Source organism: Oncorhynchus masou, chromosome 8 (genome assembly GCF_036934945.1).
Source record: "Oncorhynchus masou masou isolate Uvic2021 chromosome 8, UVic_Omas_1.1, whole genome shotgun sequence".
In the NCBI taxonomy this organism is placed as follows: Eukaryota; Metazoa; Chordata; class Actinopteri; order Salmoniformes; family Salmonidae; genus Oncorhynchus; species Oncorhynchus masou.
In genome coordinates this window covers 18189682-18295527 of record NC_088219.1, presented here as the reverse complement: position 1 = coordinate 18295527, position 105846 = coordinate 18189682, and the positions used below count along the sequence as shown (strand labels likewise).

The following is a 105846-nucleotide window of genomic DNA, read 5'->3' as shown; positions in this document are numbered from 1 at the left end:
GACAAACAGAGTGGGACAGGATTTAAACCACAATCAGACAAAGAATGTACACATGGATGTTGACTCTTGTGCACATAGCACCTTCGGGAAACACGGGTGTCATGGCAACGGGAACTGGCATCTGCAAGCGTTACTGTTGCAATTAGAGAGGAAAGGAATGGAAGATCAGATGGGGTAGGTGTGGGGGTGGGATGGAGGAGGGGATGGGGTAGGGGTGTGGGGGTGGGACGGAGGAGGGGATGGGGTAGGGGTGTGGGGGGATGTAGGATGGGATGGGGTATGGAGGATGGGATGGGTGGAGGATGGGATGGTGTAGGGGTGTGGGGGATGGAGGATGGGATGAGGTAGGGTTGGCGGTGAGGTGGAGGATAGGATGAGGTAATTGTGTGGGTGGGGTGGAGGATGGGATGAGGTAGGTGTGGGGTGGGATGAAGGATGGGATGAGGCAGGGATGGGGGGGTGGAGGATGAGATGAGGCAGGTGTGTGGGGGTGAGGTGGAGGATGGGGTGGGGGTTGGGATGGAGGATGAGGTAGGGGTGGGGGGTGGAGGATGGGATGGGATGGGGTATGTGTGGGGGTGGGATGGAGGATGGGATGGAGGATGGGGTAGGTGTGGGGGGTGGGATGGAGGATGGGATGGGGTAGGGGTGGGTGGGTGGGATGGAGGATTGGATGGGGTAGGGGTGGGTGGGTGGGTGGGTGGGTGTGATGGAGAATGGGATGGGGTAGGGGTGGGGGGGTGGGATGGGATGGAGGATGGGATGGGGTAGGTGTGGGGGGTGGATAAAAGTGTCATTATTGACTCAGCTATCATGGAAGAAGGGAGGGAGGGAAAAAGAGTGAGGGGAAAATGTAATGTGCTGTTATGTATTTTGTGTAAAATGTTACACATAATTCTAAAGGGTCAGAGTGTTACAGTACGCCGAGGGCTAAGAGATATTTTGGAAAAGAAAGACAAAGTACAAAGTACTGAGTCTAAAAACTGTGAGGAATAAAATACTTGTCTTAGAAAGAAATAAAGCACACTGCCTCACTTACAGCAACATGTATTTCTAGTAACATTTAAAAAAGCAGATTGGTAAGACATTAGTTATCTTATATTGTTAAAATGTGTATAAAATTGTATACACATGTTATTATGGACCTTAAACAGTACAAAAAATGTCATGGGGGTCTCTAGTTTTGGAAATGATAATTGCTCACAATGTCACCAACTCTTGAAGAGTTAGGAGTACATTTTAGCACATAATATCACAGCAGAACTGTGAGTTCTATTATGTATTTTTAGCAAGTTACATTAGCTGGCACTGAACCTTAACAATCTTTCTCCTTCCACCCTACCTGACACTGATGAATGCATATTATCAGCACTCAATACACCCCCACACACTATGACTCACGCATATATATATATATGCACACACACACACACACACACACACACACACACACACACACACACACACACACACACACACACACACACACACACACACACACACACACACACACACACACACACACACACACACACACACTTTCTGCCAATGTGCACACGGCAACACAGGTGATTTTCTGAAGAGAAAGTGTACCGAACAGTACTGTATTTGACAAAAAAAAGACGCTACTTGACTGACACCTGGTGGTTTTGAGTGGAAATTGCACAATTAAGCTTATCGTCAGTGGTCCCTACGCATTAACATTTTTTGTTAATAATGCACCGTCTTACATTTACATTAAAATATTGGTCAACACAAACAGGAATATGGTCCACTTCTTGAATTAAAAAAGAAAAACGTGGTTTGACATGACATCTCATAACTCACCGAAAAAAGGTTTTATAAAGAAGGGTAGGCTATCCCATAATGCACTGCATATGTCTGTCAGCGGACATTGAGCACCTCCTAATGAACTTACTAGCTAACAGTCACAACAAAAACAGAACAGTGTATTGCTAATTAAGAACATACTCTCAATACGTCTTAGAAGGAGGATACAAACAAGCCTAACATAATGAGTGGTCTACGCACTGTCCTGGTCTCTACTGGGCTTGTCGGTGTGGTTGGCATTGGATATGGAATGTGGTCAGTGATTACACCAGGAGAGGAAAGGAAGAGGGAAATGCTCAAGGTAGGCCGCTAACAATGCACTTGACTTGCACAGCACTGACTTTTTAAACCGAGCAAAGGACTGCTTGTTTTTTGTTAGTCAGATGTGTGTGATTTGTGCATTACATTTTCTTTTTGGAAATGGGAAATGGCTTGCCAGTAGCTTCACCTATAATTTCAGGAAATAAGCTTTAATCTTACAAAATGACAGAAGGGGGACCTGAGTGAGAAGTTTGGGAACCACTGGGTTACTTGACGAGCCATAGAATGGCATAGTCTGTCACTAATACTCACCAGAGACGGAAGAGAAAGTGCTGATAGAAATGTCATTTTCTATATATTTTTATTTATCCGTTATTTTACCAGGTAAATTGACTAAGAACACGTTCTCATTTACAGAAATGACCTACAGCAATTTACAGCAACGACCTGGGGAATAGTCATGTGGATTGGAACATGCAGTCATGTCCGTTCTATATATTTAATTTCTATCTGCAACCATCTGCAATTGCCTCCCACTGAAAAAGGCCTCCTGATGGTTTCCTGGTCTGAATCAAATGGCGAAGGAATAAGAAACAGCAGAGCAGACAGTCTTCAATAACATTATACCTTGCTTTGTTTTGGTGTCAGCTTCTGTTGCATTATCTGTATGCAGTATCAGCTTTACATTCACCTCGGCTATGATCGGCTATGAAAAGCCAACTGACATTTACTCCTGGGGTGCTGACCTGTTGCACCCTCGACAACCACTGTGATTATAATTATTTGACCCTGCTGGTCATCTATGAACATTTGAACATCTTGGCCATGTTCTGTTAATCTCCACCCAGCACAGCCAGAAGAGGACTGGCCACCCTTCATAGCCTGGTTCCTCTCTAGGTTTCTTGCTAGGTTCTGGCCTTTCTAGGGAGTTTTTCCTAGCTACTGTGCTTCTACACCTGCATTGCTTGCTGTTTGGGGTTTTAGGCCCAGGTTTTCTGTACAGCACTTTGAGATATCAGCTGATGTAAGAAGGCCTTTTATAAATACATTTGATTTGACCTGCTCTTTTTCCAATCTGACCATCAGAATCTACCCGAAGCTAACCCACTGAGAATGGAGGAGACAAGGAAGAGGAACGCCCTCATGATGCAGGTGCTGAAGGAAGCTGCAGAGACCGATGACAACATTGCGAGAGGATTGGGCCCTATGAGATCCCAGAAATAGTCATGCTCATATGCCGGTTCTCCAACTCAGACATCACATGCATCATCCAATGGTTGCGTGCCATGTCATCAACTGTGCCATCAGGCACCAGATTGCTACAACGTGGTTAGCTGATACGTTAAAAAAAACCTATCCAGATCTGACATGATTTCTGAGCAGGGGAACCAGACCATTGTCTTCACATTGATTTGAAAGACGTGGGGAAGAGACCATACTATTACAGATGACACACCAGTAAACCTGAGCTTCACCACTTCCTCTTAAGAGATAAGATTATATTGGCTAAGTGTTTGCATTTATGTTGAGTATGAATAAGTGTAAGGGGCGTTAAGTACTTTGTTTCACTGAATGACAAAGTACTGAAAATAAGAGGCAATGGTTCCCAAACTTCACGACTTTAACACATGCTCTGTTACATTGAAACAAAGCATATTTATTACAATAATAGTGTTGTATATAATTCATTAATCATTTTTGCTAGCTGAACGTGCTTATGATGGTCACAACAATGTATGGCTAATAAAATGTAAACAATCCTGCCTAGTTTTTTTAAATTGGATATTTTGTTACATTTTGTAAAACCAATTCGATTTCATGGATAGAGTAACGTTTTTAAATGATGTAGTTTACATGATCATGAATATAATTCTGTTGTCACTTGTCAGTGGACCAGTGTTGGGGACCCTTTTACCGGTTGCACCCATTTCCGGCTTGAGAAAATGACGTTATTTTCAATTGATGTCGAAGGTTGCGGTCAGATTCATGCACAACACATCCAGTCGTAATCGTCATACCTGAGTGGTCGTAACTGGGATCGGGATTACATTTTTAACTGATGTACGTTTTAATAATAAGCGATTATAGTATTTTGTCAAGTTAGCTGCTTGGTAGTTATCACATCAAGCCAAGCACAGCTAACGAGCTATGTCAACACCGGAGCCATTTCCCGTACCACCGGGCTCAGTATCACCTGCAGCGGGTCAAATGTTTGGGAGCTGCTGGAGTTGTCGGATTCTTTCAGGGGGAGGTCTGCTGTTAGGAGCTGGATATGTCTTCCTAGCCGCCCGAAAAGTAATGCGCCAAGGTGGGACAACCTCAATGGGAACTGTCGCACAAGTCGTGTTTGCAGCAAGTGAGTATTGTGATTTATTGGCAGCATGTCTAAATGTACAGTGGCAAGAAAAAGTATGTGAACCCTTTGGAAATACTCAGATTTCTGCATAAATTAGTCATAAAATGGCATCTTATCACCTAGGTCACAACAATAGACAGTCTGCTTAAACTAACACACAAACAATGATACGTTTGCATGTCTTTATAGAACACACTGTGTAAACTTTCACAGTACAGGGTGGGAAAAGTATGTGAAGCCTTGGATTTAATAACTGTTTGACCTCAACCAGACCTGCACAACAGTCAGGAGGAATTTTGGACCATTCCTCTTAACAAAACTGTTTAAGTTCAGGAATATTCTTTGGATGTCTGGTGTGAACTGCTAACTTGAGGTCATGCCACAGCATCTCAAATCAGGTTGAGGTCAGGACTCTGACTGGGCCACTCCAGAAGGTGTATTTTCTTCCATTGAAGTCATTCTATTGTTGATTTACTTCCGTTCTGGGTCATTGTCCTGTTGCATCACCCAACTTCTGTTGAGCTTCAATTTGTGAAAAGATAACATTATCCTGCAAAATGTCTTGATAAACTTGAATTCATTTTTCCGTCGACAATAGCAAACTGTCCAGGCTGAGGCAGTAATGCAGCTCCAAACCATGATGCTCCCTCCACCATACTTTACAGTTGGGATGAGGTTTAGATGTTGGTGTGCTGTGCCTTTTATTCTCCACACATAGTGTTGTGTGTTCCTTCCAAACAACTCAACTGTCCACAGAATATTTTGCCAGTAGCGCTGTGGAATATCCAGGGGCACGTTTGCAAACTTCAGACATGCAGCAATGTGTTTTTTTTTAGACAGCAGTGGCTTCTTCCTTGGTGTACTCCCATGAACACCATTCTTGTTTAGTGTTTTACATATCATAGACTTGTCAGATGTAGGCATGTTCCAGAGATTTCTGTAAGTCTTTAGCTGACAATCTAGGATTCTTCTTAACCTCATCGAGCATTCTGCGCTTTGCTCTTGCAGTCACCTTTGCAGTACGGCCACTCCTACGGAGAGTAGCAACAGTGTTGAACTTTCTCCATTTATAGACAATTTGTCTTACCGTGGACTGATGAACATCAAGGCTTTTAGAGATACTTTTGTAACCCTTTCCAGCTTTATGCAAGTCAACATTTCTTGATCTATTTTGCTCAAGGCATGGCTCACATTAGGCAATGCGTCTTGTGAATAGAAATCTCAAATTTTGTGACATTTTTTTTATAGGGCAAGGCAGCTCGAACCAACATCTCCAATCTCATTGATTGGACTCCAGGTTAGCAGACTCCAGAAGTCATTAGCCTAGGGGTTCACATACTTTTTCCAAAGAAGATCAGATCCAATTTGATTACCAATTTATGCAGAAATCCAAAGGGTTCACATACTTTTTCATGACACTATCTCCTGCATTGTATTTGCAGCAGGAATTTATCCAACATTACTCAGGTGAAAGCAAAGGCTATGATGAGTTGAAGCTATTCAAAGTATTCTAGCAGGGCCTTTGAGGTGCAGTCAACTCAATATTTCTGTTTCAGGTTTGGCTGCTTGGGGAGTCGTGGTCATCGCTGACCCTGTGGGGAAATCACACAGGAAGGCTTGAAGATGCTCTGACAGAATTATTTGAAGCTGCTGAAGTATAAGCCATGGTCATATCCAAGATCACTTTGACAGATAGTGATCTTAGCATAATGGATGAGAACATGCCAAAGACTATTCTCATCATCTGTCAGTGTGACTTGTCTACAATACATTAAATAAAGAACATGTGCACTTGGAACTACCTTGTGCAAGTAAGAATTTCATTGGCTGATATATACCATGCGTATCCTGTACATACGACTAATACAACTTGAACTACCCTGTGCTCATGCCACCAAGACATTTAGACAGGCAGTCCAATTCTGATCATTCTCACTAAATTGGTATTTTGACCCATCAGATAAGCTCTGAAAAAGATCAGATTTGTCAAAAGACCAGTTAGTGGGAAAAATATCAGAATTGGAATCTTGAGTCCATTTCATCTACTTCTGAACCATCAGAAAGACAGCCAATCATACAACTATTCAATTCACCCAATGTAAAGGAACCATCAAATTGGTGCAGAGTACCACTCTTTCCTCACTGAGTTTTATTGTATTTCATCCCAGTGACAAATGTAATTATAAATGACATATTGCTCCCAGTCCATTGCTCGCACTGCATGAATGGTCATGTCAATGTTGAACTGTGATGAGAGCAGACACAAGGCTTTGGGAAAATAGTTTTATGAGTTGGCATTGGGTCCCTTCTTCTTGCCAAATGTTGGTACCACATTCACAAAGCGCCTATTATACTGGATCCTCCTTTTAGCCCTACCAGTCTTCTTTTTCTTCTTCTCTTGCTTATCCACCTGTGAGAATGGTTATAAACAGAGTTAGAGGTTTGGTGTCTTGACGTGCACACTAGAGACTAAGCAAACTTGCCAGAAGAGCAAGTCATGTTGAATATGCCACATGAATTTAATTTCTATTAAATACACACGCCCACCTTGGGAGTCTGTCCCCTGACTTTCCCCGCTCGGGCCAAGGAGCCATGGACTTTGCCTGGGATAGGAAATGGAAATGAATCAAAGCAAGCACCACCAAATAATGGTACAGAAACAAAGACCTTAATTTCACATATTTACAATAACGTTCAAGAATTTTTAATTATTGATCACTTACCTCCCAACAGTCGGGGGATAACCTCAAGAGTGCTGAACTCCAGTGCCGATTGGCCAATCATAGCATCATCCTGCAGGGGTTCCCCGCACAAAAAAACCATCTGGTCATCACAGGAGAGTCCCTCCAATGCCTCAATATGAGCCTTGTGGAGAAGGGATGAGAACAAAGAGCTGAATGTGGTTAACCTTTCATGGTCATCAATGAACTTTTAAACCAAAAAAGTTGGCAGACCAAAGCACAGTAGTGCTATACTTTACCTTGATGTCAGCGACAGTTTCTAACCCAGACACCTGAAAGGTGTGGAGAGTCTGAGCACGCACAAACAGCTGCATGGTTAACCTGTTCAAAATAAGATGGATGATGTTAGGTCCGTCTGTTCTACAATCCTGAAAGACCCAAAGGGTTGTGCAGGATTTGGTTCCAGCCTAGTACTAAAACACCTGATTCAAACATGGTCACCAACAGGGTTTAATTTATTTAACTAAGCAAGTTATGTATTAGATTGTTTCTTCAGGCTTATGTCAGAATAAACGGTGAATCAAATGTCCAACAACTAGTGCAAAGATGAGTAGTTTGTGGTAAATCATTAGCAACTGACGTTATAGCTTGACTAGCCAGAGCGGTAGAACAATTTATATTTCCTGTCGACATCAACAAAGACAACTTTTTTTTAAGAGACAATGTTTGAAATGTCATGAAACATTTGAGTCCCTTTGTTATGAGTTATAAAACAGATTTGAAACTTATTTCATAGCTCACCAAAGTCTCGCAGTGTAATAATCGTGTGCTTCGCCAATGGTGTTTGGCCTGGAGATGGAAAACAGGAAGCATTTCATTGCGCATACGTGTGACGTAGAATTCTCTGATCCAGCCGACGTGTGGTGGTCTAGAAAAATGATAACCACCGTGCTTCTACACCTGCATTGCTTGCTGTTTGGGGTTTTAGGCTGGGTTTCTGTACAGCACTTTGAGATATCAGCTGATGTACGAAGGGCTATATAAATAAATTTGATTTGATTTGATGTCGCGTTCCTTCATAAACAGGGCCACAATGTTATGCAGATGATTTAGGGAAAGTTTCGAGCTATACGACCACACGGCAAGAATACCAATATTACGGCACGGTTACGAGTGAGTTGACTATTTGATTACCCATATGATACCCATATTGGGGCGGAAGGGTAGGGTACAAATCTGTCGTTCTGCCCCTGAACAGGCAGTTAACCCACTGTTCCTAGGCCGTCATTGAAAATAAGAATTTGTTCTTAACTGACTTGCCTGGTTAAATAAAGGTAAAATGAAATAAAAAATACAGTACCAGTCAAAAGTTTGGATACACCTACTCATTCAAGGGTTTTTCTTTATTTTGACTATTTTATACATTGTAGAACAATAGTGAAGACATCAAAACTATGAAATAACACATATGGACTCATGTAGTAACCAAAAAAAGTGTTAAACAAATGAAGTATATTTTATATTCTTCAAAGTAGCCACCCTTTGCCTTGATGACAGCTTTGCACACTCTTTCAACCAGCTTCACCTGGAATACTTTTCCAACAGTCTTGAAGGAGTTTCCTTCTCTCTGCAGTCCAACTCATCCCAAACCATCTCAAATGGGTTGAGGTCGGATGATTGTGGAGGCCGGGTTATTGTCCTGTTGAAAAGCAAATAAAAGTCCCACTAAGCACGAACCAGATGGGATGGCATATCGCTGCAGAATGGTGTGGTAGCCATGCTGGTTAAGTGTGCCTAAATAAATCACAGACAGTGTCACCATCACACCTCCTACTTCATGCTTCATGGTGGGAACCACACATGCAGAGATCAACCGTTCATCTACTCTGCTTCTCACAAAGACTTGGCGGTTGGAACCAAAAATCACAAATTTGTAATCATCAGACCAAAGGACAGATTTCCACCGGTCTAATGTCCATTGCTCAGGTTTCCAGACCCAAGCAAGTCTCTTCTTATTGGTGTCCTTAAGTAATTGTTTCTTTGCAGAAAATTGACCATGAAGGTCTGATTCACACAGTCTCCTCTGCACAGTTGATGTTGAGATGTGTCTGTTACTTGAATTCTGTGAAGCATTTATTTGGGCTGCAATCTGAGGCTGGTCACTCTAATGAACTTATCCAGCCGAGGTAACTCTGGGTCTTCCTTCCCTGTGGCGGTCCTTGTGAGAACCAGTTTCATCGTAGCGCTTGATGGTTTTGCGACGGCACTTGAAAAAAGTTATTGAAATGTTCCCGAATTGACTGACCTTCATGTCATAAAGTAATGATGCTGTCATTTCTCTTTGCTTATTTGAGCTGTTCTTGCCATAATATGGACTTGATATTTTAACAAATAGGGCTATCTTCTGCATACCACCCCTACCTTGTCACAACACAACTGATTGGCATTAAGAAGGAAAGAAATTCCACAAATTAACTTTTAACAAGGCGTACCTGTTAATTTAAATGAATTCCAGACGACTACCTCATGAAGCTGGTTGAGAGAATGCCAAGAGTGTGCAAAGCTGTTATCAAGCCAAAGGGTGGCTACTTTGAATTATCTCAAATATAAAATATATTTTGATTTGTTAAAAACTTTTTTCATATGTGTTATGTAATAGTTATTATGTCTTCACTATTATTGTACAATGTAGAAAATGGTAAAAATAAAGAAAAACCCTTGAATGAATAGCTTGTCAACTTTTGACTGATACTGTATCTTCTTTCAAAGATAATTTACGTGGCCGAAATTGTAATGTAGGGTATGTAAACATTATATAAAGTGGCATTGTTTAAAGTGACAAGTGATACATTTATTGCATCCAATTATTAAAGTGGCTAGAGATATGATTCTGTATGTTGGCAGCAGCCACTCAATGTTAGTGATGGCTGTTTAACGGTGGCCTTGAGATTGAAAAACAGCTTCTATCTCTCGGTCTACTTTGATGCAAATGAGCATTTTCGAATCTGAGAGAAAATAGAGCAGAATTTATTGATAGTCACCTTGCCTGAGAAAGATTGACATGGTTATGAAAACGTCACGTCAGGTTGGGCCTTCACAAAGCACAACCCTTATTTTAAGTGTTTCTAAAATACCCCAAGGGAAAAATGATTGGTGGAAAAACAATTGGAAACATTTCCCTGTTTGACCCCCATTTGATCTTGTTAGTCACTCAGATAACATATTAACATGACAAAATGTGTAGAATTTCAGGAAATAAGCTTTAAAACGGCAAAAAATTATCTGCACCCCATTGCAAAATGTACAGAATTGCAGCAAATTACCTATTCAACTTTTTCTCTCCGCATTCAAGAGGGGGGGGGGGGCAAACTAAATATCCCCTATTTATTTATTTATTTCACCTTTATTTAACCAGGTAGGCCAGTTGAGAACAAGTTCTCATTTACAACTACGACCTGGCCAAGATAAAGCATAGCAGCGCGACAAAAACAACAACACAGAGTTACAAATAAACGTACAGTCAATAACACAAAAGAAAAGAAAAATAGAAAGATCTATGTACAGTGTGTGCAAATGTAGAAGAGTAGGGAGGTAGGCAATAAATAGGCCATAGAGGCACATATAATTACAATTTAGCATTAATACTGAAGTGATATATCTGCAGATGATGATGTGCAAGTAGAGATACTGGGGTGCAAAAGAGCAAGAGGGTAAGTAATAATATGGGGATGAGGTAGTCGGGTGTGCTATTTACTGATTTGCTGTCTACAGGTACAGTGATCGGTAAGCTGCTCTGACAGCTGATGCTTAAAGTTAGAGAGGGAGATATAGGACTCCAGCTTCAGTGATTTTTGCAATTCGTTCCAGTTATTGGCAGCAGAGAACTGGAAGGAAATGCGGCCAAAGGAGGAGTTGGCTTTGGGGATGAGCAGTGAAATATACCTGCTGGAGCGCATGCTACAAGTGGGTGCTGCTATGGTGACCAGTGATCTGAGATAAGGCGGGGCTTTGCCTAGCAAAGACTTATAGATGACCTGGAGCCAGTGGGTTTGGCGATAGATATGTAGTGAGGGCCAGCCAACGAGAGCATAGAGGTCACAGTGGTGGGTAGTATATGGGACTTTGGTGATAAAACGGATGGCACTGTGATAGACTACATCCAGTTTGCTGAGTAGAGTGTTGGAGGCTATTTTGTAAATGACATCGCCGAAGTCAAGGATCGGTAGGATAGTCAGTTTAACGAAGGTATGTTTGGCGGCATGAGTGAAGGGGCCTTTGTTGTGAAATAGGAAGCCAATTCTAGGTATGCGGTCAACAATGCTTGACTCAGGGAGGAGGACGCCCCTGCCATGCATAGTCCCATGGGATGTTGGCTATCAACAACAAGGCAACTCCTATGACTAATTGGGAATGGGACGCAAGCGTAGGATTGATCACCCTGTCGCTGGCCGCCTTTGGGGAGGGTGTATAGTGTGAAAGGCCGAAACACCCTAGGAACCAAAGGTACACTACTGACGATGCGCTCCCCAAATTTCACCACACTCATTGTTCATTAACTCTTGGAAGTGCTTGCACAAAGGATAGTAACATCTCATCCTGTGTTCTTGGAATCTGGATTGGAGATGTTTAATGTGAGTATGGAAGGAGAGTTTACAGTCTAACCAGACACCTAGGTATTTGTAGTGAAGAGCATGCGCTTAGTTTTACTAGAATTTAAAAGCAGTTGGAGGCCACAGAAGGAGTGTTGTATGGCGTTGAAGCTCGTTTGGAGGTTTGTTAACACCATGTCCAAAGAAGGGCCAGATGTATACAGAATGGTGTCGTCTGCGTAGAGGTGGATCAGAGAATCACCAGCAGCAAGAGTGACATCATTGATATACACAGAGAAAAGAGTCAGCCCGAGAACTGAACCCTGTGGCACCCCCATAGAGACTGCCAGAGGTCCGGACAACAGGCCCTCCGATTTGACACACTGAACTCTATCTGAGAAGTAGTTGGTGAACCAGGCAAGGCAGTCATTTGAGAAGCCAAGGCTATTGAGTCTGCCGATAAGAATCCGGTGATTGACAGAGTCTAAAGCCTTGGCCAGGTTGATGAAGACGGCTGCACAGTACTGTCTTTTATCGATGGCGGTTATGATATCGTTTAGGACCTTGAGCATGGCTGAGGTGCACCCATGACCAGCTTGGAAACTAGATTGCATAGTGGAGAAGGGATGGTGGGATTCTAAATGGTCGGTGATCTGTTTATTAACATGGCTTTTGAAGACTAGAGAGGTAGGGCAGAATGGAAATACGTAGGTCTATAACAGTTTGGGTCTAAGGTGTCTCCCCCTTTGAAGAGGGGGATGACCGCAGCAGCTTTCCAATATTTGGGGATCTCAGACAATTCAAAAGAGAGGTTGAATAGGCTAGTAATAGGGGTTGCAACAATTTTGGCAGAAAATTGAAGAAGAGAGGACCCTAGGGCCTGCCCTGCATAAATGTGTGGAATTGGGATGGATTGAATGACAGACACTGCTTATTTTCCCTTTTCAATGCATTTGTCAATTAATTTTTTCATGAATTAGTTATCTGGAGCACACAAGAATACATTTCTCCCTGTCACTTTCCCTTCAAAAACAGACATTGTGTATCCCAGCTGGAGAAGCCAAGAGTGGGATATTAGCATCTACAGAAGAATACAAATTTGTGGAACAACTGATATCACCTTCACGAGTGCCCTTTCCCCCTAAACATGATGGTCCTTCCCCATTTGGCTGGACTCCTCCATCAGGTGAAGCTTGACACCTTACGTTATCCTTTGTTTTAAGGCAAATGGAGAGCAATGGCTTCGTTTATCACACTGATTCAACTTCTGCTTCAAATATCTTACTACATTTAAATTTGTTGTTTGAGTTGTTTTACGCTTCTAATATTCTGTACATGATTTATCTGCCAACACTTAGTTGCTTATAGTCTCATACACACATTTCTCATAGGCCTTTTCTCAATTGGATTTGCTGAACTCCTGTCTCCGTCGTCTCTCGCCTCCTTTTGAAAAAAGTCAAAGATAATGAAGGAGGGGAGGCGAGTAGAGGGAAGGTGTATCGAGATGTGCTTGTTTGAAATGAAATCGTCCTTCTCCACTGCACATCATCAGGCAAATTAAGTTTACAGGGGTGGAATCCCAAAAGAAATGTGTAATGTGCTAAAAACACATTTAGTTGTTGTGATAGACATTTTATAGATCATTTTTAAATGTTTGCATGCTTTTCTCTTTTGAGAAAGAAATATCTGATTCAAATGGGGTGTGGCAGATTTCAAAACTCTTCCGCAAAGAACTCTGGTAGGATACACATGACTATCCTTGATGAAAGTGGCTATCGAGGAGGGCCGGACACTCTTCCATTAGCCTATAAACAAATGAACACTCTCCTCGACCATGTCAGTCTCCACGTCATGTAGGAGAGAGGAAAGAGGACAGACTTTTTCTCAAATGAGACCATAGTCTCAGCAAACACACTTTGGGTATCAGGTGCTATTTACTTTATGGTTGATTAACCTCAATTAAATATTTTTCCTATTTTTCTCATCCCCTTTAACCCAACGTTTTATAGAGGTGCCTCTTGCTTTACCATACATGATCTGTCACTCCCGAATGCACAATGTTCCTGTCTACACTTACCTCACCCATGGCAGTCACAAGACAAGGTTGAAGGGAACATCTGGGTGAGTGAGACGGAATTTCTAGGGTTCTTCTGTCAAACCATTGTTGAAACCTTTGCAGAATTGCATATCAGTAAGTATGACTGGCTGGAAACCAGAGTATAAGTATAAGAGCTCTTGTATTTATCTAGCAACAACTTTGGGTTGAATGTTATGTTTTCCTGTCACTGTGCAGTTGTTTCCCCCTGATTAATGCTGCTACTTTTGTGTCTCCTGTCATGCTTTTGAGAAGGATGTAAAGGAGTACCTGCAACAGCTTACTGGCAAACACCTGCCAACCCAGGATTCTAAGTCGACCTTTGGTGAGGAGGTAAACTGTCGCAGAACAGTTGTCAAAGAAAAATAGTGCTTACTTTTCTGTATGCACCCTACATTTTCAAATGAGTGGATAAATAAGAGACAGTTGTTTATTTATGTCCATGTCAATTATATTTGTTTGTATGTAACACCTTACGCTCAAATGACAAGAGTTCTTCAAATTTGAAAAGTTAAATGGCCAATTGCTATGGGGGATGTCTGCTTTATTTAAAAAAAAAATTTTTTTATATCCATAGGAACAATATCAGTTGTAAGTTTAATATGTGATTCGGGTATTCATTGCTGTAAAATAATACCACAGCTTATCAGTGGAGGTTCCTTAGATGAGGAAGAGGAGGACCATCCTCATTGAATTTCCTAAAAATTAAATTGTAAAATATTTAAAGTTATAATTTTTAGATAAATCTATACTAAGAATATTCACGTCACCAAATAATTGATTAAAACACTGTTTTGCAATGAAGGTCTACAGTAGCCTCAACAGCACCAGGGTAGGATAGTAATATATATAATAATAATATATCCCATTTAGCAGACGCTTTTGTCCATGAAAAGCGTTTCCATCCAATCAAGGGTCGGCTGGGGCCAGCTACTAGCACTTGCATCAAATGTGGTGAGTAGTTGACTCGAAAGAGAAAGACAATAGTTAACCCAACGCTTGGCGTTGCAAGCGCCATGCTTTCCGACTGAGCCACACAGGACCATAGCACCATGGTGTAGCCGAGGACAGTTTCATTTTCACTTAGCTTACGTTCCGTCCTCCTCGGAGTACATTGACTCCAATACAAAACCTAGGAGACTCATGGTTCGACCCCTTTCCATAGACTTACATAGTAATTATGGCAACTTCCAGAGGACGTCCTCCAACCTATCAGAGCTCTTGCAGCATGAACTGGCATGTTGTCCATCCAATCAAGGGATAAATAATTAATTTAGTACTGGAAGCATAAGCTACAGCTAGCTAGCACTGCAGTGCATCAAATGTGGTGAGTAGTTGACTCGAAAAGAGAAAGACAATAGTTGAACAGTTAACAAATACATTTCCTCTACAATGAAGGAGCCGCAAGAGAGAGATTTTGTTTAAAAAAAAATTGTTTCATTTTCACTTACTTAGCTAGCAAATGCAGCTAGCTAGTTTAGCCTACTCAAACAAATGGATGCTATGTTAGCCAGCTAGCTATGACTATCCAACACAACACTGAAACTCTTCCAAGTCATGGTAAGCTTTTGGTTTTACAAATGTATTGCCACCAGGGCCTGCGGATGTAAGTGCTAACTAAACTGCTTACTGACTGTGCATTAACGTTACTGCATGATTGTAACATATGACGTTACTTTAGCTAATATGTTGACAACGGTATAGGCTGTGTATAGCGGTTAAGATATGGTTTGGCTTGGAAAGTTATTTTTGCCTGGTCACATACAGCTGATGTGTTGTGCATTGAAGTCCACAAGCAAAGGGAAAAGGTGAGAGGAGGAGAGCCCATAGATGTGAGAAGGAATACAACATGGCTGCTATGATAGTGAGCTGGGTTTACACGTGATAAGGGGTGTAATTCATTCTGCCAATTCTGTAGAAAAAATAAATGGAACAAAATGGGGATAAACCTACCTGAATTTGTCCATTAGAAACTTTTTTGCAATTGTTGGACAAATGAGTACACCCAGGATCAGCTAGATGCAGGCAAGAGTGTGCAAGGTGGTATTGAATGTGTCACTGTTAACCCATGTGTTTGTCTGTCTCCTGAAATGTTTCTATTGACCTGTGTGCACCTACATTGTAAACTTTCATTCATAGGCTATGTTTTAGCAACCTCATGCAGTAGCCTAAAACTATCACTGTTACATTGGACTGGGTGAATGGAATATGAATGACAGTCATCCAATATGCTGTAATAGAGATAAGGCCATGCTCATAAAAAAAATGCCACCAACCGCCAGTGGTGTTCATTGTTTTGTGGTGTAGTCAATACTCAATACTGGCAAGTTAATTTAGGATTTGGTGTTTTACACATATTTTTCATCGCTGTTAATTGAATTTTTCATGGGAATTTAATCTTGAGGGAAATGTTCCGAAAGATGCTGATGTTTTCTGTGACTTTTAAATGCAGCTCATTTCATTATCCAGTTTCTATTGCCGTCACTAGTTACCACAGCCACAAAGTCATACACCCCGCCTGTTTTTTACAATTTATCTTCTTAACATGTGATTTGAAACCTAACCCTAGCGTTAAACACATTTCTAACCATATGTTAAATTAAGACCAAAAATATTTTTTTATGTTTTCATACATTATTACGAAATAGCCCATTTTGACTTTCTTGATGTGGTAACTACTGGAAACGATCTTCCGTGTCTGGCAGTTATTTGTTTTTGCGAGCGTTTTTACGACGGGGAGACGTTATCCAATAGAGACAAGCTCAGAAACCATTTACGGCAGGAGTTTTACCAACGTTTAGTCCGAAGTACTTAGTCGCACATGTTGTGTTCTTTGATAGTTTTATGCTGATTAAAAGCCGAAAAATTGTTATTACTGTACTACATATTGAAGTATTGGGATTTTCATGTGTCTGACGACGTACGGAGAAGGCTTCTAAAGGTACGGCCATAGTAGTGAAACAAGTTATAATATATCTTATACATTCAATTCTATGAGAGGACTCGAGTTGTAAAATCTGTCTTTACTTTCAGGCAAATTGGACGTTCATCGTTTCACTCAACAGAATTACATCAGCATGCAATGAGAAGTAGAAACTAATTTGCCCACCCAAAATCATGAATCAAATACTTAGACAGAGAATCCCTCCATCTGTGCGGAAGTTGTTGACAGACATTGGACCAAGGGATGAGCACCACTGCAGTGAATGGCCTGACACAGAGCCTGAGACTGTAACTAGAGATGGAATTGAGCTTCCTGCCAGAGGAACCACCAATAGCAGTGAATTTCTGACACCAGCTACTGGGAAAGAGGATGGAGATGTAGACCATACAGATGCCACAACACAAAGCAAAGTGTGTGGGCTGTGCTTATGCAAACTCTCTTACTACACCTGTCCACGATGCAATGTACCTTACTGTGGCCTGGAATGCTACCGGAGTACAAATCATTCTGTGTGCTCAGAGGAATTCTATAAGGAGTCTGTGTTACAGGAGCTGAAAGATATTGGAGAAACAGAGTGTGAGGGGAGGAAGAAGATGCAGGATATACTGTTAAGGCTGAGACATATGGCAGATGGGGCAGAGGGAGGGATGGAGACTGTTTTAAAGACTGTAGAGGAGGAGATGGGAGGTAGTGAGGAGACAAAGGAAAGAGCACAGGTGTTAGACCTCCTCTCCAAGTTAGCAGAGATTCAATCATCTGGGGAAGGGAATGTGGAGGAGATTGAGGAGATTTTAACCAAACTCAAAGAGTTAGGAGACACGGATGAAGAAGCAGGGCAGGTGGTTTCTGCAAATGTTGGAGACGTCGATGAGGGGGTTGAAGACGCCGAGGAGCTAGACTTAGCTGACAGGCTCTTGGGGCTGGATATCGATGCTCTCTCTGAGGAGGCATTGTGGGACCTGTTGAGCAGCCAGGAGAAGGAGAAGTTTAGGAGTCTGGTGAAGGGTGGCGCTGTAGGAGCTCTGGTCCCCCTGTGGAGACCGTGGTGGGAGCAGCACGAGGAGGGGGAGAAAGCTCTGATGGAGGTACTGAAGGAGGAGATGGGCGAACCAGAAGGAGATGGTGCAGCAGAACAGAGAGGGAGCAGGACAAGAGAAACAGTGAAGACAAATAAAGGACAGGGGGGGAGTCTGCGGAAGGAAGAAGTGGCAGGTTTATCCAGTTGTGAAAAAAGAGAGGCAGAAAGTCAAATTGTGGTCATTGCGGATAATGAAGTCAAGGATTCTGGGAAAAGACTTGAGAGTGTGGGTAAATCAGGGAAGGAGCAGGGACAGAGAAAGTGTAAGGGAAAATACAGAAAAGAGACGAGCAAGGCTAAGGGACCAAAATCAATCCCTGGTGTGCCTCCAATCAATGTCAAAATCCCACCTCTGAGCTCCTTGTCATCCCATCCATCCCCTCTTGTTCGCCATGGCTTGGTTGATGCACTGTTTGGCTACACCTTCACCCTACGCCTGTTCAATGGTGTCATCGAGTCAGACTTAACTCAGGAGTTTTGTCAAATGGTTCTCACTGTGTCCGAGGCCCTGAGCTCAGGCAGGGTGTTCAGCTCCCTCCAGGAGACCCTTGAGGGAGGGGAGGCAGCCATTTTGGCCGGGGGCTACTTTGACCGAGAGGACCCCAGTTCCCCAGCCAGGGCTGTGGAGGCTGTGGCTCATATTCTGACTGGGAGAAGTAAGCAGGATGTCGTTGGATACTCCTTGGCAGCTTTGAGCCAACTCCGTATGGTGCTATCCCAAGCCAGGGCAGCTCTGCCCAAAGAGGGAGAAGAGGGAGACATGAGAAAGAAGTATTTCCTCGCAGGGAAGAAATGTGAGTTCTTTCAAGCTTGGGTGTCTGACAATGCCCAGGAGGTGAGAAGACTGGCCGCTGGGTTATGGAGAGAGCACAGGAAGAGGGAGGATGAGAGGAGTGCTTTGCAGAAGGAGAAGAGAAGAGTTGAAGAAAGCTGGAAGAAGGGAAGAGGAAAAGCGAAGGGTGTGTTGATTAAAGAAATAGATTAAGAACATTTTGGTATTTTATGACAGCTAAGTAAATATGAGTCTCTTTATTATCTTGCTTTCAAGGCAAGCCTGGTATTTGTATACTATTTTGTAAAAATGTATTCTAACTGCAATTACAATTGAGACATGTTTATTGTTTTGTTTTTTAATTACAATTCAGTTATGCAATAAAGGTAATGTAAACTAATACGGCTTACATTTCAGTTATCAATATTAAAGAAATAGGCCTACACTGTCATTCTAAAAGAAATTGTCCAACATTACCTTAATTTCAATACATGCATAAATTGTCATGATAATTTGAATATACTTCAGATTAGTGCTATTTATACATCACAGTTACAGAAATGTGATGAATCTATTAATTTGAAATTGAGTTTTGGGCTTGTTGCCGGGACAGAGATCAAGCCTACTTCTCGACTAAAAAGCACTTTCAATGGACATTCTCTATTGAGCATGTTTTTTAGTCCAGGACTAGACTTAATCTGTCTGGGAAACCGGCCCATAGTGTCCAATCTTGAGGAAGTATGGCTAGATCAGTACAAAAGGTGATGGTCAAGATTAATTGTGTTAGAGACTCACAGGACAGACATCACTACTGTGAACTTAAAGCTGCTGGGCTGGTATGTCAGCTTGTCTTGTCTACTCATCCAGTTAGAAATGTCATTTTCTCCAGTGTTCACATTTAAAGTACATATTCTTTATGACAGAAAAAAGACAGCATTTCACTAGTTTTTGTTTCGTCCAGTCTGTTGAGGTTCAGAACGTTCACTTTATACAACAAAGCTGGCTATCCTATTGCATGTCCCTGGGCCCTGGATCTGCCCTGACCGGTCCAGCTCAGCTCAGTAGACATAGGGGAATATCCTGTAGGGCACACATCTGCAGTAGGCGTCCTAGGCCAGGCCATACTTGGCCCTGCAGTGCCTCTCATCACGGGCCTCTCGTGTATCAGCAGGACAGTGAAGTACACGACATAGAAGGTAGAAAATGGTTGAATCCTGAGGAAAGACATAGTACATGGGAATCAGAATACTGTCGGTAGTAGGAGGGATAGTGTATCACTGACATTCTATTCCGGGACAGCCACTGGTATTGGACACGTGTGCAGGGTGGCTGCAGGAGAGGATCTTATGTATTTTCTAGGTACTTACCACACGGCAGGGACCATGCCAGGGCCATGAGAAGGTCTCCTATGTACTTAGGGTGGCGGACGAGGCCCCACCAGCCTGACACCAAAAGGCGCTTCCCCGTTGCTGTGGCAATAGTCTCCAGGTCTACAGTAAGGCACAGGGGGAACATAGTCTTTTTTCAGTTTTGGCAGTCATTTGAGAGAGCTCAGATTACAAATTATTCACACTCCCATCTGCTCTTTCTAATGGGCCCAGATTCTACTCTGTGATGCTTCTACCATCCACTGTATTCATATCTGCAATTCAATCTATTATGGAAAATACAATTTGAAACAGACATTAATAAAGCTGTCGCCAGAGAAGACCAAACTCTATCTATCCTCTCAAAACTGTTAAACTGATTTAAGAAAAGTTTATTAACAAAAAATGTGTGGATGTTGACATGCCAGGAGATACCAGAACTCTAATCAACAATTTGAATACCAACATGCCACACTGGGATGCATAGGGTCTGAATTGGTTCTTCTGGGAGTTGGATTTTCTGAAGATATAATACCCAACACCTAATGCCAGGGAAACAGGAAGAGAAAAAATTACAATCCATGAATAAGGGTACATACAATACACCAAATATTCAAATGATTAAAATAAGAAGCAATCACACTGCCCCACCCCACACCTTGAAACTTGATTTACCATTCAATGTGACTATAGCTGTGGCTTCTAGAGGACTGAGGGACTGTGGGTGCACCACCAGGAAGGCAGCCTGCATGCCGTATGTGAAAGGAACCCAGGCCAGGTCCCCAACGGCTAACATAAACCCAAAGCCATCATGCACTATGTCCATGGTGGTTAGTACAGCCTCCTGCAATATTACATATTCTACTTTCAAATGAAACATTATACAGCACTGCAGAAATGTAATGAATTCATTCAGGGCTCAATGATACATTCGTAGTGTACCACCACAAATTAAATTGCCATCATCATCGGAGATCACTCTGCTACCACTGTTATTTTCTGTGGACTGTTCCTGTGGACTGTCCTCCTCTCACCTCATTCCACAGAGCATCCGCCACGTAGAGCAGCTGGAAGCTGTTGACCAGTATCATGGCCAGGGAGGCAGAGTCCCGTAGCTCCACCTCTTTCATCAGCATCCCAAGGTTAATCACCACCTAATTGGAAGAGAGTATGTTGGATCAGATTTAAAAAAAAATATCAACACAATTACATTTAACTTGATAAAATGTTGTCATCCTTTTCCACTCACCCAGCCAATCAGACCTGGTCTCAGCTCACAAAAGTATTTCAGATCGAAGCTTCCAATCTGCGGGTTCAGCTCTCGTCCCATAAATAAGTCATACAGAGGGTTTCCTGTGTGAGATATAGCAGGCTTGAGCCTATACAGAAAAACCTCTGATAAATGTTCATGTATAATTTTGTTAACTATATATTTTCCATGTATTATTTCCCTAATCCTCCACATTCACCTGTGTTTCCCCCCTGGGCGAGGGCATGGTGAGGGGCCCAGAAGGAGCATATGTAGAGGTAGGGGGAGAGGAGGAATGACACCCCAATAGCACACACTGCCAGGTGCAACAACAGCTCAAAGAGATACTCCAGGGGCATCCCTAGCTATAGTGGCAATGTCAACAGCACAGGGCATGAAAACCTGTAGAGGAAGATAGAACGATAGAAACAGAGCTAGAAAGGCTGGGAGTTCAGAGAGAGAAAGAGATACAAAAACAAGAATTAGTTGGGAGAGGGAATCATAAAAAAAGAGGTAGAGTTTGGACTGAGTAACTTACAAAAATATAAATTAGTCTTTGGACCAACGGCATGCATAGCTCAAGGTCAAGGACACCTGGCAGTAGATAAAAGGAAAACATAACCAGTTAACTCCTTCCACCCAGATCAATCAAACCTGCCAGAAATTGAAACTATACACACACAGGGGTAACTGACGATTGACATTGGAACCCACTGCTTAAAAAGCATTACTATAGAGAGCAATAGTAATGGAGTCTTTTTATGGGAACTAAATCCGCCATGGTTCGTTGGGCAATTTAGGAATTTCGTTTTTGAAGGGTGTTTCTATAAATGCCAAAAATAAAGTCTGTGGTAAACACAGGTTTAGGAGATCATCTTCATCAGCTAATGTCACTTTTTGTGAATAGTGGAGGTGCATAAAGATGGCGGCCCCCATGGACGTGTTTAACTATTCTTGTGGGGACCAGAAGTCCGTCAGGGGCAGGAAGACAGGGATGCAGGTGGCACCGTCAGGGGCAGGAAGACAGGGATGCAGGTGGCACCGTCAGTGGCAGGAAGACAGGGATGCAGGTGGCACCGTCAGGGGCAGGAAGACAGGGATGCAGGTGGCACCGTCAGGGGCAGGAAGACAGGGATGCAGGTGGCACCGTCAGGGGCAGGAAGACAGGGATGCAGGTGGCACCGTCAGGGGCAGGAAGACAGGGATGCAGGTGGCACCTTCAGGGGCAGGAAGACAGGGATGCAGGTGGCACCTTCAGGGGCAGGAAGACAGGGATGCAGGTGGCACCTTCAGGGGAGAAGAAGTGAGGTGAGTTGAGAAGACTGACTGAGAGTGGGTGCGAGATGGGATTGCGCAATATCCCTTTTTAAAGTGAACATACAAAATTAGTATTATTTTTATTAAAACACACACTATTGGACTCACCCAAAGTCCCTCCAAATTCCCTTTCTGCTTGTGAGGATTTTTGTTTGTTTAGCTTCATGATCTGTCTCCTGTGAGCATTTTAAAAGGAGGACACTGGTAGACAGCATTCTAAAGATAAATCTGGTTAGGCAGCTCCATTTCGGAGCCTCAATGTATTTGGACTAGTATAGACTGTAATGGTCGTACTGTATTGTTGATGTTGAGAAATAAAAACATAACTCAGAGCCAAAATAGTTTCTCTATAGCGTAATAAGGATACGATTCGATTGAATTACCAAAGTCATAGACAGATTATTCAACATATATAGGTTATATCACAGCAGAAAAACAATTACATGTGCTTTAATAGATACCAGGAACAGTAATCCGTTTTGTGCTGGACGTAAACCAACAATATTAAAGAGTTTTTCATCGTAGCATAATTTCTAGCATCACTCACCTGTATTCCTCATGTATGCATACTCTATGCAAACAATAAGCACTGTGCGACCATAAGAACGCGTGCAACGAACCGCCCCAAAATAGCGCCTCTGAACATATCCCATCTCTAAACCAATGAGATTAAGCCATGGCCATCAGAAGCGCGTGGAAGGGAGTGTTAAAACCAATCAAATTTACGCTAGGGCGGTGACCACCTTTATTAAACGGCCGAGAAAAGTGATGGTCAAATTCCGACTGTACACCTTTTTACTCGACTGCGCGCTTATTGGTTGCTAGAGACGGGACTCATGCTTATGAAATTTATGGAAGTACCGATGTTACACATTTCCAATGATTCCAGTCATTGATTCAAACTACGATCAATCAATCATGATTGAAAAATAAATTGAAAAACAAAATAATTGAGATCACATGACCTTGAAGGTAGGAGAGGCAACTCAGTACCTCATCTGTTTATGAATGTAACTTTTTTTATTACACCATATTACCACGTTACAATTTTAGTAATTAGCAAACAAATGATTATAGATGCACCCCACCCAAACATCATAATTTAAACAGGCAACCCAATTCTGATACTTATTCCACTAATTGGTCTTTTGACCAATCGCATCAGATATTTTCACATCCTCTCTCCAAGGGGTTGGTACAAAGTGGATGTTTCCCATTTTTCAGGGATACAATATTTTTAACCAAAGCTTCCGTTTCCCCTGAAAAAACAGATGTGGGAACTCCGCTCAGGCGTCTTTTTATGCCTGCCACACTAGGTTATTTCAAATCAGATCTTTTTCAGAGCTGATCCGATTGGTAAAAATATCAATTAAAGATCAGAATTGGTCTAGGTGTCTACATGCAGCAATAGTAAGTAACCTTAATCCTCCTACTGATACCACATTTACATCATGGGAATCCAGTGTGTCCAGCAAAATACCTATTTTTTAAGTCTTCCAGTTCAGTTGACTTCAATGTTCTTTTTTTTGGTTTTAAACTCCAGTTCCTCAACCAATGTGACCTCAAGCCTTTAACCTCTCTCACAGATGACCTCGATGACGCTCTGCTCCATGGGAGCGGGGTCCAGACAGCGGTGGGCAGTGCTGCCCACTATCTCATCGAGCAGGAAGTGGACCAGGTTCTCATCTGAGACGAAGCGCCAGAGGTACATCTGCAGGTAGTGGCAGTCCACCTGAATCTGTTGCAGGCCATAACGACCAAAGGTACGCAGGCGGACACACTCCAGGAACGTCTTCAGACTGATCTTTATGATTCCCGTCAACACAGAGACCTGAGAGCAGAGAGATCAAGACAGAAAGAGTTGAGGCAATAAAAAGGCTAATGGAGGGGGGGCAGGAAACCAGAGCTCTGTGTCCAACCCACTCACTACCCACCTTGTTAAACTCCACAGGACTGAATATTTCAACCCGCTCAGAGAAGAGCTTGTGTATATTACTCAGGAGATTGGTATCCATAGGAGCACTGCAGAAAGACAAAACCATTCTTAAATCTTTATCCATTGGGGAAGATAGCAATCATCCTACGATTTGACTGACCCTGCCTCTGCCAAACCTCCACACATTGTGATGCAGTGTATATTATGTTATTATAAACATAGTGTGTTAGGCAACTGTCGTTCAGGTACCTAGGTGTGTAGCTAGGGGCGTAGCGGGTTTGCTGCCTCGAACTGCTATAGACGGAGAAGGTCCTTTTGCTGGAGTCACTGCTGTGGGCTTTCCTCACCCCCTCCTCATAGAGAAGACCCACCTGTAGGGCAACACAGGGAGAGACAGATCAGGGAGGTAGTAAAGCTGTTAAGATTCCTAGCACTGATGTTGCTTTTGTCCACTCACAATTATACAGTAATTACAATTTACCCACAGTGTAAAGCATGTTTACCAAATGGTTTTAAATAGATACGGGCATTACCTGCACATCAATAGAGGTGGTATCCTCCACCACTCTCTTCATCACAGCACGGACATTCCGTGGCTCGATGGTGTTGACCCAGTCTCGTGTCTCCACACTCTTTCTCAGCATCTGGGATATGATCAGGCCCTGAACCTGTCCACAGCAACAGAGAAGGGGTCAGCAGAGAAATAGAAGGACGAGGCCTGAAGTGGCCATTTGCAGAAATAGTCATTTGTTGGTAAGAAGGTGGGAAAATGTGTACCTTGACATAATGGTTCAGTAGCTTCTGTGCTGCCTCTCTGGCCTCTCCACATAAAGCTGTGACTGCAGTTACAGGAGAGTGATGCTGTGAACACAAGAGAGAATATAACAGCATTTGTAGTAGCATGTGATACACATTTCTCATGACTAAAGAGGACTTATCATTTGCACATTTTTTTCTTACATTCCCATCAATTGTCTTCAAGAAATCTTCAGAGGTTCATTGGCACATTTACCTGCACAAGAAACTGTTCGTCTGTGAGGGTGAGGATGTAGGTGATGGTGGAGGTTTCATAGTCCAGGCAGAGGCGTGACAGCAGCAGTAGGAGGGCAGGGGGTGTAGAGCCGCCCCGGTCTCCTGCACTCTCACAGAACTGACGTGAGGACTGGCACACAAACTTAATGAAGTTAACCACCAGGCTCTCACGCACACCGTGGCTACAAAACTCCCCCTGAAGAAAGAGAGAGAGGAGAAAAAGATGCAACCGGGATGTCAATGTTAACATACAGTTCGTAACATAAATGGCATTAAAAAAATACATGGGGCCAACTAACTAACCACCAATAGCATGAATATTCATCTAGCTCACCTTGAAGTAAGTCTTGTTGGAGAAGGTGATGTCCTTTGCAGTAAAAAGGTGCACGGATGCCAGGACTGACTTGATCTGATTGAGAATGGAGGCAGACAGAGTGGAGAGGAGCTCTGGCAAGCTGGCCGGAGCATCTTTCCCAGTGGCTGGCCCCCCTAGATGAGACCCACCTCCGGCAGAGCTTCCACCCAGCCGAGGGGCTGCTAGGGCCTGCCTCACGTCTGTCAGGCTGTTCAGGTAGAAGCTCTGCAGGGCTGCCAGGTACTGCTTGATCCTCTCCCTGGCTGCTCGCACTACGATCTCAGTCCCCTGGCTGGGCACAGCAGACCCAGGCAGCAGTTTGGCCACGGCCTGGAGCCTGCGGTGGAAACGATCCAGAGCCCGGACCAGGAGAGAGTTGTCTCCAACACTTTTCTCCTCCTGTATCCTCCTCTCAACCAGGGAGAAGTAGCGGGTGGCTAGTGCATCCACAAAAGCATGCAGCTTGCCAATAGCCATCTGGGGGATGTTTTTGGAGGCCAGCTCACCCTCTTGCGGACGGTTGACAAACAACTCTTGGTACGAGGCAATGACCAAGCAAAGGCTGCTAACGAATTCATTGCAACCTCTGTCTATGAATTCCAAAATATCAGTCCTTGAGCTGGGAGAGAGGAAGGGATTGTTTAGAGAGGAGGCGCCAGTGGGAGATCCAGCAGTGGGTTCAACTGACAATCTGCGGGCGGGGCCAGTGTAGGGATCTGTCACTGCTGTGGGTCCAGAGGACAATGGTGGTCTCAGCTCCGCTTCCAGTCCTAGGAGGTCTGCTTCCAATCGTGACTGTGCGTGAGTCAGGAACTTGTCACAGAGTTCCTCTGCCGGCTCATCCAGCTGCAGCAGAAGCTCCACACACTCTGAAAGGTCCTTCGCACTCGAACCTCCATCTCTGCAAACACATGCAACACCAAACAAAGATTAAGCATTCATGCAGTTATAGTTTAGTATTAACCACGTTTCCATCCACAATTTTTATGCGAGTAAAGTCATAACGTACAAAACAAAATCACGACAGCTGTGATGGAAACAGGAAGTTTAGATTAAATTTTATAAATGGTGACATGGTGGGATCTTTTTGTTAATTAAAATGAATTATGTGAGAAATGGCAGTAGAAACGCCTTTATGCACAAATATTAATAGAATAACCATCATATCGAAGTAAACTTGCGATGATATGGTGTGGTCCTCCCACTACGACTCGGGAAATCATGCAGTTTATTAGGCTACAGATCAAATATGTTTTTATGAACTCATAGGGTGCTGAAAGTGCACGGTGACGAGCTCGATGCTCTTTTCCAATAAATATCGAGGGTCTTATTGACATGATGATAGATGCTCGACTGCCATTTGACAAATAAAAATATTCTCGCTCGTATCCATAGTAATCTCATCAACCACACTGTATCTGTGAGCTGTTGACTAGAGCGCATGTCAACAGCTCACAGATACAGTGTGCTTGATGAGATATTTTTTTTTTTACAAAACTATCGGTAGAGCTGAAAATACGATGGAAACCCAACTTTATATTTTTATTTGGTACATGAAAACGAAAGTGAAAAAGTACATTTTGTGTGCACTACATCATCAAGCACTGATTTTTAATCCACAAGAAGTCAATTTGGTGGAAACACACCACTGGTGGGAATATGCACATATTTTCTTTATGTGAATGGAAACCTAGCTACTGCTATATAATATGAACCAGAAATTAAAATTAAAACACCATTGTTTTGCAACCATACCAAAGTGAATACCAACTGAATGTTACCTGAATTTCTGCCTAAGTTCCTGTGCCAACTTGTCCATGATGGCATGACAGTCATCCTGGATGCCCCTGAAGGAGGGCATGTGGCTGTACTGCTGCAGCACGCAGCGGGCACGACGATGGGAGCTCACTGCCTGGGCATAGGCCTGCAGCTCCAGGCACTTATTCAGCCTGGCAGGCAGCTCAAACAGGAACTGCAGCTTCCTCAGGAGAGTGTGGACTCCTGGGTGAGGGATGGGGGGGGGGGGCTGCGTTTAGACAGGCTGCCCAATTCAAATATTTTTCCCACTAATTGGTCTTTTCACCAATCACATTTTTTTCAGAGCTGATCTGATGGTCAAATGACCAATTTGTGAAAAAAATATCAGAATTGGGCTGCCTGTCTTTAACACTGTAGTAGCCAATAATGAGTATAAACCCTGGATGACTGAGTCATATTGACTCTTCTGTATTGAAGACACTGCCCAGCAATCTTGGTACTCGTCCTCCATTATGAAGCTATAAAAATGCATTTATTAATGTCTACATTCGTTATTGACACATTTACTCTATTACAGACAGCTACATGCATACTTTAATGATATTATGTGAGCTAAACATAAAAATAAAATGTAAAATGTATATAAAAACATTGTCCTTCAAGTATTTCAATAAAAATCACTTCAATAAAAATTACTTAAGTACTTTTGTCCTTAAAACATTTAATTGAAATACTGTAGAATTCAATTCATTCCTGTGGAGGACTGCTCCTACCGGGGAGTGTCAATATGGCCAACTGATGGCTTCAAAGACTCAATGGCCAATACATAGCATCAGCAATATACATAATTAGTAGTAGCGTATTATGAAGTGGTTCACAGTCCACACAAGTAGTCTTACACTGATAGATATATGACCAAGAAATATGATTTGTTTATCTAGTTTTCATTTCAGGCGGTGGAGGCGTCACCTCGGGTTTCATTACCAACCTGACAGTTTGGTGATCTGTGCATGCTGGTCCTGAAGAGTCCCACTGATGCGTGCACTGAAATCTGTGATAGAAGCCATGTTGGTAGAGAGACAGTCCATTTCATCCTCCATCTTCTTAAAATCATTCTTCATTTTTCTGATTGTGTCTAGTAGGAGAAGATGAGGACATTCATTAATTCATCACATGGTACAGTATGTGCACAGAACAGAGTGAGACCTACATGATCCAATTCAACAACATGATGTCCAACGCATTGCATACACTAGCACCTATTGTCTTACCTGTGGCAGAGATGAACTTGTTGTAGTTCTCATACACCAATGTCTGCATGTCACTGTCCAGGGAGCGGATCTGCTTGACCATGCAGGTCTCCTGGTCCATCAGCTCTCCAAGGGAACATTCTCTCCTGAGCTGCAGACACCAGTAGGACTCAAAGGTCAGTTTTGAAGACAACCGACAGCTACTGTACTACCTGGATGACACCAATCATTTCTATATACACTAGATGACAGGTGTTTTGTAGCCTCTATTTTGGCACTCCCTCACCATTGTAAAACATATTTAGGAAGCTATATAAATGTATTTATTAATGTCTAAATTTGCTTTTGTCACGTTTATTCCATTACAGACACCTTAATGCATACTTTTAAATGATACCATACAAATTAGATATACATATACACTACCGTTCAAAAGTTTGGGGTAACTTAGAAATGTCCTTGTTTTTTAAAGAAAAGCAATTTTTTTTTGTCCCTACAAATAACATCAAATTGATCAGCAATACAGTGTAGACATTGTTAATGTTGTAAATGACTATTGTTTTATTGCTTCTTTAATCAGAACAAAAGTTTTCAGCTGTGCTAACATAATTGCAAAGGGTTTTCTAATGATCAATTAGCCTTTTAAAATGATAAACTTGTATTAGCTAACACAACATGTCATTGGAACACAGGAGTGATGGTTGCTGATAATGGGCCTCTGTACGCCTATGTAGATATTCCATAAAAAATCTGCCGTTTCCAGCTACAATAGTAATTTACAACATTAACAATGTCTACACTGTATTGCTGATCAATTTGATGTTATTTTAAATCGACAAAAGTGTGATTTTCTTTCAAAACAACATTTCTTAATGACCCCAAACTTTTGAACGGTAGGGTATATACAAGCAAAGTATCATTTTTGGAAAGTTCAAATCTTTCTGTTCCCACTACAACAAAAAAATACTTAAATGCATGTCATTTTTACAATACATTTAATTAAAATACTGTAGAAGAATTATATTCTTTCCTATGGAAGACTGCGTCTTCTGGGGAGTGCCAATATGGCCGACCGGTGCCTTGGAAGCCTGTCATTGGCTAATACATTGCGTCAGCAATCCAGGGTCTTGTTTATATACACCATTTGGTGACACCAGTGATAGACAAGCAGTTGGCTCCCTTGTACGGTAAAATAATATCAATCCTTTGCCACTGTAAAAGCAAGTTTTGCCTTTCACTTATTGTCTTATGGTCAGTGAATAGCAAACTAAATATGTCGCATCAATACACAGAAACTGGATTTTACCTTATTGAGATAAACCTCAGGATCGAAATGCGGCCCGTTGATATCGCAAGGATCCATGGACTCAGCTTGATCCACGGTCTTTCCTTCCTCGTTCAGCCCGTAGTAGAGCTTCAACATACCGTGCACTCTGCGCTTCCGCGCTGGGTCGGAGTCAGGTGGGGTGGTGCCCGGAGCCGTAGCATTAATATCCCCGTCCATTTCGACCGAATATCTGCGAAACAAACAAAGTAATAGCTAGCTAAATACAACTGACAGCCACCCAAACAGACAACCAACTATGTTCCCCGACACTACCAAACCTGCAAGAGAATTACCGTACTGTCATGACGAGATGCTTGTAAAACACGAGCCAGTAGGTGGCAGCAAGGACTCAAGGAACACAAAATCAAGACATTAAGGCTCGGATATGGACAAACGTTTTTATTGTAAAAATGAACAGAAAAAAGTTTCAAATAAAAATATAAAAATCTCAGTTTCACCGTTTTGTCAAAACAGTATAAAGCTGAATAAAAATGTATTATGGGTTTGACTAAACCTACAGCCACTTGTTTAGCTTGGTAGTGCACATTATAGAAATTACAAAGAAAACAGTGAAGTTAAAAAGGGTTTGATATATTTGACTGTCTCAATGTGTACACACGAGGTCATGTAAATTTATAGCAAAACGAGCAGATACAAAGGAATATAGTAACATTCTGATGATCATGTTTTTAACAGACAAACAAGGCGACACAAATACCAGGTTAGTCTCTCAATGCCAAATTAATACTGAAACAAAAGGCACTTGGTCTTTTTATACAGAGACTACATTGTGAATGAATAAGGCTTCAAATTACCCAATGCCTAATTTGTGTGAGAAAGACAGATTGGTGTATGAGAGTCAAAAGGTATTACTCCAATAATATCAATAATTACCCAATGTAAAAACACTACAGTATTTCAGATAGCAACAGTACAGTCTAAGATAGTCATGTGCACAAAAAAAAAAAAAAGTACACTACAATTGCTTTAAAAGAAGAGCTTGACTTAGGAACAATGAATTTGACCATTTTGTTGTTCTGATTACTTTGTAAGTTTGCATAATTGACAATCAGTTATAACAGTGGAAACCACATTCTTCCATTTGTATTAACACTAAATTGCATCAGAGATACACAGTAGAATCACGCCTCTCAAACTGACACTGAGAAGATGCCAGCAGAAAACATCCTATTTTTGAATGGATAGCTCCTAAGTCAAACTGCCCTTGCATGTTGTACAATATAACAATAACAAAAAGTGAAATCTAAACCCACTTGGAAAAGGGTGCAGTCTGGAATATGGTTGACCTTGTGATTTCTGGGAGGAGGACACCGATTCAGTCTCTCATGGTCATCATGGACTGTATGTTTAGCACATAGCATCATAGACTACTGCAGGAGACATGTTTGTTTTGGTACAGAGACTGAGGTTTGAGCAATATAGTTGCAGAGCCTTCAATATCACCCTCCTTTCCCAAGAGTGTTGCATACGTCTCAATGGGTGATACTGTCATAGTAGATCAATTCCATCTGAGGGAGAACAGTAAAAAGGTCCCTTATCAAAGGTAAAAATACAAAGTGGTGCAACTGTGCATGTTACCATCACTCCACAGTTTCATATTAAAACTACCAATAGGTAGCCGGTTCAACTTGACCTGTGAAGCAACGACATCACTTTGCAGCACCTAAAGAATGCCAATATTCTCATCTAACTTCATATACACACACAAATATGCATAAATATTTATTCACACTTAAATCCCACTCTTGGTCCATTGTGTTTTCACAAACAAGATAAATGCCAACTCTTTGCATATCTTGTTCCTCTCGCAATCGTAACATCCATGTTCAGTTTTGGTCTCCAGTTAGCATAGAGCAGTGCCTATACTGGAGATGGAGGATCACCGTTGCTCCAAACTCTCTTGCACCTGTACTGCGGAATATGTTGGTGGCTGTGCCTGCCTGGTGAAGAAGGAAGCAGCCCGCTTTGGTTTCAGACGTTTGATTTCTTTACCTGCCGTGTCAACAAATACATTTAACAGTTAGTTTTACAACCTTACATCAAACAAGTGACACTTACACTACCTGGCCAAAAGAATGTGGACACCTGCTCATCAAATGTCTCATTCCAAAATCATTGGCATTAATATGGTCCCCCCTTTGCTGCTATAACAGCCTCCACTCTTCTTGGAAGGCTTTCCACTAGATGTTGGAACATTGCTGCGGGGATTTGCTTCCATTCAACCACAAGGGCATGAGTGAGGTTCGAGCACTGATGTTGGGTAATTAGGCCTGGCTCGCAGTCGGGGTTCCAATTCATCCCAAAGGTGTTCGATGGGGGTTGAGGTGAGGGCTCTGTGCAGGCCAATCAAGTCCTTCTACATCGATCTTGACAAACCATTTCTGTTTAGACCTCCCTTTGTGCACATGGGCAATTAAGAAGAAATATTTAAATTATGCTGGAAAGGGACTTCCCCCAAACTGTTGTCACAAAATTTGAAGCACAGAATCATAGCGTTAAGATTTCCCTTCACTGGAACGAACGGGCCTAGCCTGAAACATGGAAAACAGCCCCCGACCATTATTACACCTCCACCAAACTTTACAGTTAACGTTCTCCTGGCATCCGCCAAAACCAGATTTGTCCGCCAGACGGTGAAGTGCGATTCATCACTCCAGAGAACGTGTTTCTTCTGCTCCAGAGTTCAATGGCGGCGAGCTTTACACCACGCCAGCCGACGCTTGGCATTGAGCATGGTATCTTAGGCTTGTGTGTGGCTGCTCGGCCATGGAAACCCATTTCATGAAGCTCCCGATGAACAGTTCTTGTGTTGACGTTACTTCCAGAGGCAGTTTGGAACTCTGTAGTGATTGTTGCAACTGATGAGACATTTTTTTACGGTGGGCCGGTTCTGCAAATTTGTGTGGCCTACCACTTTGTGGCTGAGCCGTTGTAAAGTGGAAACGTCTCGGATCAACAATAGCAGCACTTACAGTTGACAGCGGCAGCTCTAGCAGGGCAGACATTTGATGAACTGACTTGTTGGAAAGGTCGTATCCTATGACGGTGCCACATTGAAAGTCACTGAGCTCTTCAGTACAGGCCAGTCTACTGTCCATGTTTATGGAGATTGCATGTCTGATCGATTTTATACGTTGGTCAGCAACGGTGTGGCTGAAATGGCCAAATCCACTAATTTGAAGGGGTGTCCACATACTTTGTGTATATGGATGGTTAATATTGACTAAATTAATGGCATGCATGATTCTACCTCCCCAGACTAACCGTTGTCCACATAACTGATGGTGTTCAGTGTATGGACCCGACTGCAGACCACACTGTTCTGCCTACGCAGTTTGCCACGGCGACCGTTCCCTTCACCACTGCCCCCCGCCTGTCCAGCAGGCTGATGGGATGGACCGACAGCGCCGTCTGTTTCCGTGGTCATCCCGCCTTCGGCTGCAGAACGTAGCTCAACACAGAACTCGATAAGGCCGCTCATAAGCTCTGCCTAGAGGTACAAGGAGGGAACAAAGACTAGTAGGAATTCTGGTAACGTCAAGGGAATCTATGACCGCCTACTAAGGAAAAGCACAATGGGAAATGGAGTAGTTAGGTTTTATTACTTGTTTTGAGTAGATCTTCAGTAACTTGTTGACAGGGGTGCCAGCCTCCTCCCCATCAAATTCAAGCCACAGGATGTGTGAGTCACCCTCCCCTTCAGGGTAGCTGTGGTCCCAAGACAGCTCACTGAAGCGCAGGCCCAGGAGCACGTGCTGTCATGGAGTAAGGATGTGAGAGAGGCAGAAAGGGAGAGGGTTGGGTCAGTCAGTGAAAAGTATTTTTGCATTGATAAAGGATCCTTCTGGTTCATGCCAATACTTAAAATCACACAGAAAGTAATATTCTGCTTGTTATGGAAAGGAATTACCATTAATTTTAACTATCAAATTATTCCTGGTCTCACCTTCTCTTTGACGTCCATTACATACACCCCCTCCAGACTGATCCCCACATTGACAGCTTTCCGTCCTGCTCTATAAAGAATACCCTGGGCTGGCTTGTCGATCTCCCCCGAGAAAAAAGCACACCTGCCCAGAAAAAAATAAAATAAACACCAGCGAGACGTGATGCAAGTGGCACATGAAGATAGAAACTGAATGTGTTCCATGCACCATGCAGTTGAGGCACTTTTGTCAGCTTGTTCCTTACCCGTAGTAAGGCAGAGAGTGGCATGTGCTGAGGTACTGGCGTAGATGCTGAGTGGGCTCCAGGGGGGTGCTGCCTGAGGTGCTGATCTTGCGATATTCCTCCAAAAGGTTATGCTCTAGCCCTGCCTGACGGCCCCCTTTCCCCCTCAGGGTAGAAAACAGCCCCCCACCTCCCCCTGAAACATGCACAGGCAGGAAGGATATCAGCTTCTTCTCCCTGAGTGAGTTGGGAGAAGAGGGGCAATAATCAGGGTATGCAGCCAAGTATTGAAAAAAAATGAGTTATACAACATAACTCCAGCAAGAGGCAGATGTTCAAATCCCTGGTATAGTTTACCTTAAAGCAGCAGTGGCTTTCTGGTCATCCAGACCAATTCCCAGCTCCAGAGCAAAAGACAGTGCGCCCAAACCCATCCAAGTCTCAGGGTCACAGGGGAAGCGGCCCGCGAGGATGTTAACCCGTGCCTCATCATAAAGGAGTCTCAACACCCCCTCGTCTTCAATCTAGAGGGAAAGGCCATGCAATGACAGGTGGAATAAAGGAGGATGCAAACAGAAACAAGGGAATTTGGGTAATTTCCATGTAAAAGAACCCATGAGCACCAACATGTGAAGTTCATAAGAACATCTCAAATTGAGTGTCAAATAAATCTAAAACAATGTTGAAGACCCATGTCAACAAATAAACACATTTAGTTAAAATTGTTCTGCCTTCTGTAAGTTTAAGAAAAATTCCATTACCAAAACCCCACATATAAGATATTTTCTAATTTCTCTCCCTCATGAGGAAGGATAATGAAAGTTCAAGGCAGACCTATCAATTAGTGTTTTTACTGATATCAATTTTGTTGATGAATTAAGTGATTAAAACTCAATTCCGTTAACAATTTGGTAACGGAATTTCAGCAACTGAATTGGCTATAATTGGAAATCATTAGTAATCAAACCACAGTTGTGTTCACAAGCTTGGACAGTAAATTAGAGTATTGTTTAGTACAGTAAAGACTCATAGTAATGTACAGTAGAGTAAAGTTCAGAACACAATACCGTACTCTATTGTAATTTACCTTGATGGGTCAGATTTGATCCAGTCCAAATAAATGTGGTCTTGTTTAGGGACAGATCTCATTAAAATAATAGCCAGTGTGTAGAAATATACCCAAATATGCAAAGGAGGATAGCATATTCACGCTTTTTCTACCCATTTAAAAGATACCATGAAGAGAAGGACATTCATAAACTACTGCAGCATAATTATGGTTATGTGTCGGGGGGCTAGGGTTAGTCTTATATCAGGAGTATTTCTCCTGGCTTATCCGGTGTCCTATGTTAATTGGAGAGAGCATACTTAAATTCTCTCTTTCGGAGGACCTGAGCCCTAGGACCATGCATCAGGACTACCTGGCATGATGACTCCTTGTTGTCCCCAGTCCACCTGGCCGTGCTGCTGCTCCAGTTTCAACTGTTCTGCCTGCGGCTATGGAACCTTGACCTGTTCACTATGATTACCATTTTTTGACCATGCTGGTCATTTATGAAAATGTGAACATCTTGGCCATGTTCTGTTATAATCTCCACCTGGCACAGTCAGAAGAGGACTGGCCACCACTCATAGCCTGGTTCCTCTCTAGGTTTTGGCCTTTCTAGGGAGTTTTTCCCTAGCCACCGTGCTTCTACCCCTGCATTGCTTGCCATTTTAGGCTGGGTTTCTGTACAGCACTGATATGTCAGCTGATGTAAGAAGGGCTATATAAAATGTGATGTATAGTACAGATTAGGGACTCATGAAATTCCATTACCGGGTGTAAATCACCTTCACTTAGACTACTGTAGTTCAATAACCAAAATATACTTTTTCAAAGTTAATGTTTCATGTCATAGCTGACACCCCATTTGTTATGTAGACATTGTTGAATCTTAATTCAGAGCAGATATTTAACAGTTTTTGGAAAACATAGAAACAAAATAACGGAAGGAGATTTTACAGAAATGATTTGACCAATCTCAGCATCTTTTCTGAGGGTTGGTGCTAGAGTACTCGGGGTATGTGTCTACGACCAAGAAAGTATAATCTATCCATTTGACAATACAACCTTACTGATATTAAGGAAAATGTTTTCCCCAGCAGGTTCATGTAAAGTTTGAGAAAATGGAACAAGTAGTACCTGCAGCTCTTTAGACTTGGGATAAAACACATTCCTTCTGTACTGCAGGCTCGGCTCATCTGGAGAAACGAAAGAATACAGCATGAGGGTATTACAGAACATTTTATATGATGGCAGATGTACAGTTTAGGATTAGTGATGTTGGGTCAGAGTTAACAGGAAGTCATGTTGACAAAGCAATATGAATTCAGCAGTGGGGCTGAAAAGAATGTAACAATTGGGGGAAAATAACATGGGAGACAAAATATGAATCTGCTCAAAATACAGAAACAAATTTAAAATAAAAAAGTGTTTTTTGTAACATTCATCCCTACACACAGAGACACAGGCAGTCTCACCTTGAGATATGTCTTCCTCCGAGGCCTCAGTGAATCGATACAGAAGGTCCTGCCACTGGCGGCACAGTTTGTAAGGCTGATGCTTCGGCTTTAACTGCAGTTCTGAGAGAGGAGGAAAAGGCAGGATGCAGACAACCAAATGTCCTTATTTATGAAAGGATGAATAAACATTCTCATGGTATGACAGAGATCAAATGATTGGCATAACAAAGCATGCTAATCTTTCACACTACAGTCACAAGCTATAGAATTGGCCTAGACTAATTTTGCTGTAGTGATCTCTTCCATATTTTACAAACAATGCCAATCTTCCAACATGACAGTAGTTGAAGAGAGAAGCATACAAACGGGCAGCGTTCCACTTATGGCCCAAGGGCTCTCTACAATCTCCACACATACATGATACTAGAGGTCGACCGATTATGATTTTTCAACACCTATACCGATTATTGGAGGACCAAATTTTTTTATTTATTATAATCGGACAATTTTTAAAAATGTATTTGTAATAAATGACAATTACAACAATACTGAATTAACACTTATTTTATCTTAATATAAACCATCAATAAAAATCTATTTAGCCTCAAATAAATAAATGTTCAATTTGGTTTAAATAATGCAAAAACAAGGTGTTGGAGAAGTAAAAGTGCAATATGTGCCATGTAAAAAATATGGCAATATGTGCCATGTAACGTTTGAGTTCCTTGCTCAGAACATGGGAACATTTGAAAGCTGGTGGTTCCTTTTAACATGAGACTTCAATATTCCAAGGTAAGAGGTTTTAGGTTGTAGTTAATATAGTCCTATAAATACTACTTCTCTCTATACCATTTGTATTTCATATACTTTGACTATTGGATGTTCTTATATGCACTTTAGTATTACCAGTGTAACATTTTAGCTTCCGTCCCTCTCCTCGCCCCTACCTGGGATCGAACCAGGAACACAACGACAAGCCACCTTCGAAGCAGCGTTACCCATGCAGAGCAAGGGGAACAACTACTCCAAGTCTCAGAGCGAGTGACATTTGAAACGCTATTAGCACGCACCCCGCTGACTAGCTAGCCATTTCACATCGGTTACACCAGCCATTAAGCTGATAGGCTTGAAGTCATAAACAGTGCTGTGCTTGCAAAGAGCTGCTGGCAAAACGCACAAAAGTGCTGTTTGAATGAATGCTTAAAAGCCTGCTGCTGCCTACCATCGCTCAGACTGCTCTATCAAATCATAGACTTAAACATAATACCACACATAAATACGAGCCATTGGTCATTAATGTGGTCGAATCCAGAAATTATAATTTTGAAAACAAAACGTTTATTATTTCAGTGAAATACGGAACCGTTCGGTATTTTATCTAACGGGTGGCATCCCTAAAGTCTAATAATTCGGCAAAAATCGGCATCCAAAAATACAGATTTCCGGAACTTATGAAAACTTGAAATCGGCCCTAATTAAATCGGCCATTCCGATTAATTGGTCAACCTCTACATGATACAGTGAGCCATGGTACTAGACCAGCCACAACACTATTCCTTTGTAATACAAATCAGCCCTCCCCCTGATTAAATCAGCATAAATGTCAAATTAATGACCCAGTTGTTTATATTAAAACAACAGCACAGCATGTGCAGCACAGCAGTTTGAGGGCTAGGGGAGGAGGAAGAGTGGTGCATTACAGAGAGCACTGTCATTACCGAGCAGAGGAGAGCAGAGCCAGAAGGCAAAGACATCCATTGCAGAATCAGGAATGTGGAGAGCCTCCCTGACACTGTGGCCTAGCTCCTGGACACTCACACAGCCAACCCCTTCCACACACAGGTGTACAGCACTGTCACCCACAAGGTACACAAGCACATCTTGAGCTGTAGGAGAAAACACACGGAGGGAAGTTGAAATAACACTAACATTAAGGCAAAACACAATCTTGGATCTTCCAAATATGAAAACACAGAGGGACAAAGCAATATTACATTGTAAACACCAGACTGAAAGAAAGGGAACTGACCGCGGGTGACTGAGGAGGCCACACTTCCCCTCTGTGATTTACCCTCCGATGGTTCTGGAGGAAACCTCCCACACTCATCTCCTTCCATCTATGTGGGACACAAATATTAAATAGGGTTTTATTTTGAAGGTTATCCAACAAATTCTCGGACATACTTAACGTTAGACATTCAGAAGCTACGTTGGTTGCTAGCAGCTAATTATATTCTATATCAAGGCTTTGATTTACTCGTCGTTGTTTAGTCGTAAGAAAATAGTAATTGCTAACGTTAGCCGCCAGCTATTTGACAAGCGGGATAGCGACATTTCACATCTACCACCCTGCGCGAACAGTAGCTATTCATACACGAGCTATGCTAGTTACTAGTAGCAAGAAGTCAGCGGTGCGCTAAACCAGTAAGATTCAATTACCTTATTTTAATGACGAGGTGTTATTGACAGTGTATAACAACCTCAACAGTTTACCAGCAAACTGACAACTCTGGGGAACTGCGCCCACCGCGGTCCAGACTCCAATCCGGAAGTGTCGAGTCAGTAAAAACAAATATTTTATACGTAAACCAAGATAAACCACAGCCTGTCGTTTCCAATTGTAACAAATTAGTCATAGTAGGCAGAACAAGCAAGGAGGTGGGCAGAGCCAAGCACGAGCTCCTATTGGCGTGTTCTACTAGCATATATCTGCACATGTCCATTAGGGACTTGGGAAGAGTCTTTCTTTTCCCAACGCAGTTACGCCAAAACCACGCCCCGTTATTCAAAGAGACGTTCTACGCTCCCATTGGCTAGTTAGCGTTGTCTCACTCACAGGCAATCAGCGCTGGGGCCGTGACTACTTAACGTTACTAGCTCGTTATTTGAAGTTGTTAATTTATCGTTAAGTAGTCTATTTTCCGGTAAAAGCATATGCTTATTATTCATACTTTCTCAAATATTTACTCTGCTACAGCCATTGAATCTGTCTTTGAGCGTCAATGGACGTTAATGACAAGCTTGGTCCACGACGTTATATTGTTATATTTTTCAATCTTGAAATACAAGGGCACATGTTATTAATCAGTGACAGAAATTTCGCGCTCGGTGATATTCACTTCCGGACTTGGTGGTGGGTCAAAGCTTGTAGAACGCCCCTCTGAATAACGGGGAGTGATTTTGGCTTAACTGCGTTGGGGAAAAGAAAGTCGCGTTCGGAAACCCCTACTCTGTGCAGTGCGCGTGTGTAATAGCTCAATTCGCCTTTGCACAACTTCTAAACGCGATTAAAAAAAATATTTTGCAAAGGATAAATATACAAAACTTTCCACTCTTTTCATAACAGATTGTAGTTTTGGGAACAGAAAACTGTATTGAGATCAAATGATTCATCGATGAGAAAATGTGCAAAATGTCGGACAAAATCCATCTCGTTCCATCTTCTCCCACTGCCCGCCATCGGGCTTCCTCTGAAAACGCCAAGTAGATGATTCACATTTATACATCCAGTGAAATGTCTGTCTCATTGTTCTTTGGTAAAAATGTTCATATTTTTGTTGTTGTGCAGCTCAACTTTTATGGTGCATTACCGCCATCTATCGTTCTGGAATTGTCGTTTGTTGCTTAACTAATATTCTGTGTTTAGATATAATTGAGTAAGTGTAACGGATGTGAAACGGCTATCTTAGTTAGCGGGGCGCGCTAAATAGCGTTTCAATCGGTGACGCCACTTGCTCTGAGACCTTGAAGTAGTTGTTCCCCTTGCTCTGCAAGGGCCGCGGCTTTTGTGGAGCGATGGCTAACGACGCTTCGAGGGTGACTGTTGTTGATGTGTGCAGAAGGTCCCCGGGTATGGGCGAGGGGACGGTTTAAAATTATACTGTTAAATTGATGCTGTTGACCCGGATCACTGGTTGCTGCGAAAAAGGAGGAAGGTCAAAAGGGGGGTGAGTGTAACGGATGTGAAACGGCTATCTTAGTTAGCGGTGCGCGCTAAATAGCGTTTCAATCGGTGACGTCACTTGCTCTGCAAGGGCCGCGGCTTTTGTGGAGTTATGGGTAACGATGCTTCGTGGGTGACTGTTGTTGATGTGTGCAGAAGGTCCCTGGTTCGGGCGAGGGGACGGTTTAAAATTATACTGTTACATAATGTTAGAGTTGCGTAAATTCAAATCTGGTATCAGGATAAATATAACAATGAGTCACCGATTTTATACTATGTATTTTTTATTAGTTAAGTAATAAATGGCAAATGCAACTTTCGTATATACGGGCTCACTGTAATACCACGCAGGGTTGAAGAGAGAACTGACGTGATGTATGTAAACAGTATTCTTTATACTGTGATAGGCCAACAGATGGGTTGGAACTGTCTATCACAGTAGAGACTGGGCGTGGTTTAAACTTGCTCAGCCTATTGCAGGCGCTCAGGCGGGTCCCCGCCTCTTGGCGCTTCTGTTGATAGATGTAACTTGCTTGTGAAGAAAATCCATGCTCTCATGCTCCATACCGTTATCTCGCACCTGGCTCCTGTTATCTAACAAAAGACCGCTTGTTCTCGCAACACCACGCTCTGAATGTGCCCCCCTCCCAACTCATTTGAACTGTTCCTGTCTTCATGCTTCTCTGTATTTTTCCATCATGAGAAAGGCCCATGGCCCTGACACTTTCAACAATGTTTCAAGTCAGCTATGTTGCATAACACATACATACATCCACACAAGCCAACAGCAGATAATATTCAATCATATATATGGTAATGGCTATAATGTAAAACACAGGATCCAACAGTAATTATGCTAATACCAGAGGCAGTGTGAGCACTGTGTCTAGAGCAGAAGCAATACAATTGAACTCGCCTAATGGGATAGGGGAACACTGTCTGTCTACCTATTCGAAATACATTTGGGTTATATCGCTACTTGATAGAAATATATACATTACATAAGGGGGCTATGCGTTCTATGGAACATTATTTTCCAGACAACGCAGACTCCAGAGTTGATTTAACCATTGCTATAATTTAACACATTTGCCACCAGAAATGTGTTCAACATCCACTGAAGTAGCTAGCTGGCAATTTGACTACATAGCTACAGTAGTTGCCATGGTCACCATTCAAACAGACTTGCTAGTTTAGCTAACCAACCCATCAGTCCAAGCTTGCCATTATGAAAATCCAATTCAACAATGGCAGTAATGTTTTTGTCACGTTCTGACCTTTATTTCCTTTGTTTTGTCTTTATTTAGTATGGTCAGGGCGTGAGTTGGGTGGGCAGTCTATGTTTGTTTGTTCTATATTTTGGGTATTTCTATGTTTCGGCCTAGTATGGTTCTCAATCAGAGGCAGGTGTCATTAGTTGTCTCTGATTGAGAATCATACTTCGGTAGCCTGGGTTTCACTGTGTGTTTGTGGGTGATTGTTCCTGTCTTTGTGTCTGCACCAGATAGGACTGTTTGGGGTTTTCACATTTCTTGTTTTTGTAAGTTTGTTCATGTGAAGTGATTTATTAAAGCATGAATCAAAATAACCACGCTGCGCATTGGTCCGCCTCTCCGTCAATGGAAGAAATCGCTTACAGTTTTCAATTGGACTTTTGCTTTCAAAAGCAGCTCAAACATAGAACATGTAAAAATGAACTATAACCATTGAATTCATACTTGCAAAAATACCTGCAATTATAAACTGGGTGGTTTGGAGCCCTGAATGCTGATTGGCTGACATCCGTGGTATATCAGACTGTATACCACAGTTATGATGAAACAATTTTTTTTACTATTCTAATTATGTTGGTAACCAGTTTATAATAGCAATAAGGCAACTCAGCAGTTTTTGGTATATGACCAAAATACCATGGCTAAGTATTCAGTTCTTAGATAATTTTTTATAACATGGGAGAGAGGGGGCAAAGGATAGGCAGAGGTTCGTAACCAGGTCAGAGTCCGACAGGTACAGGACGGCAGGCAGAGGTCGGTAATCCAAAACAGCGTCAATAAGGGACAGAATGGTCAGACCCAGAAGGACACGGAAACACGCTAGTAAGACTTGACAAGACGAACTGGGAGCAGACCAGCAAAAAACACAGGGGATAATGGAGGAAAATGGGAGACACCTGTTGGGGGGTGGAGAGAAGCACACGACAGGTGAAATAGATCAGGGTGTGACTAAGTGCTTTGCAACAGCCGTGGTATATCAGACCGTATACCATGTGTTTGACAAAGCATTTATTTTTACTGCTCTAATTACTTTGGTAACCAGTTTATAATGGCAATAATGCACCTTAGGGGTTTGTGATATTTGGCCAATATACCACGGGTAAGGGCTGTATTCAGGCACACCGCATTGCATCGTGTTTAAGAACAGCCCTGACCCATGGTATATTGTCCATATACCACACCCCCCTCGGGCCTTATTGCTTAATTATAAACTGGGTTGTTCGAGCCCTGAATTCTGATTGGCTGACAGCCGTGGTATATTTAAACAATAAGGCCAGAATAGGTTTGTTATATATGGCCAGTATACCATGGCTAAGAGCTGTTCTTATGCACACCGCAATGCGGAGTGCCGGGACACAGCCCTTAGCCGTGGTATATTGGCCATATATCACAAACCTCTGAGGTGCCTTATTGCTATTATAAACGGGTTACCAATGTAATTAGAGCAGTAAAAATACATGTTTTGTCATACCCTTGGTATACAGTCTGATATACCACAGCTGTCAGCCAATCAGCATTCAGGATTTGAACCCCCAATTTTATGATAGACCATTTACCACGAGTATGACAAAACGTTCCTTTTTCTCTTCTAATTACGTGGCTAAACAGTTTATAATTGCAATAAGGCACCTCGGGGGTTGTGGTATATGGCCAATATACCACGACTAAGGGCTTTATTCAGACACTCTGTGTTGCGTTGTCCGTTGCATGCACTGCACTTTAATATATATATATATATATATATATATATATATAAACTAAAATTATATATAAACTATAATATATATATTTATAGCGGACAGTGCACATTTTTACCGCTAAAGGCCAGCAAAACCCTACCCTAGAAAAATTAATCAAAGACGATTTGCCTTGAGATATAGTACTTTGTAGACAGTCATACAATAGTGCGGGTCGATCAAGAAAGTACAACGCTCCGATATAACTTGTGTTGGTGTGTATTCTACGATGAGGTAACGCTCAAATCAGGTAAATCTTCCTCTGATCTAGGTCACCAACCAAATTTTCTAGTCGAACCCACTCTTTAAAATATTTGCTTTCATTCTTTTAAGCGCAAAAAGCAATGCGGATGTTCGCCCCAAATTCATTTAGTATATTTCTAACTGGTTTACTGCTCCAGACTGATGTGTGCGTTTATTAATTCTGCACAGGTTGAAAAGCAGCATATCACTAGCCATATACAAGCCATATAAGCAATGCTATATGCTTTAGCGACCTAATTTTCTATCAATGATTTAGAATGGGACTCCAATAGATATCTTGACATTGAACAGTTTAACCCTGTGCAGACTCATTTTTTTGGTACTGTACTTGCGGTGGCTTGCTTTTGAAGACAGGTAAGTGATAATGTCTGTGTTCAGATGGACCTACGAACAGTAGGCATACTGTTAAGAGATCTGAAAAACCAAGATCAACCAATGGGAAATATGATTATACTCTTCGGTAAAGTATTTATTTTTAGGGCAATCTAGGTTGAACCTCGTTAGACATCACAGTAAAATAGAAGGATGTATTGTCAAAGGAAACAGTAAAATAGTAATGTACTGGGAAAGATGGGTTAGTTTGTGGATGATGGGTTAGTTTGTTAGTTTCTGAGGGTTGGAATTAAGATTGCGGTGTGCTGTATGTGAGCGAAAATAGCTGTAAGTAGCAGTAAAGGCATATTGTTGTCTGTTAGTCCCCACCCCCTGCCCCCATAAAAACAATAAAACAAAACATTGACATGCACAAGACTGCAGGATTGCACTCCCAAGCTCAAAGATCACTATTTGAGATCCAGAACCATGTGCTGTGAAATCTGTATTAAAGTTGAATGAGTCTACCCACTGGGCAAACACTGGTTGAATCAACGTTGTTTACACGTCATTTCAATTAAATTATGTTGATCCAACGTTGATACATTGAATTGAAGTCTGTGCCCACTGGGTAATGTCATCAGAGAAAATGATTAATCATTTTATATTTTCCCCTAAACTGTAATGGCTATTCATGTATCATCATGAAAAATGCTGAATTCTGACTAGATGGTTACAAGGTGAGAGATTGTAAACCCAACTACCTTGATTAACCTGGGACTGATAGTTGTACTGTAATTTATCTGTTTTAGTGTGAGCAAGCAACTGAGCATGCCGTTTGTGGAATTCATAGCAGGATGCCTCTCAGGTAATGTATAGGAGTAACATAGATCTTTGTGTATAAAAACATTTTTGGACATGAATATGGAGGGTGAATTTGACTAGGCGTATATGAATATGTTCTAGGAGCAGTAGGGTTGGCTTTTGGTCATCCAATGGACACAGTGAAGGTACAATTATTGGACTCACTCAAACTTTATGATTATATCCACTAATTTAGACCAAGGAATCTAAACTTGTTGACAAGTCACATAATATGTATATTATACTCCATGTGTAGGTGCGTCTGCAGACCCAGGTTAAATACAAGGGGATTTGTGACTGTGTGGCTAGGACATACACTCATGAAGGGGTAAGGTTTTGAATACTTTGGTATTATATGACTCATCCCACTGTGCATAGTATGTAATTTCAATGTCGATCATTGGGTGATATTTGGTTGAGACGAACAATGAGATTACAACCTATATTCACCAACTCAAAAAGACAGCCAAAAGTTAGATGAATTTCCAGTGTGTTATGACTAGTCTTTCAACCGTCTAAAAGCACAACCAAATTCCAATGAAAAAAACAATGTCTTCCTTTTGGTTTAGTTTTCACTCAAATGTCTATCACTGCGCTTTCAACCATGCACAGCAATGTTCAAGTGGGAATACAATGTCAGGATTGTAGTTTATTTATACAATATATTTAATGTGTTAATGTGTTATCGCTGTGCTTCATCTAATAGCAGAACCAAATGACCTGGATTGCTGTTGAGATTACATTAAAAGTACATAGTGCAGGGGATCTATGCCGTTCGAGATTCTGCACAGATTATTACACAAAGGTGAAGATCTCCACAGACCTGTGACGACCTATGCATGTTATCTTGAACATCCACACCTTACATTATTACATAAAAATACACGTATAGTTACAGCAACCTCAAAATGTGGCCATGGATATGTTACTCATTTTGAGGTAAAATGTTACATTAGTTTGTAAGATAGCCTTAACGAAGGCTATTTACTGTATTACAAAAGTAATATTAAATTGTATTTGGTTGACAACACAACTAAATATTAACATTTAAAGGAGATCTACTGCTTGGATAGTTCCATCTGTGCAGCTGGCTTATGCACATTCTTTAACTTTTATTTTTTGGTTGAGTTGGAGACGTAAATCCAACATAAAATTTGTTAACAAGTTAATAGGCTATTTATTGTATTTTAAATATTGAATTGTATTTGGTTACATTTCAAATGTTTACATTTGAGTTATTTAGCAGAGGCTCTTATCAAGAGCAACTTACAATTAGTGCATTCATCTTAAGATAGCTAGGTAAGACAACAACATCATAATCGTATCAAGTACATTTTCCCTCAACAAAGTATTTATCATCAAGGTCAGTGCTAGTGGGAAAAGAGAAGTGCCTTTTCCCCCCTTTTTTTTAATTGGGAGGAGGGGGCGTCGGGGCGCCGTGAGAGTTATTTAAGATACTCTTCAAAGAGGTAGAGTTTCAGATGTTTTCCCCAAAATAGGAAGGGACTCCGCTGTCCTGACTTTAGGGAGAAATTTGTTCCACCATTGGGGTGCCAGGACAGAGAAGAGCTTTGACTGGGCTGAGCGGGAGCTGTCCTCCCGTAGGGGTGGGAGGGCCAAGAGACCCAAGGTGGAGGAAAGGAGTGCTTGGTTTGGGATGTAGGGTTCGAGCATAACCTGAAGGTAAGGAGGTGCAGTTCCCTTGCTGCTCCATAGGCCAAGCACCAGGGCTTCGACTGGAAGCTAGTGGAGTGTGAGGAGGAGTGACATGGGAGAATATTGGTTGAACACCAGGCGGGCTGCAGCATTCTGGATAAGTTGCAGGGGTTTGATGGCACAAGTGTAGAGCCCAGCCAACAGAGAGTTGCAGGAGTCTAGACGGGAGATTACAACTGCCTGGAATAGGACCTGCGCCGCTTCCTGTGTGAGGAACGGTCGGACTCTACAGATGTTGTAGAGTATGAACTTGTAGGAGCGAGTCACTGCTTTGATGTTTGCAGAGAACGACAGGTTGTAGTCCAGTGTCATGCCAAGCTTCTTTGCACTCTGGGAGGGGGACACCGTAGAGTTGTTAACAGTGATGGAGAGATCTTGGAGTGGGCAGATCTTCCCCTGGAGGAAGAGTAGCTTAGTTTTGTTGAATTTGAGCTTGAGGTGGTGGGCTGACATCCAAGCTGAGATGTCTGCCAGGCACACAGAAATGTGTGTCGCCACCTGTGTGTCAGAAGGTGGGCAGGTTGTTGGGCAGCTGGACATTACTAGTCACATGATTTCATCTGGAGAGAGGTGAGAAAGAGCTCAACGTGTAGGGTAGTTCTGTGTGAGTGGGACTAGTGGACTTAGTAGGCTGAGTGAACGAGGAGCGGATGTTGTCAACCTTTTTTCAAAGTGGTTGACAAAGTCGTCCACAGAGAGGAAAGGGGGAGGTGGAGGATTAAGGAGGGAGGAAATAGTGGAGAGAGGTTTCCCAGGGTTGGCGGCAGAAGCTTGACATTTATAGTGACATTTAGAGTGATAGAAAGAGGCTTTAGCAGCATATACAGAGGAAGAGAAGTTACAGAGGAGGGTGTGGAAGGATGATAGGTCCTCCAGAAGTTTATTTTCCTCCATTTCCACTCAGCTGCCCGCAGCCCTGTTCTGTTAGAATGCAGTGAGTCACCCAGCCACGGAGTGGGAGGGGAAGGTCAGGCCGGCTGGGAGGTAAGGGGACAGTGAGAGTCAAAGGATGAGGAAAGGGAGGAGAGGAGGGTTGAAGAGGCAGAGTTAGGAGACAGGTGGGAAAAGGATTTAGCAGATGGAAGAGAGGATAGGATAGAAGAGGAGAGAGTACCGGGAGAGAGAGAGCAAAGATTGAGGTGGCGCATGACCATCTGGGTAGGGGCTGAGTGGTTAGGGTTGATGGAGAGAAAAGAAAAAGTAGTTATCAGAGACCTGGAGGGGAGTTGTAGTGAGATCAGTAGGCAAACAGCCTCTAGTAAAGATGAGGTCAAGCATATTTTCTGCTTTGTGAGTTGGAGGTGACTGGGAAAGTGTGAGGTCATGAGGAAAGGAGTGGAAAGAAAGAGGTGGAAATAAATGAATTGAAGTCCTTGTCGGGAGGTTAAAGTCGCCCAGTACAATGAGTGGTGAGCCGTCATCATGAAATTAGCTTATCAAGGTGTTAAGCTCATTGGTTGTCAACACAGCCAAATATCAACATTTGAATGAGATGTATCTTCTGCTTGGATAGTTCCATCTGTGCTACTGTCGGGCTTTAATTCCAGTTTGTTTATGAATTAATAATCAATATGTTGGATTTATGTCTCCATCGCAACCAAAAATCTAATTTAAAGAATAGGACTAAATCAAAACAAACTTGAAATGCACTTTAAATAACGTTTGATTTGATTTAGTCCTATTCTTTAACTAGATTTTTGGTTGAGCTTGAGACGTGAATCCAACATATCTATTATCAATTTGAAAACAAACTTGAATTAAAGTCAGTGGCACAGAATATACATCTCCTTCAAATGTTGGTATATATTCTTGTGTTAACAACCAAACACAAAAAATGCAATATTTATCTGTATCTTATATATGCCATTACCCCAACCTCTTAATGTTTTTGTTTTATTTATTCATCGAATGGTTCTCTCATTGATCGGGTTCTCACTTTAAATATCTGGGCATTTGGATTGACAATGATTTGACGAATAAAAAACATACTGATGAGCTTGTTTAAAAGCTACGTAAGATTACATATCTTCGTTGTTGAAGTATAAAAACAATGTATTGGTTAACTCTTGAGGTACCTCAGGTCTCCACCGAATTACAGTACCGGTCAAAAGTTTGGACACACCTACTCATTCAAGGGTTTTTCTAAATTTTTTACTATTTTCTACATTGTAGAATAATAGTGAAGACATCACAACTATGAAATAACACATGAAATCATGTAGTAACCAAAAAAGTGTTAAACAAATCAAAATATATTTTATATGTGAGATTCTTTAAAGTAGCCACCCTTTGCCTTGATGACAGCTTTGCACACTCTTGGCATTCTCTCAACCAGCTTCAAGAGGTAGTCACCTGGAATGCATTTCAATTAACAGGTGTGCCTTCCTTCTTGATACGTTTGAGCCAATCAGTTCTGTTGTAACAAGGGATAGAATACAGAAGATTGCCCTATTTGGTAAAAGACCAAGTTCATATTATGGCAAGAACAGCTCAAATAAGCAAAGAGAAATGACAGTCCATCATTACTTTAAGACATGAAGGTCAGTCAATCCAGGAAAATTTGAAGAACTTTGAAAGTTTCTTGAAGTTCACTCACAAAAACCATCAAGCGCTTTGATGAAACTGGTTATCATGAGGACCGCCACAGGAAAGGAAGACCCAGAGTTACCTCTGCTACAGAGGATAAGTTCGTTAGACTTAACTGCACCTCAGATTGTAGCACAAATAAATGCTTCACAGAGTTCAAGTAACAGACACATGTTAACATCAACTGTTCAGAGGAGACTGCGTGAATCAGGTCTTTATGGTCGTATTGCTGCAAAGAAACCACTACTAAAGAACACCAATAAGAAGAAGAGACTTGCTTGGGCCAAGAAACACGAACAATGGACATTAGACCGGTGGAAGTCTGTCCTTTGGGCTGATATGGTCCAAATTTGAGATTTTTGGTTCCAACCGCTGTGTCTTTGTGAGACGCATGGTAGTTGAATGGATAATCTCCGTATCTGTGGTTCCCACCGTGAAGCATGGAGGAGGAGGTGTGATGGTGCTTTGCTGGTGATATTGTTGTTGATTTATTTAGAATTCAATGCACACTTAACCAGCATGGCTACCACAGCATTCTGCAGGGATACGCTATCCCATCTGGTTTGCGCTTAGTGGGACTATCATTTGTTTTTCAACAGGACAATGACCCAACACACCTTCAGGCTGTGTACGGGCTATTTGACCAAGAAGGAGAGTGATGGAGTGCTGCATCAGATGATCTGGCCTCCACAATCACTCAACCTCAACCCAATTAAGATGGTTTGGGATGAGTTGGACCCGCGAGTGAAAGAAAAACAGCCAACAAGTGCTCAGCATTTGTGGGAACTCCTTCAAGACTGTTGGAAAAGCATTCCAGGTAAAGCTGGTTGAGAGAATGCCAAGAGTGTGCAAAGCTGTCATCAAGGCAAAGGGTGGCTACTTTGAATAATCTAAATTCAAAAATATTTGTTTAACACTTTCTTGGTTACTGCATGAATCCATGTGTTTTTTCATAGTTTTGATATCTTCACTATTATTCTACAATGTATAAAATAGTAAAAATAAAGAAAAACCCTTGAATTAATAGGTGTGCCCAAACTTTTGAATGGTACTGTAGTTTTAATGCACCTCACTGAGTATAGAAAACATTATGAACACCTGCTCTTTCTATGACATAGACTGACCAGGTGAATCCCAGTGAAAGCTATGATCCTTTAATGATGCCACTTGTTAAATCCACTTCAATCAGTGTAGATGAAGGAGGAGACAGGTTAAAGACAACTTTTTAAGCCTTGAGACTCAATTGTGTATGTGTGCCATTCAGAGGGTCAATGGGATAGACAAAAAATGTAAGTGCCTTTCAACACGGTATGGTAGTAGGTGCCAGCCCAGGTGCGCCGGTTTGTGTCAAGAAGTACAACGCTGCTGGGTTTTTCACACTCAACAGTTTCCTGTGTGACATCCAGCCAACTTGACACAACTGTGGGAAGCACTGGATTCAACATGGGCCAGCATCCCTGTGGAACGCTTTCAACACCTTGTAGAGTCCAGTAAATCTTAGTTTTTAGGGGAGCTCTCACAACAATCAATGTCATGATAGCACATTGGTAATAGTCAGTGGCAAATATCATAGCTAAGCAGACATAGGCTTGGTTAAAACCCTGGATGGGATACCAAAGGGTAGCTTCTGATAGATCAATTCTCCAGGAGGAGATGCTGCCCAGCCTATAGTTTTTTTTCTTCTGATAGTAGATTTTATAATTGAAGATCTGAAGTTCTTTTAAAAGGTACAAATTTAACATATTTTATTCAAGGTTTGTCTATGTTGAAATTTGGTTATCATGATGACATAATCTTGTGGTTGAAATCTTACCTAGAAAACAACAGTTGATTACTTTTTTCAAATCTAATGTATTTTCCTCGTAGATTTCACGTCACAATACGTTGACAAATTACGTTGGAACAACGTTGATTCAACCAGTTTGTGCCCAGTGGGATTTGTCGATGAGTGTTTTATATTTTTGCTACATTGTTGTACCATCAGTAATCCCTTAACGATACTATTTTTGTATTTGTTGGATCAGATCCCTGGGTTCTTCAAGGGCATGACATTTCCTGTCCTGACTACTGGCATCACCAACGCTGTGGTCTTTGGTTCCTATAGCAATGCTTTAGACAGCCTCACCCAGTCCCAACGGAATGACCGAATCCAAGGCAACCCTGCCTCGGCATCAGCTGTCTTCGCAGCTGGCTGTTTCTCAGGTCTGGCACAGGTAATATGGAACATGCTTTAAATGGCCCTGAAATATGGCATTATGTGTACTTTTTAACACCAAGCTTGTCTTTGCTGCCAGGTGGTGGTTACTGCGCCTGTTGACCTGGTGAAGGTACGCTTGCAGTCCCAGACCAAGGGCTGGGCTGGGGTCGGTGGTGACGGGTATCGAGGTCCCATTCACTGTGTGACTGTCATCCTGAGGGAGGAGGGGCCAAGGGGATTGTTTCGAGGGGGGTTGGCTCTTACCCTGAGAGACGTACCCTGCTATGGAATCTACTTCTTGCCTTACGAAATCACCTGCAGGTTTCTGACTGAAGAAGGCAAACGGCCAGGTCAGTTGGAGAGAGAGATTGTGTTCCAGGCCATCTTTTCATGTGAAAAGATTGCTATATTATATGTGGTTCCTGAGATGTTACGCTCATCTCCAGGCATTTTGAGATATGATAAACTGTTATACGTCACTGCAATAGAGACAACTTGGAGTGTGTGTGTCATTAACAGTTCAAAGGCCATGCTAGTCTGTGAGAAGAGAGCGAGTCTGTGTCTAGATTTGACCGTTTATTGCTGATGGTTTGAGTGCTAGTGCAATTACATAGATTTTCAGGTAATTATTTGGTTTGTATTTGCAGGCACATTTGCAGTATTGATAGCGGGTGGGGTGGCAGGCGTGGTGACGTGGGCCTTTGCCACGCCCATGGATGTGATGAAAGCGCGGCTGCAGATGTCCGGTGCTGGGGGCCGGGTGTACAAGGGGGTCCTGCACTGCATGAGTGTGAGTCTGAAGGAGGAGGGGGTGAGAGTGTTCTTTAAGGGGCTCCTCCTGAACAGCCTGAGGGCCTTCCCTGTCAACGCCATCACCTTCCTCAGCTATGAGAGCCTGATGCGTTTCCTCACCCGGCCGTCTGCAGACTGACCACAAGACTATATGCATCTCCTGGATATACTCCGGTCGGACCAAATGATGGAAAGAATAGCAACACAGGATGGGCAAACCATTATGTGAAATGAACTGGTATATACAGTATACATTAGCATGCTATACTCAGAATTGTATCTGCTAAACTGGAGTTTCACACTTTGTTATCCTCAATGTGGGCACTCAGACAGGGCTCATGATGCTGTTTCAGTAGGACACAGTGCTGTGATATCATAGGGTGTCACCATACTTATGGATGCAAACTGTCAAACAGCATCACCTCTCACAGAGCTATGATACCATCAGTATTTTATATCATGAGACAACAAAACCTTGAATATGAAAACACCTGGAAACCAAATGTTTATACCAAGACATGGTGTATTTATGTACTGGTATACTGTTATACTGTATGAACTTCATAGCCTTCATTTATAATAACTTTTTAATAAACAAAATGTGAAGCAAATGGGAATGTAGTTGGTTTATTGCTGACAACCAATCCTCAATTCAAATCAACTTTTTTAGTTAAATAAACCCCCTTCCCCAAAATGTAAACATTTAGTAAAATTATGCATATTTTACTTATTGCATAAGTCAATGTATTCACCCCTTTGGATTTATTCACATTTTGTTGATTGACAAAGTGGGATTGAAATGGATTTAGTTGTGATTTGTCATTGAGCATCACAGAATACCAAAGTGAATAGGATTTCAAATTTTAACATATAATAACAGTTGTTGCAAAACTATTCAGCCCTTTTGTTTAGAGAAGCCTAAATTAGTTCAGGAGTCAAATGCGGCTTAACAAATCACAAGTTACATGGACTCACTGTGTGAAATAATAGGGGTTGACATTTCTTTTAATGACTACCTCTTCCTCTGTCCCCAATACATACATTGAACTACAAAGACTAGACAGCTTTTCAAAAGCCTCAGAGAAGGGCAGTGATTGGTAGATAGATTAAATATCTGATCTGGTATTGTGTTAAGGGAATTTTTATCAATGATGACTAATTATGTATACATTTCAATCAGGACTGACTAGTCCAAATGCTATTATGTACTGTACATATATGAATTCTCTCTCTTGCTCCCATTCCCAATTGTATATAATATAGTCAGGAGTTTAGAACAATGCCTTGGTACAAATGGATGAACTCTCTCTACACTGACTGACTGACCTTGGCTACAGGCGAGGAGGGAAGGCTCGAAAACTATAGGGCCTCTCTACCGGTATCATGAAGAGATAGAACATTTAGAAAATGCTGACGTCATTTTCAGTTTATAACCTGTGGAAAAATGTGTATATACCAGTACTCTCTTGAATTAAACGCTGTTACCTGACTTTTAAGACCGGGGCTCTGTCTATTCTTATATATATATATATATAGTCTTACAAACCCTTAAATGCATTGACAGAGTATTTAATTCTGATTGTGAAACAATACAGAGGAATTTAGAATTCCTTCAACATCTTGTTATCCATCTTTAAGCATGGTCAAGTTTATTATGCTGTGGATGATGTATTAAACCACACACACAAAGACAGTCATTCTTCTGAACTGAGCTGCAAGACAGGAAGGAAACTGCTAAGAGATGTCACCATGGGTGCTTTTAAAACAGCTCCAGTTAAATGGCTGTGAAGGGAGAAAACTGAGGATGGATTAACATTTCAGTTACTCCACAATGAAATGTAAAGAATAAAAATAAAAGAATAACCTTTTTGGCCTAAATGCAAAGCCTTAGGCTTGAGACAAATCCAACACGTCACTGAGTAACTGCCTCCTTATTTTCAAGCATGGTGGTGGCTGCATCATGGTATGGGTATGATTGCCGTTGGCAAAGACAGGAGTTTCAGGATAAAAAGAAATGGGATGGAGCTAAGCTTTACACCAAACACAGAGGAATTTACCTTTCAGCATGACAATAACCAACAACCCAAGGCCAAATCTACACTGTAGCAGGACAATAACCAACAACACAAGGCCAAATCTACACTGTAGCAGGACAATAACCTACAACACAAGGCCAAATCTACACTGTAGCAGGACAATAAACAACAACACAAGGCCAAATCTACACTGTAGCAGGACAATAACCTACAACACAAGGCCAAATCTACACTGTAGCAGGACAATAACCTACAACACAAGGCCAAATCTACACTGTAGACAGTGGATGTTCCAAGTGGCCAAGTTACAGTTTTGACTTAAATCTGCTTGGAAATCTATGGCAAGACTTGAAAATTGCTGTCTAGCCATGATCCTCAACACCTTCCCAGATCTTGCACAATCCAGGTATGCTAAAGCTCTTAAGAGATTTACCTAAGAAAATCACAGCTGTAAATTGCTGCCAAAGGTGATTCAGGGGAGTGAATACTTATCTATTCAAGGTATAGTTATTTTTAATTTACATTCTAATAAAATATTCCATTTTGACAGAGCAATAATGTAGATCAATTACAAAAAACAAAAATAAAAAAAAAACAATTAAATTAATTTCAATCCCACTTTGTAACGCAACAAAATGTGAAAAAAATCCAAGGGGGTGAATACTTATAATACCCACTGTATTTTATAATGTCCGATAGAAAGTAATCTCTTCTTCATACTAGTCTATTCACAATGCTAACCCATGTAAAAGCAAATTGTAACAAAAATGGAAAGGAAAAAAATACAAACATTAAATTTGGACATTCATTGTCATCATTTATTTACTTTATTTAGCTAGTCATATAGAGTCTTATAGGGAGTCATTATCATCAGTCATAATTTCAACCCTGGAAAAAATATTTCTTAAAATTAAGTATCAAAGATTCAGCCTCTTGTTAGTGGTGCAGAATTTCTCCTGACTAACACCATTTGTGGTCCTGAGTTTCATACTCTTTCAACAACCCCGATCCATTTCTCCTGCGGTTTCTTTCTCAGGGTTTGGGTAACTGCTCCAAATCCTAGCCACACTTTTGAATCTGGTTGTGTGCTTTTCTGTAGTTGTATGTTTACTTGTTTGTCCAAAAGTCTGTGTGTGACATTTCATTTGTCTCTTGACTTCTGTGTGTGTGTCCTGTGTTACCGCAGATGTAATGTCCAGTTGACCCCTGCGTTCACGCCTGGCTTACGAAGAGTTAAGACTGCCGTGTCCGGGTCAAACTCAAACTCCACAGAAGACTCCCCACCATCTGTGGAGGATGGGTGAAGAACATCAGGCACATTGTAACAAACCCCAATGTTCACAACCCTTACCACTTTCTGCACTAGCCTGCAAACACAAAAATAACTTCGCTGCAACAAGTTATTTTTCATTACATTATACCAGACCAGAAGGACATTCAGGGGAAACTCCTGGCTCTACACGTGACACCATGTTGCCTGGTTATTGACGGTACATGACTAACCTGTCGCTGTGAGGGTGACAGCATCAGGCTTTTGAGCTCCCAGGATGTTCACCTGCTCTACCCAGGAGGCCGTGGGAAACTGGGAGTCAGGAGACAGATCACTGCAGCATCAGAGAAAGAGACAGGTTACACTCGATACAGAAACACAGGGAGAACATGGCCTGGTTGGAATGATAATGTTAGTTAGAGGGACAGACCTTGATGAGAGGCTGTTCGCAGTGTAACTCAGGCGTCTGTGAATAAACTGCTTGTCTGTCTTGTGTTTAAAGGTGTGACCATCATCTATGTAAATCTCTCCTTCTGCATTGCCCTGGAACAAAGAGAAACATTTAAATGACGACAAAGCCCCTGCAAGTAAAATGGTACAACACCAATGGTAGTGATATCATAGTGGTGTAAACGAAGGTTATACCTGTGAGTCAAGGGCCACGTAGAGGGTGTAGGGATCGTTCTCCATGCAGGATGAGGACCTGCGAACACGGTTCTTCCGGCAGATAATGGAACCTCCTCGCTGGAACACTGGAATCTGTGAGAGGTGGTGGGAAGAGGAGGTGGGAGATTTATTTGTGGGAAAAGGTGCTGAGAGGTGGGTGATGGCTAAAGACCATAGGAGTTGAGAGAAACAAACAGCAGATCCATGTTAACAGAGAACCTACTGAGCTCATGGTGACAGGGATAGAGAGGTTCTGAGCTCCGGCATGTCTCTGGAACGTGTGGACGTCATACCAGACCTGTGACGGGGAGAGAAGCGCGAGGATGTCAGAGGACGAGAAGGTATCAGGTTGATTGAAATATACCACATGTTCAACAGGCAAAACTCCAGGTCAGCCTTCCCTCGCTCTCTATCCTCAAAACTCACCTCGCCATTCCCAGGTAAGTAGGCTGTGACCCCACTAGACCTTTCATCTGTTACAGGGTGAACCAGAAGATCTCTGCCTGATGAACACACAGGGGGAGAGGTAGCCTGGGGTAATGCATCATCCTCACCAGGTTGAAGAGCTCAACTTCATCCAAACATTTAGGTATTCAAAAGTATTGTACCATAAAAAGTTAAGAAGTACATACCGGTCTAAAGGCCACTCTCCCTAACCTACTTACCAATCAGGAACTCATTGTCAATGGAAAATGTGGCAATATCCTCTGGATACTCCACCCACAGGGGCCTATAGTACAGAGAGAGAGAATACTACCCAAGGTGAATCAAAATACAAGGATTCTCTCTAATATCTTCTCAAAGACTGGTGCCAGCTATAGACCTTCAAAACAGACGTGGCAGGGCTCGACATTAACACTTGTCCGCTTGCCTGGGCATGTAAAACAAAGTCAGAAAGACGATTATAGAGTTAAGTTTTCCGCATGGACATGTAAAAAAAAAGCCTACTCCGATCAGAATTAGATAGTGTGCGGATCAAAAACCTGCACACCCAGTAGCTCTCCACATATGGGTTTTATACAGTAGCCTATCAGTGCAGTATTTTACTTTGTGGGGGTTTAAGTGAGTTGCTCAAGGCCACAGCGGCAGGAGACAATACATGGGATCAGAGACCAGCAGCCTTCCATTGTCAATACCAGTGATAATAATGGTTATTATGGTGTTACAGAATATTGTTTATTTTTGCACTAGTGACTTGAGCTGACAAGTAAAAAGTTAACTAAAAAATTAACTAAAAAGTGTCTTAAAAAAAGTTAATGTCAAGCCCTACATGGGGCTTGATGAGCCTACCTCATGACAGGCTGGCCAGTGCGTTGGGCATGGTAGAACTGCAGGTACCAGTAGGGCAGAAGGGTATAGCGCTGACGAACAGCCTCCCGGATGAGAGCTGTGTTGTCAGGGCCAAAAAGCCAGGGCTCCCTCCGCGGGGTGTCCAGGTGGGCGTGGGCACGGAAGAAGGGCTGGTAGGCCCCCGCCTGGTACCAACGCACCAGCAGCTCTGCACTGGGAGTCTTAAAGAAACCCCCCACGTCAGCTGGGATGAGAGGAGTGATTAGGATACTTTAAGAATTACCATCAAACGAGGATAAACCGAGCCATCCAATCTGTGCAGCACCAATCCCTGCTAGCCTCACCTCCACAGAAGGAGATGCCAACCAGGCCCAGGCTGAGACACATGGGGATGGACATCTTCAGGTGGCCCCACTCAGCTGCATTATCACCAGTCCAAACTGCACCTGGAGGAGAGTGGGTGAATGCGTGTGTGAGAGAGTGAACACTTCAAGAGTGGGTTGGGGTTCAGTGAAGACATACAGTATACAACATTTATGGTAACCAGAGGGAGGCGTTATTGAAGGGTCTAACCATAACGCTGAGACCCAGCGAAAAAGGCCCTGGTCAGGACAAAAGGCCTCTCCAACCCCCCGGAGCGCTGGATCTGACCCTCTGCTGTCGCCATTTGCTGAGAGAGGGAAAGAAGGGAAGACCGAGTAGATGGCAGTAAATAAGTAAGGATGCTGTAACTAATCCAAAACAATCCCAACAGTGTGGACAGTGAACACCCCCGGGGCCATCTAGTCCTAGTAACGCCCTTCCTTCCCTTCCTCACCACGTAGAAGCCGTAGAGGTTGTGGATGTCTCTGTGCTCCCAGGGCCCATGGAGGGCATCCTTGTGCATGGTGACCTCTGGACCGTTGAACACAGACGGCTCGTTCATGTCGTTCCACGTGTACAGGTTCTCCATCGAGCCCTGGAGAAGAGAAACAGGAGATAATGACATGTCAGTACATCTGGGGTCTCAGTAGCTCAAGGCTCCAGTAGCTTTACTGGTTAACCAGTGACATCAATGCTAACTGACTCAGTGAAGAGGACAAAGTTTCCAAAGGAAGTCAAGAAAGAAGGAAAGAGAAAAAGTAACTGCGTTTAAAATGCGGAGATGAGACTAACTGACACAGGGTTTACTCACCTCATACTGGTCATAGGCAAACATGCTGGCCCACCACTTCCTCATCTCAGGGTTGGTAAAATCTGGGTAACCTGCATTCCCTTTTACAAGAAAATATAGAGTACATATACATAACAGTTCTAAACAATTCTAGCCTTTGGGTGACTGAATCAGTAGAAACACAGGCAAACCTTATACTGCGTTGACATTTATTGCTAAAATATTGCCCTGGGGGTAGAACTCAGCAATTTCCGTTAGATGGGGCAAATTGGCTATTTCAGAAAAACGTATGATTTCGCTTTTTGGTCTTAATTTAAAAAGGTTAGTGCTAGGCATTAGGGTTAGTGGTGTGGTTAAGGTTAAGTTTAAATCAGATTTCATGACTGTGGCTGTGCCAGCAAATGACCACTCTGCAGAGCTGCTTCCAGGGCAACATTTATGACAAATACTAACCTGCACTGTGTTGTCTGGCACGTTTTAAAATTTATCAATCCATAAATACACTAAATTACCAAAGGTATGTGGACACCTGCTTGCCTAACATCCCATTCCAAAATCATGGGCATTAACATTGAGTTGGTTCCCCCTTTGCTGACATAACAGCCTCCACTCTTCTGGGAAGACTTTCCACTAGATGTTGGAACATTGCTGTGGGGACATGCTTCTATTCAGCCACAAGGGCATTAGTGAGGTCGGGTACTGATGTTGGGTGATTAGGCCTGGCACTCGGCGGTCCCGTTCTGTGAGCTTGTGTTGCCTACCACTTCGCGGCTGAGCAGTTGTTGCTCCAAGACGTTTCCACTTCACAATATCAGCACTTACAGTTGACTGGGGCAGCTCGAACAGGGCAGAAATTTGACGAACTAACTTGTTGGAAAGGTGGCATCCTATGACGGTGCCACGTTGAAAGTCACTGAGCTCTTCAGTAAGGCCATTCTACAGCCAATGTTTGTCTATGGAGATTGTATGGCTGTGTGCTCAATTGTATATACCTGTCAGCAACGGGTGTGACTGAAATAGCTGAATCCACTAATTTGAAGGGGTGTCCACATACTTTTGTACATAGGAACATGTAAATATGTACACTACCTGGCCAGCACCAGCCCTCATAGTCTCCGCCATCTTTGTTTTTTATGTAGTAGCCTCGAGAGCGAATCTCAGTGTGGATCTTATAGCTGCTGTCCACCTTAATGTGAGGGTCCACTATGGTCACCATCTGTGGACAGCCGGGACAGGAGAGGACGCAGTGAGTGGAGGAGGAAGAGAGAACAGTGCTAAAAATGTAAATTATCTTCTCATTACCACACACACACACCATTTCAAAATCCTATGTTTCCATCATTAAGTTCACCTTGCGTCTCTTATCCAGGAGGCCCTGCAGCATTTCTTTGGGCTGTGGGAACTTGTTGTTGTCCCAGGTGAAGTAGCGCTTGCCGTCCGTGTGCTCAATATCCAGCCAGATGAAGTCATAGGGGATGTCGTGTTCATCAAAGCCCTGGTCCACCGCACTCACATCTTCCTGGTCATTGTAGTTCCAACGGCACTGGTGGTAGGCCAGCGAAGAGAGAGGGGGGAAGGCCTGAGTTCCTACAACAGCCAGAGAACAGGTCATTTCTAAAGTGAAGGTAACACTTCTGGGATAGGGAGCAGTGAAGCTATAAACCGACCATGTATTGAACATTAAAATGTGCTTGGTGTGAATGTGTAGAATATACCGTGAGTGACGTGTACCTGTGTTCCTGTTAGTGAGTGTGTAGGTAGTGTACCTGTTAAGGAAGAGTACTGTGTGAACACATCATTAGGTCGTGGTCCCAGCATGATGAAGACGTCAATGATGCCACTCTCAGAGATCCATCGGACGTCTGTCTGAGGGACCTCACTGGAGCCCTGAACGCAATCAAACAAGCACAAAGAGGATTCAGAGATCAAACCAAGTGGATCCAAGGGCAAAGAAGGAAAGGCAAGACAGTGTGTGAGATCCAGTCACACACACACCCACCTGTCCAGAGCTGACGTCCACCCATGTCTCTGCTGCGTTAAGCCAGAAGAGACCCATAGTCCTGTGCGTGTTGTGTGAGAGGAGGACAGGCACTGCTCCATACAGAGCCATAGGGTTAAAGAGCTCATACTGGAACACATCCAGGTTATAAAGCCTGTAGGGGTCTCCTCCACTAAGGAGAGAAACAGGAATCACTGGGTTAGCACTGGATGACCAACAAAAGGGGCGGCAGGTAGCCTAGTGGTTAGAGCGTTGGACTAGTAACCGAAAGGTTGCAAGATCGAATCCCCGAGCTGACAAGGTTAACATCTGTTGTTCTGCCACTGAACAAGGCAGTTAACCCACCCACCTACCGTCATTGAAAATAAGAATTTGTTCTGACCTGACTAGATACTGACCTAGATAATAAAAGTAAAATAAATCAGAAAACTACACTTTGATGAGCTGAGTGCAAATGACATTGGGGCAAGGGCGTTTATAGTCTCACTCTGTGTTTTTCAGTCTGAGGCCGTCTGCGTGTTCAGGGATGCCGTAGACGTGTTCTACTCCAGGCAGGGAGAAGTCCAGACTGATGGAGGAGGGACCTGGAGGACAGGAGGCAGGTTACATTAGAGCAGTGTTTTTATTTCTATATATTTAAAAAATGTAACACATGATGTCAATGTTAAGTAAATAGGTGAAAACAAATAAATGGACTTGAGTAACAGTTTGTTTTACAATGGAATTGTAGTGTACAATGATGTACCATTAGGCTTGGTGTCAGCATGGGTCTTGAACGTCTCCTCCCACATTCCTGGCTGATCCACCTCTTCTTCTGCCTCCTCCTCTCCTTCTGACACCTGGAAAGAGAGGGGTTTTGTGGAGAACCAGAAAAGAGGCCAAACGTGTAGCTGAAGTGTCTCAGAACGGTGCTACTCGTACACACCCTAGTTCAAAGTTCACATCAAATTGATACCAGAAGTTGGAGCTCTTCTCACATCCTACTACTCACAACCTGTTATCTCTACACACTTTGAACACAAAAAAAAAATGGACAGAACGGGGTCTATTAATGCACCAATAAACCCACACAGTGTTTGTATCAGAACAATACGGTATTTGGAATAGAACACCACACACCTTTTCCTTGTCATGCTTCTCTGTGTCCTGTTTCTCCCCAGCTTCCTCTGTGTCTGTTTGGCTTTTGCTGCATCACACAATAATACATATCAATGTCAAAACACTGATTGATTGCTATAGAAACCACATGGAGAAATGTGAAGAACAAGTCAAGCAATATAAACTGCTTTTCATCACCTGGATTGACATGTTGTTAGTGATCGATTGAAGGACAAACTCTTTCCATTTGATAATTGTCATTGAGTTAAACATGCATTATGTACTGGCATCTTGTTGACATAGCAGTTCATCTTAACTTGTGTTTGCATTGATCTTAATGTGGGGGTTGCACAAAAATGTGCAGATTTTAAGTTAGGATTCAGCCAATAGAAAATGACTTGGTAATGGGTACAGATATGCCCACATTTCTAAACTTTGCAGGACAATGATTCAGAAGATTTTTTATTTGTTAATAATTATCCATGGGTAAACCAATCAAATCACTGAATAAAATATGACATGCAATAATTTGTTTAGTTTAGAGGGTGGTGGGAAGCTTAGTAAATATGTACACTACACTGAGCAGTAGAGGCTGTACAGACTTATGGAGAAATTGCACACAGCAACATGTTTACATATATTTATTGTTGCTCTAGTACAGTTAAGATTAAAAGTAAAAATCTATTGACTTCATTTTTGACTTGTGGCATTTCTACTATAAGACAATACAGCCGCAAGCTATTTCAGTAGTTCAACTCAGGTGTCACACAAACATTACATCAAGAGGCAAGCTAAGACCAGTTACCTAGAGAAAACGCTCTTGATCTTATCCCACATGCTACCGACTGTGCTACTTATTTTGTGGGAAATACTGGAGGACATGGTGAGAAACAGGAGGGAAAGGAAAGGAACAGAATAGGACGGGAAAACAGATCAGTACAGCACAGCTAAGTGCATTTTAGAAAACCTTTGAGACAATTATCAAATTCAGCAGGAGAGCACAAGTGGAAGCCTTCATTAAAAGCCTTCCATGAAATTACACAACATATATTACACGGCAATATTCCGTCAAAGTCCATCACAGGTCTAGTATATGCATTCAATTGCATTGTTCCATGTGATATAAATGCATGGTTTCATCCTGTACATGCAAGACTGCATAAGCGACTCACGTGTCCTTGCGTATGCGGAGCTGCTCGAAGGCGAGCAGGCCCCGGGAGTTGAGGGACAGCAGCACCTGTGGGCCCTCCATGATGTCCAGGCGGAAGGGCTGGGCACTGAGGATGAGCCTCCAGTCCTCCCCACCCAGAGACAACACCACCCTGTGCTCATCCTGGGCCACCACTGACATACTGCATTGGAGAGAAACGGCCATCACACTCATGCCAACACACCCACTATGGACCTTCTCTATACTTTACATCCATTACAAAACCATCCCAGAATTGTGAGACATCAATAGTGGGCTGATATTGAAATTAACAAACTCACAGTTCAGTGGGAGGGTCAGTGATGAGTACATCAGGCACCTCATATCGAGGCTTGATGGGCTTCAGCTCATTGATCTTCACTCTGGTCATGTTCCCCTGAAGGCGATACAGCTCGAGCAGCAAGAGCACCTGAACACAGGCAATGAAATGATCACACGGTTTGCACGATGTGGAAGAACACTAAGTGTATGGTGGATTTCCATTGTGTGCCATTCAAGTAATCCATTATAAAAGCGAAGTAATTTCACGCAATCTCCATGACAACTTATTTACGTGTGCAGCAGGTCTGGTTTATTCTGACCTTATTATTGTTATTCAGGAGCTGCACTGTGAGGTGGGAGTCACTGAGTTCCAGGGTCTCCAGTAAGGCTGTGTATGATGACTGGCCTGGCTTCATCGCCCTTTGACGACTACACACACACACACACACACACACACACACACACACACACACACACACACACACACACACAATTTCGTTTAGGTCTCAAAATGTCCATCTAGGTAACGTTATGTTGTTACACATTTTTCTACAAGTGAATTGATGGTAGGCAGCCATCACCTGCAGAAGGCACTCTGGTCACATGTTTTGAAGTTGCTGCGATCCACAGCTTGAGTGATGCTCAGGAAAACAGACAGCACGAGCACACGATATAGGCAAATCCTAGGGAAGAATGGAAATAAACAGTGATGTAACTATGTTTGCAATTATCATATTCCAGCTAGCTAAATCATGTTGCTGCTGAACTGATTAGTTGGGTAGGTAGTTTTCCTCTAGTTAGCAAGCTATCCGTGACAAAAAACAACTGACCAAATGCGGCATTTATATATAATATCCACAAAGACTGATGCAATAGTACACATGTTTTCTGTTGTAATGGCTTGCTAGCAGGCTAACTGAACCTGAATTCTGAAATAACTACCGTTCAATGAAGCTCGCCATCTTGATTCAGCTTGCTTACGCTCTCGATTCAGCTTGCTTACGCTCTCAAGCCTCGCCCCTTCAAATCATGTGCACGCAGATGATTTGACAAATAGAAAGTATAGATAGATGCCTATAAGAAACAAAATGTGCTATTTGGGGGACAGTCAGAGCCAACCCTGTCCATCTTGTAGACGTATTGGAACATTTTCGAATTAGACGAACTCCTGTTATTGCCTTAACTTGAAATGGTAGTGGGATGCTATAATAATAAACGCTCTAAACATGGTGCTTTCTGTTAACCGTTGCTTAGCGTTTCGATCTTGAATGCGCTCCACATTGCCGCGAGTCATTCAATGATTGGTCAGTTCATTTTGACGAGGGAGGCGCGTGTGCATAGCAAAGGTGCGTTAAACACGTTGGGGTTTTGGAACAGGAAGCACGTCGGCTCTATTCGTTCATGTAATTTCTATTTGCAACGTTCGGCGACTGAAAGTAGCCAGTAGTCCATCCCAAATTAATGGAAAAGATGGGTATGGTACTGTCTAAAATGAAATGAGAAAGATGCCACGTGGCATGGACTCAACATTAGACTATTTCTGAAGTTTGCTATTATGGAAAGCAGGAAAGCAAAGGCTGGCTTTTTCAAACAGAAATTTGCATCCTCAAGCTCTAACTCCAAAAAGTTTTGGGACACTGTAAAGACCATGGAGAACAAGAGCACCTCCTCCCAGCTGCCCACTGCACTGAGGCTAGGCAACACTGTCACCAACGATAAATCCATGATAATCGAGAATTTCAATTTCTACGACTGGCCATGCTTTCCTCCTGGCTACCCCAACCTTGGCCAACAGTTCCGCACCCCCGCAGCTACTTGCCCAAGCCTCCCCAGCTTCTCCTTCACCAAAATCCAGATAGCAGATGTTGTGAAAGAGCTGTAAAACCTTTACCCGTGCAAATCAGCTGGGCTACTACAGGGTTCAATTCTCGAGCCGACTCTTTTCTCTGTATATATCAACAATGTCGCTCTTACTGCGGGTGATTCCCTGATCCACCTATACGCAGACAACACCATTCTGTATACATCTGGCCCTTCTTTGGACACTGTGTAAACTCTCCTTCCAGACTCATGTTAAACATCTCCAATCCAAAATTAAATCTAGAATCCCGATTTCGCAACAAAGCCTCCTTCACTCACGCCGCCAAACATACCCTTGTAAAACTGACTATCCTACCATTCCTCGACTTCGTCGATGTCATTTACCAAATAGCCTCCGACACTCTACTCGGCAAACTGGAAGCAGTCTATCACAGTGACATCCGTTTTGTCACCAAAAGCCCATATACCACCCACCACTGTGACCTGTATGCTCTAGTCGGCTGGCCCTCGCTACATATTCATCGCCAGACCCACTGGCTCCAGGTCACCTATAAGTCTTTGGTAGGTAAAGACCTGCCTTATCTCAGCTCACTTGTCACGATAACAACACCCACACGTAGCACGCGCTCCAGCAGGTATATCTCACTGGTCATCCCCAAAGCCAACACCTCCTTTGGCCGCCTCTCCTTCCAGTTCTCTGCTGCCATTGACGAATTGCAAAAATCGCTGAAGCTGGAGACTTATATTTCCCTCACTAACTTTAAACATCAGCTATCTGAGCAGCTAACCAATCGCTGCAGCTGTACATAGCCCATCTGTAAATAGCCCATCCAATCTACCTACCTCATCCCCATATTGTTTTTATGTACTTTTCTGCTCTTTTGCACATCAGTATTTCTACTTGCACATCATCATCTGCACATCTATCACTCCGGTGTTAATTTGCTAAATTGTAATTACTTCGCTACTATGGCCTATTTATTGCCTTACCTCCTCACGCCATTTGCACACATTGTATATATACTTTCAAAAAATGTTTAATTCTATTGTGTTATTGACGCTTGTTTATGCCATGTGTAACTCTGTGTTGTTGTTTGTGTCGCACTGCTTTGCTTTATCTTGGCCAGGTTGCAGTTGTAAATGAGAACTTGTTCTCAACTAGCCTACCTGGATTAAATAAAGGTGAAATATATTATATATTTTTTAAAGATTGTTGTATAATGGCATTTTATTATGGTTAATTGAATTCCTATTGGATAGCCATTAGCAACATTATGAGCACACATTGTATAGAAAGGCTTTCAAAGTTTAAAACCCGTTGTGAGTATAGGCTTCCGAGTGGCACAGTGGTCTAAGGCACTGCATCTCAATGCTAAAGGTGTCACTACAGACCCTGTTTTGATTCCAGGCTGAATTACAACCGGCCGTGATTGGGAGTCCCATAGGACGGCGCACAATTGGCCAAGAGTTGTCTGGGTTAGAGTTTGGCCGAGGTAGGCCATCATTGTAAATAATCATTTGTTCTTAAGTGACTTGCCTAGTTAAATAAAGGTTAAAGAAAAAATAAAGTTGAACTATAGTTGATATAACTGTATTTTCTTTCCAAATTCAGGTCTGAACATTTTCATTATATATTTAAAAAATACTATTTTTAAAAATCTTATTGTTGTGAATTTATATGTACAATTGTCATTTGTATTGCAGCGCTTAAATCGTTGCAGCTTCCTTCTTGCCTTGTATGGATTGTTGTTACTTTTTATGATCACTTTATAAACAATCCATAACAGGCAAGAAGAAAGTTTCATAAAAGAAGCCGACCATAACACACCAGACATGTTACATCATTTCAATGCCAAACCTGGTCTAACAGTGGAAACTGTTGGTCCCAAGAAAGCACCAATCACTAATTTCCATTAGACAGTTACATAGATTATCTCATTGGCAAAGGAAACTCTAGTTGAAAGCCATCCATATTTTGAGAGGTCAGCTCTGCATATTTTGAGAGGTCCGCTCAACACAACACACAAGTACTACTCCAACAGTCAGAGATCAGTGTTTACTACCCAAAATAGACTGTGAAAATCCAATTAATGGCTTGATCCACTGTAGCCTAAGCAACACATGCTTTAGGTTAGCATGTCTGTTTTAATCAACAGGGGAGCATATTGCAAGTATGAACTTTTTTCACATGCTGGATAAGTACAGTATACGCAAGAACAAATCAAAACCTGGATATGTTATGTTTTTGTCACAATCTTATCAAAAGGAATGACATTGTCCCAATAATGGTAAGTCAGTAACACCGTGCAGTGTATTTGACTTGATGACAGACCTGCTTTGGTATATCTGTTTGTGTTTGTGGGGTAATCTTTGTCAAATACTGAATTAACATTGAATATAGACTTGTTTACTAATTGCCAGTTGTAATGTAAAAATCTGATATTGTGTTGTCAATATCAAACAAAGCCTCAACCTGGGGACCTGATTGAGATATTCCGGGGGACCTATCAGCACTGGGCCTTGTATGTTGGAGAAGGCTACATCGTCCACCTCTGTCCCCCCAGTAAGTACAATTTGGTCCTGATCTTTAATACTGGATGTCATGGCACAGAGAAGCCTATAAAGTACATGTATAAGGGATTCATGGACCTAGAAAAATTATGTTAATAAAATCGTATAAAATATATACTCGCATGTATACTCTATCAGAAAAACATAGTACACATCACTGATCTGATTCTGATACCCTCCTAAGATTTCCCTTTCTGCTCTTTCCTCCACTCTCACGTGTCCCTGCCTCACCCCTCTGATCCTACCTCCCCTACCTAAGCTGAGGCAGCTGGGGCTGGTGCCTATAGCCTAGTGTCTGTGTTGTGTGACACAGCCGTTGTGACCAAGGAGAGCCTGGAGGAGATAGTGGGGAAGGACAGGTTCCTTGTCAACAACCTGCTGGATGGCAAACACAAACCCCGGAGTGTTTATGACATACTGAGGGATGCCCGCAGCCTGCTGGGCCTGGAGATGCCTTACTGCATCCTGAGGGGAAACTGTGAACACTTTGTCACAGAGCTGAGATATGGGAAGGGAGAGTCCCGGCAGGTGTGTGTGCTGACAATCATGATATCCTTCTAAGGATATCATGACATATCCTGTGATGTTGGTAAAGCAATACTTTTGGTCTATGCCTTGGTGTATTGTTTCTGCCTGTTGCCAAGCTGGACTAATGGGCTCCCGGGTGGCACAGCGGTGTAAGGCACTGCATCTCAGTGCAAGAGGTGTCACTACAGACACCCTGCTTTGAATCCAGGCTGTATCACAACCGGCCGTGATTGGGAGTCCCATAGAGAGGCGCACAATTGGCCCAGCATCGTCCGGGTTTGGCCGGTGTAAGGCTGTCATTGTAAATAAGAATTTGTTCTTAACCGACTTGCCTGGTTAAATAAAAATGCATTCAGTTTAGGAACAGTTGACCTGACCAAGGAGACTAGTCAGATAATCAGACACTACCTTGTAAAATGGGAGATGCATGTTACATATTAAAGCCCACATGGCTGCGTTTAGTCAGGCAGCCCAATTCTGATATTTTCTCCACTAATCACATCAGATATTTACCCATCAGAGCTGATCTATTAATGGGGAAAAAAATTCTGAATCATTCTGTTTAGGACATGAGGTCTCTATTTGCATTTGAAAACAAGTTTATTTGGGGATAGGTGTTGCTCATCGGTTAGTGGTTACTGTTATGATCTAATCTCTTTTTGCAGGTATATTATGCTCTGGGCGTCGGTGTTCGAGCAGTGGCGATTGGCATGAAGGCCCTGAATGCAGCGTCAAACATCTCTTGTGTGAAGTCAAAACAAAAGCGGATACTCCTTTGAACCTTCGAGTCACCTTCCTCCGTCTACCTCTGGGGTGAATGCAGAGACAGCGGAACCATTTTTTTTGACAGGGGGTATAATTCCCAACATTTGGTAGGCTATTTGTAAGTCAATTAGTCTAAAATTAGACACATGCATTTTCTTTTCTGCCCTTCGCCTACGAGTTGCCCCCTTGAACAGGGTTTCCCAAAGTTGGTCCTGGGGCCTCCCCTGGTTGCACATTTTGGTTTTTGCCCTAACTCTACACAGCTGATTCAAACAATCAAAGCTTGATTATGAGTTGATTATTTTAACCAGCTTTGTAGTGCAAGGGCAAAAAGGGGGTGGCACCAGGACCACATTTGGGAAACCCTGCTCACCAGGATAATGTCATACATTTATAGAATTAATGTATACATTTCTAGTTGACAGCGTGCCTCTTGTGAAAGATAAAATATTGTACTTGCTAATCGTATTAATTGGCCCTCTAGGAAAACTACAGCTTTTCAGAACAATAAGGAGAATGAGTGCCTATCCTGTTGTCCTACGTATTGTTACAGACAGTGCGTAGGCCTAAATATGTGGTGTGATTCCATGCATGATTGTTGACAGATTGTACATGATGAATTTCTTAATGTTTGTTTTATTGACACATGAAATTGTAGCTTTTTGTCTAATCACATTAAACTGTATGATGGTGAAACAAATGTCATTTTCATTCTTCTGATTCGTGAGTCTTCAATTTTGTTAATTAAAAACTACACCCTTGGTATGACTACAGTACATATTTCTAATTTAGAGGACCCTTCACTACACACATTATAGCCGATGATGTGGATGTGGATTAAGGCAGCCCCCCACACCTTTCTGATTCAGAGGGGTTGGGTTAAATGCGGAAGACACATTTCAATTGAATGCATTCAGTTGTACAACTGACTAGGTATCCCCCTTTCCATGCCCAGAGCCTTCTATTTATTTGTAAATAGGCTTGTGTTCATTACAATGAAAAGATTCAAGACAAAAATGTTTATTTTGGTCCAATATTTAGAATTTTGGTTCTTGATGTTTCTGTGATGTCATAGCTGGAGAATATGAACATTCTATTACCTTCAGACAGATCCACACTTCATCACAGTAGGTGTGCTGACAAATTACAAGTTGGGACAATTTTATCCAGTCCAAGAATCTGTATCATTGTGCAAGTGTCGGTCTAGGTCTCTCAAGAGTGGGCCACCAGTAGTTTGTGACATGGCAGAAAGTGGTGACCTCTTCGAGAATGTAAACTATGTTCCGTTTCTCCTTTTACACACAAATCAATTCACACATACATAAATAGTAAATGTCTTACAATCTGCTGGACAAAGAAAATGCTTTACAAATATAATTATATAATGAATGATATGTATGATATTTATCCTAGATCGAGTTATCGAGTCATTATCCTTATTTTATATTCAATTACAGAAAATGCTTGTTTTCATCTCATCCATTTTGTGAGCAGGGCAACACCTCCGCTTTGATGGCATGGATGTTTTCCCTGTCTGTGTCAAAGAGAGGGCTGTACACAACCATGTCACTGCTCCTCTGCATCTTTCAGCTAGGCCTACTGGTCGCTGATGTCATCCTGCACTTTGTTATCAAGGACAACAGCTTTCCAAGCCAGCACCACACAGAAGCCATACTGGTGGCTACTTCTCATTTGATAATTATCATTGATAGAGGTTATATGAAAATGGAGATATTTTGTCTGGGTATTGATATCAGGTTGATATTAAGACAATCCCTGATATATATTTTTTACTCAGTTGTTTCAGGTGGTGAGTTTCTACTGGTCACTGATGGGCTCAGTGTATTCACTCCAAGCAGGAAATCGCAAGATGGGCTTCATTGCCCTACTGTCAGTCTGTGAGTCAATCAATGTCTGCATGGTCATCACTCCTAATTTTAGAGATACAGAGCTTATTTGTTTTGCATGCCCCAGTTACTGTTTGACATGAGCGCCTTCATTTCTCTTTTTTCTAGTTTTTAACTTGGTCATTTTCATCACTCGCTTCTGTTATGAGTTACTTATGATCCAGTACAGAAGAGAGCAGTTCTGAGAACAATAAATTAAATCACCTTAACCTCAGGAAACAGAGACCACTTGCAAGAGTCATCGTTATTTCTTGCCATGTGAAAATTATCAGTATGACATGATATAAGGCCTACAAGTGTGTGTTCATAGATAAATGAGAATTTTAATTGAGAAATATGTGAATAGTATTGAAAAACGTAATGGGTGTTTTTTTTTCTATGTCTGCTTTATCAAAAGCATATATTCCTCAAAAACAACATATTGCTACACTGACAGAATTGCCTTCTGCAGAGTAAGCATCAGCAAGAGAGATGTTTGTTCCTCAAATACTTTAACGTGTTTAATGCCACTTGGGGAAAAGTGCAGAGATATAACAGCAGAATGATATAGGTGGTGTAGAATTTGATTTCAATACAGAAATGTGACTTCTCAAACATATATACAGTGCATTCGGAAAGTATTCAGACCCCTTGTCTTTTTCCACATTTTGTTACATTACAGCCTTATTCTAAAATTGGTTAAATAAAAACAATTCCTCAATCTACACACAATACCCCATAATGACAAAGCCTAAACCGTTTAGAATTTTTTGCTAATTTATTAAAAGAAAAAACAAATACCTTATTTATACAAGTAATCAGACCCTTTGCTATGAGACTCGAAATTGAGCTCAGGTGCATCCTGTTTCCATTGATCATCCTTGAGATGTTTCTACAACTTGAGTGGAGTCCACCTGTGGTAAATTAAATTGATTGGACATGATTTAGAAAAGGCACACACCGGTCTATATATGGTCCCACAGTTAACAGTGCACGTCAGAGCAAAAACCAAGCAATGAGGTTGAAGGAATTGTCCGTAAAGCTCCGAGACAGAATTGTGTCGAGGCACAGATCTGGGGAAGGGTACCCAAAAAAGTTCTGCAGCATTGAAGGTAATCAAGAACACAGTGGCCTCCTTCATTCTTAATTGGAAGAAGTTTGGAACCACCAAGATTCTTACCAGAGCTGGCCACCCGGCCAAACTGAGCAATCGGGGGAGAAGGACCTTGGTCAGGGAGGTAACCAAGAACCCAATGACCACTATGACGGAGCTCCTCTGTGGATATGGGAGAACATTCCAGAAGGACTATCATCTCTGCAGCCCTCCACCAATCAGACCTTTATGGTAGAGTGGCCAGAAGGAAGCCACTCCTCAGTAAAAAAAGGCACATGGCAGCCCGCTTGGAGTTTGTCAAAAATTAACCAAACGGATTTTCAGACCATGAGAAATAAGATTCTCTGGTCTGACGAAACCAAGATTGAACTCTTTGGCCTGAATGCCAAGCGTCACAACTGGAGGAAACCTGGCAAAATCCCTATGGTGAAGCATGGTGGTGGCAACATAATTTTGAGTGGCAGGGACTTGGAGACTCTTCAGGATCTAGGGAAAGATGAACAGAGAAAAGTACAGAGATCCTTGATGAAAACCTCAGACTGGGGTGACGGTTCACCTTCCAACAGGACAACGACCCAGAGCACACAGCCAAGACAATGCATGACTGGCTTCGAGACAAGTCTCTGAATATCCTTGAGTGGCCCAGCCAGAACCCAGACCGATGAAACATCTCTGGAGAGACGTGAAAATAGCTATGCAGCAACCCCCCCCCCATCCAACCGGGCAGAGCTTGAGAGGACCTGCAGAGATGAATGGAAGAACTCCCCAAATACAGGTGTGCCAAGCTTGTACCCAAGAAGACTCAAGGCTGTAATCAATGCCAAAGGCCCTTCAAACTACAGCGTAAAGGGTCTGAATACATATGTACATTTGATATTAGTTTATTTTTAATACATTTGCAAAAATGTCTAAACCTGTTTTGGCTTTGTCATTATGGGGTATTGTGTGTAGATTGAAGAAAAAAAAAGTCTAACTTAAGTTAAGGGGTCTGAACTGTTCGAATGCACTGTACTTATTTTAGAGGTCCCATCAACACACCTTTCATAACACTTCAAACTCAGGAGAAAGTAGATCACTCTATCAAAGTGTCTGAGCACAGGGCACTTGTGGATTTAAGACTGCATGTGCCATTTTAATGCTAAACCAAGACCAATGTCCAATGGGTTAACCACTACTTGAATATCCTCACAGTATCTGTTGTACATTTTGTTTATCCACAAAATATGAATGTATATTGCATACAGAATTTGAGAATTGGTTAAACATTTATTCCAGTTCAAGACAAAATCTCATTAAATTTCTATATTTACAGACTCATTTAATCACCAGACAATGTAGTATGTGAATGTCAGGCGTAGCATTCTTCCAATTCAACACAAACATCACTGTCAATTAACTTGAACAACTTATTGACACCCCCTTCAAAAATACCTGTTTTAGCAGATGTTGCAAAAAGCCATGTCATAGAATACAGTATTTCTGTTGTGAAAATCTGTTTTTCCCATCCATTCCAACATTGCAATCTCATTTGATGTGGAGTGGGTCAAAATATATAAATTCATTGTACATATAGCTCTAAAAGCAACTGCCTATCCCAAAGAAGGGTGTAAGGTTGCCATCATTTCCAGGACAAAATGCACCATCCCATCCTCTTTTCTTTCATGTCAGAGAGAGAGAAGGTATCTCTGCCTTTACTGGTCCCACCATCTTAGATGGCCTATATCGGCCCTATGTTCAACACTCACTAGGACTTGGAGGTGGGTGCTGGTCAGTTGTTGCCCACTCGGATGTTGGGGTTTAGTAGGGGGTCTAAGTTGGGGTCGGAGTCAGCTGAAGCACGGCCCAGTTTAGCCATAATGATGATCAAGGTAAAGAATCCCAGAACTCCAACCAGAAGGAGCATGAAGACCCTCTGCTTCCAGGACAGGCCTGTCCTCTTGGAACCTGCCCGGTTTCTGAGAACACAAATTCATTTACATTTTCAGAGTTAAGAGAAATTGGAAAAAGGACTCGACCTTTGGAGACAGAGTAATAGATAATCGGATCTATAAAATGTAGGTCAAATACTGTTGTCCATATGTAAGGAGGTTTGCTAGGAAAGATGTACTTGCTGTGTAATAACAAAATGAAGAAAAACTTTAAATAACTAGTAACATTACTGACTTGAGAATCCGTGCAAACCAGCTGAGTGCTGGTCGTCGCCGGTACTTGTCGTCATCAAAGTCGATCTGTGTCACAGAGCTGTGTCTGGAGTCCCTAGTGTCATAGATCTTCCTTGGGGATGATGCTGGATGCAATAATTCACATTAAATGAATACACCAAATATGAGGATACAGCATACATTATACACTACGTGAGGAATATCAGATGTGTCATCAAAAATGTCAGGAACTAGGATTAGAGTTGAGGCTAAGGATTGGATTAACGTATGCCATGACAACACTGTGTGTGTGGCTGGTAATGGTTAGGATTAAGATAGCTCCACTAAACCTGGGTACCATTCATAGTCCTTTACCTGTGTGTAGGGTGATGGTGTCACTGGTGGTTACAGTGATCATGTTGACCAAAGAGTGTTGTTCATGAGCCACCATCTCCCCGTTGTTGTGGAGACTTCCATGATCTTCCTGAACTGTGTTTGGAACTGGAGTAGGGGTGAGGCTAGGGTGTGGTTGGGAGGCGTAGGAGTGGGTGGGGTAAGCTTCAGTAGGCTCCAATGCTGGTGCTAGCAGAGTAGGGGAGAAGGGAAGGCAAATGTTACAGTAAACTCCCAGATTCAAACAAACATTTCCAACATTCAGCTTAGCATATGTCATGACGCCCTGGATAAAAAAAAAAAACCCACATCTGATAAATGGCATATATTATTATGTATTGCTTCACAATTGTTTCACAATTACTTACCATCAAACGTGGACCAGTCAGCATAATCAGTGACATCTTGTGTGCTGTCTTGAATAGCTTTTACAGGTTCTTCAATCTTGCAGTGGAGAAACGATGTACCTGTTAGAGTTGAATTGTCACAGAATACCTATTTCATAATATTTGTGTCTTCTTTCTAAAAGAAACACTTGATTTATGGGGTCCTAAAAAGTGAATTATGTTTAAGCTCTGACATACAGTATTTTACACAAATATAATACACAACTGAATGTCAGACAGCATTTGAACCAGTATCCCCCTTGTCACTATTCAATATCCCTGACTGCTAGTGTGACTCAGCCCACCCATATTCCTCACCAGAGGTAGGCCTAGTCCAGCTCTGGCCCAGTTGACTAAGGACAACTGTTCCCTCAGCATGTCAGCTATTGGGCTGGCCAGGTTGGAGGGGGGGAATACTGGACCCTGGCAGCTGGGGCACTGGTATCCTGCAGGAGCAGTGTGTAGGGGCAACCGGGCTGCCAGGTGATGAAGACAGGCCCAGTGGAATACATCTTGGATAGAGAGAAAGAGCAATGAACCAGAGGGTTTGAGCAAATTTCATACAGCAGTAATATCAAGCAACAGCAATAAGGATCTCTCTTAGATGTTGACATTCTTACCATAGCAGACCAATCTGACAGTATCCTGGGAGATCAGTGGGTTATTACACAGTCGACAGTTAGGGTTGTAATCACTATCCTGAAGCCACTGGAGGTAGGACTGCACTATACACTTGGGATCAGACAGGTAGAGAAAATAGCTTCGTTTAGTGGCAAACACAACTACTTTGTGGTCCATATTTAATTTAACATGACACATTGGGTACTTAGAGCTGTCCATCCACTGACCTTGTTGTGGTTGGAGACCAGGCAATGCTCACACACATTCACCCGATGTTCAAAGCAGAACAAGTTGGTCACCTTCCTCTTAGGACACTTGCACAGACCCATGGTCTGTCTGTCGTGCTGTAGACAAGTGATCACCAAAACAAGCTTCAGCAACGACATAACTAGTTAACGTTATAGCTATTAACTAAGCAATAGCCTGAAACCAAGGCAAATCTACTCATGGTTCAAATGTAGTTTGATTATTACATATTGCATAGGTGCAAGACACTACTTGTATGTATTGAAAATGTAGATTTATAGTTAGAGCTAACGTTAACGAAGCTAATTCACGAGCATCAGATGCGTTTCGGGTGGCTTTAGTTGTAAGTTAACTGAACCCTACCTGTCACACAAGTTTTCTCCTTGATGATTTATCGTTTGAAGGAAAAGGTGGTACAAATAACGAAAGCTAGAAAATGCGAACGTTTTCAGAAGCGGACATTTTGCCACGTCTCTTCCGGCAGTCGCAGTATAATGATGTCACATAAACGCGGAAAATATACCGTAATGTTTAGAAAGGATCCAGCTTTTATTCAAATTAAAAGTCAAAAGTTTATATTTTTTTGCATTTTAGCTAACCTTTTACCTAATTATCCTAACCGGCTACGTTAATTCTCCTAACCTGCCTCGAAAAATCAAATCTGGCACTTGGCACTTAGCAATTTAGGACAGATTTTTATTCAGTTTACTATGGGCACGCAATTCATCCAAATGGGGCAGTATTATCCCTATCCCTAACAGGCTAATTAGAAAGGATCCAGTTTTTATTCAAATTAAAAGTCAAAAGTTTATATTGTTTTTTGCATTTTAGCTAACCTTTTACCTAATTATCCTACTACTAACCTGCTTCGAAAAATCAAATCTGACATTAAATTTCAAAAGGTGGAACCATTCTAGCCAGGGACCCACATTTTATACCAGCTGGTCCACGGGCAGGTTTTACAGTTTGAACTTAGGTTGTCATGTTACGATTGGTTTGGAGAGAGCTGATCATCAATTCTATTTTATTTTACATTAAAAAGAAACGTTGGCGCACTTAATGGGCGTGTCAGCCTCACCCACATTAAAGTTAGATTTATTTACTAATTCAAATCAAAATCAAATCAAATGTTATGTCACATGCACCGAATCCAACAAGTGTAGACCCTACAGTGAAATGCTTACTTGCAAGCCCTTATTAACCAACAATGCAGTTGTAATAAAATACCTAAAAAAAAGTATCAAATAAAAGTAACAAACAATTAAAGAGCAGCAGTAAAATAACAATAGTGAGGCTATATAAAGGGGGCACCGGTACAGAGCCAACGTGTGGGGGCACCGGTTAGTTGAGTTAATTGAGCTAATATAGATATTCAGGAGTCTTATGGCTTAGGGGTAGAAGCTGTTTAGAAGCCTCTTGGACCTAGACTTGGTGTTCCGGTACTGCTTGCTGTGCGATAGCAGAGAGAACAGTCTATGACTAAGGTGGCTGGAGTCTTCGACAATTTTTAGGGCCTTCCTCTGACTCCGTCTGGTATAGAGGTCCTGGATGGCAGGAAGCTTGGCCCCAGTGATGTACTGGGCCGTACGCACTACTCTCTGTAGTGCCTTGCGGTCGGAGGCAGAGCAGTTGCAATACCAGGCAGTGATGCAACCCGTCAGGATGCTCTCGATGATGCAGCTGTAGAACCTTTTGAGGTTCTGAGGACACATGCCAAATATTTTCAGTCTCCTGAGGGGTAATAGGTTTTGTCGTGCCCTCTTCACGCCAAGGAACTCTCAACCTGCACCACTGCAGCCCCGTCGATGAGAATGGGGGCGTGCTCAGTCCTTAATAAGGGTGTTGGAGTCGTGCATGGCCATGCAGTCATGAGTGAACCAGGAGTACAGGAAGGGACTGAGCATGCACCCATGAGGGGCCCCCGTGTTGAGGATCAGCGTGGCGGATGTGTTGTCACCTACCCTTACCACCTGGGGGTGGTCCGTCAGGAAGTCCAGGATCCAGTTGCAGAGGGAGGTGTTTAGTCCCAGGGTCCTTAGCTTAGTGATGAGCTTTGAGGGCACTATGGTGTTGAATGCTGAGCTGCAGTCAATGAATAACATTCTCACATAGGTGTTCCTTTTGTCCAGGTGTGAAAGGGCAGTGTGGAGTGCAATAGAGATTGCATCATTTGTGGATCTGTTGGAGCGGTATGCAAATTAGAGTGGGTGACCAGCCTTTCAAAGCATTTCATGGCTACAGACGTGAGTGCCACGGGTCGGTAGTCATTTAGGCAGGTTACCTTAGTGTTCTTGGGCACAGGGACTATGGTGGTCTGTTTGAAACATGTTGGTATCACAGACTCAGTCAAGGAGAGGTTGAATATGTCAGTGAAGAAACTTGCCAGTTGGTGCACATGCTCGGAGTACATGTCCTTTTAATCCGTCTGGCCCTGCGGCTTTGTGAGTAAGACCTGTTTAAAGGTCTTACTCACATCAGCTGCGGAGAGCATGATCACACAGTTGTCCGGAACAGCTGATGCTCTCATTCATGTTTCAGTGTTACTTGCCTCGAAGCGAGCATAGAAGTTATTTAGCTCATCTGGTAGGCTTGTGTCACTGGGCAGCTCTCGGCTGTGCTTCCCTTTGTAGTCTGTAATAGTTTGCAAGCCCTGCCTCATTCAACTCACTTCTAATTCTAATACACTCGCGTCTTTATCATAGTTTATTTATTTAGATAGAATCACATATTTATCATTAATTTAGTATCTGTGCAGTGCTGAAGCAAAAGGTTCTGAAGAACACCTCCAAAAAGAAAGGCCAGGCTGTATCACAACCGGTCGTTATTGGGAGTCCCATAGAGCGGCGCACAATTGGCCCAGTGTCATCCAGGTTTGGCCGGTGTAGGCCGTCATTGTAAATAAGAATTTGTTCTGAACTGACTTGCCGAGTTAAATTTAAAAAAATGTGATTTGGTAAGAATCCCCCTCTACCTGTGACTGGCAGAACAGGTGTTGTATGTTGAGGATGAGGGCTACAGTAAATATCTCAGATAGGGGGGAGTGAGGCCTAAGACGGTTTTATAAATAAGCATCAAGCAGTGGGTCTTGCGACTGGTATACAGAGATGACCAGTTTACAGAGGCGTATAGAGTGCAGTGATGTGTCCTATAAGGAGCATTGGTGGCAAATCTGATGGCCGAATGGAGAGCACCCTTACCTGCCGATCTATAAATTACGTCTCTGTAATCTATCATAGGTAGGATAGTCATCTGAATCAGGGTTAGTTTGGCAGCTGGGGTGAAAGAGGAGCGATTATTATAGATGAAACCAAGTCTAGATTTAACTTCAGCCTGCAGCTTTGATATGTGCTGAGAGAAGGACAGTGTACTGTCTAGCCATACTCCCAAGTACTTGTATGAGGTGACTACCTCAAGCTCTCTTAACCCTACCTCAAGCTCTAGTGTGTTAAAGGTCCCCAATGCACACACATCCCTGGGTCGCTCCTCTTTTCAGTTCACTGCAGCTAGCGACTGGAACGAGCTGAAACAAACACTCAAACTGGACAGTTTTATCTCAATCTCTTCATTCAAGACTCAGTCAGGGACACTCTTACTGACAGTTGTGTTTGCTTTGCATTATGTATTGTTGTCTGTGCCCAATAATGTGTGTACCAAGTTTGTGCTGCTGCCATGTTGTGTTGCTACAATGTTGTTGTCATGTTGTGTTGCTACAGTACCATGCTATGTTGTTGTTTTAGGTATCTCTTTAGGTAGTGTTGTGTTTGGAGGATCTAAAATGGTGCCAGAAGAAATGGCAGCTGTTTTACGGGCGCCCAACCAATTGTGCTATTATGTGTTTTTTGCACCTTTTTTGCACTATTGGTTAGAGCCTGTAAGAAAGCATTTCACTGTACTACACCTGTTGTATTGAGCGCACATGACAAATAAACTTTGATTTGATTTGATTTGTTGTCTCTCTTTATCCTATATATTTTATTTAAGTTTATATTTTTAGTCCCCCCTGCAGGAGGCCTTTTGGTGGGCCGTCATTGTAAATGAGAATTTGTTCTTAACTGACTTGCCTAGTTAAATAAAGGTTAAATCAAATAAAAAAGAAAGATAAAATAACGGACAGGAACTGCACTCCAATGTCACTTCCGGTACTTCCAGGCGGGGAAATTTGAAACTTTTGAGGACTGACGAGTTAATTCAAAATGAACTGCTTTCAAGTTATTCAGTCGTAGTTTTGCATTAGTTATTTGTTGCTTAGTTAGCTTGTGTGATATGTATTTGCTAATTAATTATTAATTTGTTTTACTAATTTCTCAAGTTAGCTAGCTTGTTGTCGATAGCTACTAGCCAGATAACGTTAATGTGTATTCTTGCTAGCTAATCACCCACCGAATTAATGTATTAACGTTAGTAAATAAATTGGACAGACGGCAAGGATGAGCAACGAGACACATCAATCCTTTTTGGCTGGTCAGTATGTTTAATATTTTGTTCTTTATTTTTTAATTTAGAGAAGTGCTTCTGTTTATAGTAGTGCTTGTCTGTAATTAGCAGATGTGTGGTTGGAGGGGGCCTATTGTACAGACTCCGTTAGACAGCTAGCTATATGCATCAATCTCAAATCAATGGCGAAGATGGACAGTACAATTATGGAAACAGATGGTCGTCTTCATATTGAGGCATACATCTGGATCTTCACAACATCTCGACATTACTCCAAGTTTTCAGATAACAAAAAAGAAACCTGTCAATTGACTTTATCAGTCAAGGGACCAGTCAAGTCATGTTGCTAACTAAAGATCTCACATCATTGTTAGCTGTATAAAGGGAAGCTAATGAGCCAATGTTGTTGATGGTTGGACCATTATTTGTCTTATCAAACCAGATTCTACCAGCCAGCCACGAAGGAGGTCAGCGCGGTTGACCTCTCCAAATCAAAATGTCCCCAACTCAGTAAGTAGTACCTTTTGTCAGCACAACCAGTAACATTTCAATTTACCTTTTGATGTAGTCAAACTGCATCCTGCAAGCATCTTCAGTCTTGTCAGTGCTTTGTCTAAGTGTATATAATGTTACTGTAATCCACAGGCTCCTACAGACACTGTGAAACGCAGCATCACTGTGAGGAAAATTGCACCCAGGAAAACACAATTCAATGTGAGTTGAAAGAACACAGCAAATTCATTTACATAATAAGCTGCATAGTTTTAATATGTTTGGTCCTGCTATTTCATATCAGCCCCGTCATATGTGCACAATTGCTTTTGTTTCAGGTACCCTCTGAGGACAACAAAGAAAATGAGCAAAGATTGTCTGAAGGCAGTCTGAAGAAGGCCAAAATTTCAATCCCAGGAACTGCCCAGGTTCCTCCACCAAAAGCCACCATGCTCTCCCCGATCTTGGCCCCCTATCCCCAGGCTGCAGGGAACCCTGAGGACTCAGCATGGTCACAGAAGGTTCGTCGGTCCTACAGCCGCCTAAGCCTAGGGGACCGTTCGTTTGAGCATCCCCAAGGCCAGGACGTGTCCTCCCCATCTCTGCGTCGGGAGACCCTGTTTGGGTTTGAGAAGCTTCAGACACCCCAGGTTCTCCGCAAGGTGGAGCAGTCCAGGGTGGGCTCTGAGGCCTCCAAGTCATTCTGTGGGGTCAGCTCCTTCACCCTGATAGAAGGGGACGACAGTGCTGCAGCTGCTCCTGAGCCAGATGTCAACATTCCTGGAGTTGCTGTGGTAAAGGAGAAGAGAAGGAGGAATAAGGTTCCTCAAATAAAAGTAAGTGAGACATAACTGTATCGCATTAGTGGATACCCACTGCTCTCAGGGCAGGTCTGACGGATTTGACTAGCAGAAGTGACTACGTAGGAGGTTAGAAGAACTTGTGCAGCAGGTTAGTACAATTACGAATAGAGTTAGCTAAAATTGTCCACAACTTGAACATATCTAGCTATAACCACGCCTGCCTGAGAACAGTCTTGGTTTCCAATAATGTGATTCTGTGAGAACAGAGGGCATATGATACTACTGCGGTCACTGTTGACAACATTAATAAACAACTTAACCATAGTAGACTACAGTGTATATTCAATCTAATTTATTCATGAAGCCCTTCTTACATCAGCTGATGTCACAAAGTGCTGTACAGAAACCCAGCCGAAAACGGCAAGCAATGCAGGTGTAGAAGCACGGTGGCTAGGAAAAACTCCCTAGAAAGGCCAGAACCTAGGAAGAAACCTAGAGGAACCAGGCTATGAGGGGTGGCCAGTCCTCTTCTGGCTGTGCCGGGTGGAGATTTTAACAGAACATGGCCAAGATGTTCAAATGTTCATAGATGACCAGCAGGGTCAAATAATAATAATCACAGTGTTTGTAGAGGAGTAAATGTCAGTTGGCTTTTCATAGCCGATCATTCAGTGTCCCTACCGCTCCTGCTGTCTCTAGAGAGTTGAAAACAGCAGGTCTGGGATAGGTAGCACGTCCAGTGAACAGGTCAGCGTTCCATAGCCACAGGCAGAACAGTTGAAATTGGATGACCAGGTGGACTGGGGACAGCAAGGAGACATCATGCATGGTCCTCGACCTCAGGTCCTCCGAGAGAATTCGAGAGAGCATACTTAAATTCACACAGGACACCGGATAAAACATAATAAGTAATCCAGATGTAACAGACTGACCCTAGCCCCCCGACACATATAAACTATTGCAGCATAAATACTGGAGGCTGAGACGGGAGGAGTTGGGAGACACTAAGGCACCTTCCGACGATACCCCCAAAGAGGGCCGAACACCATCAATAAATGAAAAGTAACACTTATTGCTTGCTTAAACTATTTTCAAGATGGAGATGTGTAAGACCCTATAGCATATGTACCTTTGTGTTGATCTACTTTTCCATTCCCTTCCTACCCAGCTGGCAGAGTTGGACGACCTTGCTGCAAAGATGAATGCAGAGTTTGAAGAGGCGGAAGGATTTGATTTGGTGGTGGAATAAACTCATAGGTCATCCACAAAGACTTTGACATGTAACTAGAAATCCTTTTTGCCAAGATTGGAGAAAGTAAACTTTTTACACTTCTATGATTGCATTTCAAAGGTGATGAGGTGTGAAAGTAGTTGATATTTGCATAAATATGGCACCTATGGGAACAACAAACAGGATTAATTTACAATACAGATGTAGGCTTTTTCAATGTTCTAAATGTGAGATTCTTTTTAAAAAGTGACTTAATACGAGTTATCTTAAAACCAGTTTCTATCTTCACTTATGTTCCTGTCACTTTGATAGGTTGATATTTCTTTTCTTTTTGAGATGACAACTTCATTAGGTCACAGGGACATTATCTTGTGTTGAAGAGCATCCTTTTAAATTTTAAATCATTGTAAATTGGATTACAGACATGAGGTGTGTTATAACTTGTAAGATTTATTTACAAAGCATTTTCTGTGATGTTGAGATTACAGCTGTTTGCTTTTTACTTTGTTCTGTTCCTAAGTGTTAGAATTTGGGACAGAAGATGTCCAAACTAAGAATCTTTATCGTGGCAGATTGTCATGTCCTACTATGATTTCAGAACTTGTGTTTTTGGATTTGATTGAAGCCTGCATGTCATGCATTCCCTTATCACATTTGTTCTCTAGAGGGTGCTCTCACCCTCTCATTGTGGAAGCCATCACTGTTTTTACATATAAAATATTAGTTTAGATGTAATTATTTATTCCTCTCATATACAGTTGGAAGTTTACATACACCTTAGCCAAATACATTTAAGCTCTGTCTTTCACAATTCCTGACCTTTAATCCTAGTAAAAAGACATCCTTGTCTTGGGGCAGATAGGATCACCACTTTATTTTAAGAATGTAAAATGTCAGAATAACAGTAGAGAGAATGATTTATTTAAGCTTTTAGAATTTTGGCCCATTCCTCCTGACAGAGCTGGTGTAACTGAGTCAGGTTTGTAGGCCTCCTTGCTCGCACACGCTTTTTCAGTTCTGCCCAAAAATGTTCTATTCGATTGAGGTCAGGGCTTTGTGATGGCTACTCCAATACCTTGACTTTGTTGTCTTTAAGCCATTTTTCCACAACTTTGGAAGTATGCTTGGGGTCATTGTCCATTTGGAAGACCCATTTGTGACCAAGCTTTAACTTCCTGACTGATGTCTTGAGATGTTGCTTCAATATATCCACATAATTTTCCTCCCTCATAATGCCATCTATTTTGTGAAGTGCACCAGTCCCTCCTGCAGCAAAGCACCCCCACAACATGATGCTGCCACCCCCGTGCTTCACGGTTGATGGTGTTCTTCAGCTTGCAACCCTCCACCTTTTTTTCCTCCAAACATAACAATGGTAATTATGGCCAAACAGTTATATTTTTGTTTCATCAGACCAGAGGACATTTCTCCAAAAAGTATGATCTTTGTCCCCATGTGCAGTTGCAAACCGTAGTCTGCCTTTTCTGTGGTGGTTTTGGAGCAGTGGCTTCCTTGCTGAGCGGCCTTTCAGGTTATATTGATATAGGACTCGTTTTACTGTGGATATAGATACTTTTGTGCCTGATTCCTCCAGCATCTTCACAAGGTCCTTTGCTGTTTTTCTGGGATTGATTTCCACTTTTCGCACAAAAGTACTTTCATCTCTAGGAGACAGAACGTGTCTCCTTCCTGAGCGGTATGACGGCTGCGTGGTCCCATGGTGTTTGTAGAGATGAACGTGGTACCTTCAGGCATTTGGAAATTGCTGCCAAGGGTGAACCAGACTTGTGGAGGTCTACAAATTTTTTCCTGAGTTTTTGACTGAAATTTCTTTTGATTTTCCCATGATGTCAAGCAAAGACGCACTGAGTTTGAAGGTAGGCATTGAAATACATCCACAGGTACACCTCCAATTGACTCAAATTATGTAAATTAGCCTATCAGAAGCTTCTAAAGCCATGACATTTTCTGGAAGTTTCCAAGCTGTTTAAAGGCACATTTAACGTAGTGTATAAATTTAAGACTCACTGGAATTGTGATACAGTGAAATAATCCGTAAACAATTGTTGGAAAAATTGCATAAAGTAGATGTCCTAACTGACTTGCCAAAACTATAGTTTGGCCAGCAGCATACCACCCTGCATACCACTGCTGGCTTGCTTCTGAAGCTAAGCAGGGTTGGTCCTGCTCGGTCCCTGGATGGGAGACCAGATGCTGCTGGTGTTGGAGGGCCAGTAGGAGGCACTCTTTCCTCTGGTCTAAAAAAAAGTATTCCAATGTGCCGTCTTTTGGATGGGATGTTAAACGGGTGTCCTGACTCTCTGAGGTCATGAAAGATCCCATGGCACTTATTGTGAGAGTAGGGGTGTTAACCCCTGTGTCCTAGCTAAATTCCCAATCTGGCCCTCAAACCATCATGATTTGATTTGATTGTCACCTAATAATCCCCAGTTTACAATTGGCTCATTCATCTCCCCTGTAACCATTCCCCAGGTCGTTGCTGCAAATGAGAATGTGTTCTCAGTCAACTTACCTGGTAAAATAACAGGTTAAAATAAAAAATAGTTTGTTAACAAGAAATTTGTGGAGTGGTTGAAAAATGATTTTTAATGACACCAACCTAAGTGTGTGTAAACTTCTGACTTCAACTGTATGATGGTTTAGATTTTAGTGATTTAAGACTTTATCTGATCAAATGTATTATCAGATTTAACACTTCTTATTGGCTGTCTTCTCCATGACTGACTCCAGTATATTGCATTTTTGTTGTTGTAAGGACTAGCTTATAGTGGTTGCTTTTTTGCAAATTTCTGTTTCATGAGTATAATAAATAGTTTGAGCTATATTCTGTCTAGTAATGGTTGTACGAAACACACTGACTTGTAGATGTTTTGTTCTTTTGTATGGGTTTGGTATTAGAACTGTGCTACATGATGCCATCGTTAAGGTAATTAATTTTTCTTTAAACATACTTTTTGAAGGAACATTTTACCAGGCCAGTGATCCTGAATGTCAATTTGTTTCTATTAAGTATCAATGTTCTAGGTCTCTGAAAAAAGATTGTCTTTAAGGAGTCACTTGATTTCTGAGTATTCTAACCTATATTTGGGTTGGGTCTCACATTAGCCCCACACTGCTTTGTCCTTCCCTTCTCTTTGCTGGAGGGTCTCAATGCAGTACTGCCATTGATTGTGAGTGGAGGGCTGTGCTGTATCACACAATTGGCAATCGATTCGGGGGAAAGGGGCTGCGGGCGATGGACAACTACAGACAATAGGATTGTATTGCTATAACCTCAGAGCTAGAAATTAATTCAAATGAATGTCTACATAACTGGTGTCAAACATCCCGAAAGCACTTGTGTCGCTCTGTACCTACCAACTGTCAAGGTCTAGTAATATGGTAATTGAATGTGATCATTAATTGCAAACAATCATGTTTCTTGGTATGTGGTTGCTTAACATGCTATTGTAATTCAATGGGGTTCTCAACGCTTTCCTTAATTTTCGTTGTCATGGTGTCTTTTGCAGTGAAACAATAGGGACAGGCAGGTCAATAGTAAGCTGGACATTAATAACCAGTCAATCTTCTAAACACTGGAATCCAAACAGTTGAATTGTATACATAACTTAAGGGCAACTTTATTTGAGAAAATGCACAAACAACATTTTGGTTTCAGTCTAAACTTCCTTGACATGAACATAACAATAATTAATTCTTGAATATTGTTATTGAGTAAACTAAGCTTGTTGCACAAATAAGTATTATTTTATTTTATGAACATTGCCCATACCATGTCATTTGAATAGAGTAGCTGACCAATGTTTAATTTTATTGGGCGTGATAAAAATAGAAAAAGAGCACGTGTTTTGTCTATGAAGTAGTTTTCACATGAGATTTGAAAAATCGCTTTAGGCTAGTGGATGGGCGCAAAGGATTTATTGATGTTTCATGCATGCTCCACCGCAATTGGAAAATTGTTACATCAGATGCAGGGTGCAAGCAGAATCCTGGTACAAAACATCAATGAGCATCTCAACCTGTGTCATTCTTATGGGTCCTCTGACAGAGTATGTGCTAGCACTCACTGCTTATGTGGTTTAGGATATCAGTAGTTATGATTAAGATCAAGTTAAGTTGACTATTTATGCTTCTTGATTTAGACAGATAAGGATTCTTGAATTACTGGCACGTCTAAAACATTTCACACCATGTTTTAGGTAAGTCTGACTGTGATTTGAGATTGATGGTATTTGCTGATATACTATGTTTGTGTTGACTTAAAGTATTTCAAGAATAACTTAACAGATGTTTGTAGTTTTGTAACCGCTTCATTTAGGAAGAAAATAGTTGTAGTTGATGATGTGGTTAATGGCCTGTTTTAAGTTAGCATAACTATTATACCCTTATGAAAGTGCTCAGTTAAATTAGCTCACAGAAAATGTATTCAGCATGTAGTAATGTCCTAACTTTGCTATAATTCTGTTATTTTTCCAAATAGTTGAGCTATGGTCCAGAAAATATATTTGAATCATCAGAAAGTATCAAGGAAATAACACAGGAAGAGGAACAGTTGCAGACGGCACAGCAGGGAAAAGATTGTCCCTGCACCCAGGGACTACCACACAAAAGCAGTGGAGGAGGACTTGGGTTTGGGGAAGCAGCAGGTGATGGAGAAGTACTTCACTCCCGTGCAGCATAAGCAGGGGACCAGGAGCCACAGGCACAGCAGACCCCACCTCCATGACCATCACGAGAGGGACCACAAGCATTCCAAGATTGCTGACCAAAAAACTGATCACCACAAACACCATCTCCGCCATCACCACAACCATGATTATCATCACCATCCTCATCACCAGCACGAGCTAGATTGGTCAAAGGATCACAATTGTCATGGGTATGTTTGATTAAATTAGTTTATTAGTTCACCAATTTCTGAAATCTTGGATGGAATTTCTTGTTTTTATATTCAACATTTTGGAAATTGTACATATTTTGAGAAATATTCAGATGTGACAAAATGATCTTGGCCTAGTTAATTTAACCAGCCCTGCGTTATTGTAAAACGTGTAACTCACAGGAGGTTGGTGGCACCTTAATTGGGGAGGACAGAATTGTTGTAATGGCTGGAGCGGGAATTAGTGAAAAGGTGTACAATACATCAAACACATGGTTTCCATGTTCCATGCATTATTATGAGCTGTCCTCCCCTCAGCAGCCTCCACTGGTGTAACTGAGCCCTAAGAGTATGGTCTCTGAACACTGCTGTCATCCTGTTCTCCTCTTGCAGTAGCAACCATTCAACATCAGAGGGCAACATTGTCTGCCACCATGGCCACAACAATCACCCTCACCACCACAATGAGAAATCACACCACTCTCCCCCTGGCCATCCTCATCACCAACACCAACCGCATCACCATGCTACAGATGTGACCTCCCACCCTCAGGTTGCAGCAACTTCCTCCAGCTCCACCTCTGGTTCCTCATCATCATCCTTCTCATCTTCCTTCTCTTCCTTAACATCATCCTCTTCCTCCTCGTCATCCTCTGGCTCTTCATCCTCCTGGTCCTCTCAGACCACTATAAATGAGTCTGTGAAGGATTACAAACATCCACTGCAGAACCCCAAGTACTCACAGTCCTGCACTGAAATCTCTGAGGAGAGGAAGGCCTATGATGAAGAGGAAGATGAGACATCTCCTTTGATAGATGACGAAGGCTATCTCGACAAGTCCCCAAGCCAGGAAAGGAGCCTGAAAGGAAAAAAGAAAAAGAAAGCTGTGTCCTCTCATCTGACCCCTGCCAAGATCACCCTGAAGAAGCAGGAGAGTGCTAAATTGGTAGGAATGGCTGGCAAAGTCCGCAAGGCAAAGTCAATGGAGGCGCTGTCCCATTGTGAGGACAGGGATGGAGATGCAGATACCATTGTAGATCAGGAGGAGTTGTGGAAAAGCAAGGAGGTAGCCAATAAGAACTTAGTGAAGGACAAGCTAAAGTTCTCTGCCTTTCTGAACGAGATCACCAGGCAGGTGCTCAGCCCATACAGACTCACCTCTCTTGGAGTCACAGCTGCTCCCACGCCTAGCAGCCCAGGACAAGCCTCCCTGAGGTTCCCCAAGGTGGAACGCACAGGGGAGCAGCGTCAAAGACAGAAGAGTAGTTGGCCTGGCAGTGCAAGCTCTATGACAGTTAGTGTTCACTCCCATATCAGTAGGCATTCCCATTCCAGGAAGCACTCTCATTCCATCAAGCACTCTCGCTCCCATCTCGGCGCAAACCAGCATCACCAACACCATTGCCACCATCCGCCTGCAAGAGACATACACCACAGTCCTACCAGCCACACCGATGACAGCAGTAGCCCAGGAAATAGCCCCTCATCAAGACATCACTCCCGTTCTTCAACACCACACCATCATAACCAGCATCTCTCCCATTCTCAATCTCACCACCATCACAGAGGTCTTCAAAGTCCATCTCATCACCATGGAGACCACCAAAGCCCAAAGCATCACCATGGAGACCACCACAGCCCCACTCATTCCCATCACCATGGACACCACCACAGACAAATTCATTCCCATGGAGACCACCACAGCCCAAGCCACTCCCGTGATCATGGGGACCTTCACAGCCCCAGTCATCCCCATCTCCATGGAGGCCAACACAGCCCAACTCATCCCCATGGAGACCTCCACAACCCCAGTCATCCCCATCACCATGGGGACCTCCACAGCCCCAGTCATCCCCATCACCATGGGGACCTCCACAGATCCAGTCATCACCATCCCCATGGAGATTACCACAGCCAAACTCATCCCCATCACCATGGAGACCACCACAAACCAATTCATTCCCATCATCATGGAGACCACCACAGCCCAAGTCATCACCATGGAGGCCCTCACAGCCCAACCAATCACCATGGAGACCACCACAGCCCAACTAATCCCAATCACCAAGGATACCACCACAGCCCAAATCATCACCATGGAGACTACCACAACCCAACTCATCCCCATCACCATGGAGACCACAGCAGCCCAACTCATCACCATGGAGACCACAACAGCCCAACTCATCCCCACCACCATGGAGACCACCACAGCCCAACTCAATCCTATCACCATGGAAACCAACACAGACAAATTCATCCCCATGGAGTCCACCACAGCCCAACTCACCCCTATCACCATGGAGACCATCATAGCCCAACTCACCCCCATCACCATGGAGATCATCACAGCCCTAGTCATCACCATGGAGACCACCACAGCCCAACTCATCCCCGTCACCATGGAGACCACCATGGCCCAACTCATCCCCGTCACCATGGAGACCACCACGGCCACACTCATTCCCATCACCACGGAGACCACCACAGCCCCACTCATTCCCATCACCATGGAGTCCACCACAGCCCAACCCATCACCATCACCATGGAGACCACCACAGCCCAACTCATCACCATTCCCATGGAGACCACCACAGCCAAACTCATCCCCAACACCATGGAGACCACCACAACCCAACTCATCATCATGGAGAATATCACAGCCCAACACTTTCCCATCACCATGGAGACCATCACAGCCCAAGTCATTCCGATCACCATGAAGGTCACCACAGCCCAATTCATCACCATCACCATGGAGACCACCACAGCCCAACCCATCACCATCACCATGGAGACCACCACAGCCCAACCCATCACCATTCCCATGGAGACCACCACAGCCAAACCCATCCCCAACATCATGGAGACCACCAAAACCCAACTCACCCCCATCAGCATGGAGAATATCATAGCCCAACACTTTCCCATCACCATGGAGAACATCACAGCCCAAGTCATTCCGATCACCATGGAGACCACCACAGCCCAACCCATCACCATTCCCATGGAGACCACCACAGCCAAACTCATCCCCAACACCATGGAGACCACCAAAACCCAACTCACCACCATCACCATGGAGACCACCACAGCCCAACCCATCACCATTCCCATGGAGACCACCACAGCCAAACTCATCCCCAACACCATGGAGACCACCAAAACCCAACTCACCACCATCACCATGGAGACCACAACAGCCCAACTCATCACCATGGACACCACCACAGCCCAACTCATCACCATAGACACCACCACAGCCCAACTCATCACCATGGACACCACCACAATCCTCTCCACCCAGATTCACACCATCACCGCGGCTCCCATCCAGAATCTCTCCATCACCACAGATCCCACCCAGATTCACACCATCACCGCGGCTCCCATCCAGAATCTCTCCATCACCACGGCTCCCATCCAGAATCTCTCCATCACCACAGATCCCATCCAGAATCTCTCCATCACCACGGCTCCCATCCAGAATCTCTCCATCACCACGGCTCCCATCCAGAATCTCTCCATCACCACAGATCCCATCCAGATTCACACCATCACCGCGGCTCCCATCCAGAATCTCTCCATCACCGCGGCTCCCATCCAGAATCTCTCCATCACCAGGGCTCCCATCCAGAATCTCTCCATCACCATGGCTCCCATCCAGAATCTCACGACCCCCAAGGCTCCCATCCAGAATCTCTCCATCACCGCGGCTCCCATCCAGAATCTCTCCATCACCGTGACTCCCATCCAGAATCTCTCCATCACCATGGCTCCCATCCAAAATCTCTCCATCACCATGGCTCCCATCCAGAATCTCACGACCCCCAAGGCTCCCATCCAGAATCTCTCCATCACCGAGACTCTAATCCAGAATCTCATGATCCCCATGGCTCCCATCCAGAATCTCATGATCCCCATGGCTCCCATCCAGAATCACACAATCCCCATGGCTCCCATCCAGAATCTCACGATCCCCATGACTCCCATACAGAATCTCACAATCCCCATGACTCCCATACAGAATCTCACAATCCCCATGGCTCCCATACAGAATCTCACAATCCCCATGGCTCCCATACAGAATCTCATGATCCCCATGGCTCCCATATAGAATCTCACAATCCCCATGGCTCCCATACAGAATCTTTCCAACACCATGGCTCGCATACAGAATCTTTCCATCACCACCATAGTTCCCACCAAGATTCGCACCACCACCTCTCTCATTCAGAATCTCAACATTCACACTCCCATTCTGAACCCCATCACATTTCTACCAACCCAGAATCTCATCATCACCACCATCCTTCCAATTCTGAATCTCACCAACATCCCTCACCTGCAGACACACAGCACCACCATCAGCACCATGACGGTCACCACAGCCCATCAAGCCATTCTAAGGAGCACTTTCCTGTCAGTGCATCGGCTACAGAGCTGGAGTCATTGTCCCATTCCAGCAAGTCTGGTTATTCCAGGAATACCAGCAGCCCCACGAGTCAGGACGAGCGGCAGACGGGCTACAGTGGCTCAACTACCTCTCTACATAAAGTATGACATTGCTCCGGGGGTTGGGTTTATCACTATCGCTAGTTATGTTAAGCATTATCTACAGTATACTGTATATTTATTGACCATTTTGTACCGCTGAACATGTTTTACATTCTTAATTAAGCAATTATGTAAGAATGTTCCACTCATTTGTTTTCCATCGATTGTGGAATTAAACATGCAGGCTCCTTCCTAACTACGTAATCATGGATGACACATGGAAAAAGTGATCACATGCAAACTCATGCACATCAAATTATCACACAATGTGTCCCTATTGGTTATCAATGTCTATTAACTAGAAGCTGCAGAATCAATCAATTCTACTTCTGAAATGCATGTTGTGGATGACTGTAAACACTTTTTTGTTTTGTCCTTCCCATACAGGAAGCATCTGAGGTTAATCGAATAATGTGAGTTTGATTTGTTTAATTTGATCTCCGTCTTATTGTTTATTGGGGGAATCATTTTAATTGATAAAATAAAGTTTTTTTTTAAACTTCAATTCTTGAAGATACACATTATTATCTAACTCAGCACTAAACCCCTCCCCCTCCTCTCTCCTACTTCATTCAGGAAGCTTCAGGAGCAAAATGTGGATCTGCACCACAGTTTGTGCCAGACTGCCGTGCCAATGGAGTGCATGGGCACAGAGTTTAAGAGCAGTCACCAGCTCCTCGAGTCAGAACTACAGAACACTTGTGTCGAGCTGAGCAACCTCCTGGACAAATTCAAAAGGTCATGGGTGTGATGAGACGTTGGGACGGGTACCTCTGGCATTATGAGTGGGTTCAGAGAGGACTGGCAGTTCCAATCTATTTGATTTGCCTTTTACAGGGACTCGTTCAAAAGTTTAGAAAAATTCAAATCAGCATTCATTTTGAGTTAATATGCATGACATTGTCAAGCTTAGATAATGCTATTATTGTACCTCTTACAGTCCTTATGTATCTCTCTCCCATTTCAGACTTACAGATAACAACTCCTACACTCAACAGACCAACAATCTCCTGGAGCAGAAGCTTCATTCAGTGGTGAGGCACCAGAAGAGCAAAAGCTCATTTTGCATACAAGTATACATTAGATAAGTCAATAGAAGGGATTTTGATCACATATCTGGAAAATTGTATCACCATTTTCATCATGTTTCGTGTTTGTTCTGTCTTATGTGTGTGGTCTGTCAGGCTCAGAGTATGGACGGGGAGCATGAGCATTTGAACCAGCGGATCACATCCCTGACAGATCAGCTGTCCTCAGCCAAGAACACCATCCACAGCATGGAGACTATTAACGTGAGAACTCCTGATGAACAGATCTAGCCGAGACAAAAAGACAACCTAAAACGTGCGCAAAACCAGACCAGAGTGGCCAAGTACAGAAAAATACCACTAGTACAGGCCCTGAAACAAATTCGCCTGACCTCTATGATCGCCTGACCCTCAAGCCCCAACCTAGAAATGCATTGCAATAAGAATCAGCTATAGTGCATAGTATGCACTTACACAATGTAGCAAATTGTAACTATGTTCCTCTTTGTATAGTATAAAATGTCTCCTACCTTTCACCATCCAAATCTCCCTTTAGTTTGACCTTCTGTTTATTCATCATGCCCATTTTAGTTGAGAGTAAAACCACCAATAGAAACCATTGTTTTTGCTTCGAGCTGCATGTAGTTAATAAATGTTGTTTTACATAACCCATTGTTTCTATAAACAAACATTGTTAAGAAGCTATGAGTTGTCTTTTAGTTTAGATTTTTTTTCTTGATGTATAATTGTGCGTTGTTCTTTGTCAACAACATGCCTGTATTCTGTTCTGTGTTTTTAACTTTTGACCATGATTGACGAATCGATTGATTACTCCTTCACCCCTTAGGTAACATCATTGCTGCAGGAAGCCTTCAGCCAACATTTCCACCGAGATGATTCTGTCAATCAATTAAATCTCCCTGCTGCGCCACCACCGGTCCAGTTCATGGATAGTCATCATTATGGAAAGGTCACCGCCACAGGGGAGGACCTATCGCTGGGAACATTGCCAGAAGAGGAGGAATCTGATTGGTCAGAAATGGGGGATGAGGCTCCAAAATGTGTTCTGAGGTCAGGGGGAGATCATCATGGTGGTACAGCGTTTCAACCGTGGAGACAAGAGCGTATTAGCGGGGCAGGGCAGGGAGAAGGAGAGACAGAGAGTGAGTCAGGGAGTGAGGAGATTGTCAGACAAAACCCTCCCCGCTCACAGCAGGTCCCCCATCTCCATGTTACCATTCGCTCTGAGACCTTACCAGCCCCCATAGATGGTGTCACCCTCACCACCATTTTCAGGAGCTCAGCTGATGGCCCAACAGAGGATGTGTACAGGGCCACTGCAAGCCGCAAACTAGGCTCTCCCATCCGCATCCTGTCAGCCAGTCTGGATGAGATCCCCTCCTGTAGGGGGAAGAATCAAAGACAGGAGGAGCAGCATGGCCAGCTGAAGGGCACAGAGGCCATGATGGACCTCCACCAACCAGAGGATGGTACCATGGATGACTCAGAAGATGAGATCATCCGTAACTGGAGGACAAGGAGCGGGGACATGGGTGAAGATGGCGGTGTGGATACCACGGAGGCAGATCCTGGCAGCAGTCTGGAAAACTTGCAGTCGGCCCAAAATATGCTCAACCACTTCATCTGCCAGCTGCAGCCCAGTGAGGGGGAGGACATGGGATACCGGACAAAGTGCTGAATGGGGAAAGAACACAGCTGTGACACCTGATCTCTTCACAGAGACACAGATGTTGACTGGGTTGGTGCATAGTTGTTTAAGTAATTAAACTTAAGAGTGATTTTTGTTACATTTGATATTCATAATTCATCTATGAGTATGTTGTATTTTAAACAGAAAGCAACAGAATTGGTCTTTATAATAATTTAATAATAATAATTTAAATTATAATTCAATTATTTAAATCTGATTTGAAAGTTTCCAGGCCTAAATATTATTCAAAATTTAAAAAACAGCCAGCAACAAGTAAGTAAGAAACTAAAATATTATTTTTGTTCTGCACCTGAAGCTATTAAGGCAAGCGGCCCAAGTTGGAGATCGAGGATCCCCCGTTCCACATTTTGATATTTATGATATATTTCTCTATTCATAGTCAAAAACATGTCCTGGTGTGTTGTTGTTATGCTATGCAGGGAATGGCTTTGATGTCCTCCAGAGGTAACATCAAACAAAAATCACGTCACTTTGATATCTCCTGTTCTCTGGTGCAATCTCTCCGGGGATCACTGTCCAGGCCTCCCTCCCGTCTCATCATAGCAGAGCACCGAGAACTTCACAGTCCAGCGCTTTCCCATCACCATGGAGACCACGGCCAAATCTCGCCCATTCCACTGATTTATAGAAAATAGATCCTTTCAGAACCTCTTGTGCATAATTCATTATAGTGGTTGGTGTGTGTCTTTCTCTCGGTGCGTGCATGTTAGATAAGACAACAAGTGTTTCACAGAATATAGGTCCTTAGGTAAGATTTAAGACATGTACATAGATATACTTTGTTTGTCCTCATAAATTAATTCCTCTGCAGATAGACTTAATGCAAGGTCTATTTTGGACAATGTATACCATCAAATATTTACTACAAATAGTATCCGTTGGACATCACGGTAGATTGGAAACAAGCTTTCTTAAGTTTTAGTTAATGGTGATAAAATGAAAACAGAATTTGGGGATGGATCGTGTGGTCTGGTGTGAATGGTTCCAACTGCTAAAATGTATAAAGATTTCCTCCCTAAAGTAATAGTTAAGAATCCTTGGGGAAAACAAAGAAACATATTTATTCTTCTTGCATGCAAACTATGTTTTATCTTATAATATTGATGTTTATGTCTCCATGTTGATATGATGGACAAAGCAACATGACATAATGTAAAACAGAATCACCATTATCATTGTGTTCACCAGAGGCATGCAATAGTCCAGTGAGATACACTACCTTTCAAAAGTTAGGGGTCACTTAGAAATGTCTTTGTTTTTGAAAGAAATACACATTTGTTGTCCATTAAAATAACCAAATTGATCAGAGATACAGTTTAGACATTGTTAATGACTATTGTAGCTGGAAACGGCAGATTAAAAAATGTATATGGAATGTCTACATAGGCGTACAGAAGCCCATTATCAGCAACTTCACACCTGTGTTCCAATGGCACGTTGTGTTAGCTAATCCAAGTTTATAATTTTAAAAGGCTCATTGATCATTAGAAAACCCTTTTGCAAGTATCTTAGCACAGCTGAAAACTGTTGTGTTGATTAAAGAAGTGATACAACTGTCCCTTCTTTAGACTAGTTGAGTATCTGGAGCATCAGCATTTGTGGGTTCGGTTACAGGCTCAAAATATCCAGAAACAAATAACTTTCTTCTGAAACTTATCAGTCTATTCTTGTTCTGTGAAATGAAGGCTATTCCATGTGAGAAATTGCCAAGAAACTGAAGATCTCATACAGTGCTGTGTACTACTCCCTTCACAGAACAGTGCAAACTGGCTAACCAGAATAGAAAGACGAGTGGGAGGCCCGGATGCACAACTGAGCAAGAGGACAAGTACACTAGAGTGCCTAGTTTGAGAAACAGACACCTCACAAGTCCTCAATTGACAGCTTCATTAAATAGTATCTGCAAAACACCAGTCTCAACGTCAACATTGAAGAGGCGATTCCATAGATGCTGGCCTTCTATTCTTGCATGGAATAGCCTTCATTTCTCAGAACAAAAATAGATCAATTGTTTCTAGCCATTTTGAGCATGTAATCGAACCCACAAATGCTGATGCTCCAGATACTCAACTAGTCTAAAGAAGGCCAGTTTTAGTGCTTCTTTAATCAGAACAACAGTTTTCAGCTGTGCTAACATAATTGCAAAAGGGTTTTCTAATTATCAATTAGCCTTTTAAAATGATACACTTGGATCAGCCAACAGAACGTGTCATTGGAACACAGGAGTGATGGTTGTTGATAATGGGCCTATGTAGATATTTCATAAAAATTCTGCCGTTTCCAGCTACAACAGTCATTTACAACATTAACAATGTCTACACTGTATTTCTAATCAATTTTATGTTATTTTAATGGACAAAAATGAGTGTTTCTTCCAAAAACAAGGACATTTCTAAGTGACCCCAAACTTTTGAACGGTGGTGTATGTATGATACAGTATAAGCAATGTTATTATGCCACATGACATTTCTGTTTTGTCCTGTATGGGATTTCCCACTGGTGACCATAGTAAAGATATTTGGATGGATTGGAAGAAGCATATAGGCAAAGTTGAAAAAATACTATAAGCAACATTTATTTATCTTCAACCTAGCATATAGAGACATGTTGGGAACATATATCTCTATTTTCAACCAAAATCATAGTCACTATGTCACATGTCAAAATTTGAGGAAAGCACAGTGTGTTGTGATGTCTATGCTGCCATGTTCTCTGCTGCCTCGCCCTCCAATCCATACCTCTGTCCTTCATGGTGTATTTCAGGACCAGTGATAGATAGATTTCCACTATTTACAGTATATGTTACATATTTATTATTTAGAAGTGGTGGTTGCTATCACCATATTTCACCTTGTTCTAATTCCCTAGGTTGATCTTAATTTAAACTAACCATGTGTGATATGGTTTAGCACTGTAGAGCTGCTACTGTCTGTATTTTTATCGTTGTGTTGTGTCCTATAAATTTGTCTGACTGTTCTCAATAAATATAGTCATCTATAATTTACAAATGTATTAACATCAAATAATTCCATTAAACATCTAGCATAATTGATTCAGTTGAATATGTTAGAAGGTGACAGTTAGATTGAGTCAGTCAGTCAGTTATCACCAAGGGGAGCCACTCTTTGATTTATGTTTTCTTTGCATACAGCAGCTTTACTGAGATATGAGTAATATATGAGTAAATGTATTTTCTACCCATTTCTCAGGCCATTTTAGTGGCCTGTTAACTTAGGGGCACTCTCTGCGGTGGTTGGCAATGAAGCGGATGTTTCCAGGGTATTTTCAACCTAACTTCCGTTTCCCCTGAAAAACGGATGTTGGGAACCCACTCAAGCATATTTTTTCACCTGCTATCTTAACTTAGGGGTTGGCTTGTCCCACGGTCTTATTAACACTGATGTACTTTCATAAGGTCATGTCAGTCCACCTTCTTTATGGTCGTTACTAGTTACCACAGCCACAAAGTGAAAATTGTCTATATCGTAAAAATTCATGAAAACAAACATTTGCTTTTTTGGTATTAATATAAGGTTAGGTTTTAAATCAAAATTGTAGAAATAGGCAGGTTTTAGCCATTATTGTGGCTGTGATAACTAGTGGCAACCCATTGAGTGTGTCACATGTATATTCGTTCTGAATTGTCAAGAGCAAGCCACATCATGGCAGTTTAAAATGGCTGTTACTGTCACAAACCCACCCAGTAAACAGAGAAGTCCATGTCCTCTATCTATCTTAGGTTTTTAGGCTGGAAATGGTTTTCCATGTTAGTTTAAACTCACCCTGCTGAGGCTGTTACAGGAGCTTTAGACAGGATTATCCTCACTTTCCCCATCTCTCTCTGTCTCTCTCACTCTCTCTTTCTTTCCCCCTCTCAATTCCATTAAGGAATAGTAACTTGGTATAGTATATCCTTGGTGAGTTTCTTACCAATATGCTTGTAGATCATTTTCACTAGTGCTTTTACCTGCATCCTTTTCAGACTTTACACTATATTCCTGATAACCAGATGTGTTAGTAAAAAAATATTGATTTGGGATCTTGAGATATACAGTGTGGAGAACAAGTATTTGATACACTGCCGATTTTGCAGGTTTTCCTACTTGCAAAGCATGTAGAGGTCTGTCATTTTTATCATAGGTACACATCAACTGTGAGAGACAGAATCTAAAACAAAAATCCAGAAAATCACATTGTATGATTTGTAAGTAATTCATTTGCATTTTATTGCATGACATAAGTATTTGATCACCTACCAACCCGTAAGAATTCTGGCTCTCACAGACCTGTTAGTTTTTCTTTAAGAAGCCCCACTGTTCCCCACTCATTACCTGTATCAACTGCACCTGTTTGAACTTGTTACCTGTATAAAAGACACCTGTCCACACACTCAATCAAACAGACTCCAACTTCTCCACAATGGCCAAGACTAGAGAGCTGTGTAAGGACATCAGAGATAAAATTGTAGACCTGCACAAGGCTGGGATGGGCTACAGGACAATAGGCAAGCAGCTTGGTGAGAAGGCAACCACTGTTGGCGCAATTATTAGAAAATGGAAGAAGTTCAAGATGACGGTCAATCACCTTTGGTCTGGGGTTCCATGCAAGATCTCACCTTGTGGGGCATCAATGATCATGAGGAAGGTGAGGGATCAGCCCAGAACTACACGGCAGGACCTGGTCAATGACCTGAAGAGAGCTGGGACCACAGTCTCAAAGAAAACCATTAGTAACACACTATGCCGTCATGGATTAAAATCCTGCAGCGCACACAAGGTCCCCCTGCTCAAGCCAGCACATGTCCAGGCCCATCTGAAGTTTGCCAATGACCATCTTGATGATCCAGAGGAGGAATGGGAGAAGGTCATGTGGTCTGATGAGACAAATAGAGCTTTTTGGTCTAAACTCCACTCGCCGTGTTTGGAGGAAGAAGAAGGATGAGTACAACCCCAAGAACACCATCACAACCGTGAAGCATGGAGGTGGAAACATCGTTCTTTGGGGATGCTTTTCTGCAAAGGGGATAGGACGACTGCACCGTATTGAGGGGAGGATGGATGGGGCCATGTATCGTGAGATCTTGGCCAACAACCTCCTTCCCTCAGTAAGAGCATTGAAGATGGGTTGTGGCTGGGTCTTCCAGCATGACAATGACCCAAAACACGCAGCCAGGGCAACTAAGGAGTGGCTCCGTAAGAAGCATCTCAAGGTCCTGGAGTGGCCTCGCCAGTCTCCAGACCTGAACCCAATAGAAAATCTTTGGAGTGAGCTGAAAGTCCGTATTGCCCAGCGACAGCCCCGAAACCTGAAGGATCTGGAGAAGGTCTGTATGGAGGAGTGGGCCAAAATCCCTGTTGCAGTGTGTGCAAACCTGGTCAAGAACTACAGGAAAAGTATGGTCTCTGTAAATGCAAACAAATGTTTCTGTACCAAATATTAAGTTCTGCTTTTCTGATGTATCAAATACTTATGTCACGCAATAAAATGCAAATTAATTACTTAAAAATCATACAATGTGATTTTATGGATTTTTGTTTTAGATTCTGTTTCTCACAGTTGAAGTGTACCTATGATAAAAATGACAGACCTCTACATGCATTGTAAGTAGGAAACACTGCTGATATTGCAGGTTATCAAATACTTGTTCTCCCCACTGTATATTTGACTATCAATCTGATCAAAATTATCAATCACCAATAAATGTTGACTACAGTGCTTGAGAGCAAGGCCATACACATAGTTAAAAAACATATATAATAATTATTAGCTTCATGCTAACATTTCAGAGAGGTTACAGGTTATAGTGGCAAATGTATCAGTGGCCATGCTTATACAGTATCGTTCACCCTGTCATCTTCAATTTGGTTAGTCAGAGCTCATCTATGTCCCCACCCCTGATTCAAGGGAGGCTAGCTTTGCTGACCAGACAATGGCCTGGATTCCAATTGGAAAGGCCTGTTTAATAGGACAGGTGAGGGATTAGTGCTAAGACTCTCCCGATGTCCAACATTGTCCAAATCCATTGTGTCTCACCTACCTAAGCATGGGCACACAAATGCTAGAACAGGACTGAAGGGTCACCTGGACTTTCGTTACTAACGTTTTGGGGGAATCAAGTGGGTGAACTTTGACACACCACCACTAACGAATCCAGGAGATACTAATTAAGATACAACGTTACAGTAATTTGTGGCTTTTATTTCTCCCCACAGATTTTGTTCACTAAACCATTTTGGTCTGATTATTCCTTATTTTCTTTTGGATTACAAACCCATCTTTCTCCTACAAGAATCCTCTAACCATCTCTCCTTTGGAAAAACAATCATCGAATCAACTTCAATTAAAACGGAATTCTACCTGTTGCACTTCAAGTTTTTCCAGACTTACTCCTCTTCACCTTTGACCTTACCCACCCTTTCCATGACGCCTCTCAGATCATTCCAGTAGTCAGTCGCTGTACTCTCCTCCTTCCCCACAGATCCCACTCATCATCCCTTCATCACCACATTCCTAATTTATTTCTCCCAGTAACCCTCGGAGCCTCCGTGGGCTCCCACCACCTCCATGGTGCTGATGAAGATGAAGTTCCCTTTTGAGAAGAGGGTGAAGCTGGCCCAGGGGCTGTGGCTGCTCTCCTGGATGGCCACACTCGCTGGAGCGTTCACCTTCACCCTGGGCTGCTTCCTCAAGACCGAACTCCGCAGGAGGGCAGAGGTAGGCTACTGCAATGCTCTACAGCTTTACACTACGCTCTTAAATGTTTCACTATCTAGAAACGAAATGGGTTATTCGGCTGTCCTCATAGAAACCCCTTTGAAAACCATTTTTGGTTCCAGGTAGAAGCCTATTGGGTTTGATGTAGAAGCCTTTCCCCAGAGGGTTCCACATGAAACCCAAAATAATTCTACCTGGAACCAAAAAGGGTTTTCCTTTGGGGACAGTCAAATAACCCTTTTGGAACCCTTTTTTCTAAGTGCGTACAACGCCACTAGGGTTCTTCCAATACAATGCATATGACTTATCCAGAAGCTTAACTTTCTCAGGGTGTATTCAGTGAAGTTCTACAGTATGCCTGAATCAAAGAGTGATACTTGTAAACTTCTGGTCATAAACTGCACGAAAAGCATGAGGGTGAATAGGGGGAGTAAATCAATACACCTTATTTTAGTGCATTGTAGCTTAAATTAAGAGTACATTTTTTGAGTGTTTCTAGATGACAATGAAATGCATTGGAGTGTTGAAGATAACATCTCATGTAGAATTCAGGAGCGTTTGAGAATGCTCTCGTGAGTGGGATTGGGATGAGGTATCTATAGATCTGTTGGATAGGTGGTTAGATGTGAACGTTATGAACAAGGGGAAACTGTCCCTGGTCTGAACATACCGGTGATAAGCTCATAATAGGGATAAGATGAGCTGACCAACAGAATGTGGAGTGACTGAGTGATTGACAGTTTTATTATGATCCTATTCATCATCTATCTCTTGAGATTACAGTATTTGGAATAATATACTGTCAATTATTGCACTTGTTGAGTACATCAACAGAAACAAAATTCCTCTCAATGCAGCCTTTTTGCAGAAAATATTTATGTTCAATTTCAGTAAAAATAAAAACAACCTAATTGATTTCCTCCATTATACAATATAGCCTTCAGTTATGTTCCCCACTGTAAACCATGAGATTATTCACTGACCTTTACATGTTCACTTTTCCTTAAATATGGGATCAATGGGTTGACAGCCTAACATATCAGTTTATACTGTATAGTTTGCTGCATCACTGATGCATGAGGTTCTTCTGCCTACAGGTAATGGACAACACAGAGATCCATGCTGTGCCCAACACCCTGATGATAGTGGGTCTGGCCTCTCTGGGTATCAACTACTTCGCAGGCCGTATGTGCCAGGATGCGCTGGATGCCGGACGCTTTCCCCGCTGGAAAACCTTCATGCAACCCTACTGGGGTGTTTCCCTCCTCTTCACCCTGCTCATGTTGATGGCTGTGATCATGAGCTATGCCATGAAGGGGAACCTGGAATCCTCCCTAAAGATCGGCCTGAAGAACGGCATCCGCTTCTACAAGGACACAGATACCCCCGGCCGCTGCTTCCAGAAGCAGACCATTGACCGCCTGCAGATGGAGTTCCGTTGCTGCGGAAACACCGACTTCAAGGACTGGTTCGAGGTCCAGTGGATCAGCAACCGCTACCTAGACTTTAGCTCTAAGGAAGTGAAGGAGTGAGTATTAGAGGACTGGGAGCAGTCTGACAGTCTTTGGTAAAGGAAGAATCCCATGTCAGATTATCATTTAAATAAATCATTAAGGTTATAGGAAATGAGATGGTTGAGGTAATACAAAGGCATGATGTAGACCGTTTATTCTCTATTTACTACCCTTCCTTCCTCTCTTCTTCTTTAGCCGTGTTAAGAGCAATGTGGATGGGCGTTACCTGTTTGATGGGGTCCCTTTCAGCTGCTGCAACCCCAGTTCCCCAAGACCCTGCATCCAGGACCGCCTCACCAACAACTCAGCCCACTACAGCTATGAGCACCAGACCGAGGAGCTCAACATCTACATCCGCGGCTGCAGGGAAGCTCTAGTCAACTACTACATGGGCCTGATGAACACTATTGGTGCTGGGGTCCTGTCTGTCTTCCTGCTGCAGGTACTGTGCAGATATACAGTACATATCAACCTATACACCTAAAAGTGAGCTAATGTCCTGTGTGACAATCAGAAGGCACCCGGTCTCCTGTGAGTGGCCACAATTATACTTGTAGCTCGCTGTTGAGTAGTAATACAGTATATCCAACATCCTCCTGTATAACCTTTCTCCCTTCTCTTCCCTCTCCTATCCTTCCCCTCCAGTCATCTGTGCTGGTAAGTCTGCGGTACCTGCAGACAACCATGGAAGCGTTGGCAGGGCAGGAGAACACTGAGATTGAGACTGAGGGCTACCTGCTGGAGAAAGGGGTGAAGGAGACAATCATGGAGTATGTGACTCCTGTGCTGGTTTTCCTTCAGCTGAACGAGGTGGGCAGTGAAGACACTGAAGCTTAGACGACCCCCGCCAGATAAAGTGGAGAAATCTAAATGTTTCAGACAGGGTGGTGTAGGGGACAAACGTGGCATTTTATTGGGTGATAAATAATCTATCTAGACACTGATCCATTAATCTGGTATTTCTTTGACATCACAATCCATTTTAATGCTGATATATTTATGTGTTTAATGTTTTACCCCTAAATGCAGTGTTTCCCAAACTCGGTCCTGGGGACCCCAAGGGGTGCACGTTTTGATTTTTGCCCTAGCACTACACAGCTGATTCAAATAATGAACTCATTATCAAGCTTTGATTCTTTGAATTAGCTGTGGAGTGCTAGGGCAAAGAGTTTGAGAAATTCTGCCTAAACGAGTGACATGAATGTTGTAATCTATTTCAGTCACCTAAGGGCTAATTATATTTTTGTATCAGTTGTCCGGGGACAATGCACCCCAGTCTTAGGTATCCATGTCTGCACTAACACACACACACACACACACACACACACACACACACACACACACACACACACACACACACACACACACACACACACACACACACACACACACACACACACACACACACACACACAAACAAAATAGAGGCTCACATTAACCTCACCCCAAACCCAAGCCCTCCACAATTCTCCATGATTAAATAGGGTTTTTGATGTTTAATCAATTACATATACTCCCCAAAGGAGAAATAAAAAACACATTATTGTAATTTTGTATTTTATAACTCGGGGTTGCTATGCATGGTTATTTCCACCTCACCAATGCAGTGTTCTCTCAGTTAATACCATAACAATATTATGGTTGACACTTAATGCAAATATATCTCCAATTACTAAGGGATAGAATTATATGAACATTTTACATTTTGGGGAAAATTTTAAAAAGCACATGTTACATTTTGAGTAAAAGACTAACAGCAATGTAAAGCTGACTGTAGAAAGATTCAATGCTCTGCTATGTAACCCTCAGCAATATGACAAACACAGCACTTTATTACAGAGCTATTATGACAGAGAATTATTAAAGGTTCAAGTTTTTAATTGATTTGTGGAGTTCTGTCATTTTGTCTGTCTTTGTTTTGACCAGCTTTCCTTTCCCTACCATTTCCACCTTTTGACCCCCGCCCACCCACACTTTGCTCCCACATTTTATTTTTCTCATATTCTCTTTCGACCAGTAACTATCTAAGGGTGCGTTCGTAAATTCATCAGTTTTTCTGTGCTCCGTAAGTGTCAGTCAGTGGGAGGAAGAGAATTATGAAGATGATGATTGATGTCATTAATGCAATGAAAGCTGTGAGTAGGGCTATGTCTGTGACCTCTGTCCTGACACCTTTCACAATCTGCTAATCCCTGGGATAATACTCCAACTGCTGCCCCAGCAGGCCATGCAGCAGAGAGGAGATACATACATACATACATACATACATACATACATATGTGGTTTATTATGCAAAACAGCATTCAAACCAAGGAACATTATATGGAATAATATTAAACAACTGGTGGTTTGTTATGCAAACCAGAAATACAAGGAGCATTATATGGAATAAGATTAAACAATTGGGA

At 42.5% G+C, this 105846-nt stretch overlaps 11 protein-coding genes and 1 pseudogene across 19 annotated transcripts; 6 read left to right on the top strand and 6 right to left on the bottom strand.

Annotated features, from left to right (window-relative positions):
• The first annotated feature begins 1862 nt into the window (after window positions 1-1862).
• On the top strand, window positions 1863-3851 carry LOC135544291 (ubiquinol-cytochrome-c reductase complex assembly factor 3). Its single transcript, XM_064971786.1, has 2 exons — window positions 1863-2131; window positions 3178-3851. Exons 1-2 carry the CDS (start codon window positions 2015-2017, stop codon window positions 3313-3315), a joined length of 255 nt encoding a protein of 84 aa, XP_064827858.1. The 5' UTR covers window positions 1863-2014; the 3' UTR covers window positions 3316-3851.
• Window positions 3852-6566: 2715 nt separating this feature from the next.
• On the bottom strand, window positions 6567-8028 carry LOC135544290 (ubiquitin-like FUBI-ribosomal protein eS30 fusion protein). The gene is made up of 5 exons (XM_064971785.1): window positions 7930-8028; window positions 7428-7509; window positions 7171-7312; window positions 6995-7050; window positions 6567-6857 (listed from the first exon to the last, which is right to left on the bottom strand). The coding sequence occupies exons 1-5, from the start codon at window positions 8004-8006 to the stop codon at window positions 6732-6734; spliced, it is 483 nt and encodes a 160-aa protein (XP_064827857.1). The 5' UTR covers window positions 8007-8028; the 3' UTR covers window positions 6567-6731.
• An 8537-nt stretch (window positions 8029-16565) lies between these two features.
• Window positions 16566-19017, top strand: LOC135544288 (zinc finger HIT domain-containing protein 2-like). The gene is made up of 2 exons (XM_064971784.1): window positions 16566-16753; window positions 16846-19017. Exon 2 carries the CDS (start codon window positions 16930-16932, stop codon window positions 18817-18819), a length of 1890 nt encoding a protein of 629 aa, XP_064827856.1. The 5' UTR covers window positions 16566-16753; window positions 16846-16929; the 3' UTR covers window positions 18820-19017.
• On the bottom strand, window positions 18949-23226 carry LOC135544289 (delta(14)-sterol reductase TM7SF2-like; annotated as a pseudogene).
• A 279-nt stretch (window positions 23227-23505) lies between these two features.
• Window positions 23506-30533, bottom strand: LOC135544284 (vacuolar protein sorting-associated protein 51 homolog). Its single transcript, XM_064971773.1, has 12 exons — window positions 30496-30533; window positions 30177-30387; window positions 28892-29021; window positions 28609-28755; window positions 27644-27863; window positions 25842-26763; window positions 25488-25703; window positions 25253-25336; window positions 25009-25143; window positions 24725-24846; window positions 24474-24561; window positions 23506-24370 (listed from the first exon to the last, which is right to left on the bottom strand). The coding sequence occupies exons 2-12, from the start codon at window positions 30372-30374 to the stop codon at window positions 24110-24112; spliced, it is 2523 nt and encodes an 840-aa protein (XP_064827845.1). The 5' UTR covers window positions 30375-30387; window positions 30496-30533; the 3' UTR covers window positions 23506-24109.
• A 48-nt stretch (window positions 30534-30581) lies between these two features.
• Window positions 30582-39650, bottom strand: frmd8 (FERM domain containing 8). 2 transcript variants are annotated; one of them, XM_064971774.1, is made up of 11 exons: window positions 39333-39649; window positions 38923-39010; window positions 38612-38779; window positions 36912-37013; window positions 36574-36632; window positions 34746-34912; window positions 34410-34625; window positions 34165-34288; window positions 33824-33973; window positions 33483-33708; window positions 30582-32210 (listed from the first exon to the last, which is right to left on the bottom strand). In XM_064971774.1, exons 2-11 carry the CDS (start codon window positions 39008-39010, stop codon window positions 32098-32100), a joined length of 1413 nt encoding a protein of 470 aa, XP_064827846.1. In that variant the 5' UTR covers window positions 39333-39649; the 3' UTR covers window positions 30582-32097. The 2 variants fall into 2 exon arrangements, with proteins under 2 accessions (XP_064827846.1, XP_064827847.1); XM_064971775.1 differs by having other exon boundaries at window positions 32134-32210; window positions 33469-33708; window positions 39333-39650.
• A 438-nt stretch (window positions 39651-40088) lies between these two features.
• Window positions 40089-54073, top strand: LOC135544287 (solute carrier family 25 member 45). Of its 7 annotated transcripts, none has more exons than XM_064971776.1 (7): window positions 40089-40840; window positions 45235-45290; window positions 45389-45432; window positions 45543-45614; window positions 51613-51801; window positions 51883-52135; window positions 52433-54073. In XM_064971776.1, exons 1-7 carry the CDS (start codon window positions 40785-40787, stop codon window positions 52714-52716), a joined length of 954 nt encoding a protein of 317 aa, XP_064827848.1. In that variant the 5' UTR covers window positions 40089-40784; the 3' UTR covers window positions 52717-54073. The 7 variants fall into 7 exon arrangements, with proteins under 7 accessions (XP_064827848.1, XP_064827855.1, XP_064827851.1 ...); XM_064971779.1 differs by lacking the exon at window positions 40089-40840 and adding an exon at window positions 42690-43037; XM_064971777.1 differs by lacking the exon at window positions 40089-40840 and adding an exon at window positions 43971-44080.
• A 1331-nt stretch (window positions 54074-55404) lies between these two features.
• On the bottom strand, window positions 55405-64787 carry LOC135544283 (neutral alpha-glucosidase AB-like). Of its 2 annotated transcripts, XM_064971771.1 has the most exons (25): window positions 64503-64787; window positions 64142-64243; window positions 63881-63989; window positions 63581-63708; window positions 63262-63441; window positions 62895-62960; window positions 62111-62177; window positions 61737-61830; window positions 61479-61575; window positions 60992-61163; window positions 60759-60879; window positions 60344-60579; window positions 60082-60208; window positions 59014-59093; window positions 58657-58797; window positions 58413-58509; window positions 58184-58285; window positions 57840-58083; window positions 57215-57279; window positions 56976-57052; window positions 56773-56847; window positions 56529-56642; window positions 56314-56426; window positions 56117-56217; window positions 55405-55900 (listed from the first exon to the last, which is right to left on the bottom strand). In XM_064971771.1, exons 1-25 carry the CDS (start codon window positions 64520-64522, stop codon window positions 55791-55793), a joined length of 2838 nt encoding a protein of 945 aa, XP_064827843.1. In that variant the 5' UTR covers window positions 64523-64787; the 3' UTR covers window positions 55405-55790. The 2 variants fall into 2 exon arrangements, with proteins under 2 accessions (XP_064827843.1, XP_064827844.1); XM_064971772.1 differs by lacking the exon at window positions 62895-62960.
• Window positions 64788-67615: 2828 nt separating this feature from the next.
• Window positions 67616-69259, top strand: LOC135543770 (phospholipase A and acyltransferase 3-like). The gene is made up of 4 exons (XM_064971119.1): window positions 67616-67669; window positions 67848-67944; window positions 68212-68480; window positions 69146-69259. Exons 1-4 carry the CDS (start codon window positions 67616-67618, stop codon window positions 69257-69259), a joined length of 534 nt encoding a protein of 177 aa, XP_064827191.1.
• A 2011-nt stretch (window positions 69260-71270) lies between these two features.
• LOC135544282 (zinc finger protein-like 1) lies at window positions 71271-76518 on the bottom strand. The gene is made up of 8 exons (XM_064971770.1): window positions 76396-76518; window positions 76014-76130; window positions 75786-75897; window positions 75484-75677; window positions 75148-75223; window positions 74762-74968; window positions 74409-74532; window positions 71271-74200 (listed from the first exon to the last, which is right to left on the bottom strand). The coding sequence occupies exons 2-8, from the start codon at window positions 76113-76115 to the stop codon at window positions 74014-74016; spliced, it is 1002 nt and encodes a 333-aa protein (XP_064827842.1). The 5' UTR covers window positions 76116-76130; window positions 76396-76518; the 3' UTR covers window positions 71271-74013.
• A 3662-nt stretch (window positions 76519-80180) lies between these two features.
• Window positions 80181-83795, top strand: LOC135544281 (sororin-B-like). The gene is made up of 5 exons (XM_064971769.1): window positions 80181-80493; window positions 80909-80976; window positions 81112-81180; window positions 81297-81794; window positions 82930-83795. The coding sequence occupies exons 1-5, from the start codon at window positions 80460-80462 to the stop codon at window positions 83008-83010; spliced, it is 750 nt and encodes a 249-aa protein (XP_064827841.1). The 5' UTR covers window positions 80181-80459; the 3' UTR covers window positions 83011-83795.
• Window positions 83796-101774: 17979 nt separating this feature from the next.
• Window positions 101775-104275, top strand: LOC135543893 (RDS/peripherin-like protein xRDS35). Its single transcript, XM_064971205.1, has 4 exons — window positions 101775-101924; window positions 103022-103452; window positions 103634-103880; window positions 104084-104275. The coding sequence occupies exons 1-4, from the start codon at window positions 101775-101777 to the stop codon at window positions 104273-104275; spliced, it is 1020 nt and encodes a 339-aa protein (XP_064827277.1).
• Window positions 104276-105846: the final 1571 nt, after the last annotated feature.

Bases quoted from the DNA above. Each gene is read 5' to 3' on its own strand.
- LOC135544282 (XM_064971770.1), bottom strand. From the start codon at position 76,115: ATGGGTCTGTGCAAGTGTCCTAAGAGGAAGGTGACCAACTTGTTCTGC. The intron at 75,678-75,785 runs GTAAGAATGTCA...TCTCTATCCAAG, and splicing joins TGTCAGATTGGTCTGCTATG to ATGTATTCCACTGGGCCTGT. The intron at 74,533-74,761 runs GTAAAGGACTAT...TATTGCATCCAG, and splicing joins CACCATCACCCTACACACAG to CATCATCCCCAAGGAAGATC.
- LOC135544281 (XM_064971769.1), top strand. From the start codon at position 80,460: ATGAGCAACGAGACACATCAATCCTTTTTGGCTG. The intron at 80,494-80,908 runs GTCAGTATGTTT...TTATCAAACCAG, and splicing joins ACATCAATCCTTTTTGGCTG to ATTCTACCAGCCAGCCACGA. The intron at 80,977-81,111 runs GTAAGTAGTACC...TGTAATCCACAG, and splicing joins ATCAAAATGTCCCCAACTCA to GCTCCTACAGACACTGTGAA.
- LOC135544291 (XM_064971786.1), top strand. From the start codon at position 2,015: ATGAGTGGTCTACGCACTGTCCTGGTCTCTACTGGGCTTGTCGGTGTG. The intron at 2,132-3,177 runs GTAGGCCGCTAA...TCTGACCATCAG, and splicing joins GGAAGAGGGAAATGCTCAAG to AATCTACCCGAAGCTAACCC.
- LOC135543893 (XM_064971205.1), top strand. From the start codon at position 101,775: ATGGTGCTGATGAAGATGAAGTTCCCTTTTGAGAAGAGGGTGAAGCTG. The intron at 103,453-103,633 runs GTGAGTATTAGA...CTTCTTCTTTAG, and splicing joins AGCTCTAAGGAAGTGAAGGA to CCGTGTTAAGAGCAATGTGG. The intron at 103,881-104,083 runs GTACTGTGCAGA...CTTCCCCTCCAG, and splicing joins TGTCTGTCTTCCTGCTGCAG to TCATCTGTGCTGGTAAGTCT.
- LOC135544284 (XM_064971773.1), bottom strand. From the start codon at position 30,374: ATGGACGGGGATATTAATGCTACGGCTCCGGGCACCACCCCACCTGAC. The intron at 28,756-28,891 runs GTAAGACAATAG...TTCTCCTACTAG, and splicing joins CAAGTTCATCTCTGCCACAG to ACACAATCAGAAAAATGAAG. The intron at 25,144-25,252 runs GTACACATTTTC...TGCTGTGGACAG, and splicing joins TACTGAACCATTATGTCAAG to GTTCAGGGCCTGATCATATC.
- LOC135544288 (XM_064971784.1), top strand. From the start codon at position 16,930: ATGAATCAAATACTTAGACAGAGAATCCCTCCATCTGTGCGGAAGTTG.
- LOC135544290 (XM_064971785.1), bottom strand. From the start codon at position 8,006: ATGAAATGCTTCCTGTTTTCCATCTCCAGGCCAAACACCATTGGCGAA. The intron at 7,051-7,170 runs GTAAGTGATCAA...TTCCTATCCCAG, and splicing joins TATCCCCCGACTGTTGGGAG to GCAAAGTCCATGGCTCCTTG. The intron at 6,858-6,994 runs GTGGGCGTGTGT...CCATTCTCACAG, and splicing joins TCAGGGGACAGACTCCCAAG to GTGGATAAGCAAGAGAAGAA.
- frmd8 (XM_064971774.1), bottom strand. From the start codon at position 39,010: ATGGAAGGAGATGAGTGTGGGAGGTTTCCTCCAGAACCATCGGAGGGT. The intron at 34,289-34,409 runs GTAAGGAACAAG...TTTTCTGGGCAG, and splicing joins CACTCTCTGCCTTACTACGG to GTGTGCTTTTTTCTCGGGGG. The intron at 33,974-34,164 runs GTGAGACCAGGA...ACTCCATGACAG, and splicing joins TAATGGACGTCAAAGAGAAG to CACGTGCTCCTGGGCCTGCG.
- LOC135544287 (XM_064971776.1), top strand. From the start codon at position 40,785: ATGCTGTTGACCCGGATCACTGGTTGCTGCGAAAAAGGAGGAAGGTCA. The intron at 40,841-45,234 runs GTGAGTGTAACG...TATCTGTTTTAG, and splicing joins GGAGGAAGGTCAAAAGGGGG to TGTGAGCAAGCAACTGAGCA. The intron at 45,615-51,612 runs GTAAGGTTTTGA...TTGTTGGATCAG, and splicing joins GGACATACACTCATGAAGGG to ATCCCTGGGTTCTTCAAGGG.
- LOC135543770 (XM_064971119.1), top strand. From the start codon at position 67,616: ATGTTATGTTTTTGTCACAATCTTATCAAAAGGAATGACATTGTCCCA. The intron at 67,670-67,847 runs GTAAGTCAGTAA...TATCAAACAAAG, and splicing joins ATGACATTGTCCCAATAATG to CCTCAACCTGGGGACCTGAT. The intron at 68,481-69,145 runs GTGTGTGTGCTG...CTCTTTTTGCAG, and splicing joins GGAAGGGAGAGTCCCGGCAG to GTATATTATGCTCTGGGCGT.
- LOC135544283 (XM_064971771.1), bottom strand. From the start codon at position 64,522: ATGGCGAGCTTCATTGAACG. The intron at 58,286-58,412 runs GTTAGACCCTTC...ACTCTCCTCCAG, and splicing joins CGCTGGGTCTCAGCGTTATG to GTGCAGTTTGGACTGGTGAT. The intron at 58,084-58,183 runs GTGAGGCTAGCA...CTCTCATCCCAG, and splicing joins TGGCATCTCCTTCTGTGGAG to CTGACGTGGGGGGTTTCTTT.